The sequence below is a fragment of the Amia ocellicauda genome, chromosome 22, assembly GCF_036373705.1.
Source record: "Amia ocellicauda isolate fAmiCal2 chromosome 22, fAmiCal2.hap1, whole genome shotgun sequence".
Classification (NCBI taxonomy): Eukaryota; Metazoa; Chordata; class Actinopteri; order Amiiformes; family Amiidae; genus Amia; species Amia ocellicauda.
In genome coordinates, this window is record NC_089871.1 from 10,948,269 (window position 1) to 11,070,164 (window position 121,896).

Here is a 121,896-nt window from a genome sequence, read left to right on the forward strand (position 1 = left end):
CGAGGGCCGACCCACCAGGAGCGCGGCTTCCTGTAGCAGGTCTGAGGCAAGAGAGCAATCTCGTTAAGGATTGTCTCTGCCTCGGATATATTGCTACTAACCGCCGGGTGACACACACTCCGACCGGGGGCTGAGAGGCAGAAAAAGGAACAAAGAAACACAATTCACAATTCTTTTTCAAAGTCAGTTCATTTCCAGGTTTCTTCAGTGCACCCGTCTCGGTTCTATAGTTGTCCTAATCTGCCACGATCAGATCAGAAGCCTTGGCTATTTTTATCCATTAGTAACTGATTTAGCTGCGATTCAGCTGCCCCAGGCCTGGCGAGGGCTGGAGCCGCAAATGAGAGAGAAAGAGAGGGAGAGAGGGACGGAGAGGGAGTGTACAGCAGAATGGGGGATTGCTGGGAGTGGCAGTAGAGGGTGGGAGACCTGTCTCTCACAGATACCTAACGATGGGCGGCCAATTGGGGGCATTACACACTGCCCCCCCTCCCTCCACCATCACTGTGCCTGTCAGAGGTGTTGGGGGTGGGCGGGGGGACCCAGGGGACAGAGGGGTGATAAATCAGTGTCCCGTTGCCGTGGCGCCTGTCTGCAGGGCTGATTTAATCACAAAACAGGGTCACCTTCTGCTCCCAGCCCTGTCACACACCCCTCCTCCGCAGCCCCCCTCTCTCCCTCTCTTCCTGTCCTTCTCTCACCTCCCTCTGCCCCTGTTCCTCTTCCTGCGCCTCAAACACCTCAGGAATTCACCACTGTAATCCACTGTCGTTTTAATTCACGCTGTTGTTATTCACACTGTTGTTATTCACTGTTGTAATCCATGATTTTATAAACACTGTTATAAACATTGCTGTAATTGACTGCTGTAAACTGTTGTAAACACTGTTGTAATTCACTGTTGTTGTAATTAATTGTTGTTGTAAACACTAATTCACTGCTGTAATTCATTTTTGTAATCCATGTTGTTATAAACATTGTTATAAACACGGTTATACAAATTTTTGTAATTCACTGTTGTAATTATTGTTGTTTTAAACACTGTTGCAAGGTTGTACTCACCCCAATTAAATTATTCCTGTACTGATGAACATTGTTTCCACTGGGTTTCAGATTGATCTGGATTGCTGCTCTGCATTGCCGTGTGCGGTGTTTTGCCAGTACAGTGCAGTGTGATGTGTTTGTGAAAAGTGTTGTTTTGTGACAGCTGCAGGTGGCCTTGGGAAAGAGAGAGAGAGAAAAATAATAACTGTGTGGCTGTGTGTGAGTGTGTGTTCATGTGAGTGAGTGTGTGTGTATGTGTGTGTGTGTGTGTGTGTGTATGTGAGTGCGTGAGTGTGTCTGTTTGTTTCGGATGTTGTGCCATGTGTCTGAGCATGCTTGTGTGCCCTGCATGTGCGCTCCACCCTGAGCCCACACTCACACACACACACTGATGGATTGGACTGCACACTTATTATATCTCCTGTCAGTATAAATCACGCCCTGCGCTCCGCTCTGCCGAACACATTAATATCAGTGGGATTTGCTCTGACAAGCTGGCTCCCTCTTACTGACACAGCAAAATGAAGATGACAGCTGGGGCTCAAACACAGCACACAGCCCAGCCCAGCCCAGCCCAACACAGCCCAACACAGCCCAGCCCAACACAGCCCAGCCCAGCCCAGCCCAGCCCAGCCCAACACAGCCCAGCCCAGCCCAACACAGCCCAACACAGCCCAGCCCAACACAGCCCAGCCCAACACAGCCCAGCCCAACACAGCCCAACACAGCCCAACACAGCCCAGCCCAGCCCAACACAGCCCAACACAGCCCAGCCCAGCCCAACACAGCCCAACACAGCCCAGCCCAACACAGCCCAGCCCAACACAGCCCAGCCCAGCCCAACACAGCCCAACACAGCCCAGCCCAGCCCAACACAGCCCAACACAGCCCAGCCCAACACAGCCCAGCCCAGCCCAACACAGCCCATACCAATAAAAAATCTAATAAACCACAGATCTTACTGGTGATGACAAGAGTGGGGATTTCAGTGCTACCTTCGCAGCCCCAGTCAGCGGGATATGGAATATTGTGGTACATCGTCAAATCTTATTACCTAGACGAACATGTATTGCTTATTATTATTATTATTATTATTATTATTATTATTATTATTATTATTATTGACTGATTTACTAAGCATAACTCATCTTATCTAATAGTGGAGTATTAGTTTGCACTCCCTCTGTGAGTGAATGGCAGCGCGGTCAGTAACCATCGCGCTGCGGACCAATAGGCACCAGGCTGCTCACTGACCCGCGCCTCCCCGGGTCAGCCAGTCTGCTGGATAGACACATCAAATATGTCACACACATTTTTTTAAATATATATTCTTTAATGAAAAGGCCTGTGAACTGCATCTCTTATTGGCACGAGCTCCACTGAGTGCAAAACTCCTTTTGTGTGTTTCTTTTACAAGGTCTGTGTAATTAAAATCCCAGATTGCACAGTAAAAAGAAAAAGGGGTTGGGGGGGGGGGGGAAGCAATTGCATCGCAGCTAATTTGCAGCAAACAAACAAACAAATCGCAACGTGTGCGTCATAAGAAGTTGCATTTCGCGTCTCACAAGCAGCAAATTAGGTTAGAATCAAATCTCTCTCTCACACGCACACTCAAACTCACACACTGCCCCTCACGCATTTACGCATCACTCGCAATACCCCTTCAGAGGAAGAGATTTGACGCCCCCTTGTGGTAAGCATTGAATAGTTCGCACAAATGGCAACACTTCAAAAATAGCAACATTCTAACACAAACAATAAACACACACAAGAGTTCTACAATGCAACAAAAATGCAGCTCTTGACTTAATCATGATTTCACGAGAAACGAGTTTATATAACTACCTTTAACTACTATCTTTTCACCGAAACTCACAACAGCTGACCCTGCAATGACGCGGACCGTCTCGCTCCTGCAGGACAGGGCGGCATTTCCTGCTTCCCGTATGAAAGAGTTTGGTGGGTGGTCTGCCTGTCCTGTACCACACTTTGTCTTTATTTTCCTAAGTTGGCTCGTATTTGCATATGAAACCGGTAGATTGCTTGAGATGATAGGTTTTTAACTTACCTGAAATCATCCACAATACTTGATTGATATCCACTTTAAAAAATCTGAAGTAAGATAACAGAAAGCCGATAGGTCCCGAGCTCCTCCACAACCGCTCCACGGCGCACTGGTCAGCGGTTCTATGGTGTAATGGTTAGCACTCTGGACTTTGAATCCAGCGATCCGAGTTCAAATCTCGGTAGAACCTCGTTTCTTTTGGAGCTGCGTGTTTACATGCCACGAAGTGTGATTGTTTGTAATTATCAGGAATATTGTAACGTCCTTACATAATACATCACGTATTATAACCGCTGCCCAATTTAGTATAATAATAATTATTATTAGTAGGATTAGTAGTAATAGTAGTATTGTTGTTGTTGTTGTTTACATTATATATAGATAACTGATACTGCTTGACAGATGGACCAGAAAAAACCTCCTTTATTTGGTGTATAAAGACAGTAGTGAAAGTGATTAGTCTCGCTTTTTAAACTGTTAAAATTGGCTTTACTCTTTTTCCTATATAAAACAACTTCAACGACCACCCGTATTCCGTGCAAAACTTGGTTTCAAGTCAATGACCAAACCTGACCCTCAGTGGAGTTCAATCCCTGAGAGACAGGCGGAGGCCCTCGGGTCAGCTCGGGTCATGGCTTCAGAGCAGTTTCTGCTTTCATGTGCAAGCGATTCTTTAATCTCCGGCTCCGTGCGACACAGGTTTAACACGCCGCTCTGCACGGGGAATGGTACCGTTTCTTCATGTTAATTATGGGTTGTTGTGGTTGTGTTGCTGCTCCTCAAGGGGTCGCTCTCTCTGTTAGCAGGCTGCAATATACACCACACTCCGCCAGGTGTCGCAACAACTATAGTAATACAACACAGAAGGGCTCACAGCAGGGTCCTCATTAAAACCTCACCTCGCGTCAGACGTGTAGCACAGAGCAACACATCAATTTAAGCGAATCATTAGTTCAATTAAGTCATTAACATTTAGGGTCTAGAGTGAAACTAGAGGACCCTCCACGACCAGCTGTTGCAGATCTGTGGTCCCAGTGTGGCTCTTCAGCACAGCTGCACAGAAAATATTTTGTGTAAACACACCTGGTGTGTGGTGACTCCTAAAGGTGCCCGACAGTGTCGGAAGGGGGTGCTGGGTAACTGGACGTGTGGCGCTACACTGTGGTGATAGAAACAAGAGAAGACATCATGATTGTGTGCTTTAATCCTGCTAGCGTGATTTAAGATTCGTAGACTTGGCCTAAATCACACTCACACACACACAAACATGCTCACATAAACACACACACACACACACACACTTACACATATTTAAATTTCTATGGCATTATGAAAGGAAATAAAAAAATTAAGTAAATGTAGAGAGAGGAAATGAAAGGATAAAGAATGAAAACAGGAAAGTGAAGACAGAAGAGAGAGAGGGAGAGGAATGGAGAGAAAGGGTGATGCAACATTGCATTCGAGTTGCCACCAGAGCTACTGTTGTAATTCGGAACAAATGTTCGGTGTAATTGGAGGGGAGGAGGGAGAGAGGGGGCTGTGTAATCGGCCCGGGAGCAGCAGCACACACTCACACTGTGGACCCTGGCATCTGCACACTGACTCCACTAGTGCGAACATTATTGTTGTCGTTTCCATTGCTGTTGTTGCTGTCATTATTATGATGAATGTCTCAGGCTCTCACTGCAGGCCACTCCTGGGCTGAATTGACACCCTGCTGCTGCTGCTGTTGTCACAGTATCATGTTTCCTGTTTACAGGTTCCTTGAAGTTGTATTTAAAGAGGGAGAGAGAGAGAGAGAGGAGTGTGGAATGGAGGGAGGGAGGGAGGAAGAGTGAGAGGAGGAGAAAGAATGAAACAGTAAGGAGAGTAGGAATGTCTGTCTGTCTACGTATCAGTGCAGAGAAACTGTTACAAAAAGTCATTCTCTGTCTGTCTGTCAGAGAGAGAGGGAGAGAGGGAGGGAGAGAAAGAGAATGTCTCTCTCTCTCTGCCTCGGTCGCTTCTTGTTATCAACAGTGTTTTCTGATCTGCTGACTGTTTCTGAAGCCCAGGTTCTGTGCCAGAGCCCGTCCCTGCCCAGCAGTGAACTGTGGGAGATCTGTACAGACAGGCACAGTGCAGCTCCCCTCTCTCTCCCACTGAAGCACACTCACACACACACACTCACTCACACACTCACACACTCACACGTATATGAGCTGCAGATGGATATACTTGACTTCAATGAGATGTAAGTGAGTGACTGTGACACTATAGTGACACTATAGTATAGCTCGTGTGGTCCAGGAATACAGTCCAGTCTGTGACTCTGCAGCAGTCCAGTCCAGTCCAGCAGTTGAGGCCATAGCCACCTCCTAAACAATAAATGTATTCTATATATTTATATGGTGCCTCTCATGTCAGGGCAACCCAAATCCAGAGCTGTGAATAGTAAGAAACACCCAAACGAGAGAGAGACAATTACAGCATCTCACTCTCAGCACTGAATGTATTCTGAGAGAGGGAAGCCGTGATGAAGGCGTGTGAGTGAGTGCTGGATGGAGGCGTATTGCCCACGGACTGATCTTGTGGTGTGAAAGACACGTCTCGCTGTCAGGGGCCATCCCAGAGGGGCCGCGGACAGAAAGTGTCTCACTCGTCCAACTGCCTGAGTCTGGAGGAGGGGAAGGGAGGAGGAGGGAGTGTCCATGAAATATTTTGTGCTCCAATAGGTATGTGACTAAAACAACACAGAAATGCTAGACTTTGCATGGCTTTTCTTAGCAAATATGTACTTATGTGTGTGCGTGTCTGTATGTATGTGTGTGTCGGAGTGCAAGTGTGTCTCTGTGTGCCAAAAAGATTGCAATTTTTTACCAGTCACGATTTTACAGTTGTAAGAGTTATAATCACACGGCTGTTAATTAGCAGTTTAACACAAAGCACAGTCTTTAGTGTGGCTATTTTTAGTCACCTAAAGACAACTAACCAGTGACAGAGGCATCGACAGATCGGCTTCTGTGTGACGTATGCACTCACACTCACACATTCAGACACACATACACACTCCTGCTCCAGTGCGATTCATTTGAGACACTTCACTGGGACCCACGGTTCGACTCCTGCCGCTAATCGGCGGACAGACGCACACAAATAAATAATTGCTACCCGAATTACACAACTCTGTGCATCGAAAGGGGTCCTGCGTTTCAAGATCTGAACGGAAGCGCTGGTATGCCATGCAAGATTGCCTCTGTAATACAGTGACACTGACCTCCAGGACCATCCCAGTCTGTCAGGTGTTGTAGAGCGTCTCCAATCAGGAGCTGAGGGTCAGGGTTAACTTGACTCATTAAACCAGATGGGGGGTGGAATGAAATCCAGAGGACAGATGAGCTAGGAGGCAGTCGGGCCAATGCGGAAAAAAACAGCTTTATTTTATTGCAAAAATACAACAATACAAAAACACAAGGAGGTTCCAATTTACAGAATCACAAAAATGACACTCAACGAAATGAAAAATAAGTGAAATTAAAACAAAATCATGTATTTTTCTCTTTCTGCTCCCTTTAACAAGTCAGAGGCCCTGACTGCGGCTCTCTGCGAGGACAGCGAGACCCACAATCCCCTGCAGCGCAGCCAGTGAAACCCAGACAGCATGAGAGCTGGGCAGTTTCCCACAGCGCCCTAATCCTCAGCACACCTGCAGTCGCCTGATTGCCCTCATCCCTCTCCTCTCTCTACCCTCCTCTCTCATGTCCTCCACAGGTTTTTGCCCTGTCTTGGTAGATTGAAAAAAAAACAAAAAACAAACACACACAAAAAAACACTGACACATGGCGTTTCTCTGCACACACTGGAATGAAATCACACTCTGCAAATGTTTCACAACATCAAAACAAAACAACTAAACCCATACAGTGTCTTACTAGCCAGCGCCATCCAGGCCAGGCCCCCCCCCCAAACACACAAACACACACACACAAATAACAAAACGAACAAGCAAACACACAAAGCATAACAAAAGCAAGACAACTTTAAAAAGTCCAGTTCTTTTGTCTCTTTAAAAATGAACAATCACACAAAAATAATCCACTTAACCCTTTGCACAGGTGCTTACTCATTTCACAGCCATGCTAATGCAATATAAAGTGTAAAAGAATGGCATTACATGTGTATTTCTCTATGTATATAGTACAATCCCACACACACTGTACTGCTGTGTGGAGATGCAGTGGTGAGCAGTGAGATGCTTACAGCCTTCATGGTCAACAGTGCCTCACAGCGGACATCTGAACGTGTGTGCATATACATGTATGTGCTAGCTAAAATCACACCTGGACGCTAGCATACACATGTGTGCCATGAAGAGAGAGCAGTATTTAAGAAGTCAAAGGCAGGGAGATGGGGAGCATGGTGTGTGTTTTAAGTCTCTCCTGTCCAAGGCACAGGGCCTGTCCCTGTCCATCCCACTCTCTGTTCATCTCTGTCCCCGTCTCAGTCCCTGTCCTCTCCATCTTGCTGGTGTCATGGTTTATCGCCTGCGGTCTTTCAGAGAGCAGCTGGATGAAGAGCAGCATTTGACTCCTCTGTTCATCAGGCAGTACAGCACAAGCAAGTACATTTTACAGCAATATATACTGCATGTGGGAGCAGCCCCCCTGCCTGGGCTCACACAGACATCCACAATAACAAACACACAGGTGTGTATATATACACTGAACAGCGGCTTATGCATGTGTATGTGTGTGTATATATTACACAGACACACACATATGTATATACACACACACAAATACATATGTACACATACAGACTTAATTGTGATCACACATTTGCGCATAATTGCACTTCTCATAGTGGCCAGCAGGGCGATGATAGGGGCTGTGCCATACAATGTACAACAGAAGCAGCAGCAGCAGCAAAACAAGATTATTTTCCAGCATCATTTTAAGGTTTAAATGTTTGGCCCATTAACAAATAAATAAAAAAACAAACGATTACTGTGATGTGAAGTCCCTTGACTGGCCAGGAGGAGGTGCTGCTGTACATGGAGTGAGGGCAGGTTTGTATGAAAGAAGACAACAGGCAGTGAACAACTCGGGACACGCACACCACATGTGACACTAGCGCACACACGTGCTTCCTATCGCTTTCCCCTTCGTGTTGCCTCTGAGGACAGGCTGCGCTGTGAGAATGAAGACCTGACACCAATCGCATCAGGAGAAAAAGCTTAATCCCATTTTAAAAACGTATATTAATTTTATTTATGAATTGATTTATTAGAATGCGATTTAAAACTGGGAGTGCACCCTGCCATCCGACCAGATCGGCTTCAAATCACAGATTTTACACATGAAACCAACACCTCTGTCCTGTATGCGCATTGCCCGGAGCTGCGCCAGCACAATTTGAAATCACGAGAGTTACCACCCTCCACCCCTATGTTGTCGCCCCCAGAGGGAATCCTTGATGGATAGCCAGGAAAATAAAAAAAATCACACAGGACCGCTGTCCCAGTGTGCCACTCTGCCCACACTGCCCAAACACCAGCCCAGCCATTCCTCAGGAAAGCGATGCAGAGTGAGGAAACTCCCCCACCCCCATTTTAAAACAAAAATACCAAGTGACGTTGGGGGGGGATCGGTATGAACCAGAGAGGAGTCTGGGTAGGGAGCTGGTGGGCAGTATTTTAACCATAAATTATTTTCCATAAACAATCGGCCCTGGCTCCGGGTCGCCTGTCCACACTGGCGGCCCAATTTATAATGGGCACAATCGCAATGATGGCGTTTCCTGTGTGAGGGAATTCTTTTGGCCATTTGGCTACAGGGTCTAGTCCTCTTGAAGTCACTCCTCAGTGCACTCTCACTCCTCTTTAATTTCTTTTTCTTTAGTAAAAAAACAAAGCACAGATCCGCCTGGACCCATCTGAATGACTACAAGGAAAATCATCATGAAGCACAATTTAAAAAAAAAAGCCAAAACAATTACAATAACTCATGAATTAATAAGTCGATCAAAAAGTGGAAAAAATAAAAAGGCGAAGACCAGCAGGCTAGTTGATGCGTGTGCGTTTCCACACACGTCTGGAGGCATGCACATACAAACACATGCACGCGTGTACACAATGCCCAGAGAGAAGAGGTGTGTCTATAGGATGGGCATGAGCTGGATTAAAAACAGGGGGTGATAAAAGTGTGTTGTGCAGGTATGCGAGTGTGTTAGTGCGTGCTCCACTTGGTGCTTGATTGTCCGTCAGGGCTCTGGCTTGGCAAGCACGGTGGGGGGTCTATGCCAGTTCAGTCCAGTGTAGTCCAGTGGTTGTAGTAGGAGTGCCACGGCGCGGGGGGGGGGGGGGCTGGGGCGTGTCCTCAGACTCCGCCCGGGTAGCTGTAATGGTTGTTGTGCTCGGCTTCCGCGATCTGCAGGCTGGGCTTGCGCTCCAACACCTCACACTCGGCCGTGTCCACCGGGGCAGGGCAGCGGGGGGGGCGTTGCTTGAAGAAATCAGACACGTAGCGCACCTGGCAGGGAGGCGGAGGGGAGTAAAATTAAGGTATGAATGGATAACACCCACACACGCAGCATTGAGGGGGCACTTTGAAGAGCACTCACGATGAGAATGGCGATGAGCGCCCCCTGCAGGAGGCCGACCAGCACGTCGCTCCAGTGGTGCTTGTAGTCGGACACCCGGGTGTAGCCCACGTACACCGCGAACGCCACCAGGAAGTACTGGATTGTGGGCCGCAGTAGGCGAGCCCACTTCGCTGACAGACGAGCCTGCACGTACAGCTGAGGAGAGAGAGAGAGAAAGGAGGTTAGTGACGGCTGATACACTGCCCCAATAGAAAGACGGGGTGGAGGGGCGTGTGTGTGTGTGAGAGAGAGAGAGAGAGAGAGAGAGAGAGTGTATGTGGTTAGTGGGCCACTGCCAGCCCTGATCAGAAAAATCTGCCGGAAACTTAGTTCCAGTTGAGGAGAAAACTAAAAATCCCCCCCCCACACCTCCCCGTTGGAGACACAACTCTGACTCACTGTTATTCTGCCCTCCCACGGTGCTCCGCTACCCGGGAGGGGACTACCAAGACCCCCGCGCCTTGCCCTGCTGGCACCCCCCTATTATGTCTGCCCATGTGCCAACACCAGACCCCCCACCTCTCCCTCTGCCAGTGACAATCAATGGGACTGTTGTGCAGCAACATGAATCATATCTGCAGGAGGCCAGACGCCCTGATACACGATTACAACATGAAATAACACAGAATAAAACTGAATCTAAAGAGTCCTTTGCATATGACAGTGCTTTTTGCATGATATATTATGGATACGGATTACTGTATGGTAGTGTGCAGGTTCATATAAGTGATAGTATATAGTTTATAATTTAGGTTCTGAGTCGTGTGCATCGGGAACAGTGTGTAAAAGGAAGTAGCTTAGTAACTGTACCTCTTTATAATATGCAAAAAGTAAGTGTCATAAAGGAAAAAATGCGATTCTGGACCAGGGGCCAAATATGAATACAAGGACTGTAGTGTGGTGTAGTGTGGTAAAAATACAGTTAAGTGCAGTGTAGTATGGTAAAAGCATAGTTAAAATGTGGCAATACAGACACAGACACAAACACACACATAGCTGAGAAAGTCCAGGGGGTTAAGTAGCAGATTCTCCGGGGAAGGCAAGCAGGGAGGTACTGGAGTTCTGGCAGGGCAACTGGAAAACCCATAATTCAATTCCCAGAGAATGAGAGACTGGGGGAGCGAGAGAGAGAGACTCACCGCCAGGAACAGCATGCAGTACATCCCGAAGGAGGAGTGGCCCGAGTAGAACGACAACCTGGAAGAAATTCAAACAAAACCTGATGAATTATTTTGACATTCTCACACACTCCCTGGGTATGGGCCTCAGTTAATTAATAATTATAATTATAATAATGAAAGCCCCACAACCACCTCTCTGCTCTGTGGCACCCACATACCTGGACTCCGTGACATTGTGTGGGTGTCCTGTGCAGTTGATCTCAAGCATGTAGCCCTTGCACACTTCGGGGGCGCACACAGCCAGGAAGTTGGGGCGCAGCCGTCCGATGGTGAATTTGGCGATCTCCGTGAGCGACTGACTGACCGCCCCCCCGAACAGGAAGGTGCCGACCACCTTGTACAGCGCCGCCAGGTACTGGTTGAACTGGGAATTGGAGTGGAGCCGCTGAATGTACACCAGGTATGCCTCCCCCGAGGAAATCTATGAGAGAAAGAGTGAGCCGGAGAAAGTGAGCCAGACAGGCGGACCAATGGGAGAGTGAGCCACATAAGCAGACCAATGGCGGACTGAGCCAGACAGAGACAAACAGAGACAGACCAATAGAGTTCAAATCTGACAGCTAGAGAGAGAGAGAGAGATGGAGAGAGACAGAGATGGGTCCCGTGTCTTTGGGAGAGTGTCTGCACATGTGTCTGGTCCCGTGTGCGTGTGCTGTACTCACGATGAGGACGGTGCAGGAGATGGTGACGCTGGCCAGCATGCCGTGTGTGATGGTGTCCTTTTTGAAGGGGTAGCGAATGCTGTCGTCATCGCAGTCCACGCCACGCTTGAACGGCCGGAACACCAGCGTCATGATCACAAAGGGCAAGGAAGCTGTGGACAGCAGGGACACACCGTCAGCACCACACTGGTACACACACCAGAGCGTGGGGAGCACTGAGAGACAATGGGACAGACTAGGGGACACTGTGGGACATACTAATTGGAGGCATTATAATTAGGGATAATTAGGGTTACTCCAAACAAAACACACACACACGACTCATGGAAGGGTAGATGATGCTACAGAGTAGGTGCAGAAGGTGTCTGCAGCAAACACAAGAGCTGTGTGTGAGAATTGGGAGGATTTACAATGACAAAGATGGCATAACAATCACACACAGAGAGATTTAGAGAGAGTGTGAGTAAGAGAGAGAGAGCACTGTGGGCTCCTCTAAATAGGACTCTCTCTCACACACACACACTCACCCCACCATGAACAAACAGAACAGTGTCTTGCAAGTGGAAGTGATTCACTGAGTTGAGGATCAAAGTACAATGGACAGAAAGATACACACATTCCATATCCCCATCTCTTCCTCCTCCTCCTACATTTCCTGCCATGCTGAAGGGCCAAGTACACATCTTCTCTCTCTGTCTCGCTCTCTCTCTCGTCAACAAGCACCGTGCACCGTGAGTCATGACCTCCTGCCCTCTGCTATCAGTCCCGCGCACCGCTCCCCCCACACAGCCCCGTGCCGCTATCGGCCCAGGCAGCAGGCAGGACTGGAGCTGCTGCCACCATCCCCCCCCCCCCCGTCTCGGCCAGACTCCCAGAATCCTCTCTGCTCTGCTCCTCAGAGTGGAGGACAGCGTTAGGCTACACGGTGAAACATTGTGTGTATGTGTGTGTGTATGTGATGCGAAGCCAGTGCGTCAGCGGGGTACAGATACAGCACACAGGCACACAAACTTTGGACAAACACAAGGTCTGTATAAGTTCTGCAAACACACACAAGCAAACTTTTAAGAGGCATGTTTATTGAATATTATCTTTTTGTTCTTCTTATTCTTAAACCAGATTAGCCAAGGCAGAGTCTGACTCGGATGTGCCCGTGTATCTGTAAACAGCACCGTGTTTACTGGCAACCTCGCCCCAGTAATCAGCGTGGGGGTGGGGGGGGGGCAGGGAGGTACAGTGACGTCACTGTGCTGCAGTCAGCATCAAAATTTGCAACTAAAGAAACGTGAATGGATGGGGCTGATTAGTTTGTGGTCCCCCCCCCCACCCACACACTGCCCTTGAGTCCCTGTTTTGTTTAATGAATTGAACTTGAGAAAGTGAAGCACATTTGATCTCCCCCAAGCACACACAGTCAGCACACTCTGTCCTGTGGTCTGAACGCCAAAACAAACAACCCCCCTCTGCCAAATACTTAAAAAAGAAATAAACTAACCTGAGTTTTAAGAGGGAGAGAGGGAGAGGGGTGCAAACAGTTCTCCAGCAACCCCCCAACGAGATCTAAAGAGTATGAACTAAAACTAAATAAATCAAAAATCAAAGAATAAGTGAAACCTGAGTGAGACCGGGAGCTGTGGAGCTCCTCCCACTCACAGGTGCGTCAACACGTTTCTACACTTTGTTTTCTCCCTTTTTAATTCCTAGTTGGAGGGCTTGACAGAAGAGGGAGAGGGAGATGGAGATGGAGAGAGAGAGAGAGAGAGAGAGAGAGAGAGAGAAAGCGTCCCACAGAATGAATGAGGAGTTGTGGAGACGGGAGAAATCCAGGTGAGCAGGCTGACCCACCCCAACCTGCAGACCCTGTGCACGCCTGTTTGCAGAGCTCAGAGCTCCCCACAGACGGGCATTCCTGTGGCTTCGCAAAGCCCTCACACAGTCTGAGCAGCCAGGAGCGGGGCCTGGGGAGAGACACGGATCAGGGTCGGCCGCAGCTGAAAGTAAATATGCTTTGGTTTAAAATTTGCATTATTTGTTTTGTAAAGTCTTGGCCTCCGCCTCTCTCTCCCTCTCCATCTATAGGTCACCCTCTCCCCCCCTCCCTCCTTCTCCCCCTCCCCTTTTCCCTCTTTCCGATTGCCGATTGTAACTCTGCGCCGTGGAACAAAAACGGTCTCCTCTCAAGGCTGCTTGGTATTGAGAGAGACGTCACACGAGAAGAGAGGAGAGGGAGGGAGAGAGATGAAGGGAGGGCGATAAAGGGAGGCAAAGAGTGAGGGAGGGACAGAGACTGAGAGGGAGACATGGACTTTGCGGCTTCAATATGCCGAGCAAAACAACAACGGCAACAACAAAAAGAAAAAAATAACAAAATAAAAACAAGTACCACTGACTGAGCCGCGTTGGTGGAGGCAGCTGGGAGTCTGGAGAAAGTGAAGCTTAGCGACAATAAAAAGGCAGAGGAAAGAAAACAGAGAAGGACGAAGAGAGAAAGAGGGAGCTGACTCAGCACTGGGTTGGACTTAACGAACAGACACTTGGAGCTGCAGCAGGTCTAAGGCAGAGTGGATGGACCTGCTGCAGACCAACCTGACAGCTGGATCTTGTTTAGCCTCTCTCTCGTGCTCTACTATAGTCCCCACAGCACTGGCTCCAGTCTGGGCCCCTAGACTACATTATAGTCCAGAATAGCTGCCCAGGTCAATGTTGGCTTCTACATAACAGCGCCCCCATGTGGCAAGCGGCACTGGGGGCAGTCTGCTGTCCGCTGCGGTGGGCCGGCAGGGTGGAGAGAAGGCGCCAGGCCTCACAGGCACACATTCGCAGGACGGCCACTCACACAGACACACACACATGTACACACTGTCACACCCTCATAAACAGTAACTGTAGATTCCAGGTGTTAAAAGCACATAAACCCTAAAGCTAAAAAACACAATAAACAAAGTGCAGTGAAACAAGCCAGAGAGGCAGTCCAGTTTACCACAGCACCGCACTTCCACAGAAAGAGGCGCCAGCCACTGTTCACACCATTGTTTCCAGTGTTATGTTTTTCAATATGAAATTTAATCAATAAACGCATCAATCAGACAGAATATCATGTGTGCCGCCTGCATGCCCGAGGTTACAGGCCGGTCACACAGGCAGGACCGCATTCTCTGACGCACAATACAGGAGTGACTCACCTTCCACACTCCCATCTCCACACACACACACACCCACAAACTGCTCTCTGACACACACACACACACACACACACACACACACTATTAGGACACAGCCCGTGAAAGAGGCAGACACAGACTCACGCATATCTACACAGAAATGCACAAACACACATTCACACACAACATAGCTAGGGACAAACACACACACTCTCTCTCACTCTGTGCCCAGCCAAACAGCAGCCAAGTCTGAGAACGGAGAATTAACTCAATAATAACAATATAATAATAATAACAACAACAATTACAATAGCAGGAATGAAGGCCAGTCCAGTACGGTCGCTGTGCCCGGTGCCTCAATGCCAGGCAGGGCTTGGCAGACGCAGCGTGGGTCCTTGGCCGGCACTGTGCGCGCAGCCAGGGCTCAGGAGGAGGAAGCCGACTGACGGACACAGCCCCCCCTTCTTCTCCATCCAGAACAAACACAGCCCTCTGCCAAGCATTGACGTGCCCGAGGTGCACAGAGCCCAGGCCCTGAGTCCACACACACACACACACTATTAGGACACAGCCCGTAAAAGAGGCAGACAAAGACTCACGCATATCTACACAGAAATGCACACACACACACTGACTCAGATGAGTATCTTCTTCTCAAGAATTATTAAATGTCAACAGTAGTGGAGAGATTTCCACCAAGTTTGCCAAAAATAAAATATTTGTACATATAATCATACAGTCCAGACAGGACTACCAAGGAATGAACTGCTCCCAAACCCTGAGGGAGGGAAAAAGCACACCAAAAAAACAAGCAACGTCCATAAAGTAATGACAGTATGAGTTGTGGACAGCCATCAGGAGAGACGGAAGAGCTTTGAAGAGCTCTCCAGCGTACTGGCACGATGCACTGCCAGAGCTGTCTCTCTCTCTTTCCATCCCAGTGCCGTCTCTCTTCCCCCCCCCCACTCCTCTTACTTCATTCCATTGATGTTCTGAAGTTCCCGAATTATGCCTTTCAGTTTTTAATCCCCACAGGCAGTGAGGCAGGGTGCAGGCCAGGAACCAGAGAGACAGAGTGATGTGCAGGGAGGGACAGAAGGAGATAGAGAAGGAGAGATGGGAGGGGGACAGAGATAAGCTCCAAACAAAGGTGTCTCCACCGGAACACCTGAACTATCTGCACTCAATAGAAGAGTTTCCCTGTATGGCAGACAGGCAGACACTGTATGACTGTTGTGAATGCAGTACTGTTATTATGGTTCTATTGTAGATGTGCAAGTCTCCCTGGAACAATGGGTCTGCTGAATGAACAAATAATAATGATAATAATTTGAATAGACATGCATACAGAGAGACAGGTAAACAGATAAAAGACAGTAAAAGATAAAAGGTAGGTAGGCAGAAAGGCTAAATTGGTTTGTGTTGATCAGGAAGACACCAGGAGAGCAGAGCAGAACACTCCCTCATTCCCTCCCTCCTGCTCACTCGTTCTCTCCCTCCACGCTGTGTAACTATAGTAAACTGAACACCTCCCTGACATTTTTAGTCCAGAGCTGTGCAATTACTCTAAACAGTGGGCTGCTATTTCTCCCTGCCTCCCTCCGTCTGTCTCTCTCGCTCGATTCAATTCAGTTTGCTTTATTGGCATGACAACAGTGTAATGGTAGTGCCAAAGCATTGCAGAAATGATACAAGAAACAATATTTTAATAATAAACCATATATACAGTGGCTAGAAAAAAGTATGTGAACCCTTTGGAATTACCTGGATTTCTGCATAAATTGGTCATAACATTTGATCTGATTGTCGTCTAAGTCACAATAGACAAGCACAGTCTGCTTAAACTAATACCACACAAACAATTATATGTTTTTATTGAACATACCGTGTAAACATTCACAGCGCAGGGTGGAATAAGTATGTGAACCCCTAGGCTAATGACTTCTCCAAAAGCTAATTGGAGTCAGGAGTCAGCTAACCTGGAGTCCAATCAATGAGACGAGATTGGAGGTGCTGGTTAGAGCTGCCCTGCCCTATAAAAAACACACACAAATTTGGAGTTTGCTATTCTCAAGAAGAATTGCCTGATGTGATCCATGCCTCAAACAAAAGAGCTCTCAGAAGACCTAAGATTAAGAATTGTTGACTTGCATAAAGCTGGAAAGGGTTACAAATGTATCTCTAAAAGCCTTGATGTTCATCAGTCCACGGTAAGACAACTTGTCAATAAATGGAGAAAGTTCAGCACTGTTGCTACTCTCCCTAGGAGTGGCCGTCCTGCTAAGATGACTGCAAGAGCACAGCGCAGAATGAATGCTCAATGAGGTTAAGAAGAATCCTAGAGTGTCAGCTGAAGACTTACAGAAATCTCTGGAACATGCTAACCTCTCTGTTGATGAGTCTACGATGCGTAAAACACTAAACAAGAATGGAGTTCATGGGAGGACACCACAGAGGAAGCCACTGCTGTCCAAAAAAAAACATGTCTGAAGTTTGCAAAAGAGCACCTGGATGTTCCACAGTGCTACTGGCAAAATATTCTGTGGACAGATTAAACCAAAGTTGAGTTGTTTGGAAGGAACACACAACACTATGTGTGGAGAAAAAAAGGCACAGCACACCAACATAATCAAAACCTCATTCCAACGGTGAAGTATGGTGGTGGGGGCATCATGGTTTGGGGCTGCTTTGCTGCCTCAGGGCCTGGACAGGTTGCTATCATTGATGGAAAAATGAATTCCCAAGTTTATCAAGAAATTTTGCAGGAGAATGTAAGGCCATCTGTCCGCCAATTGAAGCTCATCAGAGGATGGGTGAAGCAGCAGGACAGCGACCCAAAGCACAGAAGTAAATCAACAACAGAATGGCTTCAACAGAAGAAAATACGCCTTCTGGAGTGGCCCAGTCAAAGTCATGACCTCAGCCCGATTGAGATGCTGTGGCATGACCTCAAGAGAGCGATTCACACCAGACATCCCAAGAATATTGCTGAACTGAAACCATTTTGTAAAGAGGAATGGTCCAAAATTCCTCATGACCGTTGTGCAGGTCTGATCTGCAACTACAGGAATCGGTTGGTTGAGGTTATTTCTGCCAAAGGAGGGTCAACCAGTTAAATCCAAGGGTTCACATACTTTTTCCACCCTGCACTGTGAATGTTTACACTGTGTGTTCAATAACAACATGAAAACAATTGTTTGTGTGGTATTAGTTTAAGCAGACTGTGTTTGTCTATTGTTTTCACTTAGATGATACTCAGATCACATTTTATGACCAATTTTTGCAGAAATCCAGGTAATTCCAAAGTGTTCACATACTTTTTCTTGCCACTGTATATATATTTATATATACATATATATATATGAGGGAGAGAGATGTACAGTAGATCAATCTATATATCACACATACCCCTCACCATATCCTCCCACAAGCCAAATATAAACATAATAGGTCCCATTGCATGCCCCCTCCACACCCTCTCCATCTCTCACCCTCCCTCTCTCTGGGAGTCGCTGGCAGGCAGTTCTCCGACACCCTGTCCGACACAGACTAACCCAGAGTGGGCGCTGGGCCGGGGTGGTGTGTGGCTTAGATGTGTGTTTTTTAATTAAAGTATCGACACAAGCAGGGCTTGTGCCAGTACAGAATCGCCCTGCTGCCTTCGGCTCCTGTTTTAATTTTGCCCTCCTGGAAACCCCAGCTTCCAGATCCCTCGGGGCTTCACAGAGGGCAGCCTTGGAGGAGGGAGCTGCAGTGTCAAGGCCTCGCGACTGGAGGAGCTTCAGGTGCAAACAGCAAGTCTGTTTCACATCTCGCTCAAAGAGGTACGGATTTACATGATGCTGCAATAGTTTCCATTTTTATACTCGTTAAGTGCTTAGTGATGTTAAGCACTTAAGCACTTAGTTAAGCCTTTGATGAAAGGTGCTATATAAAATAAATATTATTGTTCTTCGTATCAATATCATTATTGTTATTATTGTTAAAATTATTATCCTTATTTTAATTATTTTGAAAAGCTACTGGGTGAGTGCAGGCTTCCCCCGCCCCGGGTGCTCAGCAACAGCGCACAACACGCGTGCTGCAGATGCACAGCGAGGGAGCATGTAGCCACAGCGTGTCACTGCGACAAGCTGGGGAATAAATCACATCCGCGCCCTGTGGGTTTATAGATATATATGTGTGTGTGTGTGTGTGTGTGTGTGTGTGTGTGCAGTGAGGAATTTTATGGTTTACTATAACCAATCTTAAGGACCTCTATGGGGTTTTATCGCCGGGGAATAATACTCTGATAGAACACATGCCGCTCTGGTGGCACAGGAAGTTAGGATCCTCTCCTTCCATCCTCTCAGCTGTCACTAGTCAATAGTTCTCACTATTTTTTTTTCTTAAACATGTAAAGAATTTGTTTCCAGGCTCTGAGATGCATCTCACTCATCCTGGATAAAGAGCCCAGTGACTACAAGTTCCTTTTCCTGTTTTTTGTTTGTGGTTTATTTCTTTAGGTAGTCGAGGCAAACTGACACTGAGCTCCAGTGTAAAATATAAAATAAAATAAACGCACTACAGCACAGTACAGCACAGCAGAGCACAACACACCAGACCAGGCCAGGCCAGCACCACACAACACAACACATGAGAGCAATTTAGATTGTTTTATGTTGTTGAGAACTGGGATCAACCTGAACAGAGAGTATAGGCCACAGTGGGCATGGAGACAGGGAGGGCCACTAATCTCTTGCAGCTCAGACAGCCTTCATTTTAATTTGCATTTTATTTCCTTTAATATGAGGCCAGGATTTGTTCCCAACTCATCTGCCTCCCTCCCTCATTCCCAGACTCCCTAGCTGTGCTGGGGGAAACGGTGCCAGCACCCACACCCCCCCATGCTCCCCCCAGGGAGTTAAGCAGAAACTTTTTTGTGCCCTTTGTACAGGAAGTAAACGGGTTAATAATTAATTAAGTGAAGGATGTGCCTTTTTTTCAGCACACTCTTCCTGCACAGCTCCATGGCAGGCTGTGTGCCTGGCTGGTGCCCAGGTGCCAATCAAGGCACCGATTACAACTCCGCTAACTGCTGCCCGGCTCTGTGGATTGCCAGCTGCTGCCCACGTTCCTGTCCCTGTGAGAGGAACTGGGCCGACCCCCTCCTCAGACCGGGGAGACCAGAAGAAAGAAATTGCAGGCACCCCCCCCACGTTGCCACACACAGCAGCTGTCAATCACAAACCCTGCCCACCCCTCCAGTGCTGCTGCAGAGCCAGCGTGCCATACTGCCAAATGGAGCAGAAAATAAAATAATTCAAATAAAATATAAATAAATAACAAACTTGCTGAGATTGGTCTGTATCTCTCCATCAGTAGAGGAAGGCACAGGGCATGCTGGGACTTGCACCCTCCACTTGCACTATAGGTGGCAGCGGCAGAAAGGAATGCAAAGCCATCCAAACCACGAGAGATGGAGCATCACAACAGCCTCCGCCCTAACCCTAGCAGACAACCCCAAACCCAGCTCGGACCCATACCCTACACCCCACACCTGAGCACTTAATCTCTCCAGTGGGACTAAGATCCAGGCACAGTATAACTTGTGTAATATTTTCTGGTGTCTGTTGAGATCTGTGAAATTCCTACATGTATATTAACCCCATCTGTATTTCTTCTTGTTGCCCACTGCCCTCGTCCTCGAGCACCGGAACTGTGCGATAAAAACCTACTGGTGAATTCTAATCATGGGGGGGAATAAACAAACACATTGAGCAGCAAAATCAGCGTCCCACACAGCTCCGGTGTTGTCACTACACCGCCCAGAGCCGCGCAGCCTGGGAGATAACTGCGGAAGGTGCGTCGCCACTAACGACTGCAATTTGGTCCTAAATATAGGCGGCCTCGGCCTGGCTTGCCCGGGGGTGGAGAGGAATTTGAGAAACGCCTCGCGTAGACACTATCACTGCAGCACAACAAGCTGCAGGAGGACAATGTCGTGTCCAGAGTGACCTGTCCAACAGCATTGTCAGATCCAAAATATAACATTTGTTAAAAATAGAATATATTGGCAATAAAATGTCAGCGAATGTCTCCTTTGACACCAGGTTGTTGTGTGTCGTGGGCTGTGTCCTTAAGAGATTCATCAGGATCCTGTCCAAGCGCTTTAACAACGCCTGGCTACGGTGAGCACTAACGGAAGTGGAGAATACCGGACAGCCTATATATATTTAGATATATGTCAAACTCTTTGTTCACCAGGAAACAGTAATGCATATTATTTTCTCATTGCTTTACTTAGCAGATAATTGAGGTAGCATACTTGAAAACAGACTTGCACTGTAATAGTCACTGTCAAATTGAACTCAAATTATTTTGTCTTCGGTGGGCACTCTGTCCACGTTTATCGCATTTCCAACCGTAAAGTATGAAGTCATTCACGATGCTGACAGTTTAACAGTCCCCAGGGTGGAGGCCATCAGACCTGGTCATCCTCAGAAAGCACATCAGACCAGATATGTAAATCACCTCCTGAGTTTATATTTTCAATTCACTTTTTACCCAAAGTCCCCTTTGCAACAGGTTGGTGTTTTGTAACCGCGCTGTATTACAGGATGTTTTTCTTCTTTAATGAAACACTAACTCAGCTTATAAAAAAAATGACAAAACACGAGGGGGTGGAGGAACCGACCTTGTCCCAATGCCAAATTATTAACTATACTGTAGAATCTGGCTGTGGGGGTTTTTCAAGTGCATCAGCAACTTCGAAGTTGTACATGTTGGCAGCTTTCGGGTCCATTTTACTTATTTATCAATTTATTTTTCCTAATGTTTTTTTGCGGCACCATTTCTGAATGCAAACTAACAACTAACTAACACACTGCTTAACACACACCCTTACAAAATAAGGCTAAACAAAACCCTGATATCACTCCGATATGGCTTTTCAGTGGAAGTCGATTCTTGACCTTTTCAACTGCTTTTCCACGGCGGCCATGGCAGCCGTTGCGTCATCAGTGGAGGTGAGTGTGTGACGTAATTACAGTGCGCTACCTGTGCGTGCGTGCGTGACGCAACGTAACCACGTCGCTGAAGGACTCGAAAAACAAGAGTGCTCCATGACTGTCCGCAGAGCAGAGACGGGCAGGCGGAGAGAAAGAGAGAGATCCCCATCTGCACCTCCAGCGAAACCGGACACCCCAGCACGCTGTATAATGGTTTATAGTGCGTCTCACCCACCCCTCTTTCATAAACGAACAACACACCAGTATCGTAGCTATCTGCTCCCTGTGTAATCTGGCGGAGCTGGTTTGCTCTCCCCTTCAGGGCTGGGGGGGGGTGTTAGTTTGAACTGACATCTCCTGTTAGAAAAGTGTATGAATCCCTGCACGCATAACAGCCCAGGCCAGCGACGGTGCGGGTCTCACACAGAGCTCCTTATGAGCGCAAAGTGACGTAACACTGGCAACTTATAAAATCATCATCGGTGTTTATCATTTTCTACGTAATCAACATGTAGTGTCAGGAAAAGAGATTTATTGAACTTGATAAAAAATGAGAATACAACACATGCAGACATACATAAAAAACATCCTCCGACCTCCGAGTCCCATTACTGAGTTTAATCGGTGCCTGTCCCTGTGGCGTGTCCCTTTTGTGCGCTATTAAGGGCTCATAGTCTACAGATCAAGGTTGTCTGGCTGTACTCCCAGTGGACAGGGCGTGAATAACTTCAAAGGGTAGAAAGCGAGAGAGTAGGAAGAAAAAAGAAAGAAAAAGAGAGGGAGAGAGAGAGGGAGGGAGGAACAAACTCCAGATCTCTCCATATTCTCCTCTGACTGTACTTCAGTCTTGACAAGAGCTGACAATAGTTGCAACCTGACACTGGAGCCCAGGGGACAAACTGCGCTGTGAAAACTGGGTCACCAACACACACATATATATACACACACAACACATTATCAAAAACAAACCCAACGATTCGACACAATTGCCAAAACAACACACACCACGACCTTGCACTACTATCATCACACGTCCCTCTCTCTTTTCCAGCTCAAAACACAGTCCGACGTGGACAGCACGCATGACGGCGCTTGCGGATTGAGCCCCGCAGTAACCCACTCTGCCCAACTCTTACAACCAAGCTCCCAGGGCTGGGGACTGCGCGGGTGGAAGTATGTATGCGTGTGTCAGAGAGTGAGAAGTGGGGGGTCAGGACTGAGGAGGTCATGCAGATTATACAGAAAGACTTTGCACAACACATTCATACATGCCCTCCCGGAGAGAGCTTGCGCCGTAGCCCAGGCGCAGACACCGACTTACCCACGATCACGCACAGTACATCCACCAGCACGTACACTTTCTTCTTCTTTTCCGTCATCATGTCCTTCAGTGGGGAGAGGCAGGTCCCTCGGGTGGTGTTACTGCCTGTGACTCCAGCCGGTTTCTCCAGGGTGTCCCAAGTGCGCACACACACGCTCCCACAAACACGCAAACCCCAGCAGCAGCAGCAGCAGCAGGTTGAAGTCCTCAAGCACGTTGTGGAGGTGTCCAAACGTTTTTGCAACAGCCAGGTAACCTGACTTTCGGGTTCTTCCGGATCCCCTGCGCTACCTGTGCGCCGTGTCGCGCTGCCGCACACCTGGCGGAGCTGGAGAGGGACAACCGTAGCGACAGCCCTGCTCGGCTCTCCGGAGGGTCTGGACTGTGAAACACCGCCCGGGAATGTCCGTGCGTCCAGCTGGGGTCTGCGTTCAGATTGAGCCAACTCCAGTCACAGGAAAAGGAAACAACCTCCCCCCCAAAAAAGAGATCTGTACTCCGTAGACCTCGGAAAAGCAGCGCCAGTGATCTCCTCTCTCTCTCTCTCTCTCTCTCTCTCCCTCTCCCCTAAGCCTGACGTCAGGGTAGGTCAACTTTGCCAAGTCTGTAGAGGGGGGAAAAAAAGTGAAAAGGAAATCTCACAAAAGGGCCCTGGAAAATCACGGAGAGGAAATCAGCTGCTCATGATTCCAACCTTTGGGTGGAAAACAAGAACTGCGGGGAGGGAGGGAGAGAGAGGAGGTCGCTCCCTGTGGATAGGGTGTCAGTCTCTCCCAGGGGAGTGTTTTACTGTGGGTCTGCTGTACGGGGTGGGGAGTACTAACCAGGTTTTCAAAGACAAGGCGAGCAAGCAAGTTATTATGTTATTATGAATAATCATGAGAAATACATGTATTCATGAGGTTTTGGTGTGTGCTTGTGTGTCAGTGCTAGACCAGTCACAACTCTCCACTGCCTGCTCTGTCCTCTTCCATATGTTTTTCCAGTCTTTACTCGGGATATTGTGGTCCTGTGAAACTGATGAAAGTGTAGAGACAAGCGAGCATGCAAATACATGAGGCCGACCGTCTTGAAATACAGGCCGGGAGCCACTCCGCCTACAGGAGGAAAGCTGAGCGGCAGGAGGCGGCTCAACATGGAGGTTTTATGGGGTTGTTTAAGAATTAACCTGGCTTTACCACAGTATAGCACACTACACTAGTACACTTTATTGTGTTTTCAAGATTACAGTGCTGAACTGCACTACAGTATATTACACTACTGTCGTATTGTATTGTACTCTAATATGCTGTATTGTATAATGTATTATTATGTATTATTATGTATTTCATGGCAGACACCCTTATCCAGGGTGACTTACAAAATATAAGAGCATGCCAGAAGTGCAATAATACAGTACAGTTCAAAAATACAATTATATGTTACACAAGTGTATAGGCAAATATACAGTTAATACAAAATACAAGTCCTACGTCCTAGATTGTAATAGCAATAAGTGCAGACAAGGTCTACTTAATAAGATGTACTTATTGTGCTGTACTTAACTACACTATAACATCGCAGGGGATGGGTGTGTGGCAGAGGACACAGGCATGTTGTAGAGGACACAGGCGTGTTGTAGAGGACACAGGCATGTTGTAGGGGGCAAAGGCGTGTTGTAGAGGACACAGGCATGTTATAGGGGACAGAGGCATGTTGTAGAGGACACAGGCATGTTATAGGGGACAGAAGCATGTTGTAGAGGACACAGGCATGTTGTAGGGGACAGGGACATGTCATATGGGACAGGGGCGTGTTGGGGGGGACACAGGTGTGTCGTAGGGGTGCGCGAGTGTGTGTGAGAGAGAGAAAGTGAGAAACTCTTTGATGACTCTGTGGGGGGTATGTTTTTGCACTCAAACCGGAGGGTCACACGGGTTCACATTCTTCAGCTTTGTGTGTCAGTCACCCCCCCCGCAGACAGCCATATGAAGCCCTGTGGGAGCTGGGTACTACAGCAATAAAAATCATAAATGCCATGCCATCCACAAGGGAGTGGGGAGTCTGTCAAAACAAAACATGAAGGCAAACATTGACACTGGAGTCCCATAGCAAAGGGTTACAGTCCGGTCCAGATGTGTCCAGTCCAGATGTTGTCCACTTCCAAATGAAAGGATGCAGCAGAAGAGCTCAGTGCTGACCAGGCTAAGGGTTTGGCCACAATACAGAAGCTCCTCTTGGAAAGTGGGTCTCTCTCTGTGCCCAGCCTGGTCTGCCTCTCTTTTGCTCCATGTACAGGATGACCCTGGCACTGTTATCCCCCTCTCTGTCCAAACAAACATGCTTGAGGTCAGTGCAGGAAAGCAAGGGGGATGCACCTCTCTCCCAGACCTGCTGGAACCCTTGGCACCCAAACTCTCTGACCCCAGAGGCTCCAGTCTTCCTCCTCCTCTGATTGTGGCGCCTGGGCATTGAGTCTCGCTACGGTCTGCTCCCCTGCGTGCAGTTTAAAACATTCCCCTCCTAGAACAGATGACCTTCGGTGCCCGGTCCCCGTGGAATCACTGTGTTTGTATACGATTGTTTCAGAGAAAGAAAGTGAGAAAGAGAAAAACAACGAGAGGAAAGCGGAAAGCCCTGGATCAACAGCCACAGCGGAGGCCTAGGGATTGCGATTTTATTGTTGTTATTTTATTGGATTTGATCTTTTTCCCATTTCCTTTCATTGAAGCCTGCCTGTGCGGTGAACAACAGTACAGGCCCCCCATCCCACTCACACACACACACACACACCGTTAAAACTACCACTGCAGCCACTACTACAAGTATTAATACTGCTAATAACGAATACAAATGTCCACAGCCCCTTCATAGTCCCTCGCCCGTCCTTCTGCACCGATCCCTGGAATAAGCAATGCAGTTTAACTGTGTTTCCATTACTGTTTTTCCTGCAGACTCTGTCGCACAAAATGCATCATTTATGTCAGCAGTCTGCAGTCCTGTCCGTGGGGAGCAGCAGTTGTTCCCTTGTCACAGGGGGCTTCCACGGGTCAGCGAAGAGAGACGTGGGAGTGCGCTTGACGTGTACTAAGTGACCAATCATGGGACCAATTAGGCCGTTTAGAGCTCAGCTGGAACGAAAAACATAATTGTCACCTGTGCAATGGCGCCATCTGCTGGGGGAGTACCACTACAACAGGCAGGCCTCTTTCTCTCGCTTTTCCATAATTTATTTGAAAATAAATGTCCCTTGGAAAAAGCTGACACCAACTCAGAAACATTTATTTCTTGAATAAAAACATAAATGACAAAAATAAACGAATTAATCTCACAAGTATTATAATAATATCACACATAAGGAAACAGGATTCAGAGAAATCGATTTAAGTTTTTAAACAAAAATAATTAGAACATTAGACCTTTTCTGCACACTTCAGAAACACATTCGTGAAACCTTTGTTTTGTAATTTAAACATGTTTTCAGATTTATCAAAAAAAATCAAAAAACTAATTGAATTGAAAACTTCAAAGACAGATACAAACGACCCCGCAGCGGAGGGGCTTTAAACTCAAGTTATGCATCTTGCAATCAATTGTACAAAAGAAAATATAATAATAATAATAAACAAATCTTAAAATATATTTAAAGCCAATTACAAATCTGAAATACACCAACTAACGGAGAATGAGGAAGAAGTAGAGTGTGGTCGTATACACCGGGGATGAACGCACTGCCCTGAGAACAGCAAGCCGTGTGGTTGCTTTTGTGTGTATGTGTGTGTGTGTGTGAGTGATTGTGTATGTTTGTCCATCTGTGCCCACCCTGGGCTGTCTGTGAAGGTGGGGTCAGGCTCAGGGGAGGTTGGCGGGGGGTTCAGGGTCAGTCTGTGGTCTGGATGGGGGGGTGGACCGGTTCCTGCAGGATGAACTGGAGCAGCAGAGGGAAGGTGCTCAAGTGCTGGGTCCTGAGGAGCCCCTCTCCCTCTCCCTCTCCATCTCCCTCTCCATCGCCATCCTCTGAGCACCCTGGAGGGGGGGCAGCAGATTCAGAGGAGGTTGCCAGGGGCTGGGGGGCCATGGCAGTAGTCCCGGGGTGTCCAAGCAAGTTGATGTAGGAGAGGGGGTCCTGGCCAGGGCAGCTGCTGTATGTGGGGTTGACCACCACGGCATACTCCTTGCACCAGTCGCCGCTGGGGGAGGCGGCCTCCGCGGGGCTGGGGCTGGGCACACATATGGGGGAGTAGCCAGGGGCGAGGGGCGTCACATCCACAGAGCTGTAGAGCCCTGCCAGGCAGTCCAGCACCAGCCAGGGCGGGGCGGAGGACTGCTTGTCCACCTGGTCAGACTGGAACACAGAGACCGGGGTGGGCGTGGCCGAGGCTGTGGGCAGCTTCATGCTGGCTGGGAACTGAGACTGTGTGATGGAGAGCTTGAAATCCTAGAGACCGAGAGAGAAACAGAGTTCACACTCCTTGACCTTTGTTCACCATCGTATCCCAGTGGCTCAGAGATGAATAAAATACCCAGGGGCGATTCCAGAGGGGGGCCAGGGTCATGCCAAGTTTCAGGAGAAAGTAAAAAAACAAGCAGAATTACCACGGTTTATACGTTTAATATGTGAAGTTTTTATGTGTCGGTTTTTCATGCTAAGTGTAAAAAAAACAAGTCTGAAGTGACGCCTCAGTGAAAAGTCCAGCTCACCCGAAGCTGCGGCTCATTTATGCATGACGTCACACCAGGAGTTAAGGAGTCTGTCTCAAAGTGTCCCAGGATTACAACAGCGCCCCACGGCATATTTATACAATCAAATAAAATAAAATAAAATGTTTATATGTCTTCTTGCTCTGCTGTATCTGATGTTGGGGACTGTGGGGGTGAATTGTCGTCCACATCAACACTTTCACATGAAACATCCGACCCAGTAACATCACTTTCACTGTCATCTGCCATTGAGCGCCCGTTGTTCACACCAGTGAGTGTCCTGATGTGAGGAATACAAGTTTTTTTTTAAACGGTTGATAAACAAATGTGCTTTTTTTCCATCCTATGAGCAATGGATGTGAATTAAACTTTCAGGGCATGTTTAGAGAAAGTATTGGCCACCCATTAATAAAAACAAAAAAATGATGACACCCCAGACTCGCTTCACTGTCAATCAGCTGATTAAGCTGGAGTGCAGATTCGCTCAGCTGGCACTTCGTCATCACGCCCCCCCGTGCCACCCCAAGAATAAGTACTGGACGCACCTGGTCCCCCCTTTCACATCGTCTAGAAACTAGAAACGCTCCTGCCCGTACCCCCTGGCACACCTCCCCCCCTCTTACCCTGCGCAGGTTCTTGGGGATCCAGGAGGCCAGGCTGCTGTTCGCAGGGTTCGGGACCTTCGGCCAATACCTCCTCTTCAGTCTGGAAGGGTCACAGAGGTCACAGAGCAACATAATAGTCAGTCAGTGTGTCAGTCAGTCATTGAGTCAGTCAGTCAGTGAGTCAGGCAGTGTGTCAGTCAGTCAGTGAGTGAGTTAATCATTGTGTCAATCAGTCAGTGTGTCAGTCAGTCAGTGAGTGAGTTAATCATTGTGTCAATCAGTCAGTGTGTCAGTCAGTCAGTGAGTCAATCATTGTGTCAGTCAGTCAGTGTGTCAGTCAGTCAGTGAGTCAATGTGTCAGTCAATGTGTCAGTCAGTTAGTGTGTCAGTCAATCAGTGTGTCAGTCAATGTGTCAGTCAGTTAGTGTGTCAGTCAATCAGTGTGTCAGTCAGTCAGTCAGTGTGTCAGTCGGTCAAACGCAGGTTATTTCCCCCCTCACCTGTGGCAGAACTGCATGTAGGCCAGGAGGCTAATGACAGTCAAGAGCACCAGGCCTGTGCAAATCAAAATGGCCAGGACTGGGTTGTGTTCATCCACTGAGACACAGAGAAAAAGAAGCATTTATGGACTGAGGGTTTGCGTGTGTGCTCCCCCTCCCTCACTGCCCCTCCGGTGGGACGGGGACGTACCGATCGCCAGGTTGATGAGATCCCCGGCAGTGCTCCCAGCCTCTGTGCTCGCCCACACCTGCAGCTGGTACAGCCCGGCCGGCAGGTTCAGGACACACTGCCGCTCCGACACACTGACCACCACCTCTACAGACACACGCATACAAAGAGAGAGAGAGAGAAAGAGAGAGACCATGGTCAGTAAACACACACACACACACACGTACACAGAGAGAGAGAGGGGAGAGAGGAATGGAGCCAGGGACTAGACAGAGGGCGAGAGGTGGGGCAGTACTGACCGGTGGCGTTAGAGTTGCTGTGGGAGCGGTTGTAGTGGACTGTGTAGCTGCGGATGAAGCCGCGCTGGTGGTCCAGAGGGATGGGGTCCCAGCGCAGCAGCACGCGCCCAGGCCTGGAATCCAGCACTTGCACCTGGGGACCAGCAGTGGGCGCTGGAGAGAGTGACGAGAAAGAGAGAGAAAGAGGGAGGACAACACAGGATAAATGAGTAGAGAAACTCAGAAAATGAGTCACGAAAAGGAAGACATTTTTTAAACTGAAAATAGAAAGACAGAAACACAATGAAGACAAGGAGACAGACAGAGACTCTCACCTCCTTGTCTGGAGTAGAGCCTTGAGAAGACTGGCGCCCCCTCCTGGCGGGGGTACAGCGCCCGCACCGACACGTTGTACAGCACCCCCCCTTCCACCGCCTCTGAAACACAGAGCAACACGCCTGTCACACACCTGTATGTTGTATGTGCGTATGTTCGCAGCGGGATGCGTTATACTGCCGGTGTGCCAGCGCAGGGGGCTGAAGTCCACAGAGGAGTCTCCGCAGGACCACGCAGGACACTCCAATCACAGCAGGCCACACCGGAGACAGGTCCGCAGTGTGTCCTGCCACAGCAGCACTTACCTGTGATGACAGTCTCGGTGATGTTGCTGGGCAGCCGGTGCCAGTTCTGGACGCAGGATGCCACGGGGCACCACTCCACCACGTAGCCTCTCACCAATTGGCCGAGAGGAGCTGCCCATCGCACACGCAGCCTGCGGTCATCCAATGGGGTGATGTTCAGAGCCACAGGGGGCGGGAGCACTGCCAGAGAGAGACACCATTTTAAATGCAGAAGCTCTTCCCACTTCTGTGTGGTATAGTTGTGTACTGTGTAGTATTGTTTGATACTGTGTATTGTGTATTATTTTATGGTATTTTGTTGTGTACTCTGTAGAATTGTATGGGACTGTATTTTGTGTGTTTTGTACTTGTGATGGACTGAGAACTCCGTCAATGAAATCCAGACGTTCTTCTGAGCGTTTCAGTGAATAAACTGGAAGTCGAGGAAGTCATTGTGAGACATTTGACGCACTTGTCTCAGGGATGATTAATGAACAGGATGGGGCTGTATTCTGTTGAGAGGGAAGCTGGGGGCGGATGGAGACGGAGACAGTGCACATGCTTAGAGAACGTCTTTTCTACAGGAACAAAAGACATCTTATATTCATTTGTAAGTTGAATAGATTGTGTTTTCATGTTTTCTGTTTTGTTTTTGTTTCGTGACAATGCACCGGAAAAGGGGAATTGTGTTTTACAGCAGTCTTACCGACGGCGGGGTGGATTCGATGGCCCCATCACCCTATTTTTCTGAAAGATCCATCAGTTTGTAGTCATAAACCGTTTATTTTATTATTTATTATTTTACATGATTATTTTAATCGGGTTATTGCAGTGTATTCTACAGCAGAGTGCGAACTGCACACACTGCACACAACGAAAATGGTTTTAATATCCTGAAGAGTGCTCTACCCTAGACTACACATGATCTGACAAAGTGTGACGATCTGTCAGGTTTGAATGAATGAACAAATGTTTGTTAGTATTGTGTTTTAATGGTGGAATAATATTTTCTAAGAAGGGATTGGCCAGGTGGTGGGCTGTATGAAGAAGGTCCGGATGTTTATTTGGGGGATTTTTGTGTTACGCAGTGCTAATTTAGTCATCAGTTTTTGATTTAGTCATTTTCTTCGTCAGATCAACTAAAAGGTCTATGAGATAGTCACATTTCAGCCATACAATATAATTTAATCATAACTAAAACCTGCATACATTTAATTTAGTTTTAGTATTTGGAATATTAAACAAATTACCTTAAGTTATCTTTTTAAACTTTAGAATTAAAACTAATTTGTTAGCATTCAAATCCATACAATAAGTGTGTGGCAACTTATCACTTTTAAGTGATAAGACAAAAACAATTTAACCAATGAACAAATTAATTAACAGATAAGGAATCTTATGTAAATCACACAGCCTTATTTTGGCACATATATACACAAACGTCTGCATAACTGAACCTCAGTAAACCACACAGGTAGTATATGTACAAGGAGTTAATGTACTATCCAAGGATTAGATAAATCACAGTTATGTAAAACCTAGATGTGTATGGGATCTAAATTGTTGGAACGGGTCGTGTAATTCTTGTTTGTTTTGTGCCTCAAGTCCAAACTTCAGTATTATATAGATTTCTCTTTTAATCTTATCCACCCTACTTTCCTCGATCCTATCTTTGCAGTTACATGTTGTCTATTTACACATTCCTTCTAGTATAAAACAAAACAGCCTCAAGGTGAATTAATGCAGATCAACCTCATCGCTAATCTGAGTTTGTGTTAGGAAAGTGTTGTGGTAACTTGCCTTTCAACCAGGTCTTGTTTTCAGAGGACCTAACGCATTGGTTATACAGACATGTTCAAATGTGTTGGTACCCTTACAGCTCATTGAAATAATGCTTAATTCCTCCTGAAAAGTGATGAAATTATGTATACTTACATACCTTTGGTATGTCATAGAATAAAGCAAAGAAGCTGTGAAAAGAAATTAATTGTTGCTCATTCTACAAAGATATTCTGGACACATTTGTTGGTACCCCTTAGAAAAGATAATACATTATTGGATTATAGTGATATTCAAAACGAATTAGTTTCTATCATTAGTATCACACGTCTCCAATCTTGTAATCAGTCATTCAGCCTATTTAAATGGAGGAAAGTAGTCACTGTGCCGTTTGGTATCATTGTGTGCTCCACACTGAACATGGACCAGAGAAAGCAAAGGAGAGAGTTGTCGAGGAAAGAAAGAAAATAATAGATAAGCATAGTAAAGGTAAAGGCTACAAGACCATCTCCAAGCAGCTTGATGTTCCTGTGACAACAGTTGTGAATATTATTAAGAAGTTCAAGGTCCATGGAACTCTAGCCAACCTCCCTGGGCGGCCGCAAGAGGAACATCGACCCCAGATTGAACAGAAGGATAGTGCGAATGGCAGAAAATTAACAAAGGTTAACTGCCAAAGAGATACAAGCTGAACTCCAAGGTAAAGGTACGTCAGTTTCTGATCACACCATCCGTCGCTTTTTGAGCGAAAGTGGCCTCTATGGATAAAGACCCAGGAGGACTCCACTTTTGAAAGAAAAACATAAAAAAGCCAGACTGGAATTTGCTAAAATGCATATTGACAAGCCACAATCCTTCTGGGAGAATGTCCTTTGGACAGATGAGTCAAAACTGGAGCTTTTTGGCAAGTCACATCAGCTCTATGTTCATGTAACATGGAAACATGGAGGAGGCTCGGTTATGTTTTGGGGCTGCTTTGCTGCGCCTGGCACAGGGTGCCTTGAATCTTATGTTGTAAGTCGCCCTGGATTAGGGGCGTCTGCCAAGAAATAATAATAATAATAATAATAATAATAATAATAATAATAATAATAATAATAATAATAATAACAATAATATAATAATAATCAAGGCATTCTGGAGCAAAACGTCCTGCCCAGTGTCAGAAAGCTCTGTCTCAGTCGCAGGTCATGGGTCCTCCAGCAGGATAATGACCCAAAACACACAGCTAAAAGCACCCAAGAATGGATAAGAACAAAACATTGGACTGTTCTGAAGTGGCCTTCTATGAGTCCTGATCTGAATCCTATCGAACATCTATGGAAAGAGCTGAAACTTGCAGCCTGGAGAAGGAACCTATCAAACCTGAGACAGCTGGAGCAGTTTGCTCAGGAACAGTGGGGCAGACTACCTGTTAACAGGTGCAGAAGTCTCATTGAGAGCTACAGAAAATGTTTGATTGCAGTGATTGCCTCTAAAGGCATTCTTGTCCATGCCATTTTCATTTGTTTTATTAATTACAATATTATGTTGAAAAACAAAAGCAAAGTCTGACTTCTATTAAATATGGAATAAACAATGGTGGATGCCAATTACTTTTGTCAGTCTCAAGTTATTTCAGAGGAAATTGTGCATTCTTCGTTTTATGTGGAGGGGTACCAACACATTTGAGCACGTCTGTATGTGAGGGGGTCACTAAATAATGGTTGAATACAGTCCTGTTATCATCTCCTCTGATAGCAATACCAGGCAAACAAGCCACACTCCAGTTTAAAGTCCTAGACTAATCGAATGTACTTAATAATAAAAACCAATAACTGTAAAATGATCAATTAAAAACAATTTGTCCATTGCAGTCTTTTCGCTGTAGAATCAGATCTGCATCCCTTCCCTCATCCTTTTTAACACATTATTTACACTTACTCGAAGAATATATAAAAACTTGCATTCAAAATAATTATTGAATTACCTCCAAAGCCTTCATGTTTGTCTAAGAAATAAACCTGAAACACTCGAGATGTAGCATCAATACCCTTATCTTTTTTCTAGTCATATCGTTGAGACATTTGGTTTAATTTCCTGCAGTTTATATCTTACAAGATATGTATCTGAAGAGACTCTTTCTTCCAATTACTGAATGAATAATTACTTGCAATTTAGGAACAAGTTGAATCGATCATGCAAGAAAACAAAACAAAAAAACCCAACAAAAAATGGTTTGTGTATAATAGCTAATGATGATGATGACAACAGTCAAGGTATAAATAATGCATCTAGCTTTTATCGAACACTCCCTTTTTGATCAAATATTTGTATTTATTTTGGAGGAAATGATTGCACTCTCAATACTCTTGAATCTCCTTAAATCTTCCCGCTCCTCCTTCACCAGCCGTGCTGTAGATCCCAGTTGTGTTCAGCCAGTTATAAGCTACAAACTGCCGATTCTGGCTCATCAGATTTTTGCAAATGAAAATTCAAAAACATTTAGTCATCGTCATCGTCATCATGGATAATTTTAGTCAGATTTTCATCTCCGTCAACAAAATGAACACTGGTGTTGCTCCAGTCAGCCAGGGGTACGGGACGTAAGGCCCAAGAGAGTCCTGTATGATGTTTTGTTTTTATGTTGTCTGTTTAATGAATTTTCTTTTCTTTTGTGATAGTGTTTATTACAGTTCTTATTCTTAGCCGTGTTGTGTTGTCATCTTATTTTGGCTTCTGTTCATATTCTTTACTGTTTAAATGTGACTTGAAGGACCCATCATTGTTCTAGTTGAGGGTTTTGTTTTCCCCACAAGCAATAAACTACTTTTGGAATGTATTTTTTCTCTCTAAGCTTCACTACCAACATTACTGCTATTACTAACAGTACTGTACAGCTTCTGACTTCCATACTATAGGCAGGTACCCCTTACAATACAATACAAAATGGAGAGTTCTTCCAAAGCCCCCTTCCCATCAAAGTGTGCCGCAGTGTGGCACAACATCAATCCACAGAAAAACAACACACGGGACATGGGAATACCAAGATCAATATTCCCAAGGCCTGCTGCCTGTGGGAGACCAGGGTTGTACTGAAGTGTAGTAAAGCTGTAGTAAAACCGACAGGAATCCACTGTAAACTGTGGTAAGAGCATCACCTGGGTCACGGGGGTCAGGGAGGAGGAGGCTGGCGGCAGGGGAGATGCCAGCGGAGTTGTTGGCGGAGAGGGAACAGGAACAGCGCTGGGTGGGCAGTGCCAGGCTGCAGGCGGTCCGGTTGGGGGGGAGGTGGCCGCACACCTGCTGCGCCATGGGGATCAGGGGGCCCCCCTCCCCCCACCAGCAAGTCACGTTGTACCCCAGGATGTGCCCGTTCGCTTGGCCCGGCGGCAGCGGCTGAGAGAGAAACACAAGAGAAAAGAATGACAGTTTTTTAATCATAGACGTTTTCACAAGTTTTGGGGTGAAGGTTGGTGGGGGGCTAAGGTTACAGTCAGAGGTCGGAGAAGGGGTTTGGGGTATGGTGTTGTATGGATTAAGGTGCAGGGGGGCTGGGGGCGGGTTTGGGTTTGGGACAATTGTGTGGAAACAGAACACTGCACTCCTTCCAGAACTGACTCGATTTATTTTTTTAACTTTAATGTATCCATTTGCTTCACCTCCCTACCTGATATTGGGTTCTTAAGGACACAGGACAAACCTCCCCCCCACCTCGACCCCCAAAATCAACCCAGTCTGTGTCCCAGTGCAATCTTCCCAGTCTCCATAATTTGCCAACTTAAGTTACATATATATCAGAACAGGAGAGGGTCTTAACTGCCAGCGTCTGTTTCCATTTACTGTAACTGCCGGCACTGAACCCTATAATGATGGCAGCTCTATTACCAATCTGTCTCTCTCTCTATCGCTCTCTGTCGCTCTTTCCCCTCTCCTCTCCTCACCTTATAATTTCCTCCCCTCCAACCATCCAACTGCCCATCCACACCTCCTGGCCACTCTCATCCACATTCCCCTTTCCTGTGGCCTGATATCCCACCATCTGTTTCCATCAGTAAGGCGAGGATGAGGAGGGGGGTGCAGGGATTATTTATTTTTAATTTCAGTGAGAGAGGGAGAGGGAGAGACGGACAGAAAGTGAGAGTAAGATAGAGAGTGAAAGAAAGAGAGAGAGAGAGGGAGTCCAGTGACTCAGTCTTCTAGGAAAGCTGTGGTTCTTAGTCCTCCTGATGTTTTTTTGTTTTTCTTTCCGATAGTAAAGGGAAAGAGAAATGCACGTAGCTCTGCTGATGGCACCTCCATTGGTGGCAGGGTGACAGCACGTACACACAGCTGCTTTATGCTGCTTATCTCTCCTCATCTCTCTTCTGTTTTCTCCCCTCTCCCAAGTGTTGGTGGTGGAGGGTTCAGGCTCTGTTGTCCTTGTCCCCATTACCAGGGGAACACCTAATTTTGTGTTCCCTCACTTATTGGCTTTCGCCCTCGATAAGACAGGATGTGACAGGCTTCCTGTTGTGCGAGGCAGCGAGGAGAGCCTGGGAGTCGGCGTGTGGGAGAGAGTGAGAAGAGCGAAACACTGAATACGGTACCTGGTGTATGAACTTGGATTTGATTGCGGATTGTGATTTGGACTGGTTGCGTTTGTTAAGTTTGTATTATTGTTAGTTTCTTGTTTAGAGAGGGACCTGTTATATGTGCAGACACACGCAGACAGACACACAGACAGTTGGTATTATTAAAGGGATGGGAGGGATGATAGACAAACAATTGGCACAGAACTACCCAAGAGATAGCTGGGGATGGGGGGGTATAATGAGGAGGCAGCTGTAAATTAATTGGGTAATTAGATAATTGAGCTGTTAGTACAGTATAGCACAGAGTGTCTGGCACCTCACCTTCCACTGCAAAGTCACCCATCTCTGCCCGTCTGCGGTCAGGTGCCCCATCTGCCACCAGAACTGAGGCTCTGAGGAGGGGGCTGAGGAGAAGGAGGTGGGGGGGTGGGGTTCCAATCAAATAAAAACCAAAATGATGACCACAGTCACATTCGCACGTGTCCCCTTTGCCCACCTTCCCTCCCTACTCTCTCACCAGCCTCGTCCGTCTGGTACTTCAGCGCTGAACTCCAGTCACTCCAGTGGCTGCTGTTGCTTTGGAAGTGGATCCGGAGCCGGATGGAGTAGCGTGTGTAGGGGGAGAAGACACAGGACTGGAATGGATCGGTCCCCTTCACCGACACCGCGACCTGCCGGGCCTGGGACAGCAGAGAGGACAGTTGTCACACACACCACAGAGACACAGACACACAGACACACACACACAGAGATATAGACACACACAGAGACATAGTGTGACATTGCAGTGTGTGTGAGTGTATGCCGTGCACTGTGCTCTTTCTGTGTGCAGTATATGAGTGTGTGCGTGCATCATGTGTGTGCACATGTGTGCGTATGCATGTGTGTAGCACTGACCTGAGCCTCAGTCCGGACCTCCATCTGCATCTCCAGCATGCCTTGGCGGACTTCTTCTCGGTGGCTGGTGGAGGGGTTTGGCAGTGCCCAGTACAGCCACAGGCACTGGGGCTGGCCGGGCACCCTGCTCACCTGTACCAACACTGGAGCGAGCAGCTTCTCTGAGAGAGAGAGAGAGAGAGAGAGAGAGGGCAGGGGTTAGGCAGAGGAGGAGGGAGGGACAGAGAGGGGGGGCAAGAGGGTCTGAGGGAAAGAGAGAGAGAGACTGAGAGAGAGAGAGAGAGAGAGAGAGAGAGAGAGAGAGGGGAAGGGGGAGAGGGAGTCGCGCAGTGTGGTCTGCGTACCTGACTCTTTGCACCACATATACAGAGGGGCGGAGGTGCTCTCTCCCCAGGGGCCGTGTGCCGTCACATGCACAACGTAGAAGGTGTAGATTGAGCCTCCTTGCACCGTGCAGTGCTGCTGCCCCGGCGGCGCCCAGCACTGCTCCTGCAGCCCCTGCGGGTACACCGTCCTAGTGCCTGCCGTCCTGTTCAAGGACAGACAACACAACACAAGGAGTCAGTCACACAAATCGCTGCCTCCCTTGCGGCACAACGTGTGCGTCATGCAAAGCCCGTCTGCAGCCTGACACAGGAGAGCAGGGTGAGAGAGAGAGACGGGTGAGTGGGTAAGAGGGCGACAGGTGACTGGGGGGATGCCCATTAAGGCCAAAGTGCACTGAAAACACAACAGTCTCGCTCTACTGTCTCGGATGGTCATCCTTCACGAAGGAGGAGGACGTGTGTAAGAATGTGTGTAAACTCTGTACATTTGATAGAGTTATGAATAGAGCCTGTGTGTTCAATTTGTCTATATCACAAGGGGTGGCGCCCCTGTCCTCCAAACTCTGGTGTCTGTGACGAGCTCAACAACTGAAAAAGAAAATGAGTTGGATTTCAAGAATATTATTTATTTGGGTAGTTTTTGCTTTGTTTTTGCACTGAATTGCTGATGCAGAAGCCATGGTAATCTGACCTTGGCTGTTATCTGGCCTCCTGCAGCCTGATAATGATGAGGTGGCAGGCAGGCGCGGGGGCAGGGGAGAAGGGTGCGGTGAGCTCTCACACGCACAGCTGGGCATCAACACAGGGCGCACAGACAGGAGGGCCCAGGAGAGAGGAGAGAGAATGGGGGGACTCACTCTTTGACGCTCAGGCTGTAGTTGGAGTGGGCAGGAGGGTCCTTCCCGGGGTCCCAGTAACAGGTGATGGTGGCGCTGTCCACACACACACAGTACAGAACCTTGGGCTGGGCCGGCGCCGCTGCAAGACAAACACAAAGACACACACACACAGAACATGTGACAGGTGAGCATGGCCAGACAACAGCACACCTGCAACATGAGTGAGTGACACCATCAAGCCCCCATAGTGTGTGTGTGTCTCTCTCCTCTCTGCCTGCTGGTTACACAGACTCTTATGTCCACAGGGACTGGACTGTACCCGTCCCTGTTTGCCTTGTGATACAAAGAGGCCCAGTGGTCTGGTTCTGAGGATCTGAACCACACATGACACGTAAGCTGAGAGAAACGAGTCAGAGTGAGAGGGGGGGTGGAGGCATAGCATGCCAGCAGGGCAGAGATAAGCATCGAAACGAGTGAGAGAAAGGCGTGGACTTTAACAACAGATGAGACAGATAAGGGAGCCGAGGAGGAGAGGAAGTGAAGGAAGGAAGAAAGGCAGGCCGGGGCACACACAAGCGAAACTACAGCAAGAAACACAGTCTCCAGAAATCTGTGTTGCACGCTGACAACGACAAATCTCCAGAATCTGAGATATTCATGCCAGGGGGACGCGGGGGCAGGCGGGGCAGGGCCGATCATATCTGATGTGCGCTTGTCATCAGAAAGAGTGGAATAAAAAAATATATATATATTGAAAATATTGAGGGGAGTGTTGTCACGAATGTGATTAAACACTGTCTGCGCACACGTGTGAAAGTGTGTGAGTGTGTGTGTGTGTAAGTGTGCTGTGTGCGGTTTGTGTGTGTGTTGTTTATATGCACAGTGTGAGGTCAACTAAATCAAGTCCGCTGGTCGTTGAAGACAGTGGTTCACGTGCCATTTTGAGCATCATCATGTCACGGCATTAAGACACGGAGTCACTAATTCACACATGAGTTTTGTTTATGACGTTTTTTTTTGCGGTTGTGATTTTTGTGAATGTAAAATAAAACGAAAATAATTACATTGAAAGTATAAACAGCATTAATGTGAGATGTAAAGCAATATGTATGATGAAAATGATTAACCAGGGTAACTTGTAAACCAAAATACAAAACGGACAATCAGTTTATAAAAACACTCCTACCTGCATCCACAATACAGAGGACAGCCAGGCACAGGAGCCCACAGCCGCAGTATCTGTCCTGGAGCAACATGCCTTCAGCCCCCCCCACCAGATCGCCTGCAAAAACAGAAGAAAACATGCATGTGCTTAACTATGATCATTCAGCAGAGAAATTTCACAGGGTGCGCTATCGTGGTATCTCTGGAGCTGCGGCCGAGGTAGTGACAGACTGCAGATTAGTTTAAGGCAGGATGGGAGGATGCCGGTTTATCGAGGCTCCTGTGGTCTGGCCAGCCCGGGTATTGACTGACGGCAGGAACATTTTGTTCTTTCTCAGTGATCTGGGCCGCGGGGGTTCCACAGCCACATCAGGAATCAGAAAAAGTATTTTTGCAAAAACAAAAATCGGCCAAACAGTCCAGAAGGAAGCATGCAATTTCACAGGAGGCGTGCGCATGTATTTTATGTCTATTAGATTAAAAAAAAAAAAAAAATCGGTTTTCCACAAGAAAACCCCCAAACAGATGTCAGGTGCAATAGGTGTGTGTCATGTGAGCAGTGCTAGAGCCAGTGCTGTTGAGGCCGTGGCCCAGGGGCAGTTACACCTGCCACACAGTGACTGTGATGCACATTTTGCTGAAGAAAACCTGGGGCCAATTTCCAACTGTACTTTCTGTAGAGGAAAAGAGGAAATAAAACTACCTCCCAAGTTATACAAATGACAGAAATACGTTATAGCAAAGTGCGGCCTGCAGGGCTGGGAGACGAACCAAACCAAACCACACCAAAACCAAAAACAAAACAGAATGAAAAATTCTTGCCAAACTTTTTTTTTTTCTTTCTTTCTTTTAAACTAATACAGCTTTGGGCTCACTCCTCCACCTCTTCCCCTCTGCTACTCTCTCTCCTTCTTCCTCTCCCCCACCCCCCAACAGTGCGGAGAAGCAAAGACACACATTTTAAAATGACAGGAACGTTCCTCTATCAGTTGCCATCATCTCATCTTTTTCTTTTTTTTCCCACCCAAAGGTGTTTAAACCTCAGACCTCCGGTGGAAAGTGAGAGTGTAAACAGCATCAGCATTAACACTAGTAATAATATTGTAAAAATAAATGAGTTCCCTGTAACTGAGTAAACTGAGGCTCTGGGTTCAGGGAACAGGTTCAGGGTACAGGCAGTGTACAAGCAGTGTCCCGGATGTTTGTACTGAGCTGAACTCACACATGTACACACATACTCACACATTTACATACTCATCTACATCTAAAGACACACACACTCCACAGCAGTGTCAGGAGTGCGTATTGACCTCTGAGCTTCAAGAAAGGAGCAGCGCAGCTTCCATCTCTCTTTATTTGCTTTTCAAATTGGCAGCGAACGCACAACATACAGAGTCTGTGGTTTTTCTGGAAAATGCAAAACAGACTCTTGAACCCTGGGCCCAGGGCCTGTGTCCCACCTTCACAGAGGACGACTCTTGACATTGTTTCCATTGTATGCCGTGCGTGACAACATCAGTGCCCCATTGTCCTCCGCAGCCCTGTCTCTTTGTCTTTGTACTCAAATGAGTGGTGAGCAGGTTTTTGCATGAAGCTTTCTTTTCAGTGAACGCCTGCATGCAAACTAGAGCAACATCTGCTTGCAAGTCACGTTATTGACGCCCCTCTTAACCCTCCCAACCACCACCTGCTCCACCCGCCACCCACGGACGGGTAACCAAAGGGCAGGGGAGAAAATACGTATCCACAGAGTGAACAAGTACGAACAGATTGCATACACAACTTCACTGCCTGCGAGATCCTACAGCTTCAGGTGTCCACATGTCTTGTCTCTCCAACTTAATCGAACTCTAACTTTTACTTTAATTGATGCTTTGTTTGGCTACGTTTGGCTGCAGAAGGCACAGTGAAGCCATGTGTGCCAGCTGCCCTAAGGTGCGCACTTGGCCATTGTCCGGACAGAAAACAGCTGGACAGCTGTAATCAGATTTTTTTTTAAATTGCATCAATAAGGTCACACAGATATCCGCCAAACCCTGTGAGCTGCCAGAGAGTGTAGTCTACAGAGTCAGGATTTGGAGCATCTCTGACGTCTGACCTTTCCACGAGTGTAGTACCTTCTCTGCACCTCAACCTCAAGGTTTCTCCCTCGTTTATCAGTTTCTCTGTTTGTTTTCAGTTGACCACTAGAGGCTGCTATTATAAATATATATATATATATATATACACTCACCTACAGGATTATTAGGAACACCATACTAATACTGTGTTTGACCCCCTTTCGCCTTCAGAACTGCCTTAATTCTACGTGGCATTGATTCAACAAGGTGCTGAAAGCATTCTTTAGAAATGTTGGCCCATATTGATAGGATAGCATCTTGCAGTTGATGGAGATTTGTGGGATGCACATCCAGGGCACGAAGCTCCCGTTCCACCACATCCCAAAGATGCTCTATTGGGTTGAGATCTGGTGACTGTGGGGGCCAGTTTAGTACAGTGAACTCATTGTCATGTTCAAGAAACCAATTTGAAATGATTCGACCTTTGTGACATGGTGCATTATCCTGCTGGAAGTAGCCATCAGAGGATGGGTACATGGTGGTCATAAAGGGATGGACATGGTCAGAAACAATGCTCAGGTAGGCCGTGGCATTTAAACGATGCCCAATTGGCACTAAGGGGCCTAAAGTGTGCCAAGAAAACATCCCCCACACCGTTACACCACCACCACCAGCCTGCACAGTGGTAACAAGGCATGATGGATCCATGTTCTCATTCTGTTTATGCCAAATTCTGACTCTACCATCTGAATGTCTCAACAGAAATCGAGACTCATCAGACCAGGCAACATTTTTCCAGTCTTCAACTGTCCAATTTTGGTGAGCTTGTGCAAATTGTAGCCTCTTTTTCCTATTTGTAGTGGAGATGAGTGGTACCCGGTGGGGTCTTCTGCTGTTGTAGCCCATCCGCCTCAAGGTTGTACGTGTTGTGGCTTCACAAATGCTTTGCTGCATACCTCGGTTGTAACGAGTGGTTATTTCAGTCAAAGTTGCTCTTCTATCAGCTTGAATCAGTCGGCCCATTCTCCTCTGACCTCTAGCATCAACAAGGCATTTTCGCCCACAGGACTGCCGCATACTGGATGTTTTTCCCTTTTCACACCATTCTTTGTAAACCCTAGAAATGGTTGTGCGTGAAAATCCCAGTAACTGAGCAGATTGTGAAATACTCAGACCGGCCCGTCTGGCACCAACAACCATGCCACGCTCAAAATTGCTTAAATCACCTTTCTTTCCCATTCAGACATTCAGTTTGGAGTTCAGGAGATTGTCTTGACCAGGACCACACCCCTAAATGCATTGAAGCAACTGCCATGTGATTGGTTGGTTAGATAATTGCATTAATGAGAAATTGAACAGGTGTTCCTAATAATCCTTTAGGTGAGTGTATATATATATAAAAATAATTAAAAAATGAACTAGCGCTGTGAGAAACAGACAGATCTTGTCCCCTGACCAGCACTGTGATCCATGGCAGTAGGACTAACTGGATTTTACTGCTGAGCACTTCTGAGCTGAGCTGACAAGACTCTGACAAGAATTTGCCTCGCTTGGCAAATTTCACCATGTTAACCTGCAGGGCCACCTGGGACTTAAAACAACAACAGCATCCATGTAAAGTCCCTGGTGATTTTGCTTTTGTGGCGAGTTAAAAAGTGAACATGTTCTGTACAGTACCCAGCTCTGTGGTTGGCACTGCGCCCGTATCGTACCCACCTATTGTGTACCTCTTGCATCTACTATGTGTTGCCTATTCAGTGTTATTGTGCTGCGTTGTATTGTCATCCTGCACCTAATTTAAAGCACACAAGTGTTGCTCTCTATATAAAAATGACTAAGCACGCGATTGTGAGTTTGTAATACAGCTGTGTGTTAGTCACTTTGGAATAACATGACAACTAATGAAGACATCAGACATCTGAATGAAGTCTGTTTTGCAATGCACTGCACTGCACCTGAACGATACATGGCATTTGAGCGTTATTGATAGACAAAAACATACAATTATTCATAATGAGACAGGTGGGAATATTTTAGATATGGACTACAATGCTTGACTGTACTTCACTATAACACGTGGTCCAGGGGATATTTAGTTTTGGCTTCTGTGTCGATGAAAATAAGTTTTAGTCATTTGAACATGCTCTGACACACACACAAACACACACACACACACACACACACACACACACACACACAGTGACAGTCCTTACCAAGTTTCTATAACACCAGGCTGCTCCTGGGGACGCTGGCAGCGAGGGCTCGTCTCCTTTATGGACAAATAAACGATTTTCTGTGAATGAAAGAAACAACCATTTGAAAAAAATGACTACCACCAATGGGTCCCTCAGTTCTCTACATGCTCAGGCCACCAACATAAAAACAGTCAATACAATTTGCATTATTAATCTTAATAAACACCCGCGCTCAAGTTTCCTTCATGTTAGGGGAGAGATAACACGCAAGTCGGCCGGTGATTCATTATTGTTCATCACTTGTAGGTTACAGGATGGTTTACATGCCACCTGTCTCAGTGTCACCCCTCCACTAATCCGTTAACTGTAGCCTCTTCATACACACTGAGATTAGCGGGAAAACGACAGTCTGATTGATTCAGATCTTTCATTTACTCGATTGACTTTTGGGGGTTCAGTGCCACTGGAATTCAAGGAGGGATGGTAAAGCGGTACATAGCATCCAAGGGCTGTGGTGTAGGTATGTCTAAAACAGTGTCTTACAGAGAACCAATCATTACACAAAGAAGCAATAATACCATACATGAAGTGCGGATTATAAACGGCAGTCGTGCGTGTACAGAAGACAGGTGTGTCTGCAAGAGGAGCCAACCCGGATTAGTATGAATACAAATCTAATTAAACACTCCGAATAATTCTGAACTCCTTGTCATTTAGAAATACGAAACGTCACCCCCTTATTAACCATCTTGACACGGGTCGAAACTGGGGGTCATGGGATTCATTTCAAGGACTAAACTAAATAAATAAAATAAATGCAACCAAGCAACAGATCGTTCCCAGACATCCTGTTACAGTTTTGCACAATTGCTAAAGCACATTTCTACAAACAGTGCAGGTGGGAGATTTGCAGCGTGTCTGGATCTGCGGGGAAATGTCCCGCAATATTGGAGACTTCATTTTGCATGTGCGTGAGGCTTAGCAAGTGCGTGGATGGCTTGCGGTGTTTCGGTTACTGTTCTCACAATATACACATCGTTTCAGGAATTGTGCTGTTTTATTCGCGAATGCACAGCCAACTGGCGCAATGAGCTTTCCAATTACGCAATTACTGTGCGCAAGTCAGTCAATTAGCGCTCAGCTACACGGACACCCCCTGCACCCTGCTGCCCTGCGGCTCTCACAGCATCTGGGGCCACTCTGCCAGGCGTGGGCTGCCAACCACAGCACCCCAATGGTAGTGGAGTTTCGATCACCAGACCCCCAACATACATTCTGACCACACCGTGTTTGACCTAGACATCCTCAGCATCCCTCCCCCACCATCAAAAAAGCAGTCTATTTACTTCTCAATTATAGGATATGAAGCAACACAACTCCACTTATACTCTCCATAGTGCATACAGAATGGCAACAGACATCATAATGGCAACTTGCAGACTATATTTAGAAGCACAGATACATGTTTCTGATTAAAATAAGTGTGTTCAGTCTCCTTTCGCGAGTTGACAAGAAAGAAAGAAAAAGACAAAGAATACATCGAAATTCAGGAACAGAAAGGCGACTGTTGAAAGTTAGTCCTGTCTTACCTTAGCGGATGTCCCTGTGTGCGTGTCTTTCTCTCTCTCTCAATCAGCGCTGTAGCTGATGGGGCTCACTGCGTTATTATACCCCCCCGCCCCCGACAGAGCCGCACACCTCTCTATGACTCTCCGCCCCACAGTGCGCTTCACACACGGCACATGTAACACATGTAACATAGATAATCCCGATTAAAAGCACCGTTCCTGGGGGCCGTCCCCAAAAACAGGGAAAACCCGTCTCTGTGACTCAATCCACTTGCGCCTGTGAGTTTATCAGGGCTTTATGTCTCTTTACTGCTGCTTGCTCTAGGGCAAAAAAATGCTCTCTCTCCCTGTCTCTCTCTCTATCTCTATCTCTCTCGACCCCCCCCCCACTTTCTCTCTATCTCACTCTCAAATTGAAATCCGGATTCAGAATTGATTGGCAGGACAGGTTTACACCAGTGCAGGAGAGTAAAGAGAACAGAATAAATAGAATAACAGAATAAAAGTATACAAGTTAAATAGCTTTACAGATTGTACAGGTGTTTGTGTGTTCAGACACTTACAGGGCTGGTGTGCTGTGTTGTTGTTGGTGGTGAGGAGACATGGTTGTGTTGTCCTCTGGCTCTGGTCTGTGCCGGACCTTTGTGTTGAGCTGGGGGGTCCGGGGCTCTGCTGGTGAATCTGGGGGAGAAGGCATTATTGACCTGTGTGTATTCGGTACAGGTCAGAGCAAAAGGGGCCTCTGTCTCTAACTCCCTAGGTACCTCTCTCTCTCTCTCTCTCTCTCTCTTTTTTTCTGTTTCTCTCTCTCTTTCTCTCTCTGTCTCTCTCTCTCAGCAAGCAACACCAGAATGATAGGACACAGCCTGCCACAGAGTATCCACTGTACTCTGTGTAAAGCTACCCCTCTGTGTATTGTGTTTGCTTCTTTAGCAGCCTTAATGTTCAGCAACCAGTTGTTAAACACACACACACACACACACACACACACACAGGTGTTGAGTAGCTTCCATGATAAAGCACAACTTAACTGCGAGTGTTGGCTGAGGTACAGAGTCCTTAAGCTCCAGTTAAGACCAAGACGCTAAAGCTTATGAAACGTCGGTGTTCTGTGCCACTGGATGCCAGCGGTTCAGCCCACCCAGAGTCTCTCCTCAGTCCGACACGCTGTCGCACGTTACACTGTGGCTCTGTGTCAAAGCAATGTGACTCAACTGGTTTGTGCATCAAAGATGTCGTGCTTACGTCTGTTTTTCGCCGAGATCTACCACTTAGTGTCTATGTTTGATCTCGTAAGTTCACCACGTATATCCTGTTGGTGTGTGTGTGTTTGTGAGAGAGAGAGTTTTTTTAAAGTATTTTCATAGCCTTTCATAGTTACATTCCTTCGTGATACACGACTCACTCTACAGCAAATATGGGAATAAATAAAGTAACAAACAAATAAATAAATAAATAAAAACCTCAACCGTTATCTCCACGAACCTAATCTTCAGAGATGGTTCATTTTATTGCTTGGATGTAACAAATGACTCTAATGATAGAGAGAGAGAGAGAGCGAGAGAGAGAGAAGGAGAGAGTAAGACCGAGTGTGTGCGAGACACTTGCTCAGTACTGTGTCTGGAGGCCTGTGCCGAGCTGCTGGTTGTGATGGTTTAAATCCTTCAGCAAAATGAACAATCTGAAGAAATAGATGAACAGCCAGTGTTATAAATGTTTCCCACCTCAATTAAACTCCCTGGCAAGAAATTCGTTGACCTGACAGATTGCTGAGGGCCGGCCGCTGGACCGAGGGAGACAGCAATACACTCCTCCTGAAGACAGGGAGTAGAAATACTGTTTATTGGTTTTAGTATTTTACATTTCAATTAAATAAAAACATTTAAAAAAAATTAATACTTGTGATTATTATTTTTTTTGTAAACAATTTCTAAAATCACTTAAAGTGATTAATTTTTACAAAATACAGGGAGTAGAAAGACCAGAGATCAGTGGGGGGGGGAAACTGGGAAAAGAGGCAGCGATAGATGGGCATCATGGGGGAACAGAGGAGTGCAACCTCACTCTTCAAATCCGGGGTTTGTGTTAATGAGAAGCAAGTGCTCCTTTCCCCTTTCCCATCTCCCCCCCTCTCTCCTCTCCTCTCCTCTCCTCCCCTCTCCTCTCCTCTTCTCCCCTCCTCTTCTCCCCTCTCTCCCCTCTCCCCTCTCCCAGGATTCAACAGGAAATTATAAACACAGGAAACGCAGATACCCTCCCCCCCTCTGCCTGCATGCTGATGACTCGCGATGAATGTAACAATATTACACTTCAACAAATTACAGCCTTAATTAGCGCTAACTAACCCCCATCCCCCTCTCCTCGCTCCCCAAAGCCTCTCCAGCTTGGCCCACAACATTTCTCTAATCTAAGCAGTGACTATTAAAAAGCAAAATAAATGAAATTTGTAATTAAAAAAAGATTTGGAGGAAAATAAATAAATAAATAAATAAATAAAGAAGGAGAAAGAGATGAATTGCAGAGCCCTGTCTGTCTCTGGCTTTGAGAGGAGAGCTGGGTGCTGCAGGACGAGAGATGGTACACACCCACCCCACCCACTGCAGGACATAGTAGTGTAATTAGTTGTGGCAATAGCTGTAGTAAATCCAGTAGTAGTATTAGTGGGAAAAGTAGGTGTGGAACAGGAGAGGGGACAGAGGACAAGAGGACCGCTCTGGAGTAGAAGAGCAATTCAGACTGGACACGAGAGACAGTCTTCCACAACTGGGTCTTTCTTTTTCATCAGTGGTAATTGCCCTCGTGGCACGGAGAGTAGAGAAAAGGACACAGAGAGAAGAAGACGTTTACTGTTCACAAGCTCTCCTACAGGAGAAAATGGCTGGCGGAGGAGATCTGCATTTTTGTAGAGCATTCGTAGGGTATGATACTCAGCAAGGCTCAGACTGTCAGATGTGAAGGCATTATGGACATATTGAAGCTGAGGTGGCATGAACCTGCACCACATCTTGCTGCACTGTCCGCAGGGTCATTGAGTCAATGAGGTGAGGTGGAGTGCATGTCTCCCTTATTGATGGTCGGCCGTGTGTGCTGGTGACAATGGACCATGTGAAAGAGGGTAGACGGCTCGCTAGTGTGTGGATGAGGACAGGGGCCTCGGCAAGTAAATCAGTTCGTAAAGTGAAATTGAACAGGACAGGCGTCAAGGTCAGATGACTGGACACGAGAAACAGTATTCCAAAACTGGGTGTTTATTATGAATCTGTGTTAATCGCCCTTGTTGTTTGCCCGTGTGGCATCTCTGCATTGATGACGGAGGTTGAAGATAAGGTCACAGAAAGGAGAGGAGGTTTACTCTTCACAAGGAGAAAATGGAAAAATCAGATAACATGCCACAGGTTAACAATCAGTCCAGTCAAATCCTAAGAGAGATCAGGATAAATGAGGAGGATGTGCTAAAGGGACAAGCAGAATTAAAAACATACAAATCACCTGGGCCAGATGGGATATTTCCAACAGTACTTAAAGAAATGAGGGAAATTATTTATAGGCCGCTAACTCAATTATTCCAAATGACACTTAGAACAGGGGATGTGCCAACTGACTGGAAGATGGCAAATGTCAAACCAATCCACAAGAAAGAGGACAAAACTGAGCCAGGAAATTACAGACCAATCAGTCTCACCTGCATCACTTGTAAAATGTTGGAGAAAAATGATTAGACAGAAAATAGAGGAGCATCTTAATGAAAACCATATTCTTGGAGATAGTCAACATGGGTTTAGACGAGGCAGATCATGTCTTACTAATTTAGTATTACATGTTTTTCGAACATGCAACTGCAGCTGTAGATCATGTGAAAGCATATGATTTGATATACTTAGATTTTCAAAAAGCTTTTGACAAGGTTCCTGTCACGGCTACCATCTATCACTTCCATTTTACCCCACTAGATGTCACCATCACCCTGCCTTTCAATCACTTCTCCCAGCTCCCTTTAATCAACATTCCTGGAACCCTAGTGCACTCCTGTGATCACTCCCTGCTCCCATTTGCCCTGCACCTCTCATCTTGTTTCTCTGCTCCACATTTAAACCCTTCACTCACTCCCAGTCACTGCAAAGTTTTGTCAGTACTATACTACATCTCCAAGCAGTCTAGATTATTGCCTGGTTCCCTCAATTCCTTGCCTGACCTCCCAACCACGACTTTGGACTTTCTTCTTGACTTTGTTTGCCTGATCGCCTGACCCTTACCTGTAACCACGACCACATCTTTGCCTTGCCCTTGATTAGCCATTCTGCTGGTACCCGACCCACGCCTGTCTGACCACCTCTACCACACACCGCAACTGGGTCCCCTGTTCCTGTGTCCCGCGGTACATTACAGTTCCACACCAAAGACTGATCCTCAAATTGGAAGCTGTAGGCATTCAGGGTAATGTAAGTAGTTGGATTATGAACTGGTTGATGTATAGGAAACAGGGTGTCAATTAGAGGAGTCGCTTCTAACTGGAGTGAGGTTGTTAGTGGAGTTCCACAGGGATCAGTATTAGGGCCTGTGCTTTTTCTAATCTATATGACTGATCTGGACTCGGGGATAGTTAGCAAACTTGTCAAATTTGCAGATGATACTAAAACAGGTGGCTCAGCAGATACAATCTCGGCTGCTCAGGTTATTCAAAGGGACTTAGATAATATTAATTTCTGGGCTGACACCTGGCAGATTAAATTAAATGTGGACAAGTGCAAGGTATTACATGCAGGTAACAAAAATGTCCACTATAATTACACTATGGGAGGAATAGAACTAGATGAAGTAACGCATGAGAAAGACCTAGGAGTCTATGTGGGCTCACTTTCACTTTCTCCATCCAAACAATGCAGGGAAGCAATAAAAAAGGCAAACAGGATGTTAGGGTATATTGTGGTTGAAGCTGAAAATTTGGGAACAATCAAAAATAGACTGGATAGGATCCTTGGATCACTTCGTTATTAATGGACACCAAACGAGCACGATGGGTAGAATGGCCTGAGGAAATTTCCAGAAACTGGCATAAACTACATATTGTTACAACATTTGAACACTAGAAGGCGACATATAACACATTAAAGGGACTTTCTGACAGTAGGAGTAGCTTGTAATAGTAGGAGCGGAAGTAGTAGAGGTAGTAGTAGTAGTAGTAATATTGCATGGTAAAAACATGTTAAAAACATGGTATACGTGATCAAATTGTGGTAACAACATAGCAACAATCATGGTAATGTATAGTGTAACATGGTAAATATAATGGTAATATATGAGTTTAGTGTAGTGTAGCATGGTAAAAATAGGGTATAGTATACACATGAACACATAACATATGGGCCAAAGACTGTGCTCGTCTGTAAGACACGCCAGTCCACACGACACGCCCCTATCCCGATATGACACGCCCACATGTCCACTACAACACACCACTAGGAATGCCCCAATTTACATATGCCCAAGTGGGGAGGGTGGATATAAACCTGCTTCATTAACTCATTGTAAATCCCACGTTGCTGCTTCAGATTGTTAGAAAGCCGAGACCCAGAGCTTTCAGTTGTGGCATCGCAGAGCTGTCCGTCCCTTTCATGTCTGTATATCTCTGTCATGTCTGCCTTTCTCTATATCCCAATCATGTACATCATATCACTGCTATAGCATTAATTTAAAATCAACCCATTTGCCTTCATTAAGTTTGTACTGTTGCAGGTGGTATCAACACAGATTGTGGTCACTAAGGTATGTTATGCAGAGACAGAGAATGTGAATTACAACACGTCACTGTGTTAATAAGCACCACTGACAGGTGTATTTGACCCTTATTTTAAAAGAAAGGAATCTGTTAGAACTGCCAATTGGCTGTCAACCTTATGATTTACTGCTGATTGGCTATCGACAATACAGTGTAGTGGGAAAATTTACTTTTATTATTTCCTTTATATTCTGTATATATTATTGTTTCATGTTGTTAAAGTATACATTATTTCAGTTTTATCTATGAAGCAATCATTAGTTTGTATTTATTCTGTCCGAGAGGTTACTTCAATCAAGCATTGTCTTCTCATGATTTCATTCAGCCGCTGTCTTCTGGATATTCAATCAACTGGAACAGTCAAACAGTATAGAGATGGTGTGTTTTGGGGCACATGTATTTGGTTAAGGACTTACAACAATGTCTTTGATAAACATCTGCTGCCTAAGAATGCTGACCAGCACCAATCAACAACAGTAACACACTTAGGTCTGTGTTAATTATTATGTATGTGGTAAACTATGTTGTACAACTGTATTTTAATGAGATGTAATCACTTCTGACAGAGAAGACTGTAACCCATTGTCTCTGAAGATACAAAAAGGCTTCTCCAGCTCACATCCTTACTTATTTTCTTCACTTCATGTGAGGGGAGAGCTCTGGGTTTACCTGTATTTATGTTTTCTGTAATAAACTTGTTACTTCTTCATCGGCGTATCCTGGGACTTACTAAAACCACTACAACAGCAATGGGCTGCACCCATTGTTGTCGATGGGATTTTTAGTGTTTTCGATCGATTATAAATCAATCATTATTGATCCTATCTGCACACAAAATACAGCACAACACAGTATAGCACAATGCAACACAGTGGAGTTCAGAGCTCCGTCTCATTGGGGCAAGGGGATGGGGGGATGGGTCGCTAACCCCCAGGCCAGCCTGTTTGTTATTGTTGGTCTGTGTTCCAGTCCAGAGCCGCTGCTGTTATCAAACTCTGGACTGGGCACAGACACAACACAGACTGGCTTCTGAAAACCATGAGCAGAGCTGTAAACAACCACACACATTCACACACACACTCACACACACAACACCACACCACACGGCACACGCACAGGGAGTCGGGATGATCCGTGTCCCCGTCAGGCCCTTCGCTCATCGGGGTCACAGATGTCACTCAGCGTTGGGGAGGGTCGAATGGCCAGTGAACTGGAGTGTCGTGGGGGGGCTGGCGGCTCCAGACTTGGAAAAGACCCTCCTTGAATCCTGCGAGCGAGCGGTGGTGGTGGATTATTCCTATCTGTTGTGCTGTCTTTGTTTTCTTACGAACAACGACAACAGCAGCGCTGGTAAGACAAAGACCCCTGTGGGCCGGGGAGAGGGGTGCTGGCGTCACAGTCACCGTTCTCTATAAGCAGGCTCAGGTGTGTGGCTACGGCACAGCACCAGCGTGGGGGAGGGGGAGACAGACGCACATAATCCTTCACAAAGAGGAGACGAAACAAAAGGGACAGCCTGGAAAAAGGTAACAGAGAGAGGGGGAGAGGGAGAAAGAGAGCCCTCCAACGCTTCTGACAATCGCAACAATCAATCACACAGACGCACACAAACACACTCACACACAGAGGGTGGGTTGGTGACAGCCCCACACTCTCCCACTTCTCCTCAGTAGCTCCGGGCTTGCCAAGTGTTACTGGCAGAGGGTTAATGACCTGAACCCACTGCCTGCTAATGATAACCCTCTGAAATAACTATTATTGTTATTTATTTTTTGAGCTCCAAAAATAGGAGTTTCCAGATCTGATTCAGCTCATGGCGCAGTTAAGCTCAGAGTCTTGTCAAGCCCTAGTCCTGGAAAGACACAGCGCAGTACATTTTATGGATCACACCACAGACCCTCAATGTATTAAAGCCTTTTGCGGAAACCCGATCTCCGAGCGATTCAGCAATTCAGAGACACACACCTGAGGGCCTTGCCACTCAAGGGACAGGTGTGCCTGAGGAGAAACAGCATCTCTATGAAACTGGCTGATTTCACAGTGACATAGAAAAAGACCCTTAAGAATTCCTGTGGTGTTGATGGGAAGGGAACCACAGCCCAAGAGCAAAGCTGGGAAGCCTGGGCGAACTTCTCACAGGGAGCCATAGCACCCCCTAGTGGTCGCCTTGAGACACTGCAAAATAGCAAAATCACAGCAGTGCAGTAAATCTCTCCACATGGGGGGGTACAGAGGACCAACTATAAAAACTACAACACTCTCTGCCCTGCCTGTGTGTGTGTGTGTGTGTGTGTGTGTGTGTGTGTGTGTGTTGAGGGAGGCAGTGGAAGCTTCAGGTAACTCCACACTCGCGTTCACTCCAGCATTTTTCCAGCTGAACAGAAGCCTGGAAATCAAAACACACAAAGTGACAACGGCTCCGCTGCTGTGTCTCCCAGGTGGCGATCCCTCGCAGACCCCCGATGCCACACAGATGCCCACTCACGCCAACCAGTGCGCTACGATGCGTCGGTCATTTCATAACGCATGTACTGCCCTACAAGTTTGTAATGACTAAACAAGGCATGGTAGATTTAATATCAATTATATATATTTATTTATTCGTCAGTTGTATATATACACCACACCGAACTGCATCTCTGTCCTGAGCCTTTCAAATGGTGCCCTCTTCTGGCCATGAAGTGTAGTAGCACCCTCCCCGACTCCTCCACACAGACAAAAGATTGTGTTACAGTCTCCTACCGACACACAGACCAGAGATCACTGCGCGTTAAACAAAGAATCACAGATTTTATTGTCCATGAGAAGAACGACTGCAAAGTGTGTGTGGGTTTGTTTGTGTGTGCATGTGTGTGTAACAGGAGTCCAGTGTCAATAAGTGGCTCAAATGTCTTTTTTTCGTTGTTTTTTTCATTTTTTACAAAAGAAATTAAACCCGAGAAAAAAAAAAAAAAAAAAAAAAAAAGCAAAACAAAAATAAACCATACAATAAAAACGCTAAAAATGTGTACACACCCCTACCTCCCATAACTGTAAACAAAAATAAACATTTGCATCCTTGTCATTCTTAAATCTTAGTAAATAAATAGCAGGCGAGCAAAGGGGGGGCACTGTGGATAACACCAGAATCCACACCTGAAACAGGCTGTCCTGGACTGCCCTACACAACGACAGATAGGGAAAGGAGGGAGGGAAAGGGCATCCATCTGCTGTAGCTCAGCTGGAACCAGAACAGGCTGGGCTGGACCAGACTGGTCTACAGTGGGCTGGACTGGACTGTGGCTCTCCAGGACCAGAGCCCTCTGCTAAACAGACAGTCTATGATCCTCCCAGAAAATAATAATATATTTTAACAATAAAAAAAATAAAACACTTCTGTTCTTTGCAGGAGAGGGTTGGAAATTAAAAAGCGTTCTATGGCCCTGGGGGGTATGGGCCCAAAAATAGCACAGATAGAGAGACGTCCGCTTGGCCGGGCTTGGGTCCGAATGACAGCGCTCATCTCAGACTGGACTCTGCTTTGCCGTTGTGTGTTCTGTCTCCAATTGGACGGTGGGGAGCGTCCAGTGTGCTGCTCCCTCTCTGCCTCCGTGACAGGTGTGGGTGTTAAAGGTCAAAGTTCCTTCAGGGGTCACTGCTGTGGCTGGATTTTAAATACAGCACAGAGCACTGACATAACCAGCACTGTCCCCCAGTGGCGCCTCCCCATGTGCTGCGAGAGAGGCGTGCCTGAACTGGACCGGCTGTTTCCACAGGCACACGGGCCGGATCCAGGAGCAGCGAGGGGACACACCAGACTGCCCAGTGCTGATCCAGTACAGCACAGTACAGTACACTACAGCTCAGTAGAGTCTAGTACAAGCATGGTACAATACAGTCCACTACAGAGCAGTACAGTCCAGTCCACTACAGAGTCTTCCGACTTCCCTTCCAGCTGGAGCAATTAATGCATCTTAATTATACCAAAACAAAACATAATTATAATAATCATAATAATAACTGCCTCATATCTGACTGTTCAGACTGTTACCACAATGACAGCAGAACTTGCAGACCCTCTTGACCCAGAGTGTGCGGCTCCTCTCTGAGCCGGGCCTGAGCCGGGCCTGGACTCTCTGGACTGGCCCCCCAATCACCAGGCTGGATTATGATATTGCAGGAGAGTGGAGTGGGGGGAGCTTGTGCACCATAAAACTGCACCCCCCCACCCTCTCTCCACAGCTCCGCCCCCCCCTCACTGGGACAGAGACTGGGAGTGCTGCAGCGCTGAGGGCGGGGGGCACACGGGGTGGGGGTTCAGGAAGTCGCTCACATTGGCCACGCTGATGGAGCCAAACCCCGTCGTCACAGAAAGGGACACCTGGGCCTGGGGGGCCTCGTCTGAGAGCGGGGGCGGGGTGGGGGTGGACGGCTGCATGAGGGGGAGCGGCGGGTGCAGTGGGAGCGGCTCACTCTGGGAGGGGGGCAGCGGCAGGTCCTCGGGGAATGACTCTGGGCATGAGAAGCTGACCTTTAACCTCTCCGGGCTGGGGGGGGCCTCCAGCGTGTCCATCAGGAGGGGCCCCAGCTGCAGCTGATAGTAGCCGGGGGTCAGGAGCTCCGGCTTGGGGGGGGTGGGGGTGTCTGGACGCAGCAGGAGGGGCGTCTGGGGGCAACTGGGTGGGCTGGAACAGTTCGTGTCGGCCTCCGGGGGCGGAGGGGTGCAGGAGGGCGAGGCTCCCAGCTGGTCGTACGGTGGGGGGAAGGAGGAGGCGACGGCAGCCCCGCTCACATCCAGGACCGACTCCTCCACGGAGCCCTCCCTCCCTCGCTCTCTCTCTCTCTCCTCTGCACCTGGGGAAGGACAGCACAGTCAGGACAGGGCAGTGAACAGCGAATCAGAGACGGCATTATGAGCCACAACTGAAGACCCTGCTGGGACCCGTCCTCAAATTAGTCTAAAAGAACAATAAACACAATTAAACAAAAAAACAATGTATCAATCATTTAATATGAATCAGAACCTGCTGCTGAAAACTGGAGCACGCGGCTAAACCCTGACCACAACATCAATCACTCCAGGCAGGGGCGAGAAACAAACGGATGAAACAGTAAATAATTAGACAGACAAACAAACAGACACAGAGAGTGACCTACGACCCACTGCACCACAGCCAGAACATCGCTGTTTACGTGTGAGTGCGCGTATACATGGGTGTGTGTTTACGTGCATGCATGTGTGTTAACGTGTGTGTGTGTATATATACATGGGGGTCTGTGTTTACGTGAGTGCGTGTGATTACGTGCATGTCTATGCTTACGTGCATGTTTGTGTTTATATCTCTGAACATGTGTGCGTGAGAGTGAGGGTGTCTCGGACAGCGTGCACGTCAGAGTGAGCGTGTCTTGCTTTGCGTGTCTCGGTTAGCATGCAAGTCTCCGTTTGCGTGCGCGTGAGAGTGAGCGTGTCTCGGTCTGTGTGCGAGTGAGCATGTCCAGGTTTACGTGCACGTGAGAATGTCTGTAATTACGTGAGCGCGAGTGTCTGTACTTAAATGCATGCGTGTGTGTGTGTATACATGGGTGTCTGTATGTAAGTGCGTCTGCGATTATGTCTCTGTATACGTGCATTTGAGAGTGAGCTCGTCTGTGTAAGTGCACATGTGCAGTTTGCGTGCGTGTCTCGGTTTGCGTGCACGTGAGAATGAGCGTGTCCAGGTTTACATGCACTTGTCTCCATTTATGTGTGCGCAAAAGTAAGCGTGTCTTGGTTTGTGTGCGCATGTCTCGGCTTGCGTGAGAGTGAGCGTGTCTAGGTTTACATGCGCGTGAGAGTGAGCGTGTCTAGGTTTACATGTGCTCATCCCTGTTTGTGTGCGCACAAGAGTAAGCGTGTCTCCATTTGGGTGCGCGTGAGAGTGCGTGCGTCTCAGTTTCAGTGAGAGTGCACGTGTCTAGGTTTACGTGCGCGTGAGTTCGCGTATCTCAGTTTGCGCGAGAGTGAGCTTGTCTAGGCTTATGTACGCATGAGAGTGAGCGTGTCTCAGTTGGCATGTGTGTCTCGGTTTGTGTGCGCGTCTGTTTGCGCGCACGTGTCTCAGTTTGCATGCGAGAGTGAGCTTGTCTCAGTTTACCTGCGCAAGAGAGTGAGCGCGTCTAGGCTTACATGTGTGTCTCCATTTGGGTGCGCATGAGAGTGCGCGTGTCTCGGTTTGCGTGCGCGTGAGAGTGAGCTTGTCTCGGTTTACCTGCGCAAGAGAGTGAGCGTGTCTTGGTTTGCGTGCGTGTGAGAGTGAGCGTGTATAGGCTTACGTGCGTGTGTCTCAATTTGGGTGCTTGTGAGAGTGAGTGTGTCTAGGCTTATGTGGGCATGAGAGTGCACGTATCTCGGTTTGCGTGCACGCGAGAGTGAGCGTGTCTAGGTTTGCGTGCGCGTGAGAGTAAGCGTGTCTAGGTTTGCGTGCGTATGAGAGTGAGCGTGTCTAGGTTTGCGTGTGTGTCTCGTTTTGCGTGAGAGTGCGAGTGTCTAGATTTGCGTGCGCGTGAGAATGCGTGTGAGAGTGTGCGTGTCTAGGTTAGCGTGCGCGTCTCCAGGTTAGCGTGCGTGTCTCCGTTTGCGTGCACGTGACATTGAGTGTCTCTCTTTACATACGCGTGAGAGTGAGCGTGTCTATGTATAAGTGTGTGAGTGGGTACAGGCTCTGTCAGTATGTACACAGAGCAGTGGTTGTTTCATGGCAGAGACTGTTCAATAATAATTATAAACCTGCACCTCAGTGTAGCTACACACACGACTCCGCTCCAGCCCCTCCCTGACACCCAGGTTAGTTTGTACCCAAGGGGGAGGCTCCCCAAAGCCAAGTCATACAAACAAATGCATAGATGCTTCCCGAAAAAGGTGGTGAGTTAGTACAGATCATCACCCCCCTCTCTCTTTCTTTTCATTCTGTCATTCCAGGTCTCTGCCCTCCCGTCTGCCTGTGTTTTACCTGTGTATCTGCTTTGTTTGTATGGCTTGTCTGCAGTGAAATCAGGGTTTTAAGTGAATTCTGCGGATGCGTCGCCGTCGTGGGCGCCCATGCAGCTCATCAAAACACAGGGCCTCCTCTGCAGGGTGGACACACACACACACACACACACACACACACACACACACACACACACGCACACACGCACACACGCACACACACAAAAAAACAAGAAATAAAACACAAGAAATGGGCACGTACCACACAGAATGAACAACTCAAAAATTCACACGTAAAAATAAATACAGAAAGGCTAAATAGTATACTGCCACACCAACATGAGCGCAAACAAGATAACACCCAAACTAAGACAGTCTTCAAATACAGGAAAAGAATAAAAATGCATCATGCATGAAAAAGATCTACAGAGCAAGTAACTCAAGAAAAACAATGTATCCACCTTCCCCACCCAGTGTGTGTGCGAGAGTGTGTGCACGTCTGTCCGTCCTCCCCCGGCTCCTCTCTGAGTCCAGGGGTCGGGTCTCCATCCCCGTCTCCTCTCTGCTATTTTACTGCTCAGTCAACACAGTTTTATGTGGGGTACCGACAGTACCTGGGTTCCTGGGGTGGGAGGAGTCCTGGGGGGAGGGTGGGTCCAGCTGGGGTGTGGCTGAGGGCTCGGGCGGGGAGTTGCGAGCGTGGCCCCCTCCATCCCCCTCACCACCCTCGCCGTCCTGCTCCGCGTCGTCTCTGCAGGTGGGGGACACAGGGGTCATACAGGTGCGATCATTCCACACATACGGAGATGCACAGGGACATGCAAACCTATAGGTGTATAGTGTCCTGCTTGCTTTTGGCAAAGTATAATCCTTTTAAATATCAGCATACATCTCAAAACTGAGAGAGAGAGAGCACAAAAAACAGGGAAATAAGGACATAGCAGGGATAAAGAGCAATAGAAAGAAAAAGAAAGGGAGAGAAAGGGAGACATCCACAAAGCAAACAAACACATCAAACAACCAAACGTATAGGCTACATTACAGGGGTCTCAAACTCAATTCCTAGAGGGCCATATGTAATCGTATGAATTAATTTTTCAATTTGACATATTTAAAAAATATATTGAGGTAATTTCTATGGTCTAAAAGTGCATTTGATTCAAGGTACATTTGTTATACAGTGAGGGAAAAAAGTATTTGATCCCCTGCTGATTTTGTACATTTGCCCACTGACAAAGAAATGATCAGTCTATAATTTTAATGGTAGGTGTATTTTAACAGTGAGAGACAGAATAACAACAAAACAATCCAGAAAAACGCATTTCAAAAAAGTTATGAATTGATTTGCATGTTAATGAGGGAAATAAGTATTTGACCCCTTCGACTTAGTACTTGGTGGCAAAACCCTTGTTGGCAATCACAGAGGTCAGACGTTTCTTGTAGTTGGCCACCAGGTTTGCACACATCTCAGGAGGGATTTTGTCCCACTCCTCTTTGCAGATCCTCTCCAAGTCAGGTAAGGTTATGAGGCTGACGTTTGGCAACTTGAACCTTCAGCTCCCTCCACAGATTTTCTATGGGATTAAGGTCTGGAGACTGGCTAGGCCACTCCAGGACCTTAATGTGCTTCTTCTTGAGCCACTCCTTTGTTGCCTTGGCTGTGTGTTTTGGGTCATTGTCATGCTGGAATACCCATCCACGACCCATTTTCAATGCCCTGGCTGAGGGAAGGAGGTTCTCACCCAAGATTTGACGGTACATGGCCCCGTCCATCGTCCCTTTGATGCGGTGCAGTTGTCCTGTCCCCTTAGCAGAAAAACACCCCCAAAGCATAATGTTTCCACCTCCATGTTTGACGGTGGGGATGGTGTTCTTGGGGTCATTCCTCCTCCTCCAAACACGGCGAGTTGAGTTGATGCCAAACAGCTCGATTTTGGTCTCATCTGACCACAACACTTTCACCCAGTTCTCCTCTGAATCATTCAGATGTTCATTGGCAAACTTCAGATGGGCCTGTACATGTGCTTTCTTGAGCAGGGGGACCTTGCGGGCGCTGCAGGATTTCAGTCATTCACGGCGTAGTGTGTTACCAATTGTTTTCTTGGTGACTATGGTCCCAGCTGCCTTGAGATCATTAACAAGATCCTCCCGTGTAGTTCTGGGCTGATTCCTCACCGTTCTCATGATCATTGAAACTCCAGGAGGTGAGATCTTGCATGGAGCCCCAGACCGAGGGAGACTGACAGTTATTTTGTGTTTCTTCCATTTGCGAATAATCGCACCAACTGTTGTCACCTTCTCACCAAGCTGCTTGGCGATGGTCTTGTAGCCCATTCCAGCCTTGTGTAGGTCTACAATCTTGTCCCTGACATCCTAGGACAGCTCTTTGGTCTTGGCCATCGTGGAGCGTTTGGAATCTGATTGATTGATTGCTTCTGTGGACAGGTGTCTTTTATACAGGTTTATCCCTTTAAGAGAGTGCTCCTAATCTCAGCTCGTTACCTGTATAAAAGACACCTGGGAGCCAGAAATCTTGCTGATTGATAGGGGATCAAATATTTATTTCCCTCATTAACATGCAAATCAATTTATAACTTTGTTGAAATGCGTTTTTCTGGATTTTTTTTTTGTTATTCTGTCTCTCACTGTTAAAATACACCTACCATTAAAATTATAGACTGATCATTTCTTTGTCAGTAGGCAAATGTACAAAATCAGCAGGTGATCAAATACTTTTTTCCCCTCACTGTAAAATACTCTGGGGCCTGCATAGGTGTTGAAACGTATCTAGCTAATTAAACAATTAGACCAATTAAGTAATTGAGGACTCTGTAGGAACGAAAACCAGCATACACATGACCCTCCAGGGATTGAGTTTGAGACCCCTTGGGGTACAAGATTAGTATAAAGTGTAAAATGTATCCGATATGGATCGAGTCAGTCAGGCGGGGTGGGGTGGGGGTTCTCACTCACAGGGTGCCGGCCTGCAGGCTGTACTTCTTGCGGCTCATCTTGCTGGTCTGCTGTGTGAAGTACTCGTGTCTGTCCGACTTCTTCCACATGTAGTAGTACTGCACACACTCGCCCACGGAGCGCGTCCGCACCTGCGACACGCGCACACACACGACAGTGAGCACGGGAACACAGGAAGTAAACTCGACAAAGGCTCACCCCCTCCACCCCCCACAAGCACGCACACGCACACACACACATTCTGCCTGTGGAATTCACCGACTTATTTGATCCCTCCCTCATTCCTTCACTCACTGCCTCCATTCATGCATCCCTCTCTTACTATCATGCTTGCTAACTCCCTACCATCTCAATCTCTCTCTGTCCCTCCATCTCTCACTCCCTCCCTCCCTCCCTCTCTCACTCCCTGCGACTGTGTTTCTGCAACGGACAACAGGAGTCACACAATCACACTACAAACTACACAACCTCCAGACCACTGGACCCTGCCGGACCCCGTGGTCGGAGGCGTGTGATTGGCTGGTACCTTGTTGGCCTGTATGAGGTGGAAGTTCTTGCCGTGCACACGATAACCGTGCTCGAAGTTGCGGCACTCCTCCTCACTCCAGGCGCACAGCTTGTCTGCAGACAGGAGGGCAGAGTGAGGAACCAGTCATGATTATTAATATGATTATAATACGACTAATGATGATTATTTATTCTCTCACCTCTAAACACTTTGACATTGAAGTGCAGTCTCCTCAGGGCCTCCTCACGGCTGAAGCTGCACTTCACCAGCTCATACAAAGCCTGAGAGGGAGGGAGAGATTAAGTATTACATAGAGGTTTTTTCTTCAACTAGCTTTCTTGTTATGTGCTACGACAATTAATTGATCTAAAATTGCTTAATTGGAAACTTAATTGAAACAAATTGCTGGAGTACCTGCTCATTGTCTTTGATGAGGGTTCCGGGTGTTGCAGACTCCGTGGGTCCCCCCTCCTCGCCACCCTGCCGCTCCGCCCTCAGCAGGAAGCGCACCACCTCCTCCTCTGGGAGAACCCTGGGGTCCCACAGCAACTGGTCCTCATTCTCATAGGCTGGAGGGGGGGGGGGTTTGGGGAGAGAGAGAGAGGATGAGAGACAGGGCAACCAAAAGAAAAAGAAGAGATAGATGGACAGAAAGAAAAAGACAAAGACACACATGGGGAGGCGGAGAGAGAGAGAGGGAGAGGGAGAGGGAGATTCACATCAGAAAGGAAAAAACAGAAACACAGAGGAAGAGGGAAAAAGAGGAAAGGATGGCAAAATGAGAGAACAAACAAAAGCACTAAAAAGACATGGAGAGATTTTTGGGAGAACAAAGATAATGAAAGAAGGATAAAGAGAGAGAGAGGGAGTGAAGAGCTGGAGGGAGGAGTGACAGACGCGTCCCAGTCTCACCTCTTTCCTGGCAGCTGTACACACCAAGGGGCGGGATGGCTGCCTGGTACTGGGGCCCCACCATGATATCCTGAAACAGCACAACACAAACGTTGCACAACACAGCAACACCTTACAACACAGCTCTCACACAACAAAAACGCAACTAAAAGGGCGGTCACCTTGCGGCAGTCATTGGAGGGGATGGAGCTGTCCTCCGAGTCTTCCTCCTCCTCATCCTCCTCCTCCTCACAGCTGGATGAAGAGTCTTTGTCCTCATCTGCAGGAGAGCTGCCTGCGCATCCACACGACAACAACGAAGAGTTATTGAAGGCAAACACACAGACAACAAGTGCAGAACACGCACCCCTCCACAGTCTCCCTCAGCCGGCATCTGACCCGCCTTCAGGATGAAATCAAAGCCCAGTGTGTGGTGTGTCGAGTGTGTGATACATTTCGATTTGATGCACGTGTCTGAAGGGAGGCTCCTGGCTGCCCCGTCCCCAGTGTGGGAAGGCGTGGCAGGGCGGGGCATGGTGTGGGGTGTAGCCATACCCCGTAAGTGGTGTGGGAAGAGGTCTGAGGCGTGGGAGGTGACGGACGGCGTGAGATCATCAGCTGAGGACTGAGTCTCCTCCTCCTCCCCAGATAGCAGATCCTTAGCAATCTGCTCCTGGAAAGTGGGAAAACAATAACAATTACGAAGTTAATTGATTAATCGATTTATTAATTTGTGCCCGCTGGCTGGCTGCATGCCTGGCGACTGCAATAGTACAGCCCAGTACAGCAGGGCCTCCAGTAAGAATCTCTTAAGGGCAAACTGAACCTCACCTTGTCCAGCGTCATGTCCGGCAGGCTGGGGGGAGGCTCATGGGCCTCGCTGTCCTGCTCAGAGATGGGGTCTGAGGCCTCATACCCGTACAGCGCCAGCAGCTCCTCCAATGGCATCTCGCTCTCCTGAGGGCAGCGGGGCAGGGGGACACAGAGAAAGAGAGGTACAGAGGGGTGAGGGCGTCAGCAAAGTCCCATGTGAGTGTGCTGTGCCCGTTTGTCCGTGTACCTGCGCGTCTCCCAGACTCTTCTCCAGCTCCTCTAGGGACTTGTGCCCCTCGGGCCCCTCTTCCTCCCGGAGACCATAGCTATGGCTCAGGATCGCCGCTAGACTGAATCTGTGATCTCCTGAGCCCATTGAACCAGCTAGAGAGAGGGGGAGTAGGAGAGACACCAATTACACACACCGAAAAATAGATTAAAGTACTACAGCAAAAACATCATGTATAAAAACTCGATTGCTGTGCGCCTGCCTATAGCATTTAAATGCATGTCCTGTCAAAGTGTAGCAACAGACTTTTTTAGTCGACTGAAACTTTCTACAGACACAAAACCATAACAATAATATTGATAATAATAACAACAGAGAATAGGAAAATATGAAAACATTACTAAATGCAGGAAGGCGAACTGACTCACGTCTGGTCGATTTACAGCTGAACAGCTAAACAAGGTACCTGTGTCGCCCAACCCTGAACACCGACAGAAAAGCTCATTTAAAAACAAATACCAAGCATGCCACAGGACGAAATCATATTCAAAAAACACACGGGATAAACCGAAGAAAACCAACGTTTTTAAAACTCGGAATTATAAATCTCCCAGCCACAGTAATAAAATAACTTTTTCGCCGTTCATTCCAGTTGTAATGCATTCACGTACTGAAAGTATTACAGATAAAGTAGAGAGATTAGCTATACTTGCATGCAATATTACAGTAATTAGCTAATACAGTACAGTATAGTTAGCTAAATAGTGCAGCGCTGTGGCTTTCTGCAGCATTTGCGATTCGTTGAAGTCGCTTTCCCAAACAGCTCGGTGCTGAATATGTTCTTATGTTATAATGAGATCCACCATATTAGCCCAATATTATTAACAGTGCTACTTCTAACCCCGCACAGCCCCAGCGCCGAGCCGGGATGCTGTGGAGTACAACAAGTTTACAAACACTCCGGCACACACGCATGCTCCTCGGCGCCCACCTGGGACACTATTAAGCACCCGCGCCGAGCCGCTGTCCCATTGTTCCCTATAGCGCACTATCTGGCAGCCGGAGGATGGCTCTTTAACGCGGAGAGAGAGAGAGAGAGAGACGGAGGAGGACGACTCCCCCCGCACCGCGCCCGGTGTTTACTCGCTCCGGTAGCGTGTCACAGGCTCGCCCGGCGCACCGGAGCCCTGTCAAACGGAAGAAAAACCCCTAACGGAGGGACAGCGGGGGCCCGGCGGAGCCCCGGCAGCCCCGGTCCCGGATTAAACAGCCGCGCTTGTGCGCCTCCGCCGCCGCTCCGCGCACTCACCTCCGCCATTCCGTCCGTGCGCAGGCTGACTGGAGTGCCCGGATGTAGTAGCGACGGTGCTGTGTGAGCCGGGCGCTTTATTGGTCGGCGGCAGCGCAACTACAGTTATAATGGAAATAATGATAAAAATGGTAAGAATAAAGACTCGAGCATGCACGGGCATCTACGGCAGAGTCTGTCCTGCAAACGCGCTCAGACACTCTGCGTTTCCATTGCTCAATTAAAAAAGTTAAGGCTACTGTACAGTGCGTTTTCACTACTTTCAAGCAGTCTCAAAACTTTTTCTTGTTTTCTTTCTGGGTCCCCCCCCCCGGGAACAAATGCGGTTGCAGTTTATTTATGTTTACATTCCTTGCTTTATTTACATATTTAATGGATTTAAATTGAACTTGTTTGAATTAAAATACGGTTCTGCACTGACACCCTCAATCACACACCTTATCAAACCGCATTAATACATAAAGTGTTTTATTAAAGTTATAAATAAGAATTGTATTAAAATATTAATTATATTGCTCTCTCCCTTTCATGTCTGCAGTGCTCAGGTGCAATCTCCCTGAGTGTTTGTGCAAACTGTCATCACTCACACACACACACAAACACACTCACTGTCACACACTCTAACACACACACAAACACACTCACTGTCACACACTCTAACACACACACAAACACACTCACTGTCACACACACTAACACACACACAAACACACTCACTGTCACACACTCTAACACACACACAAACACACTCACTGTCACACACTAACACACACACAAACACACTCACTGTCACACACTCTAACACACACACAAACACACTCACTGTCACACACTCTAACACACACACAAACACACTCACTGTCACACACTCTAACACACACACAAACACACTCACTGTCACACACTCTAACACACACACAAACACACTCACTGTCACACACTAACACACACACAAACACACTCACTGTCACACACACTAACACACACACAAACACACTCACTGTCACACACTAACACAGACAAACACACTCACTGTCACACACACTAACACACACACAAACACACTCACTGTCACACACTAACACATACAAACACACTCACTGTCACACACTAACACAGACAAACACACTCACTGTCACACACTCTAACACACACACACAAACACACTCACTGTCACACACTAACACAGACAAACACACTCACTGTCACACTCTAACACACACACACAAACACACTCACTGTCACACACTCTAACACACACACAAACACACTCACTGTCACACACTAACACAGACAAACACACTCACTGTCACATACTCTAACACACACACACAATCACACTCACTGTCACACACTAACACAGACAAACACACTCACTGTCACATACTCTAACACACACACACAATCACACTCACTGTCACACACTCTAACACACACATACAATCACACTCACTGTCACACACTCTAACACACTCACTAAGTAACAGGTACATGCAGGCAAAGTTTATTATAGGAAAACCCAGATTGAACGCATAGTGCCTGGAGATCCCAAGCCTCTTCATTGTGATGTAATATGAGGAAGAGGAGGAGAGGGAGAGTAGCTAGAAGACGTGGAGAAGTAGAGAGGGAGAAGTAGAATGAGATAGAAGAGAAGGAGAAGGATGAAGAAGACATAAGGGTGGATAATTTGGGGGATGTGAAATGTCTTGGCATTTTCTAAGGATCTGTGCGCTCAGGCCTTCTTCTGCCTCTGTTTGCGTGGCAGCGGGGTGCTCAGCTCAGCGGTGCGGGGGGAGGCGCAGGCGCGCAGGGCTGCCTCGCTCACTCGGTAGGGGTCGTGAGCCCCTGCCTTCCCCCGGGCCCGCGGCCTCGCCAGCACCAGCACGCGCTCACTGGGCACCCCCTCCAGTGCCGAGCCCCCCACTGGCCACTGCACCGGCCGGTCCTGGAGGAAGTCCCTGTGCTCTGACTTTGGAGCTGTGAGGAGGGATGAGGGGAGGGAGGGAGGGATAATAACAATTGTAATATTAAGTAGAATGCTAACATTCCTGGAGAAACTTTGTCTGCATGTCACAGTATGTTTCAGCACTATTCAGTTGTATATGTGTGAAAAAGTATGTTTTGTACTGTTTTAGTAAGTACTACAGTAAATTTCAAGACACTACAGTATAATATAGTATAAATTATACTACAGCATTTGTTGTACCGTAGTACGTACTATTGTACATTGCAAGGTTGTACAGTATAATACAGTAAACAGTATATCACAGTATTTGATGTATAACTAATAAATACTATAGTATGTCACAAGGTATTACAGTATACTATAGTATAAAACAGTATACTATAATGTGTTGTACTGTAGTAGGTATACTGTACCACAGTATTTGTTATAGTACTATAGTAAATACTCTAGCACCTCATAGTTTGTCATGTTAGTGCAGTGTAACAGAGCACTTTGTATGTTACAAGTTACCACAGAATAATATAGCATAATATTGCATAATGCCAAAAAAAGGGTATAGTTTATACAGTGTGTACTATAGTATTTGTTTTACTACTGTAGGAAGTATAGTACATTGTGCAATGTATTAGAGTATAATATAGTATACAGTAAGCCATAGTATTTCTAATAGTACTATTTGGCAGAACAGTATACTGTAGTATAGAGCACTACCATAGTAGTTGTTATAGTGTACTACAGTATCTGCTGTACTACTGTATGAAGTACTATAGTACATTGCAAGGCACTACAGTTTAATATAGAATACAGTATAGTATAGTAAATGTTGTAGTGCTGTAGTAAATCCTATAGTGTCACAAGGTACTACAGTATTCTATAAGTGTAGTATATAATATGGTATAAAACAGTGTACTGTATTATTTGTTATACTATACTATAGTACATGACAAGGTACTACAGTATAACATCAGTCATATGTTTAGGTTGCATTTATTATTATTGACAATGAACAAATGATATTGTGAAATGTTATGGGTGCTATTTAAATGTATTATTATTATTATTATTATTATTATTATTATTATTATTATTATTAAGTTGGTCTGTGTAAATATGACACAAACGTATTTAAAAATATGTAATACTATGCAGGTTAATATGATTGTAACCACACAGCAGTGGTGTGTATAATAATAAGTATAATAATTTGGAATAGGAGCATCATTAATAGTATGTAAAAGTATGCAGCTTAGTAATTGTATATGGCAGGTACGGTCATATTTTTATTCATAGTAATTATGTTAGTATAAGTAAATGTAAGTTGTTATTATTAGTATTAATAGTAGTAGTAGTAGTATTAATAGTAGTAGTATTCAAAGTTGCAGCAGTAGTAGTATTAATAGTAGTAGTAGTAGTAGTAGTAATAGTAGTAGCAGAAGTAGAAGCAGTAGCTGTTGTAAATAATATTAATCACAACATTAGAAAAAGAGATTGAATAGAGGCCAGTTTAAATTTATTAACACATAGTATCAGCACTAGTAGAAATTGTCAGAGGTGCCACATGCACCAGGACACGCTTTATGTGGAACATGTTTAATGTGCTTTAAACATACCATTACTTTGCATACTTTCACAGTTATAGGCACTTCCTAATACTATGAATAAAGGATGTATATGTTCTGACAAACGATATGATTACGATCTGCTTGTGAATATGAATATCATTTAAAAAATTAAAGACATAAATGTCATGTGTATATATATATATATATATACACACATTTTAGTATATAATACAGTATTAAATTAATGTAATGTAGTATATACACCAATCAGCCATAACATTATGACCACATGCCTAATATTGTGTAGGTCACCCTTTTGCCGCCAAAACAGCCCTGACCCGTCGAGGCATGGACTCCACTAGACCTCTGAAGGTGTGCTGTGGTATCTGGCACCAAGACGTTAGCAGCAGATCCTTAAAGTCCTGAAAGTTGCGAGGTGGGGCTTCCATGGATCGGACTTGTTTGTCCAGCACATCCCACAGATGCTCGATTGGATTGAGATCTGGGGAATTTGGAGGCCAAGTCAACACCTTGAACTCGTGATTCATCAGACCAGGCCACCTTCTTCCATTGCTCCGTGCTCCAGTTCTGATGCTCACGTGCCCATTGTAGGCGCTTTCAGCAGTAGACAGGGGTCAGCATGGGCACTCTGACTGGTCTGCGGCTACGCAGCCCCATACGCAACAAACTGCGATGCACTGTGTGTTCTGGCACTTTCTATCAGAACCAGCATTAACTTTTTCAGCAATTTGAGCTACAGTAGCTCATCTGTTGGATCGGACCACACGGGCCAGCCTTCGCTCCCCACGTGCATCAATGAGCCTTGGCCGCCCATGACCCTGTCGCCGGTTCACCGCTTTTCCTTCCTTGGACCACTTTTGATAGGTACAGACCACTGCAGACCGGGAACACCCCACAAGAGCTGCAGTTCTGGAGATGCTCTGACCCAGTCGTCTAGCCATCACAATTTGGCCCTTGTCAGAGTCGCTCAGATCCTTACGTTGCCCATTTTTCCTGCTTCTAACACATCAACATTGAGGACAAAATGTTCACTTGCTGCCTAATATATCCCACCCACTGACAGGTGCCATGATAACGAGATGATCAGTGTTATTCCCTTCACCTGTCAGTGGTCATAATGTAATGGCTGATTGGTGTATAATACAGTATTAAATTAATGTAGTATATATATTATTATTAGAAGTGGAATACATATTTGTATATAAAACAGTATTAAATGAATTTAACATAGTATATTATTATTAGTAGAAGAGTAATAAGTATTTGTATACAATACAGTATTAAACGAGTTTAATGTAGTATGTATATATTTTTAGTAGAAATGCAATAAGTATTAATATATAATACAGTATTAAAAAGGGAAACCATATGGTTAAATACTTTAAAGCATGATAAAATCATACAAAATATGCTATATTATAGGTAATGAAATTAGGTATGTAGGGTAGTCTCACAAGACTGAATAATATGGAATAATAACATTACAAATAATTCGTATTAAAACCCTGTGTACACATTTAATATAGTATAATTATTATTAGTAGTAGCACTGGTATAAGTATTATAATTATACAGTATTTAATACAGAAATCAATAATACACACTGTGACTGCAGTGGGAAATCACAGTGCAACGCGCAAGCAAAGAGTATACCACAGACAGGGAGGGGGAATCGGACCATGGGAACTGTGACCGCTGATTGACTGGGTTGTAATTTGCATAAACAAACAATTTATTGTTTGATTAGTAGTAACAATGTAGTAATAATAATAATAATATTTATAATAAGTGTCAGTGTTGAAACCACAAGGCTGGCAACTCACTGGCAAGAAGCTCAATTCGGGGGGAGGCGGCCAGGGACAGCTTGGGGTCGAATGTCAGGGGGTCCTGGTGGTCACGAGGGGGCAGGGCTGCCAGTCTTTTAGGCCGTGCCAGCTGGCAGAGTCGGGCACTGGGCACAGCACTGCGCACAGCCAGACTGACCTGCAGGGGGAGACAGAGGGCAGGGCAGAACAGTGTCTCAGTGTTTATACCACTTGTTGTGTTTATAACACTTGTTGTGTTTACAACATTCACTATGTTTAGAGTGTGTGTGTCTGAGTGTATCTGTGATTGTGTGTGTTTAACTCTGGAGAGGCAGGGGTGCAGTGGGGTGGGAAGGGGGTGTACCGTGGCCAGCAAGGGCCGATCCGGAGTCCAGTCCTGGCTGGGGGGTCTTGGCTGGGCCAGTGCACACAGGCGGTCAGAGGGGGAGGCGGTCAGCGCAGCAGCACTCACTGTCCACACTGGAGACGACCTAGCAGGGAGGGACAGCACAGAGCCCTTACTGTACAGCTGCCCCATAATCACTAATCAATGAATGATTACAGTTATTATTTATGCATTTCAGGTCTGACCTGTGCTCCTGGAAGCAGTGACTGACCCCTCTGTGGTGGCAGAGCTGGGCCAACCACGGGCTAAGGGCTGGAGATAGAGAAAGACAGACTCAGGGCTGGATAACACACACACACACACACACACACACACACACACACACTGAAACAGAGACTGTCAATCACAATGTTACACACAGCCTGACCGCCAGCAAATGGTGACAAAAGCTGAAAACACTGTAAAAGGTGTCAGAAACTGTTAAAAACTATTAAAACTTAACAAACAGACAAAGTAAAAATATGACTTCTGGCTTTAAAGAGCCGGTGCGCTTCACTTACTGAAAGAGGTCGGCCTGCCAGTCGCTGGGGGAAGCTCATCAAGCCAGTAAACTGAACGCCTTCAAACAGTAAATTCATTAACTCATTAATTAATTAAACAGTGAGAGTGGATGGGTACAGGCCGTCACTAACATCACAGCCTCACACACACACTTAGTGCATGTGTGTATGCTTACAGGTGTTTTTGTGTGTGTGTGTTGTTTGTATACGTCTGTATAGGTGTGTGTCTGTATGTGTATAGGTGTAGATGTGTGTTGGTATATGCCTGTGTAGGTGTGACAGAAATAGTGACACAATGACACAATTACACATTGACACAGTGACAGTGTCAGTATCTGGAGCACAGACTCTCAGTGCTGCTCATGCTCACCTGTCTGGGTATTTGAGTAGGTTGGGTTTGGGTCTGGAGAGTTGCTCAATCCTCACCGCCATCACGAAACACCCGACACTGCGGGCAAAACGACACACACACACACACACACACACACACACAACTCCTTGATAAGTCACACAGAGGCAGTTGAGAGGCAGGGGTCCATCAGAGTTCACACAAAGCTACACTGAGTTAGACACACACACAGCCCTACTGCACAGGCACACAATATCCCAGTCAAATGCATTCAAATACAGCCATTTAACACAAAGTATATAGTTGTTTTTGTTGGTGGTGGTGGTTTTATTGTTGATATTATTATTAATCCTTTCTGACAATCACTAATTCCTCCAACAGTTTCTGCGCCACACACACCAGACTCCGTACAGTGACTCTAGTTGCCATCAAGCTGGTTCCTTTTATTTTTAGTAGATATGTTCAATAATTATTAACTTATGATCGATTAAAATCCCCCAAAATGCAATTAAATAATAATGGAGGAATGTTCAGAATATTGTTACATGATGCTGATTCTCTCCACAATCTTGTGCTGCACAGCGATTTACCATCACAGTCCTAAAGCCCCTTAAACACTTATTTTATTTCATGATACAATTATTATTAATATTAGTAGTGGTAGTAGTTGTAGAATTCTGTTAGGACCATCACATGCCTCTCTGTATTTCGATCCTGCCTCACACACAGTAGGTTGCCTGTGCATTTATAATAATTTATACTAATTATTATAATAATAAACTAACCTACAGACATTGTTACTACTGCTGCTGCTACTACTACTACTACTAATAATAATAATAATAATCTACAGACATTGTTACTACTGCTACTACTACTACTAACCTACAGACACTGTTGTTACTGCTACTACTACAACTAACACTAACCTACAGACACTGTTACTACTGCTGTTGCTACTACTACTAATAATATAACCTACAGAAATTGTTACTACTACTACGTACTACTACTAACCTACATACACTGTTAATACTGCTACTACTACTACTAACCTACATACACTGTTAATACTGCTACAACTATTACTAACCTACAGACAGTTACTACTGCTACTACTAACCTACAGACACTGTTACTACTGCTGCTGCTACTACTACTACTAACCTACAAACATTGCAAATACTGCTACTACTACTACTACTCTATAGACACTGTTACTACAGCTACTATTAACCTACAGACACTGTTACTACCACTGCTACTACTATTAACCTACAGACACTGTTACTACTGGCTGCTGACCTACTGTAAGGAAATTCTGCTCTTTGGTTCAATCGGGATCGGCAGGTTTGAGGAATACATTTTGCTCCCGTATGTCCCTTATGACACTGTCTGTCTGTCCTGTGCCACGCGCGTATGTCTATTCCTAATGGGCTGACATTTGCATATTAAAGGGCTTCTAGTGGAAAAAGGCTTAATTAGGCTTGTGGGTGTTTCCTATGGCAAGCCAAATCATAATTTAGTAATATCCTCAATTGCATACACAAATAGGCCTACATGCATACATGCATACATACACATTCAATAAACTACTTAATGAAGTACAACTTAGTGGAAACTATGGCAACTATGTGGAAACGTCATTTACATTTCAAGATATCTTTAAATATTAACAGATATCTTTAAATATTTGAAGATATCTTTAAATGAATTAGAGATATTGCAAAATTTTATTTCAGATATCTTTACATGCTTTGAAGATATCTTAAAATAAGATATCTGCAATTAATTTAGAGATCTTAAAATCATTTGAAGATATCTGGAATTAATTTAAAGATATCTGAAATACATTTATAAATATCTGCAAATCATTTGAAGATATCTGTAAATGCCTTCTTGTTCATTTAGAGATATCTTTAAATCATTTCCAGATATCTGCAAATAACTTCCTGTATGTAGCCCAAGATTATCACTTCCTGTTCACTTGTTCATTGATTTCTATGGACCTGGATGAGTAAACAGGAAGTGATAATCTCAGTCAACACACAGGAAGTCATTAAGATATCTTGAAATTATTTGCAGATATCTGTAAATGAACGGGAAGTTATTTACAGACATCTTGAAATAATCTGCAGATGTCTCCAAATGATTTACAGGTATCTGTACATGAAAATGAAGCAATTTGCAGATATCTTTAAACAGTTAAAGATATCTTGAAATAATTTAGAGATATCTATAAATGAATTTGAGATCTCCATTTACAGATATCTGAAATTAATTTAATGTAAAGATGTCTTGAACACAATCAAATATATCTTTATTTAATTTCAAGATATCTCCAATTCACACAATGCAAGACGAAGAAATAAAGCAAGGGAGAAGACCCAAGCATCCTGTATAGGTTTCACGGTGGACATAGTTCAATTGCATCGCGGCGCCGCATTGAGACCTGTGCAGGGCCGGATAACGGCAGCTGTTACCTCCGGAGACTGGTGTGGCGGTTTATATAGCGCCATGCCTGACAGAGCCGGTTTATATGGGTTTATTAGCGCCTACCTCGGCGTCCTGTGCAGGAGCGGAAGTGCTCTCAGTCCGGTTACCTAGCAACGCCTGACACACCGCTGTCGCGCGGCAACGGACCGGTTCACTTCCGGCTCAGGGGTCGAGCGGACGGAATTAGAACCCCCGACACGTGATGGGGGTGTCGTCCACAGCGCTGATCGTGTTCAATCAGTGACGTGCGGATTGAAACTGAATGGCAGCCACACGCTTTACATGCACCCTTCCTGCGCTCACTCGCCAACACCAATCACACAGCACCTCATCGCCTGTTCGGTATTCTCAAATCGACAGACGAACAAATGCTTAAATGTACAGGTCAAATTCAGCCCTTATCCCGATCTTTCCAGTGCACTCAGCTCTGTAATCACAGCGTTGTGCTAATTAGCCCGTAATGAGCAGCTTGTGAGGCTCGGGAGTGGGTGGGATGTGACTGAAGGAAAGTCAAACTGGTTCATGAGAGACCTGGTTTTTGTGGGGTCCAGCAGGGGGCAGTATTGGCTAGGGAACGGGTGCGTTACTCCCACACAGCCTCCTCTCCTCCCTTTCCTCGATCTCCTTCCTCATCCACACCTCTGTCTATCTAGCTCTCTTCTCCCTCTGCTTCCCATTTTCTTCTTCCCTTTCCACGTCTCATGTCCTTCTCCTTGTCTTTCAGTCCCTCTATTTCTTTTCTCTCCAATGCTCTGCCACTACATTCTCCTTCTTTCCCCATCTCTCTCTCTCTCTCTCTCCCTCTCTCTCCTCCATCGCTCTCCAGCTTGCTCCCCCCTTTCTAATCCCACCTCCCCTTCATTCTCTCCCTCCCTCAGTGTAAACAGGATGTAATGCTGCTGGTCAGTGTGGCCAGCATTGATCTGATAACAACCTGGAGAGCATTCTGTCCCCTAAACCCGTCCCCCGTCCCCCAGCACAGTCGAGGGGGGATTAAAGGGATTTAAAACCCTAAATCCCTTCCAGCGCCAGGCGCCCTGGGCCGACACACTCCCCTAGACCAGCACTGATCACACCTACACTGAGGCCCAATATACCGCCTTTCACTGGGGGCTCTCTTTCGGAGTGCAGGCACAGCAGGGCCGGGGTGTGGGGGGTAGTGCACTGTGGTGCAGTGTAGTGTAGTGTATTATACTGCAGTGTATTGTACAGTGTGCTGTACTATAGTGAAGTGCGCACTATCACCACTGAAACCACTATATCACTGAACTGTACTAGGACTCTCCAGACTCAAGGCTAAAGAACCACAGAGCAGGCAGCCACGCACACCAACCCTGGCCCAATGTTGCCGAAGTCCAGGCTGATGTGAGGGCACCTGACTGACCACAGCTGTCCAGCTGACCGGTGAGTGACACTGCCCACCTGCACCCAGGCCACCGTCAGCAGCTTCCTCAGTGACCAGCAGTCACGGCAGCATCACCTTCCTGGGCCACACGTCAAAACCCACGTATCCAGCCGTGGAAAGCACATGTAGATACCTCAGCCCCTGAGGAATAAGATATCATTGTTGGCTTTTTTCTGCGCCACAAATATTGTTGGCTATTCTTCTGTCTGTTGTTCTATTGTGAGTAAGGGTTACTGTGTTCCAGCTGTAGGGTGTGGGTGCTTCACACTGCCCGCCTCTCCGGCACATCTGTAGGGCTGGCTCCCACGACCCCTGGCTGCCCCGAGACAGCTCTGTTCTGTGTCACGGAGCTAAGAATAGCATGCGTGTCTGCGAGTGTGTCTCTGAGTGTGTGTGTGTGTCTGTGCATGTATGAATGTGTAGCGTGTGTGTGTGTGTGTGTGTGTCTGTGAGAGTGTGTGAGTGTGTTTTGTGAACATGTGTGTGTGTGTGTGTGTGTGTGTGTATGAGTGAGTTAGAGTGGGGGGGTGGGACTTCATAAACTCAGAATGGAAACTGTGATGTATGTGGGTGTTTCCTGTGAGCAGATATCAGCAGAAATAAAAACACGAAAAATACCCTCTTTGAGAGAGAGAGAGGGAGAGAGAGAGAGACCCAGGGATGGCAGAGCTCCCAAACATCCCAAACATCTCAGACCAGAACCACACACAGGTCCAATGTGGCCACAGGCCTACAGAACCAGAACGGAACCAGGATCGAATCAGTAAATGAGCGGGGGAAGGAATAAGGCCATTATCCTGACCAGTTAGACCAGTCAGAGTTTGGGAATTGATGGTGTAAAAGGGCGTGAGGCTCCTCCCACTCACAGATAGACTGGCCATAGATGCCACGCACACAGGAAGAGGAGTGGGGGGGAGTGAGGCCAGTTTATTTAGGAGTTAGGAGCAGCAGTCGGACCATAAAGCTTTCAATGGAGCCGCAACACACTCACACACACACATACACACACACACACACTCACTGACACACATGGAACCGTTTATGTCTGTGTGCCTCTGTACCCCCCAGTGCCCCCTGTCAGCCGGGCTTTACCAGCTCATTGACTCTGGAATGCTGATAACGGTCTCTAAGCAACGCTTCCGGAATCCGCTCCGTCGTTCTGTTTGCTTTCTGTGATTCTTTTTTTCCTGTAATTATGTTCTGGTCGCGGCCATTGCACTGTGGAAGTCGGGACGTGGGGGAGGATGGGGGATGGGGCGACGGCTGTAGAGGGTCGTGTGACGTTCAGATGGACAACTGGGGGGGTTCCTTCCGTGTTCTGCTCGTGACAGCTCAACACGGCGCGTCGTTGTCTGTGTCCCCCTGATCCTACCCAGTCTCTCGTTGGCTTCCGGGGTCACAATCATCGTCGTTGCTGCTGCTGAGGCGCTGAGATTTAGACACATGGAGAGCAGATCTATACCTGTCCTGCACCAGTCGTCTGTCCTCTGTCCTCTGTCATAGGGTGTGGTGGTCCAGTCAGTATGTGATTGTTGCTGTTGGACACACAATCGACCAGCCAGTCAACATTTTCCCTCTCTCTCTCTCTCTCTCTCTCTCTCTCTCTCTCTTGCTCTCTCTCTCATATGTTGCCCTCCTGCTCTATCCCCCTTCTCCACCACTCTGTCTCACATTCTTTACTTTTTCCCAACTTCTCTCTCTCTCTCTGCTCCTCCGGCTGCCTCAGAGTCACTCAGGAAGGGTGAGCCGGTCAGGACACCCTGATAAAAACATATGGCTCTCTCCTCTCCTTTCCTCTCCCTCTCCCTCTCCCTCCCCCTCTCTCTCTCTCCTCTCCTCTTCTTTCCTCTCCATCTCTCTCTCTCTCTGTCTCCATACCAGCCTGCTGACACATCGGTCTGTCTGTGTTGTCATGTCTTTAAAGCTCCCAGGGTGCTGGTGGTGGTGGTGGCGGGATGGGGGTTGGTCCCAATGATGACCCCCCCCTTGTTCGCAGCACATTCCAGAGCAGTCAACTCACTCCTGGCCGATGGTCAGGGAAGGGCAGCGAGTCCTGTCTCTCACACACACACACACACACACTCCACGAAGAGAACACATGACGCACGTTACCAGAAGGAACACGTACACACAATACACATACCACAATAATAGTGATGATAATAATAATAATAATAAGAAAAATAATAATAATAATAATAATAATAATAATAATAATAATAATAACAATAATCACTCTCACTTGGGAGTGTGTTAATTATCACAGTCATACAGCACACTGGAAAACAGCACAGACACAGAGAGAGCGGGGGGGATCAGCGGTGGCCGTCTGTCAGAGACACTGTGGGAACACGGCTGTGAGTAGCAGACAGACAGAACAGGGCTGAGGGCAGTCTCTCTCTCTCTCTCTCTCTCTCTCTCTCTCTCTTTCTCAGCCCAGCAGGGATGCCATGGGAATTTAAAGTCCGGACTGCCGCTTCCGGAAGGGGAATGTGGGGGGGAAGGGAGAGTGTGGGGGGCTTCAATCTGCTGCATTTTTCTGCCTTGAGGTCAAAAACATTTTGTTTCTTTCTGTTTGTGTTTCTTGAAACCACTGTTTACATCACAGAACGTCAATACCAGGAACCAAGTGTCCATTACCCTGTGTGTGTGTGTGTGTGTGAGAGTGTGTATTTACATGCATGCATGTGTGTTTGTTTGTGTGTGTGACTGTGTCGGTCTGTTTGCGATGTTCAGACGATGTTAAAGCCAACCTCTATCAGATGTGTTATATATGTTTTTATATATATATATATTGTGTGTGTATTGTGTGTCAGCATAGCACAGCACTCTAAAGCACAGCACAAGATACTCTACTGTCACCATGCAGGGAGTGGAATCACGGGGGGGGGGCTCAAGGAGAGCAGTCTGGTGCTGAAAACACTGCAGGGGGTCACACTATTTAAAAACAGCAATGTGCTTCAGGTACTGTATGCTGCCAGGCCCAGCGTCGGACACGGCTCAGGGTGCAGCGGCTCCAGTGCGCGGCTCTGCTGCAGCTCCAGGGACAAGTCCTGACAGGACGCTGACTCAGCACCGCACAGACAAACGTGTTTTTCTGTCTTTACCTGCACGCACTGTTCACCTGCCTGGAGTGTCACGGCTCTGTGTGCGCTGAGATCACACAGCTGTGACACACGCCTGGGAGGGGAGACACCTACAACGATACACACACACACACATAGACACTGACTCACACACACACACACACACACTGCTACTCACACACTCCAGAGAGAGTGTGTGATGGACACACGGACAGATGGACAGGTAGGCAGAGAGCGTCCCTCATCCCTCGCTCACAAAGCATGGACATGTTTGCAGCCTGTATTACAACGTGTTACATAACAAGGAAACACACAAACAACTAAATTCATTAATACTAATAAAAAAAAGTGTGGGAATCTGATTGAGCTGTTCTTGGAAGCGCCTCTGCCGTCATCACGGTTGAGCCACACGCCTTTCTGCCCTCTGATTGGCCTGTGGAGCCCAGGAGAGACCCGGCCTCCGACTCCAATGGGGAGAGAGGGAGAGAGAGAGAGAGAGAGAGGACAGAAAGTTAAGAGTGGAGAGACGGGAGAGACGTTAGTGCTGCGCTGCTGTGGGACAGGGGTGCACAATTGGAGAAGAGGTGGAGAGAAGAGAAAAGCGCTGAAACGGGGCTGGGGTCCCCAACTTTAACAGGTCAGAGCTGCAGTTATTATATGTCGGTTGCTGGCATGTTTGACGTGTGTGCATGCTCGCGTGTGCCTGTCAGTGTGTGCACAGTGCTGGTTTCGTGTCTAACGAGCTCATTAGCAGAGCTGACGGACAGGTGAGACCCCGCCAGCGCGAATAGCCGAGCCGAGCCGAGCCGAGCCGAGTCGAGCCGAGCCAGCCTCGGGTTCTAATGAAGATTTCCTCTCCAATAAAGAAACTGACCGTTAAAAAGTGTCTCCGTTTCGTTTGATTTAGATGACGTATAAAATACAACTTCACATTGATTAAACAAACAACAACAACGCAATAAACCACGCCGAGGTTGTGCTGCTATGTCTGGGGAAGAAATACATCATTTGCACCCTACGAGTGTTTCAGTATTGTTGCTGCGATTCTTGATGTGTTGTTCAGTCGTATTTATTTATTATAATTATTATGATGTTATTATTTCTTTCTTGGTAGACGCCCTTATCCAAAGCAACCATAAGAGCATCATAAAAGTGCAATACAGTCTAGAATTACAGATCACAGCACACTACAAATTACAAGTTCAAATAAGTGCATACAAGAAATATACAGTTAATACAAGTCCTACATCCTAGATTTGTGAGCTAATCATTGCAGACGATGTGAAGTCCTAGTTAAAAGCTATGGGGAGGGGAAATAGGGGTAAACAATATAAACAGCACTAGTAGTAGTAAATGATGTGCATGCATATGAGCAGGAATGACTGTAGTGCACGGGGGCTGCCTTGTATCTTCTCCACTCTATTATCAGTGATTGCTCTGATGATGACTATTGCATTGAAGGGCTGTGTGTGAGTGCTGTGTGCAATGCTGCTCTGTGGAGCCTGTGCAGCTGTGCAGCCACGGAACTGCAGCAGCCCCTCATTACAGCGGCCCAAAATAGCGCCGGCCGCCGCCACAGAGGGAGGAGAGACGCGGGTCGCCCTTCGGTGACAGGAGCCATCCGCCCCACTCGGTCCCCGGCCCGCCGACTCGCCACGCTTTCACTCTCTCTGTGTTTGTGGTGGCTTTGTTTTGTTTTTGTAAAAGCTCAAATGTGCCAGAGAGAGTTTGACTGTGTGATGTATACAATACTCCAATGGCTTTTCTTTTTTTCTTTTAATTATTCGTTTGACTTCCTAAGGCAAAGCGACGTACAACTTGCAATTTGTATACCAGAGTACTTTTGTAATGTGTTTGAATGTCTACATGAATGTGTCGATGTGTTGTGTTGATGGGTTTACACATTGCCCACTCCTGATCCGCAGGTCCCTCCCTGATGATTCTCGGCATGTTACCCTCAGCGGAAGTCAAAGGTCAGCCTGCTGCGGTCAGCCAGCCCACTGCCCCTTGCATGTGAAGTCAGGATCTGCAGCCAGCCCCTCTCTGGTCCTCCTCTTCCTCCCTACAACCTTGCTCATCCTCCTTGCCCCTTTCCTTCTATCAGCCCTGCTCTCCCCCCCCCCCCCCACACACACACACACACACACACACAATGGAGGTGGAAGAGGGCATGAACGAGGTCATCGTGAGGCACTACAACCACTCAGGGAAGCTGAGCCGTGACCAGTCTGGGGCGGCCGGGGCCTACAAGATGGCTGTGCTGCTGCTGCTGTGTTGTGCCATTGTGCTGGAGAACTTGGCGGTGCTGCTAGCGCTGTGCCGCTCTCGCCGCCTGCACGGCCGCATGTTCCGGCTGCTGGGCAACCTGGCCCTGAGCGACCTGCTGGCCGGCCTGGCCTACCTGGTCAACATCTTCACCTCGGGCCGGCGAACCTTCTCCCTGACTCCGGCGCAGTGGCTGGCACGGGAGGGCAGCGTGTTCGTGTTCCTGAGCGCCTCCACCTTCGGCCTCCTCGCCATCGGCATTGAGCGCCACAGCACCATGGCCCACCTCAGGCCCGGCCACGGCCCGCGCTCCCGTCTGCGTCTCCGGCGCCGCCCCCGCCGCTGGGGGCGCCTGTGCGCGCTGCTGGGGGCCTGCTGGGCGCTGTCTCTGCTCCTTGGCGCCCTCCCCAGCCTGGGCTGGAACTGCCTGGGGCGGCTGGACTCCTGCTCCACCGTGCTGCCCCTCTATTCCAAGAGCTACGTGGCGTTCTGCGTCAGCGTGTTCACCGGGCTGCTGGCCGCCATCGTGGGGCTATACATGCACATCTACCGGCTGGTGACGGCCAGCGGTAAGCGGGTGGGTGCTGGCGGGACAGGCAGCGGCGGGGGGGCGGCGGCGGCGGCGGCGGAGCGCTCCATGGCTTTGCTGCGCACGGTGGCCATTGTGCTGGGCGTGTTCGTGGCCTGCTGGGCGCCGCTGTTCGTGCTGCTGGCGCTGGACGTGGCGTGTGAGCCCGGCCGCTGCCCGCTGCTGCTGCAGGTGCACTGGTTCATCGGGCTGGCCGTGCTCAACTCCGCCCTCAACCCGCTCATCTACACGCTGTCCAGCCGGGACATGCGGGCGGCCGTGCTGGAGCTGCTGCGCTGCTGCTGCTGCGGCTGCCTCCGCCGAGGGCCCCCTCCCTCGCTGCCCTCCTCGCCCTCCTCCTCCTACCCACCCCCGCACGCCCTGTCCTCCGACTCCTTCTGCTCCTGCTGCCTCTCCTGCCACCCCCCCCAGGACAAAGCCAAGAATGGCTCCCCGGGCCGCTCAGTGGAGAGTCAGTTCAGCGGGGCAGGGGCAGCAGGAGGTGGGGGCAGTGGCTCCATCCAGCACCCCCCACCAGCACCTACCCCCCCCTCCTCCGCCCCGCACTCAGAGCCGGTGGTCCTGCTCTCCGCTGTCCTGGGCAAGACGGACTCACTACCCCCCCGCCTGGGCAGGGTCTAAGAGCCGGAGGGGCAACAGAACAACAACAACAGCATAGACAATGAATTAATACATAAACGGACAAATGAACACGGAGCCAATGCTGTGATACTGGAGGAGAGTGGGAGGGAGGGAGCGGACACTGACACGTATCGTATGTGTGAGAAACCGTAGTGTAGAAACCGGTACCCCCTGAGACGGGGCAGGTACACAGCGGACACGGTGCTGAGGAATCGTAGCCTGACTGAGCTCACTGTCGCCCCCTGCAGGCTGAGGGTTATTCTCTCTCTCCCCCAAGAAGAGGGCGTGGAGGAGTGAGGGAGGCTCTTGTGGACTGTGACTGTGACACTGTGGGGGGGGGAGTGTTGATTAAGTATTAATGAAAGGTTCTGAAATGTATATAAAGTGTCATCTGTCTAATATATTTGTATCACCATCTATTTATTGTTTTTATCTTGATTTCTAAGTCTATCGGGCCTGTCTGTCTGTCTCCTTGTCTATCTATTCACCTAGCTGCCAGTCTTGTCTGTCTGCTTGTCTACCCTCCCCTCTGCCTGTCTCTCTCTCTCTCTCTCTCTCTCTCTCTCTCTCTCTCTCTCTCTCATATCTCGTGTTTATTTATTGTACAGGGAATGCTCAGTCTCAGTATTATGCCATCCTCACAGGGGTGGCACAGGTAGTTAGGAGTTGGGATGGGATGACACTCAACAATAAACCAATGACCCAAGGTGTGTGTCTGTTAATTAATTGTATACATACATACAGTAATACATTTTTATGGTTTTAATTGTTGCGAGGCCCCAGATGAACGTCTGCTTATGCCACCCCTTGTATTTGATTGATTTAATCATTAAAAGTGTTGTCATTCATATTAAAAGTAAGGAAAACAAATAAAGCCCATTGATTGCCTCTCACGCACAGCTGAGTCACTGCTCTAAGACTGAATGGTCTTCACGAAAGACAAATCTTCTCCAGGTGTGTTTCCAGGATGTTACAAGTTGCGTTGTGTGAACCCGAGTGCGTGACTTTTAGTACAACGCTGCCCCCCGGTGGTGACTGGGAGGAACAGGCAGCCATGTGGTACAAGGCAGTGCTATAGCGGCCATGCTGACTGTCAATCCCAACAGGCAACAATAACACATCATTACATACGTTACATACAGGTATAAACTAAAATAATTTGTTAAAGTTAAAGTTACGTGTAATTCAATGTTGTTGAAATCCCAGACATGGAGATATAAAATGAAACCACAACACATAAACCCTACCCCCCTGTTGACATACAAAAATACATGCATTTCGTTTTGTGCGATTAATAAAGTTGCTGTGCAGCGCGCTGTAGTCACATGTACCCTGCTGCTGTTCCTCAACTCACCCCCCAGAGAGCGCACTGAGACCGAGAGAGTGGGAGAGATGGAGAGAAGTATAGTGGTTGGTCCACCCCGTTTCCCTGCTCTTCTGATTGGAAGGCTGCCTGTGGTCTTGTGTGACATTTCAGTGTGTGTGTCAGTGTGTGCTGTTGGGAGAGTGTTCTATACTGCACGTTACTAAACTAAACTACACTGCACTGCACTGTATCCAGAGGGGGCTGGCACCACTCCACATGCTGCCCCCTACCCCGTCTGGCATGTGGACTATGCCACCTGTCCCTGCAGAGCCAGAAAGGAGACTGAGTGACGCCAGCAACCATCCCCCAGCCCCCTGCCCAGACAGAGCGGGTCTAGCACAGCACTACTACACTCACAGCTTCACACATTGTGCTTGACTGTCAGTGCTGGAAGTCCAGTCCAGACCAGCACTACCTCCTACCACTACCACCACTGTCTTTTCCGTGGGTCCCCAGAGCCCCCCCCAGACACTGCAGGCTGAACATGCCCCCTCTGTGAGTGACAGCTCAGAGCCCCAGCTGCTCCCACCCTGACTGCATTCTTCCGTTATCTCGACCCCCAGCCAGACACCTGCCTCCCCGGGCACCATCTTGCCTGGAGCAGACAGCACCCAGACACATCGCACAGAGAGAGGTGTGAGTGTGTGTAACCGACAGCTGAGCTTTGCCTGCACTGGGTGTGTCTGTATCCAGGCATCTAACTCTAACACAGCCTGCCACCTGTCTGTCCGTCCAGTTATCCATCTCTCTCATCTGTGTTTAAGTGACTGCTAACTTGCTCTTTTCCATCTGCTTTTCCTCCCCCTCTCTATCCATCTGTCCGATTCTCACAGGCTGTCCACCTCTCCCCGCGCTGCTTTGCCACTCCATTTCCTCCCCCCCGTCCGCCTGTCTCTTATAATAAATAAGTAAATAATTAACCAGCCAAATCACACAGGTCTCTGCATGCGTGCACGTGCCTCTCCGGAGCAGCAGGGCTCTGGCTCCGTCTTTCTCTCTCTCTCACCCTCTTTCTCTCTACTCTCAACACCTCCTGCTGTCTCATTCTCTCCTGCTAATGAAAAGCAATTTCAGTCCCTTTCAATCCTCGCCCACCCCCCTGCAGTGAAACACGCCTGGGTAACAGCCATCTAAACGAGCCAGAGTCTGCTGGCGGAAGGAGCACCGTGTGTGTGCAATTTATTGTGTGTGTGTGTGCATTTTACTGCAAGTCTGTGTGTGTCTCTGTAAGTCTGAGTCTGTGTGTTGTGTGTGCATGTTTTACTGTGCGTCTATGTGCAGGACCTTCTTCTCTTTAAGGTGTATACTGCTGTGTGTTGCAGACTGTGTGTTACGGTCCATCTCCATCAGCTCACGCTCACACATACAGCACGCACTGGTTAATCAACCTGTTTATTGTCTTAGCACAAGTGGAAAAACACACTAAATAAGTAATCACTGTAATGATAATAAGAATAATAATTACATTGTCCTCCTCATTGTCAATAGCACTCAGCAATGCCAGTCCCTGTCTCTCCGTATAGGTTTGCCAGTGATAATGTCCTGTCAGTGACGGATTAGGGGCTGTGGGTGGGTCCTGTTGTAGTCCAATCAAAAGCCTTGCTCAGAGAAGAGACCCAACCCCTTTATATACTGGGAGGAGCCTGCAGGACAGAACAGCCAATCAGAAGCCTTGTTCCCAAAAAGTGTAGGAACCAATAAAAACTCCAGCACCAGGGTTACAGATACTCAAAGGTCCAATAAAAGTGCTCTGGGAAAGCACAAAATCGAATCCAATCAGATTGCTCGTTAGATCAGCAGGCATGTCACAGACCAATCGGACGCTTTGTAACGTCACCGGCGGAACAACAGGCCAATCGGAGATGTAGAGACAATGGTCCAATTTCATTATTTCATGAAAAATTCCTAGCAGCTGTGGGGGGTTAAGGCATTGTCCAATCAGAGTCCGGGGCAAAGAAAAGTCACCATGGTCCAATCACAATGACAGTTACAGAAAGGCCTCCAATCAGGGCAACATATATTTGGTTAGTCCAATCCAATCACAACCTCTGTACCAGACCAGAAGAAAGGGGTGCATTGGGGTGGGGGGGGGTACTACGAGCACACACTGGTCCAATCAGGGGGAGATCTTTTACAGCACCACTGTGAGAGAGTTCTGTGGTCCAATCAACAAATCCCATCCAATCAGATCGTTGGTAACAGAAAGTTGTAGGCCAATGGGAGCGTCTGTAACTACACCCTGCCTAAGCCCCAATCCGCTCCCATCCAATCAGAGCGTCTGTACCAGCACGGGGAACAGCAGGGAGAGGTGCTCAGCGCCCTTGATTGGCAGCTTGTGGGTGGTGTAGAAGTGGATGACCTCAGGGATGGTGTCAAACGGGGGGCTGTTCTGACCCAGGACGTACTTGCCCTCCTTGGACAGGGTGAACTTCATATGCATGAACCCCTGGCAGCTCCTGAGAGAGGAAGAGAGAAGAGGAAGAGTGGGTGAGGGAGAGGGAGGGAGGGTCAGTGATTACTGTTCCTTTGAAAAGAACAAGAGAAGAAAGAGAGAGAGAATGAATGTAGCAGTCTAGCACTTAGCTGCTCCTTTGAGAGAGTGGGAGGAAGGGAGAGAAGGAATGAGAGAATTAGTCACTCATCTGTACGAAAGAGAAAGTGTACAAGAAAAGGAGTGTGGAATCTGGAGGACAAAAGTGTAAAAGGGTCAAACGTTGTCCGGGAACTGAGCCTGTCAATTTGGTGCCTAATTAATTAATTGAGAATTGTTTAATTGACATCTTTGCAAAAGACACATCAGTTATCAGACAATATCCGGAACTGAAGCAGAGAGAGGAGGACAAAGAGGGATGACAGGAGGAGGGGAGGACAAAGGAAAAGGAGAGAAGAAAGGGAGGAGGAGGAAGATGCACACAGAACATTCACCTCCTATGATCAACACAGAAGCATAGAAAGAGGGAGAGAGTGTTTGTAGGAGAGAGAGAGAGAGAGAGAGAGATAGAAGGGAGAGCTGCACCTCCCCTTTAAGAGGCAGGCAGGGCCTGTGAGATGAAGGGCTAATTATAGCCTGTGAGTGCAGTGTAATTGGTGGGGGTGGGTCAGTCATTACTGGGAGGGGAGCGATACCACAGCTGCACTGCCCTGCCACACACACACACACTGATATATACACACACACACACCCGCAATTGCTCACTCACACACTGATACACACAAACACAGACAGACAGTGTGTGTGTGTGTGTGTGTGTGTGTGTGAGCGTGTGGTCTACAGAAGGTGATTAATATTCATTAGTGACACTTCAGAGATTTCTGGGAGAGAAGACAAGACTAAGCTACCTGAGAGATTAACAGAGAGAGAGCGAGAGAGAGAGAGGTGTAAAGAGGGATATAGTTCCCAAGAGAAAAGACAAGCGGGGGGGCAGTGAGGGAGAGTGATGGAGAGAGTGTGAATGTAACAGATGAGAGAGAGTGTAAATAGATGTTAAAATCTAAAACATCTTGTCTTCCTGAGGGATGGCGGATGGCAGTACCTCAGGGAGAGGGAGTAGTCCGAGTGGCTGGTCTCGCTGTTCCTCACCAGGTAGCTGCACTCCTTACACAGCGTCAGCAGAGACTCCGCCTCCGACCGGCTCAGCGAACCGTGGTACCACCTGACACACGGGACGGACAGAGGACAGATGGACACTATGATGTACGGACCGGCAGACGCAGAGACGCATGTGATCAGTGTGGTCTCTGTACGTCAATGTATACAGTGTATTAAAATATGACAAAAAAAGAAAACGTCCAGTGTCCAGCATCTGTGTCCAATCCAGCGTCTCAGTGTCCAGTCCAGTCCAATCCTGTAATGCATATGGCTCAGTGTCACAGGGTCCTACAGGGTGGTGAGTATAGCTCATTCAGATACCCCAGGGTCCGGTCCAGTCCAGTCCAGTCCTCTGCCCACCCCAGTCTACTCCCCTGGGTGACTTACACCTGTCTCTCCAGAGGCAGGCTGGGGTCCACTCTCTCCCCCAGCAGTCCGTGCGCATCAGGGGTGGGCCTGCGGAGCTTGGACCCACCTCCCAGGGGGCTGCCACGGGGAGGGCGCAGGCGGTCCGGGGGGGGTGAGGAGCGGTCCCACTCAGCCCCATCAAACTGCACTGCAGAGAGAGAGAGAGAGAATGAAAGTGAGAAAAGCAGTTTCACTTTCGGTTTCAGCCTCCGACCAGTTATCCATTCGGAGTGAGAGAGGGAGGGGAGAGGAGGAGTGAAGGGAGTGAGGAGGAGAGTGAGGGGAGTGAGAGTGCACTGTAGTGACCTGAGGTCGGGGTTTGGGGGGAGAGGTGCAGTGACACGTGCGGTCATGCGCAGTGACATCATCAGTATACTGGCTGCCGCAAGGGCTTCTGGGACAGACCACAAAGACTCATAGGACACAGTCTCTGGCGCTGCAGGGGATCATGGGAGGTGAATGTTGTGCCCGTTCGTCCACCTCTGTCCGTCTCTCTATAAAAGTCTCACTATAGTGCCCATCGCTCTCGCTGTCTCTGTGCGTCAGTGCAATCTCTCCGTCTGTCGGTGTGTCTCAGTGCATCGCAGGGCAGGCAGGGCAGGCAGGGGGCGCTGTGTGAAAGGGGTGAAAGGTCACCTTGGTCCCTGAGGGAGGGGTCCTCATCGAGCTGGCCCACAGGGGGGGGCCAGGGCAGGTCTGCAAACTCTCTAAACTCTACTGTGGGGGGGGAGCGGAGGCAAGAGAAATGGAGGCAGAGGGGCAGAGACAGACAGGAGCAGGAAGAGAGAGAGACAGTGGGCATTATTGGTACAGGAGAAAGAGGGAAGAGGAAAAGAGGAGAGGAAGAAAGATTAAAAAGCCGTGAGCCCCAGGCCTGCTGCTGCGGGACGGTGACATCGGAGGCGGGGGGATTGGGGGGCGGACAGGGGTGTAGCACTGTGTGTGTGTGTGTGTGTGTAGGGGGGGAACCACATCCCCCCGATCAACAAAACAATTTATCTAGTCAGAATGGTGTCTCCGCAAGTGGAAATATAGGTCCAGAGAGAGAGAGAGACAAAGATAGAAACAGAAAGAGGCACAGAGAGAGAGACCGATGGACAGCAAAGGGGGAGTAAGACAGACAGCGAGAGATGGAAGGAGAGGAATTCTTCACTTGAGACCCATTTTATTTCTATTCACCAGCTCTGATCTCATGCCAGACTCTACTCCCGTTTCCCAGAATGCACTGCAACCTCCTCTCAATCAATCAATCGCTTCACTTTTTCCCCCTTCATTTTTTAACCGAATTCTAATAAATCAACCCATCGCAGCTTGGCTCTGGGCAGCCAGGCTGGCGGAGAGATATTGATCAGACTGGAGTCAAATCGGGATGGGGAGGGAGAGAGAGAGAGGGAGGGAGGGATAGAGGGAGAGGGGCAGACAGCACAAAACAAAACGCAACAAGCACAGCAGTCCTGGGAGGAAGGCGACATGCCTCCCCACTCCAGCGAGACTGGCTTTGACGCCTCCCTGATGACATAATCGTCTGACAAGGCCAGAGAGCCGCCTAGCCTCCACCCCCTGGCCCCCACTCGCCGATATCAAAGCCAGCTGATTGCCCAGTTTAGAAATAAAATGGATACCCTCCCCCTCGCTCTGGCCCACTTCCTAACAGCCTGCTGCCCTTGTTAATGATTGAGCCGCGACAGACACGCTCCGGCAGCCTCAGTGTGAATAATGCGGCTGGATCACAGGCCTCGCCAGGGCACAAAGGGCCCATCTGCACACGGCAGCCGCCCCGACAGGAGAGAGAGAGGCCTGCGTTACTCCCGTCTGCCCTCCACCACTGCGCTGCTTCTCCCCCTCCCCCAGACCTGTCCTACTAGAGCCTTGTAAAAATAATAGGGAACGGACGAATGGAAAGGAGGGAGAGAAAGAGAGAGACATATCCACCAATATAATGGTCACTACTTTCTTTTTTTAATTCCTGTGTTTTGGTTATCATTATGATATGTCACTAATTACAAGGATGTATTATATATACTTGTGTATATAAATACAAACGGATACAAAAAAATCAATGGAATAATAAGTGTTCTCTCTCCTTCTATAAATGCTCTGGCAACATGAGTGTGAGACTATGTGTGTGCATGTGTTTTATAGGGGCGGTGCGTCTCTGTGTGTCAGTCTCCATGTGTGTGCATGTGCTTGTACACGTGTCTTTCTATCCATACCCGTGTGCGCGAGATTGCCTGCATGGTGTGGAACTGTAAACCCAACGTGTGTGTATGATTGTAATTCCAGTGTGTGTGACAGTAAACCCAGTGTGTCTCTCTGTGTGTGTGATTGTAACTCCAGAGTGCGTCTCAGTGTGTGCGCCTGTAAACCCAGCATATGTGTGTGTGTGTGTGTGTGTGTGATTGAAACTCCAGTGTATGTGACTGTAAACCCAGTATATGTGTGTGTGTGTGTGTGTGATAGTAACTCCAGAGTGCGTCTCAGTGTGTGTGCCTATAAAACCCACACATCTCCCCACCTGCAGCACTGCTCCCCCGGGACGCTGCTGTGAGACTGACCCCACCATTAACCCCTTCCAAACCACGCCATGACATCACCACACAACCCCCCCACCCCCCACGCAGAAACCTGTCAAAAGGCATTACTGTGACAAAGGCCAGATCCCCCCCACCACAAGCACCACCACCACACACCCTCACACTGTATACAGACGCACACACTCCCATTCCTACACACACCAGCAACCTCATCCTCCAACAGCAGCCTGGGCCAGCTGACATGACAGAGCGGCATTTAACACGAGGAGACAGCACCCCCCCTACCCACCTCCCTCTCTCTCTCCGCTCAGTTAAGCAGTGAGACGCAGCAGAGAAAGACTAACCCCCCCCCCCCCCCCCCCCGTCTGCACTGCTGCCTCCTCTCCCAGCTCACTGACCTGGAAGACAGTTTCTGAAATCGAATTAGGAAACGGCAGCCTTCTCCTTATTTCTGTGTTCCTTCCTTCTCCCCAGTTTGGGATGAGAAAGAAAGAAAGAAAGAAAGAAAGAAAGAGAGGGAGGGAGGGAAAGGGAGGGGGATGTTATTTATGAAGAGACACCAGCAGCCTCTTTACTGCACACTGTGTTGACACGCACACGCACGCACACTCTCCCCGGGTCTCCCTGCTAGTGGAGGAGCAGCGCAGGCGGCGTCTTTTCATTACGGGCTGTAATGCTGTGTTTTCTGGCAGCTGGAGACGATCTCGGCTGACAAATTGATAGATAGAGATCAGCGGCTGTCTCCCCCGAGAGCCAGAAGAGCAGCCAGACTGCCAGCGACACCGACGCCCCCACGCACACACAACCCTTCACACCGACACGCACACACCGACACTGACCCACGCACACACAACCCCTCACACGACACGCCCCAACGCACACACAATCACACACACTGACACTGACCCACGCACACACAACCACTCGCACCGACACGGACCCACGTGCACACACACTGACACGCTCAGACTGACACACATTAGCACACGCATACTGACTCATGCGCACATTGACACACACACACTCACTGCCCCAGCCGACCCCATCACTCACACACCGTGCCCCCCCCATCTCCCTCTCAGCGTAGCAAAGCCTATTATGTTATATTATGTTAAACTATATTATATTATAAGCTGAAAGTGATATGGTAGGTAACTAGTGTGATGTAATTTACAGGAGCTGAGTGCTGTGGAAGGAGAGATAGAGAGAGAGAGAGAGATTGAGATTCCCCTCTGGAATACACACAGCCTACCTTCCACAGACAGGTGCTTCTCTCGCTCTCTCCTTTCCCTTCCCTCTGTCCATCCCCATCTGTCTCTCCCCGTGCAAACCCCGCCAACCACTGTGACAGGGCAGTGTGGTTCAGGCCAGCAGGGCTGCCGCGGACGCTGTCAGGGTGATGTGGTGATGTCGGCGGTGCACAGACCGTGACTCACAGTGACGGATTGAGAGGGGTGAGGACCCCCTGACCTCTGACCTCTGACCTCCACCTCCACCCACTCTATCGACCCTAATCTCTATAGTGGATAGTGAAAATACACAGGAAGAGCGAGCGAGAGGTGGATGGTACCTGCAAAGGCTTTGGAGATGTGGTCCTTCTTCCACTCCCAGGGCTGGTCGTACTCGTCCGCCGGTCTCTCATCGTCCTGGGGCAGTCTGCTCTCCCGCCCCCCCCCAGGCTCGGCCCTGCGGCCCCGCCCCCGCTGGCCCCCGCCCCGGCGCCGCTCCCGCTCCTCATAGGGGGTGTCGTACAGCTGCACCCCCCCACGCGTCCGGGTCCCCCCCGCCGGGCCCCTCTGCAACTCTGAGACAGAGAGAGAGATGTATTATTGTTTGGTATGTGCGGACATGCTCTGATGCCGTGTGGTCTGTGCCCGTGTCAGAGGCCTGCACACACTACACCCTATGACAAAGATGTGTCTAACCTTTTCAAGCCATATTGGAGCGGGGGGAAGAGAGAGGGTAGAGATGGAGAGGAGAGGAAAGGGAGAGAGAGAGAGCATGGTCAAGGACAACACCTGTCTATAGAGAGGAAGAGAGAGAGGAGCTGGGGGGGGGGGGGGGGAAAAAAAAGAGGAGGGAGTGAGAGAGACGGAGGGGGAGAGCAGTAGAAAATGCACTGATTAGTAAAAGCACAGCATTTACACATGAAAGAGAGAGAGAGAGAGAGAGGAGATTCAGATACAGAGAGAAGAGTCCTGAGTGCCCGAGGCGCTGCTGAACATAGATCCCTTTAGAGACAGAGGAGATATGGGGGGAACACTTTGTCCAGCCAATAATGAATATGGAGGTTTTCTGAAAATGCATTTGAGAGAGAGAGAGGGAGAGGGAGGGAGCGAGGGAGAGAGAGATAGAAAGGTTATTGGTGTGCATGTTTTGAGAATAACTGAAATACACAGACATTCGGAGCCAGCCACACACACACCTCAGTTCTCACTCTGGCCTATCTGAGTCAATGACAGAAGGCTGGAGGGGAGGTGAGAGGGAAGGAGGGAGGCAGAGAGAGGCGCACACACACACAGAGAGCAAACTTTCACCTTCAAATGACACACACTACTATTGGACGCCCCCCACCATCGCCATGGCGACAGTGGAGCCCCTGGAGACAGACCCTGAGGGGGGGGCGGGGGGGAGAAAAGGGGGAGATTGAGGCGATTTTGATGGGAAGTAAGTGATTCAGACAAGAACGCGGGCAAATGCCACAGACGGCTCAATAACAGACACCTGGGCAAGGACCCCAACCGCCTGCTGAGAGACAGACGGAGAGAGAATAGAGAGAAAAGCGATGGAGGAAAGAAGAAAGGAAGAGTGCAGGAGGGCAGTTAGAGGAAGTGAAACGGGGGACACGGAGGAAGAGAGGAGAGTGAAGAGAGAAAGAAAGCAAGCAGTAGAGGAGGAAGAGTGGACAGGACTGCAGGAGAATCACCAGCTGAATACAATTATACTCAATTATTAATGTTTATTATCACTGCAGCGTAAATAACACACACTACCCTGAGCTAGAATTAACAATTATAATTATAATATATTTAACATGTCTCTAGTGAGTGGCCTCCGGTGGGGGGGACTCAGACTGGTGTATCTGACAGACTGGGAGAAAAAGCGATTGATACTCCCCCCCCCACACCTCTCACCCCCAGGCTGTTGAGCTCTTTTGTACTCCTGACCTTAATAATCACCCCCACCCAAACCAATTACAGCTCCATGTCCCAGGGGCGTGTGCAGGTCTGAGCACGCATGTGTTGGGGGAGGGGGAGCAGAAAGAGAGAGAGAAAAGAAATGAAAAAGTCCAAAAAGGATGGGAGACAGAAAGAGACAGAAAGGAGGGTTGGTGAGACACAGTACCAGCAGTCAGTCGGGGGTGTTGTGTGGAGTAGCATGTTGTGCCATGTGTTTGCCATGTTGCGTTACCCGTGATGACGCGCTGGGCCTCGTAGGGCTCCATGTAGCCGTTGTTCTCTGGGGGGGGCTCTGCTTGCCCCTCGCCCCATCCCCCCGTCCCCCGCGTCTCACTGCGGGCGTCGAACGGGTCCGAGTAATCTGTGTCCCCCACTGCCGGGGCAGAGGGGACCACCGCCTGGAGAGAGAGAGAGAGAGAGACGCACATTATTATTACAATGCTCAGAGCATCTTCACAGCCTTCATCTGAAACCAGGTTACTCTGACTCATTCAGCCTAATTAATGAAGCTCAATGGATCAGCGAGCCACCTGTATCTGACTCGTTATGTGTGAAATTGATTAACGAGCTGCCATGACCTGGCCTGGGAAGCTTCCCGGCAGGTACAGCAGTCAGGCAGGGAAATAACTGTGTAACCACCACCCCCCACCCACTCCCTGACTCACTCACCACATCTCTCTCTCTCTCTCTGCATCAGACTGGCATTGGTGTGTGTGTGTAAGCGAGAGATCAAGAGAGAGAGTATGGGTGAGTTTAATTGCATCATTCCTTTCATCTAAGTCAAAATCAGGCCCTTAAGCTGGGCCCAGGCTTCAGGCAAACGGGATTCATTTAGTGAGCATGTACAGATGTTTGTGGTCTCTGCCTCCCTCTCTCATGTGCATGGGACACAGTTACATACAGAGACAGCACGGGGCCCAGCAGTGTTGCCTGGCTGTGGGCCAAGTGCGACAGCTTTCTTATCTCCTGAGAGGACAAGCAGGGTCACATCTATCAAAAGGACCCTGCCGCGGCCTCCCCCTCCTCTCTAACCTAAACACTTTATTATTTATAGGAGGAAAGGAGTGAGTGTGAAGGGCTTACAGAACACCACCTCACCTCCTGCCCCTTCCTCCTTCTCCTCCCCCAACCATCTCTCTCTCTCTCCACGGCCACAAGTTGGAGGGATGTACTCACACACACACCCCCAGTGCCTGCCTCAAAGCTTAGAGGCAAAGACAGAGAGAGAGGGAGAAATCCATGCAATATCCCTTAAGTGATATTTTCTGGATCTTATAAAAGGGTTTTACTGTAATGAATTTGCAGGCCCAGAAGCCGGAAGCTGCAATTAAAATTAGTAACATGAAAAGGCACTCACTCTCTCGCTCTCTGTCAGGTTTAATACTAAGCAGGCAGAGAGAGAGAGAGAGAGAGGGAAAGAGAGAGAAGGGCAGGGGGGTTTGCACCGAATCCCTGAGCAGGCCTCTACATCCTCACGCCACAAGTCATCCTCTGATTTGACTTCATGTTGATATTTTAACAGACAAAGACAAACAAACCTCTTCAGATCCCACTGAATAATTCAGCAGCGGCCCTTTCCCTCAATTATTTAAAGCCCTTGGTCTGAGGGTAAGAGTTTGCTCTCCGCGTGTGTGCGTGTGCGTGTGCTTGTGCGTGTCCTACCGGCTCAGTCCTGCTGGGGGGCGACTCGTCCGGGCTCACGGCGCTGAGCAGGATCTTGCTGCGGCCCATGTCCTGCGAGTCCACCTTGATGAGGCGGTGTTTGGGAGAGACGAACTTCAAGTCCAGGCTGGCCGACTTCAGCGGGGAGCCCAGGCCCGGGCAGCCCTGGCTGTGGTTCTGGTTCTGCAGGTCGGCCAGGGCGGGGTCGGCGCGGGTGCGGTTCTCCGAGTCCTCGTACGGGTCCTCGAAGTCCAGGTTCTTCTGCGCGCGGTAGGCCTTCAGGATCTCGCTCTCCGTGTAGTCGGGCTTGGGCGGCTGGGGGGGGACGCGCCGCCCACCAAAGCTCAGGTAGTCCTTCAGCCACTTGGCCATCAGGGGGCGCTGAGACCCAAGACCTCAGCAGGGCCTGGAATGAAGAACAATAATGTTAATAGAATAACAGCTCAGGGTGGAGGAGTCTTGGACTGGGAAGCGTGTCTGTTTTAGGAAATGGAAAACTAAAGACCTGGAGTGAGGGCTTGTGTGTGACTGTGGATTTGTCTGCAGTGGAAACTTCTCCTCACCCCCCCCCCAGCTGGTGGGTGTCCGGGGATCCTCCACAGGATGCAGACGAGCGGGATGAGGAGACGCCGCCGTCCTTTAATTAGGACTTCTATTTAAAGAAGCTACAGCTTAAATATTGAATTTGTCATCTGTGCATGCAAGTTACTTTTGCATGCTCTGTTCAAATGTAGTAAGTCAATTGTACGTTATTGTTTCTAACTACTTGTTTTGATGAGCAATGCAGAAAAGGGCGAGCGTGTGCAGCTGTGACGGAGCGATGCTGAAACCCAACTCCAGCCACCGGGTGGACAGCTGGACAGCAGAGACAGACGAGACTACTGGACAATAGCTGCTGCTCATGATCATTTCATATGATACGTGTCCCCCCCCCCATCCCATCCCATCCCATCCCATCCCATCCCATCCCATCCTGCAGTTAGACAAGTTTTGTTTTGAGATTCAATGTTTAAAAACAAAACGTATAGGTTCATTCTTCACTTTTTTTTTTGTCCTGTTCAGGAAGAGGGGGTTAAACGTGAAACACATGTGAGGGCTGAGAAGATGTCCACTTTGTCCCGTCTCTCCGGCCCCCCTGTTGTCTCGCAGTTGTCCCCAGATCACTTGCGCCCCCCGGAGTCCTTGAACAACTTCCAGATCGACAGTAATAGAGAGTGACAGAGGACGACACAAATAAATACATAAAAACACAGAGAGCGCACAGACGGGTGGATTATTTTGCAGAATAAAATGGGAAGATGCATGCATGCACTTCTGCCAGCTAAACTCCGATGTCTACTTGGTTTTAATTCCCCTTTCCTGGTGCTCCGACAGTCCCCCAACTCCCTCCAGCGTCCCTCCTCCGGAGTTGGGGGACCGTCGGAGGACACCCGCGACACCGACCCCGTATCCCGCGGACAGACCGGCTGTCGTTCCCCGGGAGTGGCTGTACCTCGCAGCGGCGAGCCAAAGAGCAGCGACCGGGTCCGGGACGCGCCGACACACCGGGAGACAGAGAGCGGTCGGCGGAGTCACACCATCCCACCGCTGCCCGCTCCGCAGCCGGGAAAGGCAGACGAATTTGCTTTGGTAAAAGAAGGATAGACGGCGAGGACACTGTGTACTTGACAGTGACGGGTTGTTGTTGTTTTTTAATCACGTCTCCATTTTCTTCTCTCCCCGGCTGTTGGTTTGTTTGTTTGTTGTGGGGTTTGTTCCTTGAAAATAAAAATATAAGCAAGTCTAACACCGTCCAATAACGTAGAAATGGGACAAAAAGAGAGAGAGTCTGCCCCAGCAGCGGAGAGGTGAAGACGCTCCGAGTTCAGCCAGGAAGCGACTGACTGTGAGAGAGAGAGAGAGACGCGGCCGCCTAAAGGGGAGGGGCGGCTGTGGAATTCCCAAAGGATTGGTTTTTTTTTAAGCCGACATTTAATCCTTACGCGAACTGGAGAAACCAATGATGTATCTATTGATCTCTATTTTGAAAGCAAATCTGCAGTCAGAACTGTAGTAAAATGTTACTATATATATATATATATATATATATATATACACACACACACACACACACATATATATATATACATACATAAAAGACAGCAGTGTGTATCGAAGCCGAGACGGATCGCACCTGCTGTGCCCAGCAGCTTGTTGCCCGGCCCCTTGATTCCAATTTACACAAAAGAGGGCGAATTCACACCGTGCTGGCAATTAATTCTCTTAAATTAACCTACCAAAAAAAAAAGATTCAGTCGTCTCTCCTGGTGCTCATTTGCATACTTTAATTAACAGTTGTGTCACTCACAAAGACAAGTGTGGGCGGGGGAGTGGGGGGAATCTGTGCCTCTAATTTACACCTACAGTCACAATCAGTGACGCACACACTTGCAAAGTAGAAATCAGACGGCAGGACAGCGAACAAGACCTGTGTATCCGTGATCTCGGCTCCTCTTTCCCTCCCTCTCCCTGTTTGAGATCCCCAGGGATACAGAATTGGAATGAAGTCATACCTTAAATCCCCCTCTCCTACCACCCTTCCCCCTCCATACACACATACTCCCCCCACCTCCATCAGAAGCGGAAAGGTCAGGGCGACTGTGAGAGACGGAAAGAGCGAGATAAGAGAGAGAAAGAGGCCACAGAGAAGTGAAGAGAGCGGGACAGAGGGAAAGAAAAAGGAATTGAGTGAGAGAGGGACAAGCAGCGAGAAAGAAGGAGTGAAAGGAAGGGGGATGAAGTCAGACTGATAGAAAACGACAAACAACACAGGATACTTTCCCTCACAAACTGAGCATCTCTCATACACTGCACTCACTCTCTCTGTGACACACACATCCTCTCAGCCCTGCAGTGACTCACTCACCCTGGAGACCTCACACTGCTTCAGTACATACAAAAAAAATAACAAACACACACACACACACTTCAGCCGTACAAGAAGGTAAGGTCTGACTGTGTTTATTACTGGTGTTCAAGCTGCCACTGACCACAGTCCTGACACCGCCCTCCCACCCCCATGGCACAGTTGGCAGCTCATCTGTACTGCACAGGGCGATGGTGTTCAAACTAGTTGTATTACAGCACTTGATTTAAGGTCCCCTGCTCAGTAAAAGGTAAATACAATAAAAAGGTACAAAACATATATAGTCTTCCTTGGCCACGCAGCTCTCTCATTCGCTGTCCTCGCTGTCGGAATAGGCCCCCAGCAGGCTGAGCGAGGAGCCGTTCTGTGCTGTGACTGGTGGCTGGGCAGCAGGGGGTGTGGCAGCCTTCAGGGTGTGAGATCCTGCAAAAGAACAGGAGCTTATGACTGACAGCTGGTCTACGTTTGTTGTTGTTGTTTTTTGGGGGGTGTGCATTAATTAAAACTATTAAAAGCCTCAAACCAGTGTATTTCCTATTTTGTGTATCGCTTTTCCGCTTTGCAGGACAGCGAACAATCACTACTAACGCTGAATCTTACCGCCAGATTGAAGCCACCAGATCGGGGTTAATTGCTATCATGCAACTTCTGTTAAATTCTGTAAAATGTTCCCCCTTTTCAAATAGCATAGGGATGACAGAGAGGGAGGGAGGGAGGGAAAGGGAATGAAAGGACTAAAGCTGACAAATCGCAGCCTGTACTGCCTCCTTGTGGCTCCTTGTCTAAGTCACTGGGGGAAAATAAAATAAATAGTGCTGCTGAGAGAAGAGGTCAGAGTTTAGACCCCTGCATTACACCAGTGGGTCACCTGCCCTGTTACAGCCGCCTCTGCCCCTTACCTGCTGCTGCTGGGGCCTGAGGGGGCTGTGTCGTGGGGGGGGGCTTCTTCTTCACCACCAGGGCTCCCAGCGCACCCCCGCCCAGCCCCCCGACGCTGCGCTCCCAGCTCTCCACTCGGGGGCGCTTCACTGTGGAGGAGCTGGGGGCCTGCAGACAGAGGGAGACATACATACATTACTGAAGAGAGAGAGAGAGAGAGAGAGAGAGAGGACACCAGCACACAGTGTGAGTCAGGCAGAGGCAGAGACGCTGTGTCCCTCTCACCTGTCCCAGTGTGTCGACTTGTCTGTCCGTGGTGAGGATGTCTGTGGGTCTGTCGGCACTGTGCAGGGTAGCTCTCCCGCTCCCCGCCACTCTCTCCTCCTCCGAGTCCGAGTCCGAGTCCCTCAATCGCTTCACCAGAGCCTGCTCCAACATCTCCCTGGACCACAGGAGGAGAGAGAGGGAGACGAAACTCAGCGTTTTTAAATCAGTCTCCACCCCTCTTAACCCTCTACTCCTCCTTCGCTCCAGGTTTCCCTCCTCCTCCTCCCCTCACCGCGTCTCTCTCTCGTCCTCCTCCTTCTCTCTCTTCCGCTCCCGCTCCTCCAACTCCCGGTGCAGGGACAGCAGCCCCTCGTGGTCCACCCGGGCCTGGCGCTGGTTCAGCTCCTTCAGCTCCTGCAGGTTCTCCAGGACTTCCATCTCCAGCTTGGAGTCTCGTGTCCGGTTCTCCAGGATCTACGGGGGGCAGGAGCGACCATTAGTCAACTAGACATCAGCTCTTAAGAACAAGGGCTCTAGTCCTGCTACACTGCCAGGATGCCCAGTACAACAGCAGTCAGTCAGTTGGTCCGTCGGTCAGTAATGTGATGCACTCCCTCACCTTCATAGGGTTGTTGAGCTCCTCCTCCTCTCTCTCCCTCTGCAGCTTCTTCTCCTCCTCCTCGATCAGCTTCTCCGCCTGGAAGTTGCGTGTGGCTCCGTGCTCCATGGCGTAGTCTGTGTTCTCAGGGTCGGTCTGCAGAGTGAGGGGCAGAGGAACACGTGAACACGCCACACACACACGCCCAAAGGCACTGACGACATTCAGAGAGGTTCAGTAGGGGGGACAGATGGACATTGATAGAGACTGGGAGACATTGACAGAGACGGAGCCTGAGCCTCTTGCCTTAAAGGTGATCTCGGCCAGGCAGCGGGTGCACTTTATGTAGAAGCGAAAGATGGGCAGGCCCATGTACTGCTCATTCTGCACCGTCTCCTTACGGGCATTGAACTTCTTCCCCTTGTAGATGTACTCCCCACATGTCTTACACCTGAGAGAGAGAGAGAGAGAGAGAGAGACTCAGTGCGAGACTCTGAGTGAGAGTGTGTGTCTGTACAGCTGATTCAGGTTTTAAATGGGTATCTGAATGTCACATTGGTGTCAGTGTGTCTAAGTATCAGACAATCAGTGTGTACTGTCAGTGTCAGTGCGTCGGTCTCGTACCTCATGTTAAACGGTGCCATCAGTCGCACAACATACTGCCGGTCTTTAGGCAGTTTAAGCTTGGGGATCTTCGATGGGTCGAAGTCTGGGGGGTAGTATTTCTACAGGAGGGGAGAGAGAGCATTAGCACAGAGGACAGGGACCCACAGCTGGTTACAAGTGTAAATACATAAACCCAACCAGGGCAAACATGCGGATCTGGGAGTTTCTGCATGAAGCCAAACTGCAGCATCAGTCCCAGAGAACAGGGGGATCAGGGATGTCGATATTACCATCAGCATTGCTGCTTACTGTTCCTAGTTACTGCTACATCGGCTGCTAATTGCAATCCTTACAGCAACAGCAACAACCACTGCTATTAATACTATAACAATTGCAACTATAACTGCTACTGTTATTGTTACTACACCACTCACTACTAGAACAGCTTCTACCTAATAGTGACAGCTGTTTCTATCACACGTACTGCCTATTACAGGACTATCTGTGCCAATGCAAACTGCTGCCGAGAAGCCCCCCGTCTGTCCCTCCCTCCACGGGGGGAATGATACTCCTGGGTAATGTGCAATACGACCCACTTCTCATCGGTTTCAGTAGAGCGACCAGCAGTAATTGTGGATGTAGAAATACTACCAGGTGTAACAACAGCAGTACTGTGGCAGGATACGTTTCTTTATTAATATTTAAACGCATCTTCATTGTTATAAAAGTAAAATATCGGCCGTCGATACTCACGTTTAACACTTTTCTTTCCGACATGTTTACTGTAAGGTTAAAACCAGCTGTTTAAACTTGAATACATGAACAGCAGCTATAACTCCGTCTCTCTTCGCAGCCCTCTGTAACTGTGACCTCCACACTATACACTTCCGGGGCACACGACACGCACTTCCTGGCGATGCTGAGGCCCCGCCCCCTCCTGACTGATGGCACAGAGAGTCGATTGGAGAACTCAAATTACTGATTAGTATAATCTACAGACAATCAGGGTGATGATAAGATAACTGTACTAAAGATACAAAATTTAACATAGAATTACACGAAATGTAATCTATACAAATTAATACGATGCATAGACATGAATATGAAACGATAGATCATGCTTAGTCGTTTTCAGAAAATAATCTAAAAATACTTCCAATCCTGTAAGTAGCCTCCACATGTATTCATGGGCTTGTTGACGTGTCATGACAATATACCGTCCAGTTACTGCTGCTCTCCACTGTAACAGGACTGCTATACTGTACAGTACTGTCATTGCACTGTGTACCTGAATCGGGCTGTTACAATAGGGAGCTCTTGCAATAGGGGGCAGTAAAGTGCAGTAAAATACTTATAATAGGGAGCTACAGTACAGAACAGTCAACTGTTTTAAGGTACAAATTTGCACTACATGGCATGTGGACACCTGCTCGTCAAACATCTCATTCCAAAATCATGGGCATTAATATGGAGTTTGTCCCCTTTTGCTGCCTCCACTCTTCTGGGATTTTCTTCCATTCAGACAAGAGCACTAGTGAGGTCGTACACTGATTTTGGGTGATCAGGTCTGGCTCACAGTTGGCCTTCCAATTCATCCCAGTGGTGTTCGATGGGTTTAAGGTCAGGGCTCTGTGCAGGCCAGTCAAGTTCTTCCACACTAATCTAGACAAACCATTTCTGTGTGGATCTGCTTCGTGCACGGGGGCAGTCATGCAGAAACAGCAAAGGCCTTTCCCCAAACTGTTGCCACAAAGTTGGAAGTGCAAAATAATCTAGAATGTTATTGTATGGTATAGCGTTAAGATTTCCCTTCAATGGAAATAAGTGGCTGAGCCCATAACATGAAAAACAGCCCCAGACCATTATTCCTCTTCAATCAAACTTTACAGTTGGCATTAGCATTCAGGCACGTAGCATTCATCTGGCATCCAGCAATGGTTTTCTTGAGCTTGTGTGTGGCTGCTCGGCCATGGAAACCCATTTCATGAAGCTCCCCACAAAGTTATTGTGCCGATGTTGCTTCCAGAGGCAGTTTGGAACTCTTTAGTAATTGTTGCAGCCGAGGACAGATGATTTTTATGAACTACGCGCTTCAGCACTTGACGGTCCCGTTCTGTGAGCTTGTGTGGCCTACCACTCTACGGGTGAGATGTTGATGCTCCTAGACGTTTCCACTTCACAATAACAGCACTTACAGTTGACCAGGGCAGCTCTAGAGCAGACATTTGACGAACTGACTTGTTGAAAAGGTGGCATCCTATGACAGTGCCACGTTCAAAGTCACTGCTCTTCAGTAAGGCCCATTCTACTGCCAATGCTTGTGTAAAAAGATTGCATGGCTGACTGCTTGATTTTATACACCTGTCAGCAATGGGTGTGGGTGAAATAGCCGAACTGACTAATTAGAAAGGGTGTCTACATACTTTTGGCCATGTAGTGTATATCATAGTGGACAGCCAAAGTATGTGTGTCTGATCTCAATTACATTTGGCATATGGAGTGTGTGCGTGTCCATAGCCTATATGTGTATCTGTGTCTCTATCCTTCTCCCTCACATTCTATCTGTCTGTCTGTTTCAGTGCACAGAGCTCAGTAACACACACACAGCTGTTCTCCAGCGAGGCTGCAGTTTATTGAGGTGTTGTAGACACAGGCAGTCAGCCACGGGGTTTGTACAGAACAAAACAAGCAGATTAATGGACAGCAGTCACAGTAAGCTGTCAGGCTGTGTCTGTTTAGCAGATTATATCCAGAGTAGCAGTATATGATCATATATAACATATATTAGGGTCTATATATAATTGTGATTCTCCATGAATTTCAGGGTGTACATTAGTGTGTCTGTGTATGAGTGTGTGTATCAATGTGAATGTATATACGTGTATGTGTTTATATATGGCAGTGAGTGTGTATCAGTGTGTGTATCTCAGGATGTGTGTATGTGTGCGTAGATCAGTGTGTGTGTCAGGTAGTGTGGGCAGAGATGGGAAGGCTCCAGTCACTGGGGTGACCGTTGTCCAGGAAGTCCTGCGCGGAGACCCTGATGGAGTAGGAGGAGCGCGGCCGCAGACCCCGCAGCACCACCTCGCACCTCTCGTATGGGCCCAGCTGAGAGACATGGGAGAGAGAGCGATATCTAAACACATTTTTATTTTAATATCGACGTTTATACATCTTTTATGTCTGTTGCAGTGTGTAGTTGTGTATGAGTGTGCAGTTGTGCATCAGCATGTATCATTGTGCAGTTGTGCAGTATTGTTGAGTCTCACAGTGCGAGGTGCGTGGCCCTCCTGTGTGTACTGCACTCTGTACTTCAACGGGAAGAGGGTGGGGTCAGGCCAACTTGGGGGCGGGGCCCACTTGACTGACAGCTGCCTCCTCGAACCAGGAGTAACCACCACTTTCAATGGCGGGTCAGGTTTCACTGAGAGAGAGGAGAAATCATGCATTTATACTTATTTAGATTGTAATGATTTGACCATTACCTATTAATCAGTATATTTTTTTAACTAGATTTTTTTTTTTTTAACTACTAGAGTTTTATGACCGCAAATAATAACAATATTGTGCTTTGTAATTTGAGTCAGAAAGGGGGAGAGAGAGAGAGAGAGAGAGAGAGAGAGAGAGAGAGAGAGAGAGATCTCAGATCCTCCCTTTCTTCCTGTTTCTGTTCTAAACAAACTGCTGTAAACACACACACACACACACACACACACACACACACACACACACTGCTCTACACTACTGCACGCACACACACACTCCTGGCGCCCCCTCACCGATGTGTTCCAGTATGAAAGAGTACTGCCCTGTGTGGTTTTCTACAGAGACGCTGACAATGTAGGTCTGGAGCACAAAGAGCTCGAGATGTTCAATCTCACACCACCCCGACAACAGCCCTGCCAACGGCCCCGGTGCCGTGATCGGCAGAGGCCCTGGCAACGGCCCCGGGCCCACTTTACAAGTCATCTTCTTCCCAGATAGACCGAGCCTATAGACAGACATAGGTACATCATGGTCATATAGAACACATACTCAGTTACACAGTATGCAAGTGTACTGTCACGGCACGGGGTGTGTGGCGGCGCAGTGTGTGTCCCTAACCTGTAGGTGGCAGTGACGCTGGTGGGTTGCAGGGGCTCGGGCTGCAGGCTCCAGGCACACAGCACTGCGACAGGGTACTTGGGACTCCAGCAGAGCACCTGGTTGACATGGGGGGCGCCTGGGGGATGGGAGAGGAGGGAGATTAAGAGATACACAGAAAGAAAGGCTGACTCAAGCACAAAGACAGACAGATACAGACACACACTCACTACACAGACGTACAGAGGCACAGCTATACAATCACCTGAGTCCAATGACTCCGATTCCCCAGCCAGCGCCCCCTGCAGGAGAAGTATGACTGCGCAGACGCACACACCGTGCATGCTTCCCCAACTGTGCATCCTTGCACACTCTGTAGACACTTAAGAAACAGCACAGAGAAACTGAGGAGCCAGTAAACACTGACCAACCCCCCATTTAATAATGAAATAGAAACCCCCTCCCCAATAAGACCTTGGGCCTGAGAACCAAGAGATTCAATCTACTTTGCACATGTGAGTCAGGGAGTCTGCTGCAGCTTGGGGGTGCAATTAAATCACAATAAAGTTATTTTAGTCATCTTGAAAATCAAGTCTCAACTCAAGCTGGAATTGCATACGGGAGCGAGTTCCCAGTGTCCCCACATTTATTTACATTTCACCTGCTTAACTGATCAGAAAAAGTGTTATTGTTATTATTCAGACATGAAATCGTGTTAACAAAGAAAATGCTGACCACCATTGCAAAGAGGAAACCACCCGTAAACCAATCCCCCCCCCCGGCCCAATTGTGCTCCCAGGAGATTCCAACACGCGTTTACTGACCAAAAGAGTTGGGCTCAGCCGTGTGGCCGATTTCCTCCCGTCACGCCTGCCGATGAGGTGCTGTCTTACCTCAGTGTCTCCTATCGTCAGTCTCAGGGCTGTTTACACTGACTGTCTCACTGCTGGGACCAGACTGCTGTATTTACTCCAGAGACAGGAAGCTGGGAGGCTAGGATTGGGGGGTGGGGGTTGCTGGGAGGGTCAGAATGTGTTGATAAATATTACAAATGTATTTATTTTAAAGAGGACCCACCCCCCTCCCCTCTCCAACAAAGTCCGTTATTCAGGAAGCTGAACTAAAACACAGGAAAGAGGTCATCAGTCAGGGCTTTCAAATATTTATTATAATCCAGAACAAAACAAACTAGATAGAGAGACAGACAGACGAAGAGAGACTTCAGTCAGACAGACAGGCAGGGGAGAAACAGGCAGATTCATAGATACACCTGTAGATCAAATTAAGAGATAAATAACTGCACATATACATAAATAATAGTTAGATTAAAAACCAAGTCAACCAGTTCCAAACACACGGAGCAATTGTGGACAGGCTGGGGGTGCTGTCTGTGTCCAGGCAGGTTAGCCCCCGCTCTGTGTACGGCTCTCAGGGAGAGACGGAGAGAGGCAGGGAGGTGTGGCTGAATTGCGGGATATTTTGCAGATTTCCTGTAATTCTGCTCCAGAGGGAAGCAATCCCAGGCGGGAGTCTTTCTGCAGCTTCCTGAACACCCACTTCCTGATCCTGGAAAGCCCCCTCTGGATGCCAGGTTGTTTGTTTTTTTTTAGCCCAGCCTGTCCAGCTGAGTGAATCCCAGCAGAGTCTGTGCAGTCCGGCCCATTGTGGGGGGGATAATGGGTGGGGGGTCAGCGTCGCTGCTCCTGGTGATGGGTCATCCTGAGGATCTGCAGCAGCACCCCCTGCACCTCCTCATCCATCTGACCCTGCACAGCACAGCACAGAGCACTGATTCACTGCAAAGAGCACTGATGCACATCACAGACCACAGTAATGCAGCAGCCGACTACAAACACACGCTACACTACTACATTAATTTACACACAGGCTACCTGCTGCACACCTGGGACTCACCTGTACAGCCGCCAGCAGGTGAGAGCGATACACTGACACAACCGCCTGGTGTCGCCGCTCCCAGTCCTGGAGACAGACATACAGAAGCAGACAGATACAAACAGAGGGACACACACACACACACACACAAAACATAGCAGGTCAGATATTCAAAATATGACTTTTCAAAGCATATTTAATCTGGTGCAAAGTTCTCTAAATAATCTCTGGTGCCCCCACCTGGAGCTGCTGCTGTAGTGCAGCCACGCGTCCCTGCTGCACCCCTCCCTGGCCGTGGCCGGTGCGTGCCGGGCTGGGGGTGGCAGGCGGGGGGACAGCCACTGGGGGGGTCAGGTTCCCGAGTGCCTCCTTCAATCTGAACACATCTTTAGAAAGCTCTGTGATCTGAGCAGACAGGGAAAGACTTAACGAGACACAGAGACACCCAGACAGATATGCAGATAATAACTCACTGACACTGACATTTATACGGATAATAGCTCACAGACGCTCTCCCCCTGCCCCTCTCTCAGTCTGTACCTTGCGGTCCTTCTCCTTGAGCAGGTCCTGAGAGTCCTGGATGGTCTTGCTGAGCTCCTGCACCTTGGTGGACTGGGCCTGCAGGTCGGCCAGCTGCTTCTGCACCTTGGCCAGCTGGTCCTCTGCGGCCTGTCGCTCACTCTTATTGAACAGAGCCTCCCTCTGAACCTGGAACACCTTGGGGGTGGGGGGGGGGTAGGGAAGTGTCAGGTGAAGAAAGTATGATGCACAGGCACTCACTCTCTCATAGACGCACACACTCCCAATCACACACTCAGACATCAAACGTGTAAAAACTCTCCTGTCTTCCCTGACCCCTGACCTCAGTGCAGGTCTTCTCGTGCTTGTGGGTCAGGTCATTGATCTTGGCGGTCAGTGCGTTGTTCTCAGCCTGCAGGGCGCAGCGCTGTGCCTCGTGCTGCTCCCGCGACACACTGCCCTCCGCTGACGCCAGCGCCTCCGCCTTCTCCCGCACAGCACACTGCAGAGCCGCCTGGTTGGGGGGGAGTTACAGAGAGAGGGGAGAGAGAAGGGGTTCAGTCTGTAGTGCGTGTTCAGTGCGGGTTTGCTCGGTTGTCTCACCTTGACCTTCTCATGCTCCTCCTTGGGTACAGAGTCCTGTTTGAGGGCCTGCAGCTTGGCCTGCAGCCTGGAGCTTTCCTGCTGGGCGTGCCCCCACTGGGCCTTCTCCTCCTGCAGCTGCCGGCTGGCCTGTGCCAGTTGCTCCTGGAGAGAGGACAGCGCCTCATGGTGCTCAGACCGAGGCACCATCTCCTTCAGCCTGGCCACGTCCTGTGCCCGCCCCTCCCTCTCCTCCTGTAGCAAATCACGAGCCTTTGCTGCCTCCTGCCGTGCCTCCTCAAGCTCCGCCCTCAGGGCCTCCATGCCCTCCGAGTCCCGGGAGCTGCGCTCTAATGAGCAGAAACGACATCACAGCGGTCAAGCAAAACAACTTCTGTCTGTGTCAGAGAGGGAGAGACACAGAGAGAGAGGGGGGAGAAAAAAGAGAGAGAGAGAAAGAGGCACAGATACAAAGACAGAAGAAGAGAGACAGAGTGAGAAGGAGAAACAGAGAAAGAAGAGTCAGAAGAACAGTGAGAGAGCAGAGCCTACCGGGTGTGGAGGCGGACTCTGACCCTTGTGACCGCTCCTCATCCTCCTCTTCCTCTCCCTCTCCAGCAGGGGGGGGTGGCCGCAGCCTCTCCAGCTCCAGCAGGGCGTCATTGAGCCTCAGCGCGACCTCTGACCTCTCTCTGGACAGGTCGTCCAGCTGGACGGCCATGCCTAGACGCATCTCCTCAAACTCTTGCCTGGACACGCGCCCTGCCAGCTCCCCCTCCAGCTCCAGCACCCTTGCCTGCAGCTTCCTCCCCTCCTCCTCGCCTCCCTGCCTCTCCACCTCTCCACTTGCCTGCCGCTCTGCCAGGGCAGCCTCTAGCTCCCTCACCCTCTCCTGCAGCCCCGGATCTGCCTCACCCTCCTCCCCTGCCTCCACACCCTGCCTCTGGGTCTCTCCCTCCTCCTTCACAGCCTCCTTGGCTTCCTGCCTCTCTGCCAGGGCTGCCTCCAGCTCCGTCACCCTCTTCTGCAGCTGTCTCATTGCCTCTGTGTCCTGGGGAGAGGAAGTGGATGAGGAAGAGGCAGGGGGGCCCTCTGCAGCCTCCTCCACGGAGTACACCCCCAGCCGGACCTGCTCCTTCAGCTCCTGCAGCTCAGACAGCGTCTCGGAGTGCTTCGCCTCCAGCCCCTGCAGCCTCTCCTTCAGCTCTGCCTCACTTTCTGCCTCCTCTCCTCCTCTTCCTACTCCCTGCTCCCCCTGACTCTTCTTACTCTCCTCCAGCTCTACCTCAAGAGACTGGATTCGAGCCTCGTATTCTTGCCTCAATGCCTCCACCGCCTCGCCCTTCTCTCCGCTGTCCTCAACTGCAGCCTGGGCCTGTGAGTAGCGCTCCTGCAGCTGGTCGAACTCCTTCTTCAGAGAGTCGTACAGGATGATGGGGATGAAGTCCTGGCCAGGGGCGCTCTCCAGATCTGTGTCATCCTTCTCATACGTCTCCAGCATCTGCAGTACAGATGCCACACTGTAATAGCAGTAGTTGTTGCTGTCGTTGATTTATTTGTTGTAATAATAATAATTTACAACTTTAAAAAACAGTTACATACAGAACGTGCAAAGGAATGCAAGTCAGCTGTGAGTTCTGTGTAAGTTCTAGAGTCTCTGAGGAAAACAACAATCACTGTGGCGGAACCATAGAACAGTCTTTCTGAGAGAGAGAGCGAGAGCAAGAGAGAACAAATGAGATCCCTCTCCCCAGAGCAGGACGAGGATGAAGGAGAGATACGCTGTTCATGAATCAACCCTTGACAGCCATGGACAGAGAGAGAGAGAGACGGAGATGCATGAAATGGTGAGAGAGCAAGACAGAAAGCAGAAAGGGTAAGTGAGGGAGAGAATGAGAGAGAGAGTTTGAATCAAATGGAGGGTGAGGTAGGGAGACAGAGAGCGATGGAGAGTGAAAAAATGAGAGAGAGAGAGAGGGATGTGTGGAGAAAGTTACTCCGTGGAAATGGGCGTCCTGTGCCGGTAGTCCCATCAGTGTCAGGCTCACTGTCCTATATAATAGACTCTCTTTCTCTCTCTCTCTCTCTCTCTCCGCAATGCCTCTTGTTCTGACCCAGATTGTGAAGCACATCAGCCACTGCCCGCCCCCCATCCTCTGAAACAGCCTGCTATTTATACCTGGACACAATTCATCAGAGAGCTGACGAGTCACCCTGCTAACGATGGCCAGGGCCTCTGTCTGTCTGTCTGTGACTCTGTCTGTACCTGGATTTTGAGCAGCAGTTCTGTGTTCTGCGCAGTGAGATCCTCCACCTGACCCTGGAGGGCAGACATGGTGTCGGGGTCCCCCTGGGCAGACGCCGCGTCGGGGTCCGATTCCCTGGATCTGCTGGACAGAAGTCGCTCTGCACCTGAGGAGGAGGAGGGTGTAGCTTCTGCTCACACGCTTTCAAAGGAATTCGTATATTTCGCAGATTACATCTTGAAAGCTTTATCCCCCAAGTTTCGTCTGTCTCAGTTTTTCTCTGTCAGTGTTCGTATATGTCTCTGTCTGTCCATCCCTCAGTATTTGGGGGCGCTTAGCGGGGGGACATGGGTGCTTTACCTGGGAAGTCCAGCAGGTCCATGCCATCGTCTCCCCCCTCAGAGTCGCTGACCCCGCCCCCTGTCTGGGCCTCCCTCAGCGCAGCGACCTCGGCACTCAGCTCCTCCCTCTCGCTCTCCGCCTGCTGCAGACGCTCCCGCAGGACACACAGCTAAGAGAGGCGGAGAAGGAGGGAGGGAGAGGGGGTGAGACACCAAGAGCGGAGAGTGTGAGAGCAGGCGCTGTGTGTGTGTGTGTGTGTGTGTGAGTGTGTGTGTGTCTTATGTGTGTGTCTGAGGTGCCAGTCTGTGTGCAGTACCTCCTCCAGCGCTGTGGAGGCGCTCTGGCGCTGTTGCTGCTCCAGGCTCTTGATCTTCTGCAGGAGGCGCCCTCTCTCCAGACGCAGCCTGCGGATCTCCTCGAACACTTCCTCATCCTCCACCTGCCGCCGCAACAACAACATGTCAGCGGCAACACATCTCACATAACAACAACACGTTAAGGAACATGCAGCAATAACACAACCTCACTCAATTACACAACGTCATACAACCTAAAATAGTGCAAACTACAGCTGATTTATTATTGATTATCACCACTAGCATCTAATTTCAGCATGTGTTCGAAGTGTCACTCTGCCCCAGAAGGAAAACTGCAACCCTTAATGACCCTTAATGATTCCAGATGATCAAAACTGAGTGTGTGTTTGAGAGTGTCTGTTCTGCTTTAGCCTCTCACCGCGCTGGGCTCTAGGGGGCGCTGTGACACAGGAGACTGGGGGCTCTGGGGCTCTGGGGAGGAGGAGGCGGGGGGCTTCTTGATCACAACAGCAGAGCGGAAAGCAAAGCAGAGGAGAGAAGATATTAAACACGCATCCAATTAACCAATTAAGTCACAATCAAGGCAAACGAACCAACACATTAACCCAGTGAGCCGGTGAAGGTAATTCACACAGCTGACAGTGCCAGCCTGTCTTCCTGTACCTGCGGAGGAGGGGGGCTGCTGGGTGGTGGGGGGGCTTTCCTCTTGCGGGGTGTGGCCCCCCGATCTCCCCCAGGCAAGGGTGGGGGGGCTGGGGGCTGCTGGAGTCACAGACAGACAGACAGACAGTGGATCAGAGTCTATACAAAACAACGAACACAGCACGCACAGCACCCACTGCAAAGGATCAGAAACCATTGTGCCTCCATCTCTGTCTCTTCTCTGTCTCAGGCCTGAGTTGAGATGGAACATTGGAACACTGTTGGAACCCCAGCCTGACAGAAGCGGTGCATTATGGGCCAGAGGAGCACACAGAGGAAAGTCTGCATGCTGACGACGCTCCTGAGAGAACTCTGGACTGCGGACCCCTGGAGCTTCCCGCTGGCCTTCGCGTGTCTTCAGGTGGCGCAGTGTCGGCCGCCTGCTCTTGCTGGGCTGTTGGGACCGTCAGACACGGCAATGGGACTGCTGTCCTCTGCAGCTCAGGGCATTTTGTGGGAGACCGTCTCTGCGAGAACATGTCCCTGTGAAGCACGCCTTCCATGCAGAAAGGGGAAAGCAAACAACTGTGCCCAAATTGGGGACTAAATTAAATTTACCTCGATACTGGAGGCCGGCTCCACGACTGCGGAGAGCGGGGCGAAAGAGAGAGAGACACACAGGGCAGCGAGACATGTTAGCCACACAGGTTCGCAGGGCAACACGCAAACATGCAAACAGTCACGCACACGCAGGGCTCCACCTCTAACTCTGACAGTGATCTCTGAAAGTCTCTCACAAGGCCCCAGGAAGCACAGCGTAACTGTTCTGCTCTTGAGGAACTGACAACATAAGCGAAGCAAAAACGGAGACAATGGCGTTGATTTTACATCTTACGTCTGTACATCTGGGCTGGGTGACGCGTGTGCCTCAGCTTCTGCCAGGTGTCTGACGTGTGCTGCAGCGCGTGTGTTGTGTGTTGTGTTGTAAGCTGCAGCCTCAGGGGCAGATGTGTGCACTGTGGTGCAGGGGCAGGAGAATGGGGGAGACGCAGTAAGGGACATGGAGACTCACTGGCGCCCCCTGCCTTTTGCACCGCACGCTCCAGGAGCGCACGGAGCCGCTGGTTGCCGGTGGCGAGGCTGTAGTGGGCAGCGTTGTGTCCGAGGGCATCGTTCAGGCGTGGGTCGGCCCCGCCCCTCAGCAACAGCTCCACCGTCTCCAGGCTGTCGCTCTCAGAAGCCAGCATCAGAGCTGTCCTGCAGCACAATTACACAACACCGTCACAACAACACAACAGAACACAACACAGTGACAACAACAGACCACAGAAAACAACACAACACCTCAACAACAACACAACACACAGTACTCATGCAGCTCAAAAAAGCAACACAACACTGCCACAGGACTGCAGCTCTCGCAGCACAGCAGCAACACAAAGCGACAACCCCCAGCAAAGGACATGCAGCAGCGTATGCCAAACAAGAACACAACACAGCACTACAACAACACACAGCTCTCTGCCCCCACCTGCCCTGGCTGTCTCGCGGGTCCAGAGCAGCACCCCGTCCCACAAGAAATCTGCACAGCTCAGCCCGACCCATCTGGGCAGCCAGGATCAGCGGGGTCGACCCGTCCTGGGGGTGTGGGGGGGGACAGACAGCAGTCCAGTCAGCGGCGGGGAGAGCAACTCAACAAGGCAAAATACATTGGAGTTACACCTCACCCCATCCTGGGCGTCCAGACAGGCCTTAAAGTCCCACAGCGTCTGAGTGCAGGACAGACAACCGCTCACCGCTGCAGAGAGGGAGACAGGGGAAGAGAGAGGGAGTGGCAGGGTGAAGGAGGGAGGGAGAGAGAGGCAGGAGTCATTGTGCACAGCCCGAGCAAGATGCAAGAGGTGTCTCAGTCCTGGCAAGGCCAACTGCAGCTCCACACCCAGGTTCTCTTTGCCCATGTATAAACCACCGCAAAACTCTGCTCCTGGCAGGAAAACACATCCCAGAGCCAACACACAACTAATCAATAACACACTGATCTTCAATTTTCATCCTGAGGTCCTACAGCAGTGATTTTCTCTCACCAGCGTGGTGCAGCGCAGTCCGGCCGTAGCTGTCCAAGGAGTCCACTGGCACCCGCTCCTGCCAAGAGAAAGAGAGAGAGAGAGAGAAATGTGTGATAGGTGCACAGAGGCAAAAAAGTAGAAAATCAGAGGACACAGAGAGTGAAAGATCAGAGAGAGAGAGATGGAGATCAATAGATGTGAGAGAGACAACAGAAGAACAACAGAGGAGAGAGATAGACTGGGAGATTTTCAAATCTTACATTAAAGGTTTGAAACAATACAGGAAAAATATACAGGTCCCACTGACACACACACACACACATACATACAAACACACTCTCACGCACACAAACCTCTCCCTACTCCCTTTCTCCCTCCCTTTCTACCTATCCCACTCTCACCCACCTGCAGCAGCCTCTTCACACACTCAGAGTGTCCATTCTTGGCCGCAAGATGGAGAGCATTGAAGCCTTAAAAAATGGAGAGGGAGAGAGAGAGAGAGAGTGTGATGTATCTGTCTCTGCTTCCAGGCATCAAATCAGGTTACCTGTAAGAGGCGTTTCAGCGCGTGTGTCTGAGTGTCAGTCAGGTGAGAGCAGTACCTGAGCCATCAGTGGCTGTGATGTCCACTCCATGAGCCAAGATGACCTCCAGGCAGTCCACACGGCCTCTCGATGCAGTCAAATGGTACCTGTGCGGGGGGGGGGAGAGAGGAAGAGAGGGATTGAGGGATAGAAATAGAGGAGACAGAACAGATAGAAAGAGAGAGAGCGATAGTACAAAGGAGAGAGGATAGAGAATTCATAGAAAAAGAGACACAGAGAGATAGACAGGGAGAAAGATCTTGGTTCTTCTTAGAGAGGGAGTTTACAGCCCTCTCCCACGCCCCTATGCCATTGAGAGGTGCGACACTCACGCAGACTTGCCCTCGGCATCCAGCTTGGAGGCGCAGAGCCCCTTCTTCACCAGCAGGGCGGCGACTCTCTCTGGGTCATTCTGCTCCACCGCCTGCACGAGGCGCTCATCACTTTTACTCCACTCCTGGCTCTGTGGGGGGGTGGGGGGTGACACAAGTCAGAACCAGTGAGACCTGCTGCTGGCAAAACTATGTCAAAGCCAGACCCAGACCCAGGCAGGACCGGACAGGCCTTGACATCACTAACACTTAATGTGTTGTCATGTGTGTGGCGCTCTCGCTGTGTTTATCCACACGGCGTCAAATGGCGCTCGCTCTGAAACACCAGGGCTGGCTTTGCGCCCGTGACACAGGATGAAAATGAATAATATACACAATTAAAAGTAAATTAATACACAAAAAGAAAGAGAAGGAGTCCGTGGTTCCTCTCAATGCACAATTACAACTGCTTTCCGCAGCGACCCCTACCCTGTTGCCCCGCCCCTGTTCCATGGATGGTGGGGGGGGTACGTACCGCAAGTACGCTGAGACACGGGCAGAAGCGCTTCATCAGGCCCAACAGGTGGGGATCCATAGAGCTGAGAGAGCAGGAGAGACGCCAGCCCTCAGAGATACACCTCACTGACTAATGGACTGACTGACTGACACACTGACTGACTGACTGAGAAATCAGCAGACGCTCAGGCTAAAAGACATTGACAAACATGGAAGAGCAGACAGACAAACAGGCTATCTGACTGCCAGACTGATTCATAATGCAGACAGACAGACAGACAGACTGACTGACTGGTCCCAAGACTGAGAAGCAGATACTCATCGGAAAGACAGACAGGCAGAGTAACACACACACACACACACACTAGAAGACACTCAGACAGAAAGATGCACACATAATATCTGCCTACAGAGCTGCCCCTCTGAAATACTGAACAATGTATACAGAGAGATGCACAGACACACAGGAACACAGATTCAAAACACACACTACCCCAGAGCTGGACCGGACCAACAAGCACAGAGACACGCAGTCAGCATGCAGATATACTCCCTGACTCTGCCCTCACAAGGACAGCCAAACTCACAGGCAAGCAGAGGAGCCAGAAGGACACAAACTCAGACACAGGCCCCAGCGAAACAAAACAGACAGAACAGGCACCGAGGACAGACACTTAAACAAGAATGGCAGCTCCCAAAAAATGAAACCTCAGCAGAATAATGAAGAGGACACCAACACAGACTGACACACGCTGACACACACACACACACACACACACTGCTCAGTGCTGCCTGGACTCCCTGACTATTGCAGTAAAGCTGCAGCTCACTCAGCACACGTCCAATACGCTCTGCTGCTGCTGCTGCTGCTGCTCACACCGAGACACTGAAGACTGCAGTCAGTACCTGGTGCTCTCCTCCCTCTCTCTCTCTCTCTCTCTCTGCCTGTCTGCTGTGTCCTTCTTTTTACACCCTAACCTAAAACTGTCTCTACCCCCCTCCTCTTCTCTTCCCTCTTTCCCCAGCTCTATTTGTTCCTGTCAGCTCTGTCCCTCCCCTCTTGCGGTCCTATCTAGGCTACAAGCTCCCCAGAACCGATTTGCATCAGCAACTGAAACCTCAGCAAAAAGGAAAAAAAGGAAAAAAGTATATATATTAGCCCAGGTTGTGGTCCTAGAGCTGAAGGACAGAGCTGGTCTCAGACCCAGTGTGAGGGCGAGTAGAGTTATTAGCCCAGCATATTGTTTCATTGGTTGCCTTCAATGACAGCAAGTGTGCAATATACTTTCTTTCAATCTCTCTCTCCCCCATCTTCCTCTGCCTCTACTCCTTTCTTCCCCCATCTCTCTCCATCTCCTTCTTCCCCATCTCCCCTCCCCCTCTCCCTCCCTCCCCCTACCCCCCCCTACCCTTTCCCTCCCCCTCCCCCTCCATTTCACCTTCCCCCCCTCTTCCCTCTCCATCTCCCTCCAATTTTCCTGCCCCTCTCCTTCCCCCTCTTCCCTCTCCCTCCCCCTACCCTTTCCCTCCCCATCTCCCTCCATTTCCCCTTTCCCTCCCCGTCTTCCCTCTCCCTCCCCACCAATATCTCCCCTCTCCCTCCCCCTCCCCATCATCTCCCCTCCCTCTCCTGTGCTATAAATAACTCAGGTACCCCTGGGTCCCAGCAGAGACTCTGTCAAGGTGTGATTAATGCCGTCCTCAGTCACAGCCACACCTGAGCAGAGCGACGGGGGTGGAGGTGAGCTCTGGCTGGGACCCACAAAAAGGAGGCCAGACCCTCCAATGGATTGACATCATCGACAAAAGTTAGAAACCCACCCACCAGTCAGAGTCTGTGTGCAGATTAATGCTGAGTAACGCTGCGGGGCGGTAACATATACGGCAGAATACGCTAACAGGCTCCCCCAATAATGGAGTGCCTGTACTGAAACAAAACTGTCTGTACTGGCTCTCTTGGGTCCCTCCCGAGGAGAAAAATAAAGCAGACCTAACCTGTTTAAATGCTTCTCTCCTCTCCAATCCCCCCCACTGACAGAGAGTGTGTGTGAGTGCGTTTGAATAATTCAGGGGTGGCACTGAGTTCTGGTTACCTGACTAAACTCCCCGCCTGGCTCCCAGCTGCCACCCCAGACACTGACACCAGAGCCCTCAGCCCCCCAGGCCCCGGCACAAGGGGGTCACAGGGGAGAGGAGGCCCACCTGTCTCTCGGAGGTGTGCTGGGAGCTTATAGATCCACCTGTTTCCTGAAGGATTTATTATTTAACCAAACTTGTCACCGTTTTTTGTGTGCAAACGAACAACACAAGGAGAAAACAGATGACAAAAAGCAAGGAAAAGTGCGGAGGAGAGGCTTTTTTAGACGGGGTGGGGGGTGCAATAGACACACAGGGAGGAGTCAGTTTTTAACTCAACATCTTACTTCATTCTTCTTAAACTTGGCCTTCAAACTCTTCATGGTCGCCCTCCTGCTGTAAATCAAGATTCAAATTCTGAAAAACAATAAAAAATAAAGTTACCATTTGAGTTTTTTTCTCTCCACAATTATTCTGTTTGTACAGATGAGGTAACACGGAAAAAAAAAAAAAAAAAAAACAATACACATTTGAAAGCACTTTTAAAACTCAATGGACTGCAACTTCGTTTTTATGTATCACAATTTTCTCAGACCATAAACAAAAACCCTGACTATTGTACTGAATCGTATACATATCTAATAGCTAGTCTTGTCTAGACTAACTTAAAAAAATGAATTACTTTCATAAACTATAGTGTCTGAGCTTGAATTGAATTTATAAGAAATACAGACAAGTAATATAACTATAAAAGTCATATTTGAGTGGGTGGATGGATGACAGACCCGCAGCGACGCGCTCACCTGGCCGTCTGGCGGGGGAGCGACGACCCCTCTGTGCGGAGCTGCCTCGGAGTAACGGGCTGGAGCCGCCTGGACTCACCTGGCTTGCGCTCTGCACCAATCAGCTACGAGCAAGGAGGCGGCTCCAACCAATGAGAATAAACATGCGGTCCGGTGAGACCATAGACATACTATCGAACTAGATGACGACTCTGACAGAGTTTACTGCGCTGCTGCGGGAGAGTCCAATCCGCCATCTTGGGTAAGAACAAACCCCACTCCTGAAAACGCTGTAACCAGCAATGCTAGCATGCAGTTATAACCAATTTTACTGGGATTTAATGTATTAATCTTCAATAAAAAGGTATTTCAAAGCTTCGATAATAAATTATTATATTTTATTATAATATAATAATGTGTTCTTCAACCAGTAACATTTTAGGAAACTAAAACGAAGTTAAAATAAAGATATACAATATATCTCTCTCTCTCTCTCTCTCTCTCTCTCTCTCTCTCTCTCTCTCTTATATTACTATTGCTATTATACTACAGTTACTAACCTACTTACTTATATATAGGCTACTGTTATTGATACATACTACTCCTAACCTAAATGATACTATTCTATCACTATTCTCATTTATTTTAAGCATTTTCTAAAAACTAATTCAAAAGAGTATGTTTTTTCATTGAACATGAAACTCATTAAAAAGACCGAATACGAAATATAGAAGAGGATCAATTGATCTTTTTTTCATATCTATATATGTACATGTAATTGGGAGTATAGACTTTTAATCCTATATATGTCTATGGTACCGTGAGACTGAGACGCGTCCCACGGTTGTAGCCACGCCCCCAATGCGTCCTGCCGTACAGCGTCGCGCCGCACGCCGCCTCTGTTGTCAGGAAGTGGGCGTAATAACAGTAGTAATGATGATAATAACAACCATTTCAGTTCACTTAATATAAAACCAACCAAAAATATCTCAGTCAAATACATTGTTTCTTGCTAAGTAATATATCCCCTCCAGCAGTCATGTCTGTGAACTACGCTGCCGGACTCTCTCCCTACCCGGACAAAGGCATCTGCGGGTTGCCGGAGGTAAGGCCAGGCCGAAGCCTCGGACTTTCCTGAGACAGGCGGCCGGTGGAGGGATACGTGGTGGATGTTGTATCACGTTTGGGCCCGTTTTAGTATCGTTTTTTAAGGCAGTGTTTCTATCTTATTATACAGACCAACAGTGGCAGTGACTGGATAACCCAGAAAAGTTTATTACTGTTAAAACCTGGAAAATGTTTATTAGCAAGGTAGAGCTGTCAGTATTGCTAAAGCTTTTCATGGCAACACAGGGCTATGATAATAACAAAAGCAGCGAGATAAAATAAAGACACGAATTAAAAAACACAGTAAAATTTGAAAGTTAGTGCATTTTCTTGGCATTGTTTTAATACATTATTGTCACCTCAACCCTGGTAGGAGTTTGATCCCGCAGAGGAGCTCCAGAGGAAGGTTCTGGAGCTGGCACAGCTGGTCCGGGAGTCACGGCACATGGTGGTCCACTCTGGTGCCGGCATCAGTACCTCCTGTGGCATCCCTGATTTCAGGTATGAACCTGCACACCCCCCCAGCCCACTTAATCTGCTGAGTCTGTGCATCTGTCTGTGCATGTCACCGTGTAACGCGTCCCTGTTTCCCCCAGGGGTCCTAATGGTGTGTGGACAATGGAGGAGCGGGGCCAGAGTCCACGGTTTGACACCACCTTCGAGGACGCCCGGCCCAGCCGCACACACATGGCCCTGCTGGCGCTGCTCAGGGCCGGACACCTCAAGTACATCGTCAGCCAGAACGTGGACGGCCTGCACGTGCGGTCTGGGTTCCCCAGGTAACGAGTCTCCCCTGAGCTGGTTATTGTAACTGCCACGCAGCAGCTCTGCTGGACTCGGCTGAGAGAGAAACTCCTGGTTGCAGAGTGAGGGTCGGGTGACCACACCCAGTGAACGCACCTGATGTGGCCCTTGGGCTCAAGACAGATGGCTGACTGCTGCAGAGGATCAGTAACCAACCTTTTCTCTCTCTCTCTGCCTGCAGGGACCGTCTCTCAGAGCTCCATGGGAACATGTTTGTGGAGGAGTGCATGAAGTGTGGCAAGTATGTGTTGACTGTGCTGTTGTTGCTGTGTGGGCAGTATGTGTGTGTTTTGACTGTGTACTTGTGTAGGCAGTATGTAGGTGTGTGTTTATTGCTGTTGTATATTTGTGTAGGCAGTATGTAGGTGTGTGTTGACTTTGCCATTGTGTTGTTGCATAGGCAGTATGTGCGGGACACAGTGATCGGGACGATGGGTCTGAAGCCGACGGGGCGGCGGTGTGAGGTCACCCGCTCCCGAGGACTACGCTGCTGCAGGTACCACAGCACTCCACACTCTGCCCTGATCACTCATTCGGCACTCCGCCCTGATCACTCACTCTGCACTCCGCACTCTGCCCTGATCACTCACTCGGCCCTGGTCACTCACTCTACACTGCACGCTCGGCCCTGGTCACTCACTCTACACTGCACGCTCGGCCCTGGTCACTCACTCTGCACTCCAGGCTCGGCCCTGGTCACTCACTCTGCACTCCACGCTCGGCCCTGGTCACTCACTCGGCCCTGGTCACTCACTCAGCACTCCACACTCGGCCCTGGTCTCTCACAGGTGTATTGTGCTCAGTGGCATTTCACCTGTCAGTCTCCAGTGCACAGGACCACACAGCAGCTGTCCTCCTGCTCTCCGTTTGACTCCTCTGCCTCAGCTTCACATTCTCACAAATGCATAAAAGATCAGTAAAATCATTGAACAATGATTAGCCCTGTAAATGTTGTCTTAACTCTCTTCCCGGCAACCTGTGTGTTTAAAACTCCCATTAAAACCTCATACCACTGTTTTTGTGTATTCAGTGTTATAAGTCTACAGCTGAAGATTAACAGCATTCAGACCCTCTACTGGAAATAAATACTCCTTTCACAATATACTGCTTCGTCCATTGTTATCACTAACAAACTTAAATATTTTTCAAAACATTTGAAATCAGTGTAACTGCCCTATACACTCACTGTCTGCCTGACTGACCTGTTTGTTTGTGTGTGTGTGTGTGTGTGTGCAGGGGGAAGCTCATGGGCACCATTCTGGACTGGGAGGATGCCCTGCCAGACAGAGACCTGAACCGTGCAGATGAGGCCTGCAGGTGAGAGATAATTATAATTTCTGTAATGATTTGGCAATACTGATGTCATGCCAATAAAGCAAAATAGAATTTAATTGAGTGAGAGTGGGAGAGGGAGGGAGTGGGGGGAGGAGAGCTGGGGACATAGCGATTTGTCTTGAAGGTCAATGTATAATAAGAAGGATGAAGGAAGCAATGAGACGGAGAGAGTGAGTGAGTGAGGCGGGTGGATTCCTAGGAGACTGGTCCTCACCTGGTTTACTCTCTGTGCTCTCAGTTGCCAAACCACACTCTTACACACACATGCACATCAGTATGCTTTCAGTTAGTGTGTGTGGAAGAAATTGACAGTGCTGTGTGTTTGTGCGCAGTGCAGTGCAGTGCAGTGCAACGCAGTGACTGTGTTGTGTTGTGGTGTGTGTGTGTGTGCACGTGCGTGCGTGCATGGTGACTGTGATGTGTTGTGTGTATGTGTCTGCAGGCAGGCGGACCTGGCGCTGACCCTGGGCACCTCCCTGCAGATCAAGCCCAGTGGGAACCTGCCGCTCATCACAAAGCGCAAGGGAGGCAAACTGGTGATTGTCAACCTACAGCCAACCAAGCATGTGAGTTACTGACACACTGACTGACTGACTGACTGACACACTGACTGACTGACTGAATGATACATTAACAGATACACCAACTGACTGACTGGCACACCTACTGACACTGACACTGACCGACTGACACCGACACACTGACAGATACACAGAGAGAGTGACATGCTCCATGTCTCCCCGTCAGGACAAACAGGCCGATCTCCGTATCCACGGCTATGTGGACGAGGTCATGACCCTGCTGATGAAGCACCTGGGGCTGGAGATCCCGGAGTGGGGGGGGGCGGTGGTGTGCGAGACCTCCGCTGACATTGCCATGGAAACTAAGGCCGACCTCAAACTCCCGCTGCCCCCCCCGCCCCCCCCCGAGTTGAAAGAAGAGATTAAGACGGAACGACAGAGCGCTGTGAAGAAAGAAGAGCGAGAGGAGGAGGAGGAGGAGGAGGAGGAAAATGGGACAGCGATGGCAAGAACACAGGGAGGGTGCGGGGCAGGAGAGGAGGGCGAGGGGGCCCCCGTACTGAATGGTGCTCATCTTAACCCCCCTTCACCTTCCTCCTGCACCCCCAACAGCATGGATTGCCCCCCCCTGGCAAAGAGAGCTAAGACCCAGTCACTGCGGGCCTAGAGCACACCTTCAGGAAACTGCCGGCACTGTGACTGCCTAGTCACCAGCACAGCACTGCTCAGGGCGACCAGGAGGGGGCAGCATCGCACCATACAGACTCTCTCAGTGCTGCGTGGTAAAGTACAGCACTGCACAGGACCTCTTCACAGTAGACCAACCTGCCAGATAACCTCCCATAACCTTCTCTGACACTTATTGTCTCTCTGTCATGTACTTTTAATTTGTTCTATGTATCTAGGTGTGTGTGTCTCCTCCTCGAGAGGACGGGGGGCTGTGACCCAGGACTTTTTTGTTCTTTTCTGTTAACTTCCATTGTATTTTTATTTTTAAATCAACAATAACAAGATCAAAGCATGTAGCATCACAACCCTCTCCTCTCTGGGCTCCAGACGTCCCTCCAGGTCTGTGACAGCAGCTGGTGTTTTTTCTACGGTGTAAACGAGTTTATAATAAAACCTCCGATAGTGGTTGTGTTTTTTTTTTTTTTAAAGAGGTTTCTTTGTGACTTTATTCCAGACACTTCTCATTCGTCCGTCCATTTGTAGGGGCAGATGGACAGTTTGCAACTGTGTTGGAGGATGTGAAAGAAAAACAGAGGGAGATGGATTGAGTTGAGCCGTGTGTGTTTGTGTGTGTGTGTGTGTGCGTGCGTGTGTGTGGGTGTTGGGGGGATGAGCTTGTGTGTGTGAGAGTGTGTCAGGGCCCTCGACTGCAGGG

General features: G+C 48.5%; 10 protein-coding genes and 1 non-coding gene across 16 annotated transcripts; 3 read left to right on the forward strand and 8 right to left on the reverse strand.

Annotated features, from left to right (window-relative positions):
- The first annotated feature begins 3,227 nt into the window (after positions 1 to 3,227).
- On the forward strand, positions 3,228 to 3,299 carry trnaq-uug (transfer RNA glutamine (anticodon UUG)). Its single transcript has one exon. It is a non-coding gene; the product is annotated as a tRNA-Gln (tRNA).
- A 3,205-nt stretch (positions 3,300 to 6,504) lies between these two features.
- On the reverse strand, positions 6,505 to 23,761 carry LOC136718194 (phospholipid phosphatase 2). Its single transcript, XM_066695841.1, has 6 exons — positions 23,045 to 23,761; positions 11,574 to 11,725; positions 11,070 to 11,332; positions 10,870 to 10,927; positions 9,710 to 9,886; positions 6,505 to 9,618 (listed from the first exon to the last, which is right to left on the reverse strand). The coding sequence occupies exons 1-6, from the start codon at positions 23,103 to 23,105 to the stop codon at positions 9,466 to 9,468; spliced, it is 864 nt and encodes a 287-aa protein (XP_066551938.1). The 5' UTR covers positions 23,106 to 23,761; the 3' UTR covers positions 6,505 to 9,465.
- Positions 23,762 to 26,301: 2,540 nt separating this feature from the next.
- On the reverse strand, positions 26,302 to 45,407 carry LOC136718335 (interleukin-6 receptor subunit beta). Its single transcript, XM_066696031.1, has 16 exons — positions 45,299 to 45,407; positions 43,728 to 43,807; positions 39,477 to 39,572; positions 38,309 to 38,429; positions 37,470 to 37,654; positions 37,126 to 37,286; positions 36,746 to 36,908; positions 36,550 to 36,632; positions 34,816 to 35,053; positions 29,918 to 30,097; positions 29,612 to 29,713; positions 29,298 to 29,450; positions 29,020 to 29,145; positions 28,830 to 28,926; positions 28,348 to 28,429; positions 26,302 to 27,461 (listed from the first exon to the last, which is right to left on the reverse strand). Exons 3-16 carry the CDS (start codon positions 39,544 to 39,546, stop codon positions 26,904 to 26,906), a joined length of 2,319 nt encoding a protein of 772 aa, XP_066552128.1. The 5' UTR covers positions 39,547 to 39,572; positions 43,728 to 43,807; positions 45,299 to 45,407; the 3' UTR covers positions 26,302 to 26,903.
- Positions 45,408 to 53,625: 8,218 nt separating this feature from the next.
- mier2 (mesoderm induction early response 1, family member 2) lies at positions 53,626 to 64,938 on the reverse strand. Of its 2 annotated transcripts, none has more exons than XM_066695601.1 (12): positions 64,723 to 64,938; positions 63,432 to 63,568; positions 63,203 to 63,328; positions 62,927 to 63,044; positions 62,554 to 62,666; positions 62,393 to 62,462; positions 61,895 to 62,049; positions 61,680 to 61,761; positions 61,499 to 61,593; positions 60,973 to 61,103; positions 58,614 to 58,750; positions 53,626 to 55,886 (listed from the first exon to the last, which is right to left on the reverse strand). In XM_066695601.1, the coding sequence occupies exons 1-12, from the start codon at positions 64,883 to 64,885 to the stop codon at positions 55,288 to 55,290; spliced, it is 1,926 nt and encodes a 641-aa protein (XP_066551698.1). In that variant the 5' UTR covers positions 64,886 to 64,938; the 3' UTR covers positions 53,626 to 55,287. The 2 variants fall into 2 exon arrangements, with proteins under 2 accessions (XP_066551698.1, XP_066551699.1); XM_066695602.1 differs by lacking the exon at positions 64,723 to 64,938 and adding an exon at positions 63,842 to 64,707.
- Positions 64,939 to 66,212: 1,274 nt separating this feature from the next.
- Positions 66,213 to 73,982, reverse strand: spmap2 (sperm microtubule associated protein 2). Of its 2 annotated transcripts, none has more exons than XM_066695603.1 (7): positions 73,891 to 73,982; positions 71,353 to 71,430; positions 70,983 to 71,041; positions 70,668 to 70,734; positions 70,441 to 70,567; positions 70,095 to 70,254; positions 66,213 to 66,699 (listed from the first exon to the last, which is right to left on the reverse strand). In XM_066695603.1, exons 2-7 carry the CDS (start codon positions 71,412 to 71,414, stop codon positions 66,455 to 66,457), a joined length of 720 nt encoding a protein of 239 aa, XP_066551700.1. In that variant the 5' UTR covers positions 71,415 to 71,430; positions 73,891 to 73,982; the 3' UTR covers positions 66,213 to 66,454. The 2 variants fall into 2 exon arrangements, with proteins under 2 accessions (XP_066551700.1, XP_066551701.1); XM_066695604.1 differs by having other exon boundaries at positions 73,815 to 73,901.
- A 4,657-nt stretch (positions 73,983 to 78,639) lies between these two features.
- On the forward strand, positions 78,640 to 82,671 carry s1pr3a (sphingosine-1-phosphate receptor 3a). Its single transcript, XM_066695942.1, has 2 exons — positions 78,640 to 78,955; positions 80,244 to 82,671. The coding sequence occupies exon 2, from the start codon at positions 80,471 to 80,473 to the stop codon at positions 81,791 to 81,793; it is 1,323 nt and encodes a 440-aa protein (XP_066552039.1). The 5' UTR covers positions 78,640 to 78,955; positions 80,244 to 80,470; the 3' UTR covers positions 81,794 to 82,671.
- Positions 82,672 to 84,532: 1,861 nt separating this feature from the next.
- On the reverse strand, positions 84,533 to 96,428 carry LOC136717769 (SH2 domain-containing adapter protein D). Of its 2 annotated transcripts, XM_066695268.1 has the most exons (8): positions 96,024 to 96,428; positions 94,532 to 94,937; positions 93,102 to 93,267; positions 91,261 to 91,494; positions 87,793 to 87,873; positions 87,136 to 87,304; positions 86,693 to 86,812; positions 84,533 to 85,615 (listed from the first exon to the last, which is right to left on the reverse strand). In XM_066695268.1, exons 2-8 carry the CDS (start codon positions 94,901 to 94,903, stop codon positions 85,429 to 85,431), a joined length of 1,329 nt encoding a protein of 442 aa, XP_066551365.1. In that variant the 5' UTR covers positions 94,904 to 94,937; positions 96,024 to 96,428; the 3' UTR covers positions 84,533 to 85,428. The 2 variants fall into 2 exon arrangements, with proteins under 2 accessions (XP_066551365.1, XP_066551366.1); XM_066695269.1 differs by lacking the exon at positions 87,793 to 87,873.
- A 410-nt stretch (positions 96,429 to 96,838) lies between these two features.
- On the reverse strand, positions 96,839 to 100,677 carry yju2 (YJU2 splicing factor homolog). The gene is made up of 8 exons (XM_066695270.1): positions 100,540 to 100,677; positions 99,805 to 99,905; positions 99,487 to 99,631; positions 99,202 to 99,336; positions 98,875 to 99,056; positions 98,601 to 98,757; positions 98,336 to 98,483; positions 96,839 to 97,859 (listed from the first exon to the last, which is right to left on the reverse strand). Exons 1-8 carry the CDS (start codon positions 100,561 to 100,563, stop codon positions 97,744 to 97,746), a joined length of 1,008 nt encoding a protein of 335 aa, XP_066551367.1. The 5' UTR covers positions 100,564 to 100,677; the 3' UTR covers positions 96,839 to 97,743.
- A 1,719-nt stretch (positions 100,678 to 102,396) lies between these two features.
- ebi3 (Epstein-Barr virus induced 3) lies at positions 102,397 to 104,867 on the reverse strand. 3 transcript variants are annotated; one of them, XM_066695990.1, is made up of 6 exons: positions 104,763 to 104,867; positions 104,135 to 104,251; positions 103,891 to 104,008; positions 103,566 to 103,777; positions 103,056 to 103,210; positions 102,397 to 102,894 (listed from the first exon to the last, which is right to left on the reverse strand). In XM_066695990.1, the coding sequence occupies exons 2-6, from the start codon at positions 104,229 to 104,231 to the stop codon at positions 102,751 to 102,753; spliced, it is 726 nt and encodes a 241-aa protein (XP_066552087.1). In that variant the 5' UTR covers positions 104,232 to 104,251; positions 104,763 to 104,867; the 3' UTR covers positions 102,397 to 102,750. The 3 variants fall into 3 exon arrangements, with proteins under 3 accessions (XP_066552087.1, XP_066552086.1, XP_066552088.1); XM_066695989.1 differs by having other exon boundaries at positions 104,694 to 104,837; XM_066695991.1 differs by having other exon boundaries at positions 104,135 to 104,242; positions 104,694 to 104,833.
- Positions 104,868 to 105,547: 680 nt separating this feature from the next.
- On the reverse strand, positions 105,548 to 116,559 carry ankrd24 (ankyrin repeat domain 24). Its single transcript, XM_066696287.1, has 21 exons — positions 116,311 to 116,559; positions 113,393 to 113,523; positions 113,079 to 113,167; positions 112,882 to 112,946; positions 112,495 to 112,552; positions 112,138 to 112,208; positions 111,942 to 112,048; positions 111,483 to 111,667; positions 111,029 to 111,054; positions 110,432 to 110,530; positions 109,768 to 109,884; positions 109,470 to 109,620; positions 109,130 to 109,275; positions 108,197 to 108,364; positions 107,416 to 108,142; positions 106,885 to 107,213; positions 106,625 to 106,795; positions 106,303 to 106,479; positions 106,003 to 106,167; positions 105,784 to 105,849; positions 105,548 to 105,635 (listed from the first exon to the last, which is right to left on the reverse strand). Exons 1-21 carry the CDS (start codon positions 116,344 to 116,346, stop codon positions 105,558 to 105,560), a joined length of 3,162 nt encoding a protein of 1,053 aa, XP_066552384.1. The 5' UTR covers positions 116,347 to 116,559; the 3' UTR covers positions 105,548 to 105,557.
- A 1,047-nt stretch (positions 116,560 to 117,606) lies between these two features.
- On the forward strand, positions 117,607 to 121,646 carry sirt6 (sirtuin 6). The gene is made up of 8 exons (XM_066695877.1): positions 117,607 to 117,850; positions 118,226 to 118,353; positions 118,449 to 118,631; positions 118,838 to 118,897; positions 119,057 to 119,152; positions 119,893 to 119,973; positions 120,434 to 120,557; positions 120,739 to 121,646. Exons 1-8 carry the CDS (start codon positions 117,785 to 117,787, stop codon positions 121,177 to 121,179), a joined length of 1,179 nt encoding a protein of 392 aa, XP_066551974.1. The 5' UTR covers positions 117,607 to 117,784; the 3' UTR covers positions 121,180 to 121,646.
- Positions 121,647 to 121,896: the final 250 nt, after the last annotated feature.

Coding starts and splice junctions, on each gene's coding strand:
- ebi3 (XM_066695990.1), bottom strand. CDS start 104,231: ATGCACAGTTGGGGAAGCATGCACGGTGTGTGCGTCTGCGCAGTCATA. Junction 103,778..103,890: donor AGCGTCACTGCCACCTACAG/GTTAGGGACACA, acceptor GTCTGTCTATAG/GCTCGGTCTATCTGGGAAGA. Junction 102,895..103,055: donor AGGGCCACGCACCTCGCACT/GTGAGACTCAAC, acceptor CATGTCTCTCAG/CTGGGCCCATACGAGAGGTG.
- LOC136718194 (XM_066695841.1), bottom strand. CDS start 23,105: ATGATGACGGAAAAGAAGAAGAAAGTGTACGTGCTGGTGGATGTACTG. Junction 11,333..11,573: donor TCTCCTGCACCGTCCTCATC/GTGAGTACAGCA, acceptor TTTCTCTCATAG/ATTTCCTCGGGGGAGGCATA. Junction 10,928..11,069: donor CACAATGTCACGGAGTCCAG/GTATGTGGGTGC, acceptor AATTTCTTCCAG/GTTGTCGTTCTACTCGGGCC.
- mier2 (XM_066695601.1), bottom strand. CDS start 64,885: ATGCCCGTGCATGCTCGAGTCTTTATTCTTACCATTTTTATCATTATT. Junction 62,050..62,392: donor GTACAGCTGCCAGGAAAGAG/GTGAGACTGGGA, acceptor CCCCCCCTCCAG/CCTATGAGAATGAGGACCAG. Junction 61,104..61,498: donor ACCTCATACAGGCCAACAAG/GTACCAGCCAAT, acceptor CGCGTGTCGCAG/GTGCGGACGCGCTCCGTGGG.
- yju2 (XM_066695270.1), bottom strand. CDS start 100,563: ATGTCGGAAAGAAAAGTGTTAAAC. Junction 98,758..98,874: donor GAGGACGAGAGAGAGACGCG/GTGAGGGGAGGA, acceptor CCTGTGGTCCAG/GGAGATGTTGGAGCAGGCTC. Junction 98,484..98,600: donor AAGTCGACACACTGGGACAG/GTGAGAGGGACA, acceptor CTCTGTCTGCAG/GCCCCCAGCTCCTCCACAGT.
- LOC136717769 (XM_066695268.1), bottom strand. CDS start 94,903: ATGGCCAAGTGGCTGAAGGACTACCTGAGCTTTGGTGGGCGGCGCGTC. Junction 93,268..94,531: donor CCCCCAGCAGGACTGAGCCG/GTAGGACACGCA, acceptor CTCTCTCTCCAG/GCGGTGGTCCCCTCTGCCCC. Junction 91,495..93,101: donor GGCCCAGCGCGTCATCACGG/GTAACGCAACAT, acceptor TCTCTGTCTCAG/AGTTGCAGAGGGGCCCGGCG.
- sirt6 (XM_066695877.1), top strand. CDS start 117,785: ATGTCTGTGAACTACGCTGCCGGACTCTCTCCCTACCCGGACAAAGGC. Junction 118,354..118,448: donor TGTGGCATCCCTGATTTCAG/GTATGAACCTGC, acceptor TGTTTCCCCCAG/GGGTCCTAATGGTGTGTGGA. Junction 120,558..120,738: donor ACCTACAGCCAACCAAGCAT/GTGAGTTACTGA, acceptor TCTCCCCGTCAG/GACAAACAGGCCGATCTCCG.
- s1pr3a (XM_066695942.1), top strand. CDS start 80,471: ATGGAGGTGGAAGAGGGCATGAACGAGGTCATCGTGAGGCACTACAAC.
- ankrd24 (XM_066696287.1), bottom strand. CDS start 116,346: ATGAAGAGTTTGAAGGCCAAGTTTAAGAAGAATGAA. Junction 112,049..112,137: donor GTCTGGACGCCCAGGATGGG/GTGAGGTGTAAC, acceptor CCACACCCCCAG/GACGGGTCGACCCCGCTGAT. Junction 106,480..106,624: donor ACGAGAAGACCTGCACTGAG/GTCAGGGGTCAG, acceptor CCCACCCCCAAG/GTGTTCCAGGTTCAGAGGGA.
- LOC136718335 (XM_066696031.1), bottom strand. CDS start 39,546: ATGTTGCTCCAGGACAGATACTGCGGCTGTGGGCTCCTGTGCCTGGCT. Junction 37,287..37,469: donor TATGTGGTGCAAAGAGTCAG/GTACGCAGACCA, acceptor TCTCTCTCTCAG/AGAAGCTGCTCGCTCCAGTG. Junction 28,927..29,019: donor TCTCATCAACCTGGCGATCG/GTACGTCCCCGT, acceptor TCTGTGTCTCAG/TGGATGAACACAACCCAGTC.
- spmap2 (XM_066695603.1), bottom strand. CDS start 71,414: ATGGCGGTGAGGATTGAGCAACTCTCCAGACCCAAACCCAACCTACTC. Junction 71,042..71,352: donor CTACTCAAATACCCAGACAG/GTGAGCATGAGC, acceptor TACTGTTTGAAG/GCGTTCAGTTTACTGGCTTG. Junction 70,568..70,667: donor CACTGCTTCCAGGAGCACAG/GTCAGACCTGAA, acceptor CCTCCCTGCTAG/GTCGTCTCCAGTGTGGACAG.